General features: G+C 46.6%; 2 protein-coding genes across 3 annotated transcripts in view; one reads left to right on the forward strand and one right to left on the reverse strand.

Moving 5' to 3' along the window:
• Window positions 1–16,264: 16,264 nt before the first annotated feature.
• On the forward strand, window positions 16,265–111,536 carry VWC2 (von Willebrand factor C domain containing 2; the record flags this gene model as incomplete). The annotated part of the gene is made up of 3 exons (XM_080818827.1): window positions 16,265–16,960; window positions 37,586–37,715; window positions 111,385–111,536. 3 exons carry the CDS (start codon window positions 16,265–16,267, stop codon window positions 111,534–111,536), a joined length of 978 nt encoding a protein of 325 aa, XP_080674953.1.
• Window positions 111,537–136,677: 25,141 nt separating this feature from the next.
• ZPBP (zona pellucida binding protein) overlaps window positions 136,678–144,179 on the reverse strand; it is a gene marked incomplete at its 3' end in the record, with an annotated part of 104,878 nt that continues 97,376 nt past the window's right edge. Inside the window, exon 8 of one of the 2 annotated variants that reach the window (XM_080818990.1) lies at window positions 136,678–136,804. In XM_080818990.1, coding sequence (XP_080675116.1) covers window positions 136,710–136,804 — 95 coding nt within the window. The remainder of the gene's footprint in view (window positions 136,805–144,179) is intronic. The other variant, XM_080818992.1, reaches the window with a different exon arrangement.

The following is a 144,179-nucleotide window of genomic DNA, read 5'->3' on the forward strand; positions in this document are numbered from 1 at the left end:
TATGCCGAATGTACACAGAAGGGTTCAAGCTGACATGGAACGACGCTGAAACCTTTCTCAGTTTCTCCAAAGACTGTTTGCACTCTTCCCTTTTAGTTTTTAGAGGTGAGAGAGGGACAGAGAGAGAAAGATAACCTCAGGCAGACTTCCCGCTGAGTGTGGAGCCCAATGCGGGACTCAATCCCAGGACCCTGAGATCATGACCTGAGCAGAAACCAAGAGTCGGATGCTTAAGGGACTGAGCCACCTAGGTGCCCCTCTTCTGTTTTAATTTTGACTAATTTCTCATGTGTGGCTTGTGAAATCACCCCAGTGCCTTGAAGGCTGCCAACTAACTTCATGAGTACATGTGAGAAAAACTGCTCTTTTTTCTACCATAAAAATGTGTGACTGTTATTTAGAGCTAAGAAATCATTAAATTTTGTGTAAAATTAAGTAAATCTGCAAGTAAGACACTTGAGATGTTTAAATAAAATATATGTGTGTATACACACACACACACGCACACACACGCATGCACACACACACACACACACACACACACATAAAAAATGCATACAACTCAAAAATCAAAAACCAAACAATCCAATGGGCAGAAAAACTGGACATTTTTTCCCATGAAGACACACAGATGGCCAACAGGTACATGAAAAAATGTCAACATCACCCACCATCAGGGAAATGCAAGTAAAAACTACAATGAGATGTCATCCCACACCTGTTGGAATGGCTATTATCAAAAAGATAAGAGCTCACAAATGTTGGCAAAGATGTGGAGAAAAAAGGAATAGTGTGCACTTTGGAGGAAATTCAAATTGGTACAATTACTATGAAAAGCAGTATGGAGGTTCACTGCTGCTCCTACTTCTGGATGTACACCAGGAGGAAACAAAATCACTCTCTTGAAGTGATCTTGTACTGCCCCCCCCCATTCATTGCTGCATTATTTACAACAGCCAAGACATAGAAACAACCCAAGTTATCTGTAGGCGAATGAATAAATAAATAATACGTGGTTTATTTACACAAATGGAATATTATTCAGTCATTGGCAGAAAAAAAGGAAATTGTGCCATTTGTGACCAAAGTGTTGGACCTTGAGGGTGTTATGCTAACTGAAATATGTCAAGCAGAGAAATACAAGCACCATGTTTCACTTACATGTGGACTCTATAGAAACCAAGTGGATAGGTACAGAGCAGAGATTTGTCTCACCAAAGGTAGGAGGTTGTGGACAGGTAAAATGGGTGAAGGTCAGCAATCAAAGGGTACAACGTTGAGGAGCCTGGTTGGCTCAGTTGGTTAAGCATCACTCCTGACTTCAGCTCAGGTCATGATCTCAGGGTCCTGACATTGAGCCCCTCGTTGGGCTCCCTGCTGAGTGGGGACCCTGCTTAGATTCTCTCTCTCCCTCTCCCTCTGCCCCTCCCCTGCTCACTCACATGTGCCCACAAGCATGCACATTCTTTCTCTCTCTTAAAAAAAAAAAAGTGTAAACTTCCAAGTACAAACTTACAAAGTAACTAAATTCTGGAAATGTTATGGACAGCACGGTGACTGAAGTTAACAATATTGTCTAGTATATTTTAAAATTGAAAAGACAGCAGATCTTAAAAGTTTTTTCTCCAAGAAAAAGACATTTATAACTATACAAGGTGATGGATGTTAGCAAATGTATTGTGGTAATCATTTTGCAATGTATATATATATATATCAAATCATCACATCATACACCTAAAATGAATACAATGTTGTATGCCAGTGAAATCTCAATAAAGTTGGGGAAGAGTCATTTCTAACCCTAGTGATATGATGTTGTCAAACATTTGGAAGTATGTGTACCTGGATCGCCAGTAGAAGAATAGGAGAGAGAGACAGGCCAGGAAAGACAAACAATTTTTTTAAATGTTGGCCAAAATTTTGCCAAACTTGATCAAAAACAGTAATCCAGATATGCAGAAAGCACTGTAAATATAATCAGGATCAATACAAATGAAATGATAACTGAGAACAGCATAGTTAAATGACTTAAAGCCACCGTTATATACAAAATCTTAAATGAAGCCAAAGAAAATTCTGCAATAGACACAAGGAAACAATTTTGTTTTGTTGTTGCTGGACTTCTCATTCCAAAAAATGGAAGATCAAAGTGTTGAAACCATACCTTTAACGTGCTGGGGAAAACAAAAATCTATCATCCTAGAATTCAATATCCAGCAATTAGAATTTTCCATAATGAAAGTCAACTTGTGATAAATGAAGGCTGAAAGATTTTGTTGCTTGACTGTAAAGTCTGCTGCTGGGAGTTTTTCAGGCTGGAAATAAACCGAAAGAGGATACCAAGTGGAAATCTGTATCTAGAGAAAGAAACGAAGAGCCCTGGAAAGAGTAAATATGTAAGTAAATGGAAATATTATGTTGGTTTTATTCTTAATTTTTTAAATCTAAGTGACTGTTCAAAGTACACAAACAATAGCTCTAGAGTGGGGTGTTTATAAGACATGTAGAAGTAAACTATATGACCACAGTAGCAAGCAGAACCGCATAGGGTACACCTGGAACCATAATGTTGTAATATTTCTTACGTTCTCAGTGGAGTGCTACAACAGCAATCAAGGCAGACCGTGACTAAGTTAAGGGTACCTACTGTAATCCCCAGAGCAACTGTAATGAAAGTAATACAGACATTTCGCTTAAAAAGCCAGTAAAACATACGTAATGACATAATAAAAAAATCATTCCAGAAAGAGACCCAAAAAGAGGAACAAAGATCATAAGAGACAAATAGAGAACACATACCAAGATGGTACATGTAAACTTGACCATATCAACAATTATAGTAAATGGAAATGCACTAAACACTTCCAATGAAAGGCAGAGGTTTTCATTTAAAAGGCATTCAAGAAGGGGAACAGAGATGCTCCTGTCTGGGGATGGACAGGTTGGCCTTGCCCACCTTTCCACTGTGTCCAAGGGATGAATGTTAAATACAAACTGTTAAATACAAAGGCATGTAGACAGATTGAAAGAATAGAAAAAGATCATACAAGCAGTAAGCCTAAGAAGGTTGGTGTGACTATATCGGACAGAACAGAATTTTGCACGAGGACTATCGACAACACAAGAGATTGCAAAGTGAAGAGAGCTCTGCTAGGAAAGTCATTCAAAACAGCGCCCGGAGGATATGAAGAAAGCCCGGCCAGTGCAGGTCTCCTCTTCCAATTCCCCAAACACCATGAACTTTCGACTTTTATGAATTTCAACTTGTGAGTTGCACCTGGACCACCTCCTAGAACACAACCCTCCACTCTGGACTGAAACAGAGATAATGCAGCATCTGTGAGCTAAACAGCCCGTCATGGATAAGATTGTCAGTTTAATTCCACCAGCACCAATCATAATTCTTTCAAAACAAGTTATGTAACCCTGTGTTTTGTGCCTTTGTGAGCTTGTACTCTCCACTTGCAATTCGGAGCACACTTTCAATTTGGGTCAACTCTGTGTTTCCCTGATTGCAATCCCTGAGACCCCAAATTAACCCTTCTGGTGGCTTTACTGTCCCTTCCTCGTTGACGCCAGAGAGAAGGAGAATCTTTTCATAATGGCAGAAAGGTCCAATAACCAAAAAGTTATAGCAATCTTCAATGTGCATGAAAATACATAACAACCCGAAACCATGAGAAGAAACACGGACAGAACAGAAAGTACTCGAAGAAAACAGTTACGGCTGGAGATTGTAATGCCCCATAGATAATAGAATATTTTTGCAAACAAAAATTCACTAAGAATGTAGAAGATATGAATAATGTCCTCGACACAATTGACATTTGTAAAATATTACACCTGATGTCTGCAGAATACAAAATGTTTTCCAGGGCTCATGGAGTATTGACCAAGAGAGATCGTGCTGGGCCACCAAACGAGCCTCAGCACATTTCAAAACACGGCAATCATAAATATTTCGTTCTCTGACATTTCAATTACATTAAAATTCAATATTAGTGATTATAAAATATGTAGAAAATATTTGGAAAATTTGCAACAGCCTTTGAATAAGAAATGGGTCCTCAAAAAAAAAAATCCCCAGAAAAATTAGAAAATATCTTGAACTGAATGATGAGAAGGCATTTACCGGATGCAACATAGTGTTTTTTAAAGTAAAATTAGTAGTTTTAAATAGTTACATTTTAACAGAGGAATATAAAATGACTCATCTAAGCTGCCAATATAAAAACACTAGGGAAAAAAGAGGGATGAAATAGAAAACAAATTGTGGAGCACATCAGTGGAGGCCAACTTCAATGTCTTTAAAAGATTGATGGGAACTTTCAAGGGAATAGAAGAAAACCCACGTTAGAAGGAAGAAATTGGAGTGACAACTACAGATTGGATTGTTCAGGTATTAAAAGGATGACAAAGACACATTATGAACAACCCTGTGCCAAAATAATTTGATAACTTAAATAAAACAACCAAACTTCTTGAAATTATCTTACCAAAGTGGCACCAATTAGATCGGAATTGTTAGATATTTATTTTTAAAATGGAATTTATAATTAAAAATCTACTCACGAGTGTTGGTTCACAACTTCAGCATCTTCTGCGGTAAGATCTCAAACTGACCTAGCCTCGGAGGGCAGGGAAGGAAGAAAGGCAGCAACCAGAGGTGGGCAGGCGGCAGGTGCAATGAGCAGGGTAACTTAGAGGAGCCTAGTCTCAGGGCCCTTGAAATGAGGCGCTCCCCGCCCCTCTCCCAAATCTTAAGGAGGCATTAACCGGGCTCAGTCACTGTACCATTTGGGTGGTCTCTGCCACACATGACTATCTCAAGGCTGTGTCCTTGGGGCAGCTTCTGGGAGCAGGGAAGGCAAGTGCGAGGCATATTCCCAGACCAGGGGTGGGGTAAGGAGCTACCAGCTTCCCAGGTCCGGCTTTCGGGACCACTGGCAGTCACGTCCTCTCGATGACCTCCTCCAACAAAAAAAAAACCCTCCAGGTGTGGATGGCTTTGCTGATGAGTTACATCAAACACTTAATGAAGGCATCATTTTAAGCTCTTACAGCAATGAGAGGATGAGAAGATGTTTCACGGTTTCTCCTGTGAAGCCAGTAGCCCCTAACAGCAAAAACTGATAAAGCTCTCACAAGAAAAAAAAAAAAAAATAGACTAATATTTCTTGTGAGTATAAACATAAAAATCCACATGAAATATTACCAGATTGAATCTGGCATTGTGAGCTAATGGGGTTCATCCCAGGAATGCAACATTTGTTCAACATTCAAAAATCAATCCGCGTAATTCACACGTTAGGAGAAAATCTTATGATCGGATTAACAGATGCAGAACAGATGGACAAAATTCAATACTTGTTCATCATAAAAACAATCAGCAAAGAAAAAATAGGAAGGAATTTCTTCAGTCCAATAAAGGAGAGCAGAGATAAAAAAACCGATAGCCAGCATCATATTTAACCATGTACTTTTGAATGCTTTCCAAGTGTGGTTGGAGACAAGGCTCTGAGTCTTTTATTCCACATTTTGTTGGTGGTCCCCAAAGAATGTAGGCAGGAATTAAAAGATAAAAACTAATAAGGATTCAAAAATAATTAAAGCAGGCTTTATTTGAAGTCCATATAATTTTTGCTTAGAAAATCCTGGGGAATGTAAAGAAATAATTATTAGAATTCCTAAAAGTAGTGGAGCCCGGGTAACAATAACACCCAGATTCATCAATTCTCCCTCTCAGAAAAATGGAAATCTATATTCACAAAAAGACTTGAACTTGAATGATCATATTGGCTGTTATTCTAAACGCCAGAAACAGCCCAAATGTCCATTAGTGGGTGAATGGGAAAACCAACCCATCTTCCAGGACACGTCACACAGGTAGGCGTCTTGAAAACATCCCAGTGAGTGACAGATCGAGTTCCAGAAGGCTCTGCGGTACTCCAGGATGCCCAGTATGGGAAGTGTCTACCCAGCAGAATGAAAGCGGCTCCCTGGGGGTGGCGAGTGAAGGACAGACAGGGTGGACAGTCTGATAAGGTTCAGCGGAGCAGAAAGTGAGCGGCGATCATGGCTATCTTGAGGGGGTGCTGGCCATACCCGCATATACCTCGCCAACACTCACCCAAGTAAATAAAATCCGTGCAGTGCGTTGTATATAAAGCAGGTCCCCGATATAGTTGGTTAGAAACCACAGCGTACGGGCCGACCTTCCGATGAGGACCTTAATAGAGGAGACGGAGGAGCGTGATGGGATTTCGTTTCCTGCAACTCACGTCTATCCACGAGCTTGCAGATTACCACGCTTGCTACAGCTGTAACCCTGGCCGACTTCATAAAGAACAGCAGCGAGTCTTTACAAACACGTGTGGCTGTGTCCAGCAGAGGCCAGTGACTTTGTAAGAAGCCATGCTCGTGGAGCTTGGAAGGAGTCTGAACAGAGAAACGTGCTGGAGAACCCGGCCGCCACGAGGCCCGCGTCTTGTCATGATACTGAGCTCAAAAGAACCGCGGTAGCTGAGGACACGAGCCTCCACGCTGTGAGCCGCCGTCCCTCTCTTCTGTCCCCTTAACTGGAGGGGGTCCGCTTCAGTTTCATTGGTTTTAGAGTTTCTTTTCTATCTGATCTGTAAATTCATTTTTATCGTTGCTTAAAAGCTGTAAGCCGAAGAGTCTGGAGGGTTTTATGTTTGCATATATTTAAGTGGGATTACAAGAAAAAGAATGTAAGTAAACATTGGGGGTCTGTGAGAATATTTTCTCCTTTTAAAGGGATCGATACATTATTCAGGGCTGGGAAATGCTGAGTATTTCTATATGGTGTTATAACTGGAAAGGATCCAGAAATCTTGATTGGATGCTGGGGCTGCCAGGGGGGAAAAAAAAAATGTAGCAGAGCTGGCAAGGGTGACTCTTCGCACAATTCGGGAACAGTTCTGCCTCTGAGCGTACAGAGGCAGATTGCTGGAACCGCATGAAAGGAATTCTTGTGCAAAAGGAAGCCCGGGCTTAACTGCCAAGCGAGGGGGCATTTTGGAGGCTGCCGAGGATGGGGCTGAAGCCATTTACAGTCTGACCATTGTGGTGGGATTTGGGGGGTCTGCAGATATGTTTGGGGCTGCCCTTTGAATTGGAATATTACTGAATTCAATCAGTGAGCTATTTTATTTGCCACGCCTTTTGCATTTGCAAGTGATAGAAATTCCAGTCCAAACTCCCCCCCCTCACCCGCCCCCCCCACCCCAGGGCAAAAGAGAAAGACATTGGCTTTGGCTAGTGGAGACCACAGGTGGAGACTTCTTGAGGCCATGAGGATCTCGCATAAACATTTTGAGGATTTAATTTGTCCTCTTTTCTTGCTTTGGTTTTCTTCTTTGCTGGCTCCATTTAGGGTAGAACCTACGACTTCCAAAGCCCCCAGCTGATCTGGCCTTAATTGTTGTAAGACTCGTCCAATGGCTTCTGGGCTCAATCAGTTAGGCGTCTGCCTTCGGCTCAGGTCAGGATCCCAGGGTTATGGGATTGAGCCCCGCATCAGGCTCCCTGCTTAGCGGGGAATCTGCTTCTCTCTCTCCTGATGCCCCTCCCCCATGTTCCTGCTCTCTCTTTCTCAAATGCATAAATAAAAATCTTTAAAAAAAAAAAAAAAGACTCAAGTCCAGTGGGAAAGAGAAAAACCTTCTGTTTTCAGATGGTTCAAGTGTGACTCTCAGTCCTCACTAAGACAGCCAGAGCGTCCCTGATCTCCCACTGTGGCCCAGGGACTGCACTACTGCCCAGACCAGTACCCATCCGACAGCTCTTCCTGAGAAGCAGGTGGCTGAGAAGTGGGCTAGGGCTTGGTCCTCTAGAGGAAAATCAGGTTAGAGTTTGTTACCAGAAAAAAGAAAACCGGGCAATGGGCTTCAAACAGTTTTATTTCTATAGTCATGGAAAGAGCTGTATCTATTTACCTGCCCAGGAGCTCCAGTAAAATAACTATGAGCACGAATAAGTAAACGTCAAATGAATAAATAGTAACAGTATCTTTGGGGCAGGAGGGAGAAGTATGATTTGAATGCCAGTATGGACTGAATGAAGGGAAAGAAAAACTCTTCTTCTACCCTTCAAGATTTTCCGGATGGACCAAGAATTAAATTTACATGGGACAGATTTGCAGGAGAAGAAACCAAACTTTTATTATGTGTGTCTAATACTGAAGTCAGAACCTCAAGAAATGACTAAGGCAGGCAGTTTTCATACTTTTTGGACAAAAAGACCATAAATCTACGAGGAAGTGACAGAACAAGAAAAACTTAACTTTGAAAGCTTCAGTCGGTGAGGAATTCCAGCTGGGGAGATAAATTAGTGAAAAATAACAAGGGTTAGGTAAATAGCCTTCGGGGCTCTAAATTTCTTTTCTCCGGTGCTAAGGATGTCTCTCTGCCTTCTGGTGCAGGGTAGTGCCTTCCACGTGAGAGATTTATTTCTTGCTTTGAGGGGGCAGAGGAGGGTCTCGGTGTCCTTGAATAATGGTCTCTTATATAACTTTTATCAAAGTGGCACATGGAGGGACAGCCTGCCTTTGGTCCCTATGGTAACAATTTGAAAAACTTTGTAACAATTTGAAAAACTTTACTCCAAAAATACTAATTAGCAAATTAGCTTCAACCCAGAAGCAAACGAGCCATGGTGTGCTTTTTGAAAAGTCCCAATCTTGACGGTGAGCCGCCAAGCTGCACTCAGGAAACCTCTAGACGAAACAAATGTTGGCTGGTGAGTTAGTTTGCAGGAAGATAGAACGAGGATCACCAGACTCGTGGGCCACGTTGAATATCTTGATGTAAGTGGCTCATTCCCTGAGACCAACTCCGCAAGTAGGTAACAGGGAGTCAGTACCTATGGCCGATTCGGGTGGACACCTCTTCATGACCAGCAGTGGGGACCGGGAGTTGAATCCCTCAACCCTCAGTCAAAGCTTCAAAGGACCTCTTCCTCGAGTGCTGGAGGAGAGTAGAGTATGACCAGGGTGGAGAAAGTATAGAACAGAATTCTTCTTGGCCCAGGACGGTGGGGAAATGTCAGGCCTCCTCCCGTCTGGCGCTAAAAGACAGGAGTGTCTTTTCACAGCTAGAGATAAAGCGTAACTTGTATGTTCTTGGATCAGAGGGAGAAGACTGGGAGCCTGGGAGCACTCAGGGCACTTGCGGACTGTCTTCAAGGTCAAGCATAGCGTGGGGGTGGGGCAGGAGCAGGGGACGGAGGCAAGACAGATCTCAAAACGCACTTCGTGTCCTGTTGTTGGAGCTTCTTCCTTAATTCATTTGATAAACGCTTGCCACAGCTCATCTGCGAGCTACAGACACCGCCGTAGAAGCGAGATGCGGGAAATACAGAAGTGACTTAGGGTAAGGAGGTTGGGGCATGGGGGGAGAGAGAGATGATCAAATCAGCATATGCAACATCATCTTACAAATGCTGAGGACTGTAGATTTGGGAGGGGAACAAAAGGCTGCTGGAGGCCTCTCCAGCAATGTGGTGGCGGCCCTGTCTGCTCACAGGCCCCGATCACCCCCCACCCCCGCCCGCCCCGGGAGGCCAGAACAGGTGGATTCCATGGAAGGCTCTGTGTGCAGGAAAACCCCGTTCAGCCGTGGCCATACGTCACTGTAGGGTGGTGAACCCGTTACGCACTTTCCTCACTACCCTGGGGCCCTGGTTTGTCCTGGTTTAAGTGCCGACCTGTGACCGTGTCCTGAACAGCCTGTCCTTCCCACTTGGATTCCCACTGTCCCTCCACAGATGTATTATGACTCACGCATGCTCATGTCCACACTAGTCCCAGATGCCCGGGCGGTCCCATGTTCAGTTTCTACAGAAGGAGTTTGGGGCAGGGAAGCAACCCCTCATGACAATGGGCCCGCGCTTCGCACTGGAGCCCTTGCTCATGTCTGAGGCCCAGCCAGCCTCCCAGCCCCAAGCAATGTCCCCACCTGACCGTTTCCAGAACTCACTCCTGTAGCTCCCCATCAGAGCTCTGTCACTAGAGTGGCTGATGACATCGGGGAACATTGAGATGCCCTAGGCTGCTTTAAAGTCCCCTTAGTATATACCATGGAAGGTTCCAGAAGCCAACCAGCTTGGGGCCTGGGGGAGAAGTCATCCCAGGAAGACACGTGGCCTGACTCTCCACCAGTCTGCATGTACCACCCATTTCTGTTCTCAGTCCACCTGCACACACCCGCCCTCTCACACTGCGATCAGCCACGCTCAGCCCAGCAAGGCATGTCCTGCGTGGCCCACTTTGGGGGCCCTGGGAGCAGCATATAGATAATGCTAGGCCTATGGTTGTGCCATAGCTGGGCCAGGTGCTGACTCCGGGATGATGATGGGCCAGAGAAGCCGTCAGGAGAAAACACACCTTGAATCAGAAGTGCCCCAGAGGAGAATTCCAGATTCTCTTCACCAACCCCAGGGAAATCCTGCCCTGAATTCCCGTGGCATCTAGCACCTGCCACAGACTTCCTCCTTTGGAACTGTCTAGAAGGAGGAAACCTTAAGTAATGCAACTGAATGCTTTTCACTAGTACTGGGTGCATGCAGGCCCTCTCCTCCCAGGGCTCATAAGATGCCCACAGAATGTGCCAGTAGGATCCCACACACCTGACCTCATCACCTGTTGCCTCAGGCCAATGCACTCCGGTGGGTCCCTGTCTCCTAATGATTGCTTCTGAAACTTTCTTATTGGCCAGTGTGTATGTGGTCTGTGATGTTAATGTGGCGGTTGACTTTAGAGTGTATAAACAACAGATCCCTGGAAACCTCCTTTCAAGGAACGCAGTTTTGCCACTGATTTGAGAAGAATATCTGTGAGTCATACACTCGATGGTCTGAACAGATGCTTCTGACTTTTGGCATAACAAGAAGGGAGGAACCTCCACAGTGCTTTGTAATCAGGCAGCCGGGGCCACCGGCTGCACCAGAGAGCAGTGACTCTCCCGCCCAGGCATGGATCAAAGGGTAAGCAGGAATGGAGCAGTTGCCTCTGTTGTCTACTAGCCCAGTCCAGAGCAGAACTTTAATTGTTGGCTCCCTGAACAGCCAGGGCTTGCTCAGGGCACATCCATAAGGAGCCATCAGGGGGCCAAAGGTGGCTTCTCCCACTCCTCGGGTTGAACGAGTGGTCCACTTCTGTCTGGACCACGGAAGTCCTGCCCCGCCCTGATTTCGGATGGAAGCGGTTTTCACTCCTCCTAACCCCGACCGATGAAGGCTGACAGCTTCTGGTTTTGGCAGTTTTCCCTTTTCCTGTTTCCTCACTCCTCCTCTAGGTCTGAGAGGCTGTTCATCAAGTTATCCTCCCTCAGTTTGCTCCTGCATTTCTAGGCAAAGGTCAGCTGAGCTCCTGTCATAGTTTTAAACAGGTAAACGCGTGAGAGTGCCAGCAACTGACGTCTGGCGTCCACAGCCTGGTCTAGTCACTTCCATGTCCCAGGGCTTCTCTGCACCCCGGGGGTGTAGGGCGCAGTGTGTGCGCAGTCCCATGGGAGCGGCCGAATAGCGGAGCGGGGAGGAACGATGTGTTAAGTACAGTAAGTGACTGGCACAGCGCCTCCCCCCTGGAGACCACCGGTCTTGCGGCCCCAGGACAAGAGTCTGAGGTTTCGGTGTCAGCTCGGCTCTAGCCCTGTTAGCCCTGACCTTAGTGAACTCACCACCTCGTTGAGGTATGGTTTCCCACCGGCAAAATGGAAGATAGTAACGGCGCCCCCAAGACTTAGGAGCGTGGAATGGAAGTGAATGAGATGCGTCTGCCCGTGCCCAGCATTGCGTGAGGGATGAGTGTGTTCCTCGAAGATTTTTCTCCCCTTGCTCCCGCATATCTTCTTGATCTTCCTTCCTTCCATTCCTCTCTTGCCCTCTCCCTCCCTTCCATCCATCCATCCGTCATTCTTTCCCTCCCTCCTTATTTGAGTCACTGAGGCCCTAGACTAGGCACAGAAAAATGAATCAGGAGCAGCTCCAGGAGCCCCTGTTTCGGAGGTGGGTGCAGCTACACAGCAGCTCCGAGAAAGTCACCTGCCTGTCACAGAGACAGAAACCAAGTCTCGCTGGGAGAGGATGGTCATATGTCATCGTAGACATAAAAAACTCTGTCATAGTCTTATTTAAAATAGAAGAGAGGACTCAGGAGTCAACCTAGATCTTGGCCTGGAACCAGCCTCCTCTCTCCGCTGCTCAGGATGGGCACTGGCTCTCAGACTCCCTGCTGAGCGGGGCGGTGCTCCTGCTGGCGGGTTACCTCGGGCGCCCAGAAGGAAACATGGACGGAACAGACTGGGTTCACCGGACAAGGGGCCAGAAATAGGCCACAGCGCCAGCGCATTTTTGGGGATTCATATCCATTTGGAGATTTTCGTTCCTTTTTCTTTTCTCAGTGAGAAAACAAAGCTCCTGAGACACCCGGTGATTCACCCTAGGTCCCCCAATCTACCTTGGTGGAGCCTAGATGACACCCATGTCACCTCACTCCCTAACTGGAAAACTTTCTGCTCTTTATCTGTAGCCCGAGGAGACCGTAGACAAATGACACAAGAAGAAGAAAGGGGAGTGGGGGGGGAGGGAGAGGAAGGATCATTATTGCTAATGCAATAAATTGTAAATTCTTCTGATGCCTGCAAAGCCCCAATATTTCCTTGGATTTCTCAGCTAATCAAGGCTGCCTGGGTATTGTTATTCAGAAGGACAGAAATCCTTCTAAAACTGCTTTTCCCCTTCATTTCATCCCACCACCTCTGAGAGCATCCGACAGAAAGTGGTTTGGATGCTGGGCTGCACAATTAGCTCCTAATTTTATCAGGCTGCTTCCTGCGAGCCCCACTGTCTCCTAATCATGGCTCTCCACTGTGACCAGGAGGCTGGGACAAAGGCTTTCTGATTCAACAGGAACTGTGATTGAGGCGGGATCGATACAGAGACATCACGATTCCCTCAATCAGACCCCCAACCAATTTTTCAGCCAGAAGTACAAGCACGTATCACTAGGGTTTTATTATTTGTCACATGTGCTTGGGGCTACCCCGATGCCATGACTTGACGGTACCGGGCAAAACAAATTGTCACATTTAACAGGTGGCCAGGCTGCTGCATTCCAGGGGCACATGTGACTTGAGGTGAGGTGACAGGAAGAAGAAACAGTAGGGATTCAAAGGCAGAAAGTCTGAAATCATTGTGAACAGAGACCCTCTAACCAGCCTTGTTGGTTTTTTTTTTTAATGGGTTTTTTTTTTTTTTAATTTTGTTTTGTTTACTTTGTGTGTGTGTGGATAAGCTTCTCCCTGCCTCCTGTGGCTTCTTTGTCTTTTCAGGAACCACAGGTACATCATCTTTGCTGAGGATAAGAGGTGGGAGAAGGGCACCTGGATGGCTGAGTTGGTTGAACATCCCTCTCTCTTGATCTCAGCCCAGGTCTTCCTCTCAGGGTCTTGAGTTCAAGCCATGGTTGGGCTCCAGGCTCCACCTGCAGCCCACTTTAAATCATTGAACAAACATACAAACAAATAAGGTGGGGGAGAACAGGAATTTGTCTTAAAGTCCTCTGCTCTCCAGTCCCCCAGCTTAGAGCCTGACCTTGCCCGGAAGAGGTGGTGTTTCGCCCCCTGCATTTTCAGTGATTCTCAGATGACTTTGCCCCGGGAATGCACATGCCTATAAAAATTCCATTTGGTGAGTTAATGTGAACAGGTACTTTTTTTTTTTTTCCTTTAATCCAAGAAAAGTAGCACACCCACTGGCCAAGATCAAAGGATGAATCCAAGACCTCACAACACAGGGCTCTGCTTAACAGTTTAGCATCCTTACAAAATTCATCCGAAATGTTTCTATTTGTGGTGGAAGAGAGAGCAGGCAGGACAAGGGAGGCCGAGGGATGGGGAGGGACACGGGCAGGGATTCAGAAAGTGCGCGGTCCGGGTATTCATGAGTTCCTTCCTCCATACCTCTGGGTTTCTGACCATCCGGAGGAAAATAACTCCCAACGGTCTGCTAAGCCGACGCGGCCTTGGAATTCCAAATTGAACACAGTTTGGTTCAGTTTTTCAACGGCGGCAAAACCAAGCCGTCCACGGGGAGGAAAGCCAGAGGGGGCCAATTAGGAAGGAAGAAATTAAAGAAAAGAATAAAGGAAAGAAGGAGGCGCGGATGAAAGGTGCCGTGGAGAGTGAGTGACAAGGCAGGAGTCGGGCAGGCGGCCGCGCGGGGGACTGACAGGTGGGTCTCGCGATTTGGGCAAGGCGGCGAGCGGGCGAGAGGTCCCCGACTCCCCGCAGCGCCGGCCGCCGCAGCGACGCCTCGCGAGAGAGCGGGGGCCGCAGAGGAGGGAGCGGGGAGCGCGCGGGGCGGGAGGAGGCGGGAGGCGGGCGCGCGGGCTCCCACGCCGGGCCTCGGTGCCACCCGCCCGCCCGCCCGCCCACCGCCGCGCTCCGGGCGCCTCCTCTCCCTCCGACGCGCCGCGGCGGCCCGGCATCCGGTTGCCTGGCGCGGAGATCTAGCCGAGCCCGCGGGGTGGAGAAAGCGAGGCCAAGCCGGGCGGCCCCCCGGGCGCGCTTCGCGGCGTAGACGCGGGGACGAGACCCGGGGCGGAGCGGCGGAGGGCGGCGCGGGCACTGACGCCAGTTGGGCAGCGCGCGGAGCCGGCCCGCGGAGACGCCCTAGCCGGGTGCACGCGCCGGGCGGAGCGCGCAGGTGGGGCTGCGCTCGCCGCGGTGCGCCCCGCGCCGGTCCCCCGCCGGCCGGAGGATGGGCGCCGGCGCCCCGGAACCGCGCCCGCTGCTGCTGCCCCCGAGCCCGCCGCGAGCCCGGCGTCCGGCCCGCGCCCTGCGCTCATGTATGTAGGCTGGGCGCCCGCCCCCAGAGCTGAGGGTGCATGTGGGGTGCCCGCACCCAGCGCGCCGGGAAGCGCCCGGGGCACCGTTCCACCTCTCACTTCTCGGGAGGACCTCCCCGGACCCCGAGTTTGTAAATACGGGTGGGAACCGAGGTCCATCTGGCCGGGGCTGTAAGTGAGCACAGGGCAAGGTTGTCCTAGCTCTCGGGGGGAGGGGATGTTCACCGGGTTAGGGGGCGTGAAGACCCCCTGTAGCGCGTCGGCTGGAGGGCAAGGGGGTAGGGTGGAGGGCGAGGGGAAGGGAGCTGGGTTGCCCGCACCCTGCGGCGTCTAGGGTTCTCTTGGCCCCTTTGGGCGACAGAAACTTTGGGATCCATGGAGGCTTTCGGAGATGGGGAGAGTGAGAGGGACTCGCCCCCGCCCCGCATCCCCAGCCTCCCCCACCGCCCACCGCGGTGCTGCCTGGGCACTTCTGCTCCACCGCTACGACCCCCTCCAGGGTGGAAGCGATTAGGAGCCCAGCGTCGCGGCCCGCGCGGGGGTTTCTCATCAATGCTCCCGGTCGCCGAGTGGCTGGCTGTACGCGGGGGTGGGGATGGGGGCGAGGGACGGTGGAGGCGCCGAAGCCTCCGGAACCCCCGACCCCGCCGCCGGGGGTGGTCGGTGACATCCTTCCGTGCTTCTGGGCCTGGGGAGGAGGGCGGGGAAGCGGCGTCTGCTCCCAGCACTCGAGGCATTTAAAAAGTTGTTGGAGATGCATCACGGGGTCCTGGGAGCTTTGTTAACCCCCTCCCGCCCCTTTCCCCAAACGCCCCAAGGCAAGACGGGGAGGGTTTCCCTCCTGTCTTCCTGCACGGTCTTCCGAGTCCAACTCCACTGCGGAATTCTCCATTTAGTAACGTTTGGGCAAGTGTGGCTGGCACCCAGGGGGGCCCATCCCGGGCTCCCGGATTATGTGGCGCTCTCCGAGTTTCGCAGGGGGGCTCGGGCCCGGCGCGCTGCCTTCCCGCAGCTCCGGCTCCGCCGCCCGCCCAGGGCCGTCCCCACCGCCTACCGCGGCCGCAGGAGGCACGCGGCGGGCCGGTGTCTCTCCCGGACTTCGCTCCCACGTCCGTCTCCACCATCCGTGAGGTCTCGGAAGCCGGCCGGGCGGCGGCGCCGGGCAGGCCGCCCCCGCCCGCGCCGTGCGGCTCGTTCTTCTCGAGTGCTCCGGGGCCGGGCGGCGCGGGGCCGGGTGGGGGCCGGGCGCGCGCGGGCCGCGGGGCTCAGCTGTGCTGCTGTTCTCTCCGCAGGGACGGCGGCTCCCGGCTGGCGGCGGCGCGCCCCCGGGCCGTGAATGCGACTCGCCCCTCGGCCGCGCTCCCCGCCCGCCCGCCCGCCGGGACGTGGTAGGGGATGCCCAGCTCCACTGCGATGGCAGTTGGCGCGCTGTCCAGTTCCCTGCTGGTCACCTGCTGCCTGATGGTGGCTCTGTGCAGCCCGAGCATCCCGCTGGAGAAGCTGGCCCGGGCGCCGGAGCAGCCGGGCCAGGAGAAGCGCGAGCACGCGTCTCGGGACGGCCCGGGGCGGGTGAGCGAGCTCGGGCGCCCCGCGAGGGACGAGGGCGGCGGCGGCCGGGACTGGAAGAGCAAGGGCGGCCGCGGGCTCTCCGGCCGGGAGGCGTGGAGCAAGCAGAAGCAGGCCTGGGCCGCCCAGGGCGGGGGCGCAAAGGCCGGGGACCTGCAGGGCCGGCCCCGCGGGGACACCCCGCAGGGGGAGCCCCCGGCCGCCGCCGCCCAGGACGCGACCGGCCCGGACCTCGCGCCCACGCCGGAGCCGCCCGAGGAGTACGCGTACCCGGACTACCGCGGCAAGGGCTGCGTGGACGAGAGCGGCTTCGTGTACGCCATCGGGGAGAAGTTCGCGCCGGGCCCCTCGGCCTGCCCGTGCCTGTGCACCGAGGAGGGGCCGCTGTGCGCGCAGCCCGAGTGCCCGCGGCTGCACCCGCGCTGCATCCACGTCGACACGAGCCAGTGCTGCCCGCAGTGCAAGGAGAGGAAGAACTACTGCGAGTTCCGGGGCAAGACCTACCAGACTCTGGAGGAGTTCGTGGTAAGAGGCGAGCGCCCGCCGGGCCACTTTGCACCTCCAACCGCGGGGTGAGACCTCTCTGTGCACTATGCGCCCCCACTTTGAAGAAGAGGCGCATTCGTTCTGGTCCTCAGAGGCGGACAGCGCTGTGCTCGCGTCCCCTCAGCACGATCTCCCATTTCAGTGCAGAGGTAATCTCTAAAGCAATGTGGCCAATCCACAGCCTTCCCTTTGGTCTCCGGGTCTTCGCCTTAAAAGGGTACCGAGAGGGTGAGGCCCGCAAGCAGGGCAGGGACGCCCCAACACTCATTGGCTCTACTGTTAATGTTAAGCCACTGCTCCTAATTTAAAAGTGTTGCCGCTGAAATGCTCAACCTGTTTTCAAACACAGGGTAATTTGCCGTGCCATTTGGGATACATCCTTCAGCTAATAGCTAATTAAGGAAGACTAGTCATATAAATAAGCCATTTCCCTAGATTACATGTTGGGGTATCATGCAAATGTTCTAAAGAATGAAAAGGCAAAGAAAATGCTTGCTCATTGGATGCCAACACACAGTGGAGGGCGAGAACCAGAAGCTCGGTTTAGGGTTACAAATTGTTTGGTTTGAGGTGAGGACTGGTAAGGAGATGAAGAGCAGCTGGCCATATCCCCGGCGCCTACTGTGTGGCAGGCTTGAGGCTGCATCTTCCACGTGCATTAACTTAGTTCATCCTCATACCACGCAGCGAGAGAGGTTATTACCTGTGATCTCCAGTTGATGGAGAAGAGGAAACGGAGACACAGAATCTTTAAATAACGTGGGGAAGGCAAGGCAGCTGTTCAGCCGACTCTTGTGCTAGGCCAAGCCATTCTACTCGACACTGCCCACTTTCCCCCCTACATCCTATGGGAAACAAAAGCCCAGCCCCAGTGGGTGCAGGTTTGGTTGGATATGCTGGCCGCGTGCGTGCTGGGGGAGCGCTGACAGCCCTGACTCTCCGGGGTGGCATGGGCAGGGATGTAAGACTCTCCATCCAGATGCCCCCGAAGGGGCTCAACTTATGGCCTTCTGGACATGGCCTGGCCTTGGCACAAGGGAGGTTTCCTGGGCGGAAGGGGGAACCCTGGAGCTTGCAGCCTCCAAAGCTGAGCAAAAAGGCAGGAGTCCCCCAGAACCCAGGCTCTGAGATCTGCACATTTGGGAAATGCCAGGATGTGAGGGCACCGAAAGAATTTCAGGAATAAATCCCCAGGGTGTAGAACTAGACAGCCAGGAAGGTTGGATCTGGAGATAAGGTACAAAGTATGGCAACGATGCCAGGATTTAGTCGGGAAATGGGTGTCCCTCCCGGCCTTGCCACTAGCCAGCTGCATGACCGACACAAAGCGCTGGTCCCCTCTGGGGTTCTTCTTCCTCATCTGCAAACCGCAGACTCCAGACGCGATGCCGGAAGCGTGTCTCCAGGCCCTCCTGGTCAGCACAGTTGTTCACCCTGGGCCTTTGGAGAAAGACAGATTTGTTGAGAAAATCCTATGAACCAGGCTTTGGCCATAGGCCATGAGTGGGGTAGGAATCTTGTCTTCAAAACGCTCTCTGACTTGTGGGAACCAGGACCCATGCCTCTCCAGATGTTTCCATGTGGAGGCAAAGGTCCTGGTGCAACCCAGAGGCAGCACCTTCCCTGCTGGCCTGGGGTAGGGCTAGAGGCAACAGGCCCAACCCACTAAATCTTTTGAGTTTTGGGCTCATAGGAAAATCTAGGAGTTACAAGAACAAATGCAAGCTGTTCGTTTTTAACTAATAACATGTATGGTTTGCGCTGTATGTGGTGTTAAGAGTCCTTTCTTAAGAGTCTCATGAAGTTGGCCGAGAAATTATTGCATTTCTGATCTCAAAAGCCAGAACACATCACAAGGTGCCCGTTCATCTACTTGAGATGGCAGAGAGAAGGGAGAATCCAAACTTCTGCTTTTGTAACTCACCGCTAAGTGCTCACTGCCACAAAGCTGCCCTTGTGTGCAGGGATGGGGGGGGGAGCTCTTATCTGATTCCCATTTGCAAAAACCAGTGGTCAGTCAGTAGACTGCATTTCAGACTCTGGAGACGGGACATGTTAGAACCACAACGAGATGTTGGGAAGATTATCATCTTGGGAAGAATGAAGATCCCAGTGAACCCATTTTTAGGGCATTGAGTGCATCTTTTCTTCTTCAAGTGACACTTCATTTGTAACTTTCATCCCATCATTACCGGCTGCTGGGAGGGACACGTGCGTGAGCGCATGTCTCCTGGCTGCTGCAAATGTTTGATTCTGTGCTTGCTCCTGTAATAAGCACAGCTTCGTCATGAGTTCAGTCCGGATGTTGTACCTACCACGCTCCTTCCTTTCTCTTCCAGTCAGGGAAATTGTAGGCATGTCCCTACGTCACCGTGGCTTTGTGCAAGTCATTTTGTGTCCATGGTTTTGTTTCCTTCCGTGTCCAAGGAAGAATGCAGCATGTCATTGGGGTTTGTGAGAAGAGTGGCCTAGAAAGGAGTAGGTCCGTCTGCAGGGAGCCCGGGGCGGGGAAGGGAGGTGCTGTGGGTCTCAGTCCTGCGGAATCCTGGTGCTGAGCGCCAGGGCACAACCATTGTTCACCTGCCTGCTTGGGCTATTCTGGCTTCCGAGAGAGAGAGAGAGAGAGAGAGAGAGGCCGGGGTCTGTGGTTTGCACAGCACAGTGAACGCATCTGCTGTCTGAAGCGCTTTGCTCTTCTCGGACGAGGATGTAATTGAAAGGGAGGTTGTGGGTACAGCAGGGTCCTGCTTGAGGTGATGTTTACCATAGCAAGGAGGGAGGTGACAAGGAGGCCAGCTCCGGGCCTCCTTCCCTGGGAGGCACCCAGGCACTTAAACCATCCGCTCTCTGCCCTCTCTCTGTCTGGGCACTGGAGGCTGGGTGCACACCGTGGGCATGGGCAGAGCTGTCGATCGTGTCCTGTGCCTGTCATGCGCATTCGGCCCCAGAGAGGGCTCAGCCTCTCCTCTTTCTCGGACACGTGGCTCCCTGCCCAGTTTGCACGGCCAATTCCGCCTTTCCCTTTCTCTCCAAGCTCCCGACCCCATGACAGCCTCCGTTCCTCACGGCCTGGTTGATCTCAGCCAGATGTCAGCAGAAGACCTCATTCACTGCTTCCGCGGAATCCCATGAGGCTGCTGGTAATAATTAGAGCCCTACCCGCATTTTTCTGGGGATATTTGCAACTTAATTTCTATGTGAAAATCAAACCATAGTTATGGATAGAATTTTTCTCCACTGCCTCTCAAATTACACCAAGCGTTCTGTTTGTCACCTTAGACCAGCAGGTATCCAACTTTGAATAAGGAAACCTGTCTGTGGGTTGATGTTTTTTATCCCTGAATGGTATTTTCATGTGCTGTCTGCTTCCCAGGGTCTATTCATTCGCTAGGGTTTCCATAACAAAGTACCACAGACCAGGCGGCTTAAACAATACAGATTTATTGATTTACGGTCCTTCAGGCTGGAAGTCCGAGGTCAAGGCGTGGGCAGGGCTGGCTCTGTCTGAGGCCTCTCTTCTCGGTGTGCAGATGGCCACCTTCTCCCCGGGTCCTCACCAGGCCCTTCCTCGGTGTGTCTGTGTCTAATCTCCTCTCCTTAGAAGGACACATGTGTCCTCCTCACATCAGATGGGGGCCCCCCTGTATGACCTCATTTTAACCGAATTTTCTCAGTTGGGACCCTGTCTCAAAATACAGTCATGTTGGGAGGTACCGGGGGTTAGCCCTCGAACCTGTGAATTTGAGAGGAAGGACCTGATCCAGGCTGTAATGTAGCTAGCTCTCGGGGCTTCGATGGCCAGAGTTGACCTCATATGCATGAGCCCAAGGAGATACAAGGAATGGGGGGTGAAGGAGGCTTCATCAGCGAGTACGATGGAAGAAAGGATTTACAAAGAACCCACAGAGTGATTGGTGATAAACTCAGTGCCCATGAACCAGAGTCAGGCAGCCCGCCCAAATCTCTGATTCTGTGTGCTTTCCATTCTGAGCCCGGCGTTAGAACGACTGTACTGTGTATGTCCATGGAGCCGTGCATCGATTATAACCCATGGGTTGTTCTCAGGGGCTCTGTGGAGCCTTTCACATTCGCCCCGATGGGTACCAGGGAGGCCAGCAGCAACCCAAATTTGCAATTTATATTTTGAGCAGCAAAAGAAGTCGTTCCCCTCGTGGGGGCCTCTGGATCCCCTGGGGGGACCGTGAAGTTAGAAGTGGGGTCTGCAAGCCTGTTTCTGCGTTTTCTAGAACTCAGTCAGTTTCTACAACTCTTTTGGCTGGTGGGACACCCGTTCAGTCTGTCCACAGGGCTCTCGTAGTTAGCAGGAGCTCTGATTGGCAATTGTGTCGGTCTTTGAGGAAAAAAGGAAACTGAATTATTAATAAGCTCTTGCTCGCTCGACTGTCTTCCAAAGCGTGGAGGCCTGTGGAACGGGAGGCAGCTGGACAGAGATCCACAGGCGAAGGGACATAGGGCCGCTGGGCGATCCCAGGCTCTCCCTGGGCATCAGTGTCTGACCTGTGATCAACCGTGTGGCAGGATCTCGTTTCCAGAAGTTTAGTCATGAAAACATTCCTCCATGAAATTTGGAATCAGAGCTCCCATGAGTAGATCTCTGTTACAGTTACGAAAACGTGCCAGCAGAGAGAAGGACACATTCATCATATTTTTCAGTTCCCCAGTATTTATGCTCTTTTGGCTAATGGTCACCTCACAGAAAACAAGACTATTTTTACTTATGTTTGCAAAGAAAATGGTGTTAAGCTGTGTAAGGCTCATGTTCAGAGGTCAGTCTGCTGCTCGTGCTGCCACTTTTGAGTTTGCTTGGTTCCGTGTCAGATTTTCTAAATTCTGGATGTCTCAGCTTCTGCCTGTCTGTCCAAAGCCATTTAACCAGTAACAGGTTTTTGTCGTTGTTGTTGTTTTTGTTTTAAATTTATGGGTTTTTTTAAAAAGATTTTTTAAATTTATTTGAGAGAGAGAGTGCGTGCACACGTGAGCGGGGGAGGGGGAGGGGTGGAGGGAGAGGGAGAAGCAGACTCCCTGCTGAGCAGGGAGCCCAGTGTGGGACTCGATTCCAGGACCCTGAGGTCCTGACCTGAGCCAGAGGCAGACACTTACCTGACTGAGCCACCCAGGGGCCCCTAAATAGTAACAGTTTTTATAAAGGGGGAAGTCCTTGTGCTGTCTCGGGAACTTTCAGATGTGGTCGGGTGTTGACCTTTAAGATCTGGCAGTTTAGTGACCTGATCAAAGTCGTGGAGCCTAGTCAATGGCAGAACCAGGCTCTGAGTCCTAGACTGTGGCCCGGTGATGGCTCTGTGCTTACTACCATACCATCTTATGTTGGCAACCAAATGGGGATGTGGTGAATTCTAGGTGGGGAGGAAGGGAAAGCTCCTACAGGTTTAGAACCTGCCCCACATTTGTGTCCAATAAATGCTCGGTCAACTTGGCCAAGTGTTTATCTATGTGGATGCCTGCTACATTTGACTCAGGCCGTCTAGGACAAAATAAAGGCCTGAGATCCTGTCCTTCAAGTATGACATCTTGAGTTGCAGTGAGAACAGAAGGGCTGAGTTCCAGGAGCTCCCTCAGGGCGAGGGGCGGGGATTCCAGTGGGCAGTGGACAGCACCATCGATCTCCAGATGTAGGCAAGACCCCAGACCTTATCAGGCCGACAGCAAGCAGACTGGTGGCCCAAAGCCAACTCCAGCCCAACAAGGTGTCCTGCTGGGCTCACCACACATAAGACATTTCTTTGACTAGTATAGATATTTAACAAATGGGACATTCGTCTATATACCCAGATTGCCAATTTGCTGTCAAAATGGAATGATTCCCAAAAGGTGGCCATCTGCCAGAGCTGTGCTGGGCTGCTCCTTTCGAAGGACATTTGCTCCCCAGCTCCCCACATCTCCACTTGGCACAATTTACTCTTGGTCTTACAGCCATACAGCTTTGGAATGCCTCTGTGGCCACAGGGGGAGAGATGTCCCCTTAGGAGCCCAAATCCCGTGCTGTCATGTCCTGCCCCTTCAGTTGGAGCAGAAAGTCAGCACCTTCTAGAACTTCAAGGACGGAGTACTTACCATCTAAAGACGTCCGCGTGGGCCATTTTCCTGTGGCATCCTGAGTCCCTGAGCAATTCTCAGACCTCTTTTTTCTCCCCAGTAGTACAGAATGGAGAGTATACTGATTATCTCTCCATTTATGGAAAGTTAATGAAGTGTATGTGAAAGCAGTTTGAACCTACGAATCTCTGAACGAATTAAAAAACAAAACAAAACAACAACAACAACAAAAAAAACCAAGAAAGTCTGCAGCTAGGTTAGTGTGGTGTCTAGGTGCGTCCTGTTGAGTTTGCATCTTGGGGGAGATGACTACCCCCAGAAGGTGTTTGGTCCCTGACAAGATTTCCTGCAAAGGCTCTCCATCAGGGAGGGGCTCTCTGGGGCTTGCCCATACGTATTTCCTTGGCGGGTGGGGTCTCAGAACTAATAAATCCCAATAAAAATCTGTTCTTGCTTTTTTTCATTCAAAAACATTGTTTGGGACAAATATTTGCCAAGCACTGGACAAGATGCTGGAGACATAATGACAAGCTCTGGAGTGCGTCCAGTAAACAGGCAGTGACCGGAGAGTGTGTGATGGGCTGTGAGGAGCATCATGGGGCTCTGCGGGGTACACGGGTGGAAACAGCCCATCCAGAGTCTGTGGCTGATGAGTGGTTTTTAAATGGCCAAGCAATCCTGGGGCATGTTTCTGGGGAAGAGATAAGAGTCTGTCTCAAATAGAGCTTGGGTAGAGGCTACGATTTTCCACCCCAGCCTACATACCCTAAAGCCATCCTTCGTGGTATGGTTCTGACCACGTAGCTGGAAATCCTTTTTTTTTTTTTTTTTTTTTTTTTTTTTGCTGCTTCTGTTCCAAGCCTGAGATCCTGCCAGCTGGATTTCACTTCTCATTCTATTTCTGTCGGGCACTGGGGTGCGGCCAGGACATGGAGTGCCTTTCGAATCTGCAGAAAAGGATGATGTCAGACATCTGCCCATGGCCCCGCGAGTTCTCTTGGAAGCCCTAGGCCCGTAGGAAAGTAGAGGGATGGAAAATTAAGATGTCTGAGCATTTCCAGAAATGATTTTGCCTTAACCACGGTGAGACCACCCCTTGCTTGCCTGGGAATGTGGAAGGATGAACACCTACCGCTTACCAAACTCATGAAGTCCCAGATATCATATACAACCCATTTTCTGAAGAGCACAGCTGAAATGGAAAAAGAAAAAAAAAAGTAAGAGAAATTAATCCCCGGAGGTAGAATCCAGACAGGAAAGTCAACCTTATAGCGGTGGCCATCAGAAAGCAACCCCTGATGCCTGGGGCCCAGGCCTTCGGTACTCACAGCCAGGCTGGGGCACATGGCAAGCTCAGGGCCCCAAGCGAAGAGCATCAGATCAGGATGTGACTCATAAGGGTGTGCTCCCCCGAAGAGCATGTCCTACGAGGGGACAGTGCAGACAGACCGCCCCAGATGGGCCTCAGGGCTGAGTTGAGAAGACAGGTTTGCTCTGAATATTTGTTGTCTCTAGTGCCCACACACTCTTACGAGCATGAAGCCCATATTCATGCTTCCCTGAGTGGTCCAATAAAAAGTCCAGGTGGGATATTTTTGTTTAAAGGGACCACAATTACCTGGCAAAACCAAATGTTCCCAGAAGGAATGCACACTCCACGCAAGCTACAAAGAATCCCCACAAATAGTGTTCCAAGGAATGTGACCACACAATGAAAATCACACACAAAAAGGGGTGTCATCCCCAAGGGTCCACCAAGACCAAGGTAGTCCAGTAAGACTCAGATGTTGGGATATAAATGAGACTACTTAATACGCAAAAATATATATGTTGAAATAAACCATATGAGTAAACAAAATGAGCGTATTCCAAGTACTAGTCAGCTTTGAAAAAGAGGTAGAACTTGTGGGGCACCTGGGTGGTTCAGTGGGTTAAAGCCTCTGCCTTCAGCTCAGGTCATGATCTCAGGGTCCTGGGATCAAGCCCCACATCAGGGTCTCTGCTCGGGGGAGCCTGCTTCCTCCTCTCTCTCTGCCTGCCTCTCTGCCTACTTGTGATCTCTGTCTGTCAAACAAATAAATAAAATCTTAAAAAAAAAAAGAGGTAGAACTTGTATAAAGGAATGATACAATGGTTTGAACTGATATTCAGTGGTGGTTCAACAGCACGTCAGATAGTTTATGGGACAATTCAGCAAGCCAGCAGATAGATTTGAAGAAGTCACCCAGAGTGAAACATGATGTACAGATGGATCATAGGAAGGAGATGTTTTCATATGGGGAGGACAGGGAGAGAAGATTTGATATGGGTCAGATCAGAATTCTGGAAGGGGGTAGTAGGGAATATGGGAGGGGTTATGAGGGGTTAGCATCCCAGACGTTCTACTGGAAAGACTGCCATTTTTCAATGCAGGAATCCCCATGAATCTAAAGAAAGATGAACAAAAAGACATCCCTAGCCATATCATAGTGAGAGGGCAGAGCACCCAACACGAGAGATTTTCAGAGCAACCAGAGAGAAAAGACTTGACCTGCAAAAAAGCAGTAACTTAGCGGACGTCTGACTTCTTGTCAACAGTGGAAAATCCCAAACAGTAGGAGAACATCTTTAAAGAGCAAAGAGAAAAGAAGAGTTAATCCAATTTATGTATCCAGCAAAACTATCCTTTAGGAAGGCGCCTGAATGAATGTATTTTTATTTTTTTAATTGTATTTATTTACTAATTTATTTAGAGAGTGAGTTGGGGAGAGGCAGAGGGAGAGGGAGAATCTCAAGTGGACTCAGCACTGAACGCAGAGCCTGACTCAGGGCTCTATCTCACAACCCCAGGCCCATATCAGGACTTGGACGCTGAACCGACTGAGCATCCCGATCAAAGATATTTTAAAATAGAGCGTGCCATCAAACAAACATTGCTGAAAGAATTTCACAATGCACCCGAAAGGATGAAATTCAGGAAGGAGGAACGTGACCCTGGAAACTAAGCCACAGAGCTAAGAAGGAGCAGAAGAAAACTTTTTGCTCACTGAAGTGTAGACCCATGGTTCTCCACCGGGGGTCATGTTGAGGGGACGTTTGCAATGTATGGGGACATTTTTGGTTGTCATAACTGGGGTGGGGTGGAAGGGTGGTCTCCAGGCTGAGTTTTGAGTTGGGAACTTGATCCCTGAACAAACACTAAATGTCATTAGATGAAATTTAAATGTTCTTAGAGAAAAGTTACCCTGGGTGGCCCAGCTAGCTCAGTCTAGGCTAAGCCATGCCACAGATGAGCAGTTCCAAGGGCCCTTCCTGCTTTCCAGGGCTGTTGATTGCAGATGCTGCCAAGTTCATATGGCCTCTAGTTGATTGTTCCTGACCTTCCTGTGATCACATTCTGATCACTTCAAGGTGATAAACCCCTCTTGCTTGGCTCTCTGGACCTGTGGTCCACTAGGTAACTCAGAAATAAATAGTATTGTCTCTACCAAAATCTACCACATGGACTGGTCCATATGGACCGGACCTTCTGTATGGTCCCTTTGCTATCCTCATAGGCTGACAGGCTATACTAATGTATTTACCTCATTTAGCTTTAAGAACAATTTCTGACTTAAATTTGACTTTCAAATCTCATGTGACTTTGAAAAAGGTATCTCAATATCTCCGTAGAGGCTTAAAGCAGATAAGACAAAAACTTAGTTTCAAGCAAGCCGTGACTCATTTATTAATTCCCATTAAGGAGTCAGAAGCGATAGCTGGGCTCCTTGGTCACACTCTTGAATAGTTGACAGTTCTGGGGACACAGAGCCCTCAGCCAGTGGAGAGGTGGTCACGGTGGCATCTCTGTCCCCACAGCCATAGTTGCAGGGAGTTGTCAGGTGGCCAGGATGCAGCAGTCCCTTGTCTCACAGGGCAAGTCTCCCCTGTGCACTTGTTCCTCGACCCACTGCTGGCTTCGCCATGTCGCACACACAGACACATCAGGGGTGCGTGGGTTGGAAGAGAAAGAAATCGAACAAGGCCACCGCCTTTCCTTGGGCCTGTGCAGAGCAGGGAGGCAGGTAGCCTGACGGATGAGCCGTGCTGTGACGTCAGCCTCTCGGCTCGTGTCACTTCCCACTGATGGCAGAGATCCCCTCTTGTCCCCGCGATTTCCAGGACGCCAATGGAGAAAGCTCTTCTTGCTCCTAGTGACGGCATGGGGCAGCCGCCACAACTTCATCGTTAGCCCTCAGGTGCCATGTTGCCCATGCCTGAACCCAAAGAGGATGTTTCTTGAGAAAGCCCTGCGGTGTCTTCTCCACGCCAGCTGAAAAACCCACGGGAAGGGACTTCATTCACTGGAGAAATGGCTGGCAGTGTCCTGTTGTGACTCCAGGATCCTCTGGAAGAGGCTCAGCTTCAAGGGGAATGCAGGGCCACTGGTGTGAGCTGACAGCCCCCACCCGTGCTTGGGCTCCAGCACCCCCTGGGTAACTGGCCGCTGACACACACTGAATGGAGCTTCAGGGCCACCAGACTCTGACCTCAGATGCTGTCCAGACGGGTGCCTGCGTGGCCACCTGATAATTGGGGAGGGTGAGCCCTGTTCCTGGAACGTGGCCAGCTTTGGGCAGAGGAAATGGTCACCCTCCTTTGGTCGTCTTCATTCCTCCCCGCTGAAGACGAGCGTTATTGCTATCGTCTCAAATAAGGAAGGCCAGAAGGAGCAGCGCGGTTTAGTTTTCTTCTGGGGTGAACATGTGTGTGTGTGTGTGTGTGTGTGTGTGTGAAGGTGTGTTAGGTTGAAGTATGCCTCTTGATTTCAGTGCATTGTTTTTTCTATTTTTTTCTGGTTTGTCACAGTCTCCACCATTCCCTATTATGCACCTCATTTACCACCTTGTTTCCTTACCTGACAGGCCCCTGAAAAATTTTGAATTTGTGATCCTTGGGAGAACTGATCACATGTTATGCCCTCATACCCACCTTTTAAAAGCCTCCTCTTTGGAAGACATTTAATTCCAGTCCTTTTTATATTAAGGGAGGACCAAGCTTTCTGCTCAGGGATTACTTTTCACCCTTTATTCTGATTCTAAAACAAGAGGCTTTCGATCTTCCCATTTCTAAAACAGAGAGGTTTGGCTTTTACAACATTTTTCACAAGGTCATTATCTACCCGATCTGCCCCCAGGTAGGTGGGAGAGCCCCACAGGGAACGTGTCCCTTCTCTTAAGGGCTTAGTTTAGGACTCTGTGAATGAGCAGAGCTTCTGTTAGACTATCTCCACCAAAAATCTCAACATCACCTGCTGCTGGGGTGGGCGGACAGGGGCCCCAGGTGGTTCTCGAGGCCTGCGGTCATGGTGCCTGGTCTCTCCCTGCCCTGCTCTATGTGCAGCGGCCGGGGGCTGAGGTACCATGAGTACGCGTCTCCCTCCACCACAGAAATGGATAGACACGTCTCACCATTGTGGAGGCTGGGAGTGGAGTCTGGTTCTGTTGAGGCTCAAAGACGGCCATATCCACTCTGTGCCCTCCCACAGTGGAGAGAAAGCCCAGAGTGATCACCAGGCTCTTCCTTTCCTTCGAAGGGCACTAATCCCACTTGGGCTCCTAGCCCCCTGACCTCAGCTCCTGACATCCCCACCTCCTAATACCATCTCACTGGGGGGTGAAGGCTCCAACCTATGAATTTTGGGGGGAACACAAACATGAAGTCCGTAACAGAAGGCCAGCATTCTTTGTTCTGCTTCGGATCGAACCGTGTAATCAGGGCATTCCAGAATGTTCCCCAGGTCTGGATCTTTAGCCCAGAAGGAATAACCTTCTTCGGTTTTGTCAGCTGCTCAACTGCTTGCCATGGAGCGAAAAACTCCATGTAGACGCTGCCGGCATCCTTCCCCCTCTCTTCGGTGAGATCTCACATGCTCTGTATTAACCTGAGGGAGTTCGTCACAAGAGGATTTGAAAGGCGTCCTTAGACAGCCGGTCTTGCCACAAGCTAAGCCGTAAGAAGGAAAAGTCATTCTTTGATGTGGCGTTGGGTTGTCAGACTGTTGCACTGTTGATCTGTTGAGTGGTAGGCGGGGCGGCTTTCTTCCCAACACTGGAGACCTGACAGCTTCTGGGGACAGTTCTTAATTAAGTCCCTTTGTGTGCAAATCCGCTCTCTGACAGAGAGTGGAAAGACAAAGAGAACAAAAACATAATCTTTCCCGAGTGCAGGAAGCAGAAGCTTTCTGTTGCTGTAGGGCCAGTGGCTAGTTTGGGGGGCGGGAAGGGGGCTGAGGACAAAACCCCATTAATTTGGGGTGCAGAAAAGAGGGTGGAAAGGCACGCAGGGGTCCGGAGCCATCCTTGCTGCTCTGACTGGTGGAGGGAGCCTGGAGGACAAGGGCCAGCAGGTGCCTCAGTGTCCCTGCTGGACCCTGCTGCTGTCCCGTGTGGAGACAGAGCTTTGCGGTGCCTTGGCTAGTTTAATAAGAAGGTTTCAGGTAAGGATCCAGAGGTAACCTCGGAGAAGGATTTAGTTCCAGGTGACAGCACAAGGTCCCCGTCCCAGCATCGTGCAGGGAGTCGGGAGAGGCTGGGGAAAGGCAGTAGGATGAATTCAGCGCGTTCATGACGATCGTACATGAGTGGCCTGTGGTCCGACCGGACCCTGCGTCCACCTGCTGCTGGGACTTGGGTGTAGTCCTTGGCAATGCACCAGACTTGTGGGTGTGTTTCCTTTGGGGGCGGGGGGAGGGGGGAGGAACCACAGTCGAAAGGCAGCACTCCCGAGTTTTTCTCCAGCTGCCAAATAACACAGCTCCAGGCCGTCGGAAGCTGTTTAGACCTGGTGGTTTACACAGAAGCGGACTCTGATTTCCCTCCAAGTGCAACCTGCTAACTAGTAAGTGTGACGCCAGGCCCTTTGGAAACAGCTCAGCTGCTGGAAAGGACGCTTCCGCCATCTGGTGATCAAAATGTGACAGTGACTTTTGGGGAAGCTGCTTGTCATCCCCAGCAAAGACCTGCCTTTGGTTAGTCACCTGCCTTTTTGCTTGGTGTCTCTGGCAACTTGTGGCTTAATTCACCGTCATCAGATTAATTCCATAACAGGGTCAGGATGTGTAAACAAAACGCCGGTATGCAAACACCTAAGGAACGCTCCTTGGCTTTCAGAGAAGTCCTTCCGTGCTGTGGCTTCCCACGTCTGCTGGTGGTGGAAAGCGTGCTCCTTTGAGGTCTTAGGAATCTCCAAATCTCTCCCCTTGGAAGATGTCTCTCACCTCCTTTTCGTCTCCACTAAATGGTTCTGGGAGCTCATGTAGCCCCACAACAGAGGGAAGGGGTGTTGTGCTGCCTCCTGGGGCTGTGGCTGTGGGTTTCCGGTCTGCTCTCTGCAGCGGCCCCATCCCCAAGCCGTCAGGATCCCCACTAGGTTGTCTGGCTGTGAAGCTCCTCCCTGTCCTTACGGCCACCCCTCTCCTCTACCTGTCCCGTCCTCCTCACCTTCCTTAACCACCTTTCCTCTTTCTCCAACTAGAAACCACAGCTTCGCCTCGGAATTTCTTACTATGCGCCTGCAACTCTCAGCGCCTGTGACTTTCTTCCCTTCTGTTAGTTTCTTTTTCGCTTAGTTATGCCTCAGCTCCCAAGCCAGACAGAGTGGAGATTTTTTTCATATCTGTCCTCGACACGCAGGATTCCACAGGGCAGGGGGCCGGTGGGGTTGCACAGAGGATGGGGGCTTGGCGATGGGACCCAGGGAGGCCAGTCCTGGTGTCGCTGTCCCAGGACCTGTGTGTCCATCATCCAGTCAGCAAGATGCACGAGTCCAGACCTTGTATCTTCCATATTCGGATTTGAAAAGAAGTTTGTCCATTGCCTGAGTAACAGAATCTGAACCCCCAGCTGCTCAGGACAAATTTGACCTCTTTCAAGGCAAGCTTGGCAAACAGAATGGTTAGAAAATCTGTAGCAGGAAGCCCGTGTGACATCCGTCCGCTGGGCTCGGGACTCGACTCCTGCAGGATCTGGAGGCTCTGCTGCCGGCTCTCAGGCATGCATCGAGGTCATCAGGTCCCATACATGCTTTTGACATTCTCGGGTCCCTTCTGCTCCGTTGCCGCCTTCGTGTTCACGCTGCGCTGGTGACCGAACCTTCTCTTCCATTTGTGGATGACGTGTGTCCTCTACATCCTGGTCCCTCTTAGTGGGAAGGTTTGTCCTCCTTCCCTCGTCCCCAGATGTGGGTGTCTGGTCCTGCCACAGCCTGTGGGGTGCTGAACCAATTCCTACTGCAGCAAAGCTGCAAATTTCATTTTTTATTTTTATGTTTTTCATCATGTGCCATGCAAGTTCATTTCAGCTCTTCCCAGCGGTCTCTTTCTTGACTCCATCCATATCTGGCGAGCCTGGATATTTGCACGGGGTCAGTCACCGCAACCATCCCATATGTGACGGAGACATGGCCCTAGTACTGAGGGGTCCCGAAAGGAGTTGGTGGCCCACTTGCAGCCTGGGGTCTGGGCTCTCGGTGCCGAGGGCTTTGTGCTCTAAGCCAAGTGCACCCAGGAAGATTCAAGGGATTTGGAAGGAAGGGAAGCACGGGGAAGGAGGAAGGGAGAAGGACGCCCAGAATTCAGCGTCCCTTGTTTTCATGTGAATCTTACTTCGTGTCACTGCAGCACCCCAACAGTTTGGGGGCTACTAGTGGGACACCTCTGCCAGTGGGGGAAACCGAGATAGGGAGAAGATTTTATCCAACGGTGAAGGTTTTCATTGTGAAGGTTCTACGCTACTAGCTCCTCTTCTCTTTCTTCTCTGTGTGGAAATCAATCCCATCTTTGAAAACCCTACAATTGTTCAGGAATGTTCTTTTTTTTTTTTTTTTTAAGATTTTATTTCTTTATCCGACAGACATAGATCACAAGTAGGCAGAGAGGCAGGCAGAGAGAGAGAGGGGAGGAAGCAGGCTCCCCGCTGAGCAGAGAGCCCGATGCGGGGCTCGATCCCAGGACCCTGGGATCATGACCCGAGCCGAAGGCAGAGGCCCCAACCCACTGAGCCACCCAGGCGCCCCTATTCAGGAATGTTCTACATTCCACTTGTCTGTTCCTAAGGAAGCATCTGCACCCAGCCTGGAATTGTCCCCTGGCCACGAGGAGCCCATGCATTTCGTGGCACGGGGCTTTCATGGCGTTTCCTCCAGCAATCCCAGCAGAGGGTTCCAGATCACAGTATAGCAGAGGTTGCCATGCAGGCAACGTGGGATTCAGGGGACACACGACATTGTCTGCCCCTCCCCCTGCCAGGGGCCCTTCGTGGCAGCATAGAACAGGACGGTGAGTTTAAGTGGATTTGAGGAGAGCGGGTGGGTCTTCTGGTGCATGGTGCGAAACTGGTCTGTAGGAAGGATGGAGTGAGCGTCTGCCTTCCAGAATGGAAAGAGATTTGGGCCACGGACAAGATCGGGATTCCCTGTTCAACACGCTTTCTGCAATATTTCAGAGCCTGGTCCTTCTCAGGGTGATAATGACTATAATCACAGTTATGAAATCATACAAGGCAGCGTTTCCTACAGATTGGAGCCTCACTGCACCTGAGTCCATTAACGTAAAATATAGGTGATAAATGGGGAGCTGCTTATGTACGCGTCGCTGAGACGTGTCCCACTCAACCTCTGTCCCCCTCCTGTAGGGGATCTCCAGGTTGTACATATGGGGCACTGGATTTCAGCACTATCCGTCTGAGCGGGCGTCATTTCACATTTGAGAATTGTCTCTGTAAATGATGGCTCCTGTTCCTTCTTCTTTGTAAAGAAATAGGTGCAATCTTTACTTTAGGGTCCTGACAGCCAACGCATGTGCGATGGAGACATGCGTATAGTTACCGAGCATTACGAGGGTCTAATTACGAGCTGCCCTCAAGTTAATAGCACTGGAGCTTCCGCTAGGCCTTGTGTTTACGGCGGCTTCGCCAAGCACGTGCTCCAAGGGTTGGTCCTTCGCTGCACTGCCTCAGGTTGGAGGGTGACCTTCTCGGATGCACATCGAAGGTGACCATTTGGCATGGTAAGCCAGGCCAGCGGCCTTCGCCTGGACCCCGGATCTGAGGCTGGGCCCGGGGTGCTCGGCCTGCTGGCCGTGGCGCTCACCCGCCCAGCTCCCACCCGTGCTCTTACTTTCCAGAAACACGGCGGAAGCGGTATTTGTGTCTGGTTTCAGAACAGGGATGACTGAACAAATACCACAGACCTTGTCTTCAGTTTCACTCCCGGTTCCTATTCTCTTTCCCCAGCACAAGTCCTGCCTCCTCCTGGCACGCAGGGGGTGGTGGTGTCTCGAGAATGGGGACTTTCCCTCACATGCTGAGCTGTTCTTCTAGGCTGTGCGTCTAAATTCTGTCTATGCAGAACCGGGGTTTGTAATCGAGGATTGCAGGGAAGGGTGTTTCCGTCAGAAGGCACGCCATCAGGATGTAGGCTGTGACTTGCTAACAAGAAGGGCTACTGTTTCAGAATTAAGTTACCCCTGGTGAAATGTGTTTTGGGGACCAAACAACATGGGAAGCAGAGAAAGGATTGCCTCGTCTGACTCAGGAGTGCAACTGGCAAGTTCACGTTGCTGGTCACAGGCGCAGTAATGCCCGGGCATGCTCAATGTTAGCTTCCAAGGCGGGATGGAGAACGCGGGGACGGTGGGAAGCCATCTGGTGCTCATGCTGGTGCGTGAGGACACTGCAGTCAGAATTTCCTCGTGGGGCAGCCAAACCTCCACCAGAGTCCGGACTGCTGGAGTCAGATGCCTGCACCTGCCGCCGCCGGTGGGGGGCAGGGGCCAGGGACTCCACCCATACGTGACTTAATGAAATGAGCCAGAAAGAGGGTCATGGGCACCCAGAATGCCAGACGCGCCCCATGACTGCTGACCCAACCTCTGTGTTGAGTTCACAGCCCGTGCTGGACCCTGGGCTGCGGCTTCCTGTCTTCTGGGCAGCCCCCGCACCCCCATCTCAGCCATGAGAGGGCCCCGGCGGCTGCCTCGTAGAGGACTCTGAGGATCCGACAGGCCCAGGGACAGCTCCTGCATGGGCGTCGGGGGTGCAGAGGTGGGGTGGGACTGGCGGCAGGAAGAACAGCTGTCCCGAGTGCAGCAGGGCGCTGTCCCAGCTCTCCTCTGTGACGCGGTGACACTGAGCTCCTATGGCTGTGACCTCCTGGTCCAGCCACTGAGTTCACGTGGGTTTTTGGAATGGTGGCAATGGCAGTGGTTTGCAGTTTAGTGAACTTTCCTGCACTGTAGGAGGCACTTGGGAAATACGGTGATGGGCTGAATGAGGGGAGGGGCCGGTTGTAACTGTGCTTCTGAGCGGAGAGCCGGGTGAAGCCTGACCCTCAGTGATCAGGGCCAGACATGCACAGAGGGGCAGAGGGGCTCAGCTGGACGTCTCTGGGGTTGGATTGCACGCCCTCCCCACCCTGCCCTGGGACCCGGCTGCCGATGGGAGCCTGGAGACTTCTATTAGGTGACCGCCATCCTGGGCAGGGAGTTCCGGGAACCGTCATCAGATGGGGAGCTCTGACTCAGGGCAGGCAGGAAACCTATGAACAGCGTGTGGGGGCCTTTGCCCAGATGGGACTGCGGTGGCCACGGTGTTCTCTGAGCGGACGGGCAGGGCTTGGCCGCCTTGCTCTGTGTGGGAATCAGCAGAGCTGAAACTCTCGTACGAGGGACAGGATCCTGGTGTGGGGTGTGGCGAGGATGGGCAAAGCAGGTGGCAGGAGGTGAGGCCTGAGTGTGACCTTGCTGCTTGTGGTGATCCCACTTCTGAGCCTCAACTCACATATATATTTTTAGATTGATTGATTGATTGATTGATTGGAGAGTGAGAGAGCGAGCAAGCAGGGGAAGGGGTAGAGGGAGAGAGAATCCCAAACAGACTCCACGCTGAGCACGGAATCCTATCTGGGACTCGATCTCAGGACCCTGAGATCATGACCTGAGCGGAAACCACGAGTCCGACGCTTAACTCTCTGAGCTACCCAGGTATCCCTCAAACTCCTATTTTTGAGTCGTGAACCCATATCCAAAGGTATGGGTTTCTCAGTGTTCTAGGATAGCAAAGTTGCCGGTAGAACTTTTGATCAACTTGTGGAATCTTTCAGAAGGTAGCAGTCAGGGCTGTGGGCATACACCATCTGTACCTTGCTCTGTGCATGGACACGGGGCGGTCGTGGAGTCGGGAGCAGGAGGGAGTGTTCGGTTCTGGGCTGTCTCACCCAGGATGCGCTGCCTCATGTGGGGACCTGCAGGGCGAGGCCGCCTCCAGTCCTGCGTCCTCGTGTCTGCCCTCTTTGGGACTCACGCCTGCTCCTTTGTGGTTTTTCCTGGATCTCCCCTCGGGGACAGCCCGGAGGCCTGGTCTCCCCTTCCGTCAAATTCCCAAACCAGAACGGGGCTTTTTGCTGCATCCCTGCAGTGCAGGCGGCATGGGGTGGTGTCCGGCTGTGCCCCTTTCTGGAGGACAGACCCCCGTGATTGCTGACCCTCTTGTTCCTTTCGGACCACCCTGTCCTCCAGATGGAACTGTCCTTACCTCTTCTGGGGCCGGGGGCCTGGCTCCCCACCGTGGAGCCTGCCCTGTCCGTGCCGTGCGGCTTCGGTCCACACGTCGCACTGAGGGCTGGGACACACCATGAACCGTGTCTCTTGCAACTCAAGGTCTCTCCGTTTAAAACTCCAGATCCTTTTCTCCTGCTTGCTAAGGCAAGGTGCCCTTGACAGAAGGATGCTACAGGCTGACACAGGAATTAGTGTGGGCAGAAAGAAAAGAGAGCAGCAAAGAACGAAGTTCGTGACAGTAGCACGAAAGCCTCATGGTGGCCACCGTGTTCCTGGAAATCGTGCCTTTTGTTGTTGTAAGACTGGCGGCAGCTTCTCAGGGTGTCCTGCACACCAGCTCGGAGCGCTATCCTGGGCCGCTCTGAAGTCTCACTCACACAGACTCACTCAGCCTATGGGCTCGTGTGCACACACACACCCATACACACACACTCAGACAAACCCCACACTCACCATACATAGTCATATACACACACAGTCACTCACACCCATACACTGACGCATACACACTTACTCTGACAAACTCCACACTCACAATACACACACACACACTCTTACACATAGTTACACGCTCACACACATACACAGGCTCACACACATACACAGGCTCACACACAGTCACACACATGCACTCACAGTCACACATGCACACACATACAAGCACACGCTGATTCATTCTCACACACTCACACATACACCTAGCCACAAACTCACCCACTGACACACACACAGTCACAAATACACACGCACAGTTACAAACCGACATTCACATACTGACACACTCACACCCACACACACTCCAACAACTCACACATACATACACACATGCACCCACTCACACACATACACTCACAAACTCACACGCATGCTGACACACACATACACACCCACACGTGCACTCCCACTCACACAGATAAGCCTCAGCCCTCACTCCCAGCCAGACTGACTGAAGTCTAGGCTAAGTTTACATAAAAAATGAGCTTCTGTTTCATGAAATAGTCGGGGTATTTGGTAGAGATTTGGGATCTTAATTTTGGCATTGGCTAGACGAAGGAGGCGTCCGTGAACGTTTGCGTTCTCTCCCTTACAAGTGCTGGTTGGTCAGGGTGTGCTGTGCAGAACAGAGTGCCCAGGACCCCCCAGTCCAGGACGCTCTGCCTGACACCCCCCACCCCCCGGCCGCCTCCACTATCTTTCAAAGCTTCTCTTTCCACGTGGTGGCTCCTGCTTCTGACTGCTGGGTCTGCGTATGCCGTCTCTGCTTTGTCCTGGGTCAGCCCCACGGGCAGTCACTCTAGTGGTGATTTCCAGGGGAAAAAAATCATCTACATCACAGCCTGCGTGTGGCTCTGGCCGATCGAGTTGGTGGCGAGCAACCCTTCCAGGAATGCCGTCGTGCTTGATGGGAATGATCCGAGAGGTAGACTCTGGGCCAGCGGCCGGGCGTGCAGCACAGAGAAGGCCCCAGCTCCCCGAGTGGCGGAGGGAGGGCCCCCTGGAGGCGGTGGGGGAGAGAGGGAAGACCTGCCCGGGTCTGGAGTCAGGCCCCTTGGCCAGCTGCCTGCCCCCGAGTCTGGCGAGGGCGAGGGCTCGGTTGAGCGCTGCTGTGAGGGCTCCCTGAGGTTGCCTTCGGCCACCTTCTTGGCCAGGTACCTCCTTCCCTCACCCGGTCCCAACCCCCTGTGCTATCTGCTCAGCTCCCGTGTGGCGGTGTCCCCAACTAGCTGGGTGGCCCCGGCAGAGCTTTGCGAAAGGGGCTTTCCGAGGGAAACCCGCTCTGCTCCAGCACCCTGGCTCTGCACTTTGCAAACCACGGGGCTGCATCGTGTTTGACACTCCTAAGACACTCGGGCGTCTCCACAGAAGATCCTGGGGTGGCCGGGGGGTGGAAAATCCTGAGTTCGTCCAGGGAGGATGGCGGGAGGTCTGACCCTGACCGTGGCCTTGTGTTGCAGGTGTCTCCGTGTGAACGGTGCCGCTGCGAAGCCAACGGGGAGGTGCTGTGCACCGTGTCCGCGTGTCCTCAGACGGAGTGTGTGGACCCCGTGTACGAGCCTGACCAGTGCTGTCCCATCTGCAAAAACGGTATGTGAGGCGCACATTGAGCGCGGGGCTGCCTCCCCCACCGCCCCCGGGGGGTTCACCCCCAGTTCGCGGTCTGCTTCGTGGCGGATGAAAGATGTGTGCATGTGGGTTTGAACACGTGTCTGCACACCCTCATGTGCGCACCACGCGGCCGCTGGGCCCTGGGGTGCAGTCGGGAGCCGTTCTGCATGGAGGTGTGGTGTCAGTCCCCGTGTTCCACAGACCGCGTCAAGAAGCGCTTTGGGGAGGAATTTCCATTTCCAGAGCGAGGAGAGTCACTTATTTTAATTTAACTCTGTTTGTTCTTGCAAAGCAGTTTCTCTCTTTCCAAGACAAATCAAACATGCTGGTTGGGCTCATTTACTTTTCATTACTAAGTGAATTAAACTTGGGACATAATTGAATATTTTTCATAAGTAAATTAGGCAGGAAGAGCACCCCCTCTCCAGTGAGAGCCGGTGTTAGATCAAAAGCCTCATCTGCTTTATGGAAAAGAAATGGCAGTATGTCCTTGATCATAATTTATAAAGGGAGAACGTTTCCTCATCCTGAGTAATGAGAATGACTTTGTACTTTGAAGTACTGAGTGCTGTCCTGGGCATCACATTTTAAGAGGGTATTTGACAAGAGTGCGTTCCCAGGGACGGTGGGCTTCGCCGTGATGGCTCGAGAGGGAGGCTTGATGAATCCCTTGGGTTGGAAGCGAGTTGACTCTGGATTCACCTTTTCACGAGCTTGAGTCCCTTCCCTGCAAGAGGGATGGGGGAGGGGAGTGTCTGGCGTGGCCACAGGACGTGGTGCTAGGACTCAAGGCCAAAGCCACAGACTGGCTTAGAAAGATGGGAGCAGATCCCTGACCTGAGAACTCCGAAGAAGGAGGTGGTCCTCTGGTCACTGCGGCTTTGCTGGACCAGGCAGGAGGCCCTGAGATGTGGGCTTTGTAGGTGGCAGGTGGTGACACAGGGGCTATTGTTAGTGTCCGGGGGGATTCGGAGTTTCGGCAATCAAACTTTTGTGGGCCATGGGGTGCCCTGGATGCCCTGCCTGCTCGAGGTAGAGGCAGATACCAGATTTTACCACGACCATAAATAAACAGAAGAGGGAATGTAACTAAGTTTCCAATGTAAGTTTCCAGTGGAAGTGGAAGAAGGAAAGTCCCCGAAAAACAAGCTCACTGCAGTTGGGGGGGGGGGGAAGGGCCACCCTATGAGGCTCGGCTTTTGCGGTCCTCTGCATGTGAGTGGACCGTGTCAGAGCTGTCGGGGAGCGCATCTGCTATGGCGTGGGCTATTCTGTGTGCACCCATCATGAGGAATGGAAACCACGAGGCATGATTCCATGAGACTGAGATGGAGGGAGTTTCCGAGCAGACTTTTCACAAATAAGGTTTCACCGCCGGCTGTGGGGTGGGAGGGGCATCAGTATGGCTTTCTTTGCTAGTGTCAGTTAGGACGGGCAGAATGGAGTCGGGATGGGGAAGGGAGGGAAGGTAGACAGGCCAGCGGCCCTCGGAGGGGTGTGGAGTGCAGCGAACCTGCTGAAGAACTGGTGAGCTCCTGGGGTCCCTCAGATCAAGGCGGTTCCTATCCAGGCAGCAGTACCTGCTGGTGGGCAGGGGAGTGCACTGCACAAGAAACCTCTCATGGAGTCAATGCTATTCAGTAGAAGGCTCAAATGTGGGGTGCTCAAATATTTGGTTATATTAAATATCCAAGATACAGTGTGTTTTCTCTTGCCAAGCATGGTAAGAAATAATGTTTTGGCATTTGATAGGGTGTCTCTGTTTGGATATTTCCAAAAGTTGGGAAGATGTGGTTTCAGTCTCTGAGGAAGTGTTAGTCCTTGAGACTTTGTACAGCTTCCAAACCCACAGAAAAGTTGAAATCCTTGTACAAGGAACAGGTGTAGACCTTCCGCTGCCTTTACCTATTGCGAATGTTTTGCCATTTTTGCTGTCATCTCTTTTGGTCTCTGTCTTTGTCCCCACTTTCCCCCATCTCTGTATATAACCCAATGCCATCAGCACATTTCTTTCTTTGTTCGTTCCCATCATACAAGCTGGAGACCTCCTATTTATACCGACACCAGCATGAAGCCTCCTGAATAGAGTTCGAGACTTTTTTTTGCAGTTCTGTTTGCTCTTAGGATTTATCCCAGTTAGGGTAGAGAGTCAGTGAGCTATGATTAGAAATTATCCGGATTAATTCTTTTTTTTTTTCATCCCCAAGACATTGATTTTATCACTGGAAGTTTATAACCCTTTCTCCCATACCCCAGCCCCTCCCCTGCGGCAGTCACCTGTTTGTTCTTGAATTAACTCCTTACTGGTGTGCATATGTGAAAATTTTAAGGATTCTTACTTTGAGAGACAGCATGGGCTGGAATAGGGCAGGATTTGGGGGATGGCATGTTAGAGATTCTTAGAAGGACCATAAATATGTTTTAAAAAAAAACAGATTCAAGAAGGATTTGTATTAGGGGCACCTGGGTGGCTCAGCGGGTTAAAGCCTCTGCCTTCCGCTCAGGTCACGATCCCAGGGTCCTGGGATCGAGTCCCGCATCGGGCTCTCTGCTCAGCAGGGAGCCTGCTTCTTCCCCTCTCTCTGCCTGCTTCTCTGCCTACTTGTGATCTCTGTCTGTCAAATAAATAAATAAAATCTTTAAAAAAAAAAAAGAAGGATTTATATTAAAAGGTTTTGATCCAATTATGTCAAAACATCAACAACTTCTTATTTTCAGGAGTGCCAAGGAGAAAGAAGTTTAAATGAGCTTAATCATATAACATATTCACCAGGTGGAATGGCTTTCTGCCACCTATAGTATTCTGACCCTGACAGGGTAAATGGTGTTTTGAATTCTTACCAAAAGATTGTTTTGAAAATGAGAAGAATTTCTATGCAATGTGAACGCTCTGTAGTAATTAACTGAGATAATTAACTGAGTGAATAAGTTATGGTACTCCATCCCTGCCCCCCACACGCACAAAGCAATGTCATAAGAAAATATTACCTGTGGGCTCACAGATTATAGGGCATCAAAAACAGCGCCTTACCCAAAATCAGATGCCAGGATCGAAGTTGCTTGGATGGAGTACGAAGGTTCTGAGTCCCAGTCTTGCGGGACAGGCCTTTACTCTGCACACTCTAATGTCTTCCCCTGTGGCACTGAATACCTCCTCCTTCTGACAGAGGGAAAATTTCGGACCTGTAGCAAGCGGCCGAAGTCACCATGTCAGAAGAGCAAAAGTTGGAAACCAAGAATGCAAGGGATACAGATAAAAGATCACAGACCAATGCAAGGGATACAAATAAAAGATCACAGACCAAGTATGACCTAGTATTTCCACTTTGATGACTGGTATAGATGAGTCCCCCAAGGATTTTCTTTCCATAAAATGGCTTGTGTGGCACTGTTTTTTGTTTGTTTGTTTGTTTTTTGGTTTTTTGGTTTTTTGTTTGTTTTGGGGGGTTTTTTGTTTTGTTTTGTTTTGTTACTTTTCCCCAGTGATACAAACAGCAAATGTTATTTATACAGACTTTCAAGATTTCAGGTTTGCTCTGGCGACAGGGGCACCTCAGAGGTGAGTTTCACAGCACTCATGCCGCGTAAGCCCCTTGGTCTCAGAGCACCTGTGACGGCAGAGGTGAGGCCGCTCGGCTCTGCACGAGCGCACGCTCTTCTCTCGTGCACACGAGCAAGCACGACCCTGACTCTGAGCCTTGTTAGGATCCACTCTGATTTTCTGAAGGGGAGTAGCACGCCCAAGGTGGTAGGAGGTAGTTCAAGAGCACTAAAGTCCTGAGTTAAAGGATTGTGCATCTCACTACAGTATCATGGTCACTAACGATACCGTTGACCCTTGGACGACATGGGTTTAAACGCTGTGGGTCCACTTATATGCGGGGTTTTTTTCCTCAATAAATACAGGACAGTTCTATAAATGTATTTTTGCTTCCTCATGAGTTTCTTAACATTTTCTCTGCTCTAGCTTACTTTCTTGTAGAAGTACAGAATATAACACATACAGTATACAATATACGTGTTAATCAATTCTTTGTGTTATTAAGGCTTCTGGTTAACTGTAGGCTGTGAATTAAGTTAAGTTTGGGGGGAGTCAAAAGTTATACACAGACTTTTGCCTGTACAGAGGTCAGTTCCCTAAACCCTCACATTGTCCCAGGGTCAATTAGCTATTTGCAACTTTATTTCCCCAAGAATATAAATATGGCTTTCTGGAGAAGAAAATGAAAATTTTCATAAAATTTGTAAGAAAAATTCTGAGACTTCAAATTACTAGAAGCACTTTCATGAAAAATATGTGAGAAACATTGACTAAGAATTAGAGTTTTTTTTCTCCCATGTATTTCAAAGAGTAGGATAAAATAATTAAACTACATGTAGTGAGTTGGGCAGAACTGAATGGTGTGTGTGTGCATGTGTGTGTGTGAGAGAGAGATTCATATCAGGATCCTTTTCACAAGGAACAACCTACTCTCATTGGTCTCACCATCGAATATTTCCAAAATCTACACCAATCTTTTGGAAATGCTTGGTTGCTATATAGAAATAATATGATTTTTGTCCATTGAAAATATCAAGGAAACTACAAATATCAGAATTAATCCTTAATACAGAGTTGTTGTACAAGGTCAATATGTAAAAATCAGTCATGTTTCTATATATCAGCAACCAATAGAAATGAATTGAAAAATAATCTTTCATTGAGTGTGTGTGTGTGTGTGTGTGTGTCCATGTAAAGATGTGTACGTACACACACACACACACACACACACACAGTGGAATATTACTCAGCCATCAAAAATTGAATTCTTGGGGCGCCTGGGTGGCTCAGTGGGTTAAAGCCTCTGCCTTCGGCTCAGGCTATGATCCCAGGGTCCTGGGATCGAGCCCCGCATCGGGCTCTCTGCTTGGCAGGGAGCCTGCTTCCCTCTCTCTCTGCCTGCCTCTCTGCCTACTTGTGATCTCTCTCTCTGTGTCAAATAAATAAATTTTAAAAATCTTTTAAAAAATTGAATTCTTGCCATTTGCAATGAGGTAGGAACTAGTGGGTATTATGCTAAGTGAAATAAGTCAATCAGAGAAAGACAATTATCATATGATTTCACTCCTATGTGGAATTTAAGAAACAAAACAGAGGATCATAGAGGAAGGGAGGGAAGAAGATGAAATCAGAGAGGGAGACAAACCATAAGAGACTCTTTTTTTTTCCTAATGCAAATTTTATTTATTTATTCATTCATCAGAGAGAGAGAGAGAGAGCGCGCGCACAAGCAGGGAAAGCAGCAGGCAGAGGGAGAAGCAGGCTGATGCGGGACTTGACCCCGGGACCCTGGGATCATGACCTAAGCTGAAGGCAGGCAGCTAACCAACTGAGCCACTCAGATGTCCCAAGAGACTCTTAATCACAGCAAACAAACTGAGGGTTGCTGGAGGAGAGGAGGTTGAGGGATCGGGTAACTGGGTGATGGACATTAAGGAAGGCACCTGATGTAATGAAGACTGGGTGCTCTATGAAACTGATGAATCACTGAATTCTACCTCTGAAACTACTAACATACTCTATGTTAATCAATTAAATTTAAATTAAAAAAAATAGGATAAACAAAAGGTAAAAGTATAAAAAATAAAAACTAATCTTTCAAATAACATCATACATATTAAATACTTAGAGGTAAATCAAACAAAATTTGGCAAGAGTACCACAGTTAAAAATCTTAAATTTATTGAGAGAAATTGAAGAAGCCCTAAGTAAATGGAAGAATATAACATTTTCATAATTGGAAGACTCAATAGTGTGAAAAACGTCCATCTGCCTCAAAGGAAGCTCTTGTTTCAGCACAATTTCAGTTAAAAAAAAAAAAAGACAAAAATGATGCTGTGTATGTGTGTACATGTGTGGCTATTACCAAACTGATTCTAAAATCCACATGGAAATATAAAAGTTAAAGACTAGCCAGAGAAAACTGAAGGAGAGCAACAAAGCTGGAAAATGTACACTACAAAAGTAACTCACATACTGTGATATTGTCTCAAAGATAAAAAGACTAACAATTGGGAGAAGAAAAGAATCAGAAAAGACACATACATAAAGACCACTAGATGTATGATTAAGCTGGTACCGCAGTATACTGGGGTAGGGGGATCTTTTAATGGCGCTAGGTTGTATATAGGATATAAAGTACCAGGTCTTCTACTTCACACTGTATGAAAAAATCAATTCCAGATAGCATTTAAATATGAAAGTTAAACTAATAATGCTTTTAGAAGAAAACATAGGAGACCACTGTTATGACTGAGTAGGCAAAGATTAATTTTAAAGGACACTGAAAACATTAACCATGATGAAAGGAATTAATAAATCAGACTTTGTTAAAATTAAGAACCCCTGGGGTGCCTGGGTGGCTCAATGGGTTAAGTCTCTGCCTTTGGCTCACATCATGATCTCAGGGTCCTGAAATCAAGCCCTGCATCAGGCTCTCTGCTCAGGAGGGAGCCTGCTTCCTCCTCTCTCTGCCTGCCTCTCTGCCTACTTGTGATCTCTCTCCTCAAATACATAAATAAAATCTTTAAAAAAAATTAAGATCCTCTGTTCATCAACAACACTTATTAAGCCAGGCAAAGCAACCCAAATATATAGGGGAAAAATGCAAAACATAAATCTGATAAACGACTGAGCAACTCCAACACATAAAGACAAAGCTGAGAGATAAAAAAGAGAGAAAACCATAATGGGGACTCCCAACTCTCTTTGGACCTCAGTGTTCTTTTCCTCCTTCCACTGATCAGAGAGACATATCTTCTCAGTGAGTTTTGAGTACTGCCACTCCCCACAGCTTCCATAATATTACAGTTTTGTGACAGGCCCTATTCTTGGTGCAAAGACATGAGAGAAAGAAAATTGGATTTCCTGTTTTCATGAAATTAAATTAGAATTACTCTATAGTAGATTTTGATAAATTGAGATGCATATTTTAATTCTTAGAAGAGTAATTAAAATCAACATGAGAATTAAACATGACACACTAAAAATATTTATCTAACATCATAAAGGTGGTCAGGGATGAATAGAAGATTAAAATCCAGGAAGCTTGCAGAAAAATAAAAATGTATATGCACTTAATAACACAGCCCCAAAACATGTAAGGTAAAAATGGATTCAATTCAAAGGAGAAATAGAAACTTCAAATAATTGTAGTTAGAAATTGCAACAAACCATTCAATAATTCATAGAAAAACTAGATAGAAAATAAGCAAGGATATAGAAGACTTGAATGGCACTCAAGTAACTTGACCTGACATATGTATGGAAAATAGTACCCAACCACTGGAGAATTCTTTACAAGTGCAGGTGAACATTTCTAGGGCAGACCATTTGTCAGGACATAAAATAAGTCTTAAAATATTAATAGAAAGGACTATCACATAAAGTATGTTCTTTGAGTACAACAGAATTAAACAAGCACTGTAAACAAAAAATTTATGATACTTAACAAAAACTTACTATATGTCCACAAAATTGAGAACATATGTCCACATAAAGATGTGTATGTAAATGTTCATAGCAGTATTATCCTTAATAACAAAAAAAAAAGAAAGAAAAGAAAAGAAAATGGAAATAGTCCAAATGTACATTAACTGGTAAATGGATAAACAACATGTGGTAAAACCACATGATATAATGTAATTCACCAATAAAAAATGAATAATGATATGTGCTACAAAGGAACAAACCTCAAACAAATCACTCCATATCACAAAAGACGGCCTGCTGTATGATTCCATTTTTTTGAAAGGTCTAGAGTAGTCAGATATACATAGGGAGAAACTCCTCACTGGTGGCCTAGCCCTGGGGTCAGAGAGGGAATTCTTTGCAAATGGCTATGAGGGGATTTATTCAAGTGATGGGATATTTATAAATTGGGTTGTTATGATATCTACAAAATTAAATAAATTTACTAAAATTATTAAATTGTGTACTTATAATGGGTGAGATTTATGGTGTTTAAAATATACCTCAATGCTGCTAGAAGTATTGACAATCTCTTAAAAAGATGGACAAAGTTGGGGTGCGTGGGTGGCTCCATCAGTTAAGCCTCTGCCTTCGGCTCAGGTCATGATCTTGGGGTCCTGGGATTGAGCCCCACATCGGGTTCTCTGCTCAGCGGGGAGCCTGCTTCTCCCTCTGCCTCTGCTGCTCTCCCTGTTGTGCCCACTCTGTCTTTCTCTTCCTCTCTTTCTCTCAAATAAATAGATAAAATCTTAAAAAAAAAAAAAAAGACAACATAATTTCCGTAATTTGCCTTGACTCACTCCTAAGGCTAGTATGAACACATTTCCTTTCGTCTTTCCTCGGAGACTGCCTTTTCAGCTCCTGGTCTGGTGTTTTTGATAACTGTGAAATGTTCTCATTAGGCCTCTTAAAGCTGAGACCCTTCTAAGCGTGTACCGTTATTGACCTTCAGGAGCTGGGAGGTTGTAAAGAAGGACAGACACACACACTCAACCAGGTGGATGGCTCCTCATAGACTTCCATGCCGTAGATCCCCTGTACCTGGAACAGGAGTCAACTCCCCACACAAACCCCTGTCTAGTTAGTCTTCGCTTGCTCTGTGGATACCTCTCTGCCTCCTTCAATGGCGCCCTTGTAGTCATTCTAGACTCTTCCCTTTTATGATTCAACTTCCCAGGGCCTGGGGCTGCGAATGCAGGGAGAATGAGGGTCACTAGGTGCCTGCAGGTCTCAGGTGGGAGCCCAGACTCCATGTTGCACCTTTCGCCCAGCTAAACCCTGGTGAACATCAGAATGGCTTCCAGGACTTATGAAAAAAACAGACCTTCTGGGCACCACTGCTGAAGTTCCTAATCTGGAAGGTTTGGCCTGGGGCCAAATTTGCAAGAATTTGCATTTTTTTAAAGTAAGCTTTATGCCCAACATGGGGCTTGAACCCCACCCATTGGGGAAGCATGCAAGAGTTGCATGCTTCTGTTTCTGTCGCTGCCGGTGCGGGGACCGCTCCTGCAGAACCAGTGATTTCAGGCATGTGTCTTCTCACTCTGTCTTCTTGGTCAAGTGTAAGAAGAGAAACTGCGAGGCTTTCGACATGCAGGAGGTCATTCAGAGATTGGGATGCATTTCCAAATGCCTTATTTTGTACTTGGTGTTCCTCTAGAGATTTTAGAGTTTAGGGAAATAGGTACCATGTAATAATATTTTAAAAATGGAAATACAGGGCAGAAAGAAAATGACTTGCCTGGACGGTCAAAAACGTTGCTCGTGACTTATGCTCTCTATCACCCTACTCACTGGCTAGGACAAGTGGGCAGCAGATTTGACTGTAAGCTTCCTAGAAGCCAAAGGAAGAGCAAGAAGTATAATAAATTTGACCTGCAAAGAGAAATATACCCCAGTTTTGCTTTTTAGCAGACACGACTTCCTAGTGAAGCGTTTGCCTAGGAACAATAACATAAATGAATTTTTTTACAATTATAAAAGTTTTAGGGGCACCTGACTGGCTCAGTTGGAAGAGCATGTGACTCTTGATCTCAGTGTTGTGGGTTCAAACCCCATGTTGGATGTAGAGATTTTTTTTTTTAAGTCTTTCAGAAAGAAAAAATGAATAATTGTGAATGTTTTATTCAACTTCGGTTAGCATTTCCCAACATAGATCAAGAGCTCAACTCCAGAATGCTAATGTGTTTCTTCCTCATGTGTCTTCTGTTTTACTTATATTTTGGTGTTGTGGGAAGAGTGATGCAGACGGCATCCCGTTAATGCTCATAAAGCCCAGTGAGCATCAGTCACTTGTTCTTTCTTTCTAAAGATTGTATTTACTTATTTTAGAGAGAGAAAAAGAGTGTGAGTGGGGGGGGCAGAGGGAGAGAGAAAATCTCAAGCAGACTCCTCCTGGTGCACAAGGAGCTGACACGGGGTTTGCTCCCATGACCCTGAGACCATGACCTGAACCGAAACCAAGAGTCGGATGCTTAACCGACTGAGTCACCCGGGCTCCCTTAATCATTAGTTCTTTAGAGAAGGTCTCAAATGTCCCCTGGTGTTCCTCCTCCCTCCCCTGAGAGGCCCTAGCTCTGAGCTGGAGGTCACTCAATCCAGGCTTAGATCCTCAGGGTCATCAGAAGCTCGGACGGCTCTCAGGTCTGCCCCTTTCTGATAACTTAGCCAAAGAGGAGGAATGGGTAGAATCTTCATTTGTTTTCATCTCCTCCTGAAATCTCTGCATTAGCCGCTCTTCTTTGGAAATTTGTCAGTAGTTCTAAAGGACACTTTTGTTTGCAAACATTTGAGACAGAATCCTATTTGTTGAGATGAATAAATCAAGTGAGACCCAGACTGCCCCAAAGTGATGGCAAGCGGATAATGATAGAGAACTGCTTTTCTGAGTTAACCTTCTAGACTGAAGCTGTATGACTGTGGCTTTTTTGTTTTGTTTTGTTTTTAATGTTTCCTAAAGTCAAACTGCGTTTGGCCACGAATTTCAGGCAGGTAGGGACTCTGGTCACAAGCTAGTGTCCACCAGGCTTGACCATTTCCATTTTGCCCGGTACATTCAGTCTTGCTGAGGACAAGAGCTGGAGTCCCTCTTTCACCTCCCCTCTTTGTGAAGACCCGTGTTCAACTGTCCTCCCCTGGGAAACCTTCTCTAGCCTATTTCTTAAGGCACGTTGGTGGCCCTGTTCATTCTTCTCCGAAGCCAGAGCCCTCATCGCTTTGTATTCTGATGCAGGAACTGGGGAGACACCATAATGAAACACGGTCTTTTGTTGACCATTGGGCTCTTTTATTTTTTTCTTTCTTAAGATTATTGGAGAGGAGTGTGTGAGTGCACACGTGTGTGCTCATACAGGTGTGTGAGCATGTGTGTTTTAGAGAACATTGAGGCACATCTTCCTTGTTTAACTGCAGAGACAAAGATGAGTCAAATGATGGTGCCCGGCCTTAATGAGCTCATAGTCTAGAGTCGGGGTAGTCCTGTAAATAACTTATGTCTGCTTCTTTGCTGGAATTTATGATGACAGCAGTGAGGGACATAGGGAGGAAATCCTGAGTAAGATGGCAGTAAACATCACCATGTGTATGGCCTGTATTTGTTTTCAAATCATGACCTCTGGATGTATTCCCAGCAGTGAGATGATCAGGTCAAAGGGTGAGAACATTTTTATGATTCGGATACATAACTTCATGTGGTTTTGCAGAATGGTGTATGCATTTATAAAACTTCTGGTTTTATGATAACCTTGCTAAACCTTTTGTTATTTTAATTTATAGAAAATGTTGCTTATTTGTATTAAGGACCTAGACTCTAAAATATTTCATGGCATTCGCCAGCCCCTCTGCTGCCATAACGTATTCTACTTTGCTGCCTCCTTAACAAAATAACTTTGAGTAATATCCCATTGTGTATATGGACCACATCTTCCTTATCCATTCACCTGTTGAAGGGCATCTTGGCTCTTTCCACAATTTGGCTATTGTGGCCATTGCTGTTATGAACATTGGGGTACAGATGGCCTTTCTTTTCACTGCATCTGTATCTTTGGGGTAAATACCCAGTAGTACAATCTCTGGGTCATAGGGTAGCTCTATTTTTAATTTTTTGAGGAACCTCCTTACTGTTTTCCTAAGTGGCTGCACCAGCTTGCATTCCCACCAACAGTGTGAGAGGGTTTCCCTTTCTCCGCATCCTCACCAACACCTGTCATTTCCTGACTTGCTAATCTTTGGTGTTCTGACTGGTGTGAGGTGGTATCTCAGTGTGGGTGCATACCCAACTTCTGTATCAACATGGACGGGACTGGAGGAGATTATGCTGAGCGAAATAAGTCAAGCAGAGAGAGTCAATTATCAGATGGTTTCACTTATTTGTGGAGCATAAGGAATAACACGGAGGACATGGGGAGATGGAGAGGAGAAGGGAGTTGGGGAAATCGGAGGGGGAGGCAAACCATGACAGACTGTGGACTCTGAGAAACAGAGAGGTTTCTCTGAGGGATTTGGAGGGGAAGGGGGTGGGGGGATGGGTGAGCCTGGTGATGGGTATTGAGGAGGACACGTATTGCAGGGAGCACTGGGTTTTATACGTAAACAACGAATCAGGGTGCCTGGGTGGCTCAGTTGGTTTGGCGACTGTCTTCTGCTCAGGTCATGATCCAGGAGTCCCGGAATCGGGTCCCGTCTCGAGCTCCAGCTCCACGGGGCGTCTGCTTCTCCCTTTGACTTTCACCCCTCTCATGCTCTCTCCCACTTTCTCCCTCTCAAATGGATAAATAAAATCTTTAAAAAGGAAAAAAAAAATAAACAATGAATCATGGAACACTGCATCCAAAACTAATGATGTATTTTATGGTGACTAACATAACACAATAAAAAAAAGTCACTAAAAAAATAAATAACTTTGAGCAGGACTTCAAGAGTCCTTGGTGTCTGGAAGTCATTGCTGTGCAAACAAATTCTCGCAGTGCCCTGTAATACAATGAGGTGTGGGGACGAGGAATTTAATCGAGTAACCTGATTTCTCCGTATCCTTTCTGTATCTGTAGAGTGGACATCCAGCTTCAGCTGTGGCTGCCTTGAAACGGCAAAGCCACAGGGTGGGTTTACAAGTGTTTCATTCATTCAGATACTGGCTGAGCCTCACTTCCTGCTATAGGAGATACGTTGGCTAAAGGGAAGGATTCTAGAAACACAGGTCCCGTGAGGGAACTGGGACCCACCCCTCACCCCTGTTCCTCCGAAGCTGAGAAGCACGTGGGAGAGGAGGGGGGGAGCAGCCCGTGGGCTCTGGAAGCAGGAGGAGCCAGGAAGGTGGCCCTGGGTGGGGCATGTGCGTGAGTGAAGGGGCTGGGAGAGTCCCACAAGCCTGGAGGTAGGAGGGAGTGGGCGCCTGCGAGAGGGTGGGCACACACAAGCTCACCAAGGACCTTTCTGCCACATGAGAAGTCCGATTCAATCCTAAGGCAGTGAAGGCGACCCACAAGGGGCTTTAGGACGGAAGCGGCACAAATGTATTTGACCCGCAGCGGTCATTCTGGGTGTGGGCTCAGACCTTGCAGAAGAACAGGCTGTAGGCTCTGTTGGAAGACAACGCCTTTGTGGATGCCCTTGTGCGGCGGCGTTTTGCGCGGTCGAGTTAGACTGAATTCCTTGCAGGAGTAGTGTGGAAACCCCTGGCTTTGGAGCCCAGTGGATGTGACTTTCCGGCCGAGTCCCTGTCACCTTGCTTCATGTCGCTTCTTTGGCTTCTTCGTCGGCAAACGAGCACCCAGTGCGCTCCCAGCAGGCTTGGCAAGAGGGTCAAACACATCAACTCCTTCTGCCCGGTCAGGACTCGAGGACTATTTCCTCCCTCCTTTGTCTTCCTAGGGCTCCGTCCACTTGGGCTCCTTAAAACTAACCTGGCCCCAGACTTTCTTGTGAGGAGCCCCTGAATTGGTACCGTGGACGCTGTGGCAGTTGGCCCAGCCTTAGGCAGACGAAGGTTGCAAAAGAGCTTGCATTTCCCTTTGTCCTCCGGAAGATTACCCTTTCGTAGACTTTGGCCATTATTCATCTGGTAAAAGCCGCTTGGTCATCAATACAGTGGCCGAAAAATACCCCCAGCCTGTGTCCTTAGCCAAAGGGAAATCAATTGTCACAGCAGACAATAAAACTATTCATCCGGAAGCAGGCAGATATCTTCGCCACATCCAACAGCATGATCAATGGCGCCATTACCGGAGCAAACTCGAACTGCATCCAAAATGCTTACACGGGCTGCATTTGGGTAGAAATGGGCTGACAGTGTGAAGACAAGTAGCCCCGTGCACGGCTTCCCCAATCCGTCTCCGTCTGCCGGAGAATGAGCCAATGAATATTCTTAGAGAGGGCTTTCGGGGATGCACCAGGGAATATAAAATCCCGTCTCTGTTGATCGGAAGACACATTCCGCTCTTACACCGACAGAAAACTCACACCTTTTATTTGTCTTGCGGGAAGATAAACTTCAGGTATAAAAGAGCCCATTACCCCAGGAGGGATCCATAAACCACGGGTTCTGAAAATTGTATCTCATCTTTTCTAAAACAAATGCCTTCGCTTAAGAGCGGTTACAATTTGGTAACCCTGACAGCTGTGCACTGAATTCATCCTTAATCACACATTTGCTGAGTGTCTTTTCAAAGCCCGTCAGCCAACACCAAGAAAAGTATTATCCTATGGGAGGAAAACATCACCAGTTCTTTAATGAGAAGCCGTCACGTTTCATAGACTTGCGGGCCCCTGAAAGGAGGGTCTCTATTTTAACCCGTGTTCTAACTCGATTCTCGTAACGAGGGGAGACGGAAGCAGTTGTTGGAACAACTCTGGTCACACGAGGCAGGAGTGAATACATCTTGGGCTTCACCCCCAAGAGCCCCAAATACTGGTGCGTTTGCACTCAGGTCACTCTGGAGAGAAAGGCTAAATGGGTGGCCCTGGACAAGCAGATGGGGGATGCCTTTGACCGTTGGGACAATCCCTCGAAGGTGTTCAGAGGCTGTGAAGCCCAGTTCAGAGACGAACTGGACCAGAGGACTTGCGGGACCCTTCAGGGCTAAAACATTATTCCTCTTTGGCTCTAATGCATAAGCATCTCCAGCATCATTACTCAGCAATGCACTCTGGGTGCCCAGAAAGAGCAGTGTTCCTTTCTCTGGTAAATTCATGCGTTTTCTTGTCTTTCCCCATCTTCCTTTGGTCAGTAAGTCATTTTGTAAATGAACACGATGATGGCTGAAAACAAGATACGCACTTATTTTTTGAAGACCCGCAGAGAGCAGGGCGTGTGTTGCCTCCCCGTCTTGTAGATGGAGACCCACAGAGACCCCAGGCACGGGGGGGTCTGAGAGTCCAGGCAGGGCTGCTGGCTCCTGTTCCACAGCCCCCCTGCCGCCCACCTGAGAGAGACCAGCTTGGCGAGAGCGACCGTGCCATGCTTCTGGAAACCCCAGGAGGAATTTGTGTCTCTTTAGCTCTCATGAATACTTTACGGACCGTCTACCCCATGGCTTCTCTGGGCTCTGAACCATCTTGAGTGCCAGAAACATCTCTTGCACAATCGCTTCAAACCCCAGACTCCACGAAACGATCACCAAGGCAGCCTGACGTTCATTATCTCAGAGAACAGCCTCAGAATAATGACGACGCTGGGACTGTTCCCTCCAGGCCCCATGAGTAACGGAAAGCCTGAAGGAAGGGCTCCTTCACGAAGATTTTATAAGCAGGCAACAATAAAAAGATACTTGTTTTAAGGAAATGCATTTTTGTCTAGTCTAGTCTTACCTTAGAAGAACTTTGCAGAGACTATAATGTATTTTAAAAAATAATAATTACAACAAAATCCAGTGTCGCCAAGAGGGGCTCTTTTACCCATATTTTGTTCACAAATTCTGATCAGTGTGACCAGTTTTGCTTTTGTCGTGTGTTCTGAAGGAATGGAAACACGTTCCCAGGCGTATGCTGGGAATACAAGTAAGGTTCACCCCACCCAAACTGGCTCTTCCTATCACTAAAACAGGTAGTGCCTTTATGGTTTCTGACCACACTGGTAGAAATCGATCATTCGAAATGCCTGGAGAGTTGAAAAGGGACAATCACACCCCAAAGAAGCCGTGCAAGCCTAGGCTTGCGAGTATATGGGGAGTCTGGCACTCCCGGGGACCCTGAGGAAAGGGTCGTCATGCACAGAGATGAGCGGTCCCACAGCCCGGAGCTGTACTCTGCAGCCCTCTGTTTTGTAACTAATCATTTTATTAGCAATGGGCTAAAAAAAGGGGGGGAAGGGGAGAAAAAAAAAGAAAGGGGTAAAATTAGGAGGAAAGTGAGCATTTACTTTTTTTTTTAAAGATTTTATTTATTTATTTGACAGAGATCACAAGTAGGCAGAGAGAGAGAGAGAGGAAGGGAAGCAGGCTCCCTGCTGAACAGAGAGCCCGATGCGGGGCTCGATCCCAGGACCCTGGGATCATGACCCAAGCCAAAGGCAGAGGCTTTAACCCACTGAGCCACCCAGGTGCTCCGCATTTACATTTTTTAAAGATTTTTTTTTTTATTTACATGAGAGAGAAAGAGAGAGCACAAAGGGGGAGGAAGAAGCTGCCCATTGAGCCAGGAACCCAGTGCAGGACTCGATCCCAGGACCCTGGGTTCCTGACCTGAGCCAAAGTCAGACACTTAACCCACTGAGCCACTTGGGTGGCCCGAAAGTGAACATTTAGCAAACAGTGTTGACTTCCATATTTCAAGGTTCTTGGTGGTGAACTTGTAATTTAAAAACTTTGTCTAGTCACTGATGAGGTCACAGTGAATTCTCTGAACAGATACAGATAAATCGGAAACATGAATCTGCTTAAGACACATTGCTTTCAGGGGCTCCTGGGTGGCTCAGCGGGTTGGGTACTCACTCTTCATTTCAGCTCAGGTCCTGATCTCATGGGTCGTGAGACTGAGCCTAACATCCAGCTCCCCACTCCCTGGGAATCTGTCTGGATGTTGACTCCCTCTGTCCCGCTTGTGCTCTCTCTGTCTCTGCCTCTCTCAAATAAATTTTGAAAAATTACAAATTAAATTTAAAAAAAGAGGAAATATTGCTTCCAGTTCAGAAGTTGGTAGTAATTTTAAGAAGACTGTCTAAAGACAGTGATTTAAGGTGGGTGGTGACGAAGCCATACTTACCTGTTCATCTCTGAACCGTGAACTCTCAAGGAGAGCCACTTACTGCGGGCTAACATCACTCATTTTCGGCTGCATGGTTTTTGGTTTTTGTACAAAAGCTAAAACAACAGCTGTTAAAATTGGTTTCTCCAATAGCGGAAGAAAAATGCAGCAAAAAAAAAATGTCCATTTTCTATCAGTTTCTCCTTAAGATTCAGATAGAAAATCAATTCAGTTATTTTCAAAACCAAAGTCAGTTTTGTTTGGTTTTGTTGTAGAAATTCAATTCCTGGAATCAAAGCAAAACTTTTGGAAATTAATCCTATCAAAGGTAAAACATCTAAAGCAATCACTAATCCTATTTTAGACGTATTTTAAGAAGTTCAAGGTTGAAAGTGAAATTATTGTTTGATGGCTATTATGAATACATTTTTGGCAGAGCAGAGTATCATTGTAAAAACATGATCGTGGGCGCCTGGGTGGCTGAGGCGGTTAAGCATCTGGCTCTTGATTTCAGCTCAGGTCTTGATCTCTGGGTCGTGAAGCCTGCTTAAGATTCTCTTTCCCTCTGCCTCTGTTCCTAAACCCTCTGTCCCCCACCCCTGCCTCACCCGCTCTCTCACTCTGTCTCTTCTTGAAAAAACAAAACAATACAAAACAAAACAAAAACACCATGATCTTGCTAACCTAATAAACCAGTATGGTAGAAATACATTTGAAGTTGAATGTGGCATGCACGGTATTTGTAATTACGTCCAAGCAAACTGTGGTAGCCTAGAAATAGATACGGAAGCTATCATTGTCAGAATTTTAAAATAATCTAAGCATATTATTTTGTGAAGAAAAAAATCTCTTGGGCAGATTTGGGGGTGCTCTTTCGCCAGTTGGGTTCTCTTCAGAAACAGGCGACCTTGGAAGATTTGTAAAGTCGACCTTGAGTGCCTAACAGTGTTTTTTGACATTTTTTTTTTTTAATAAAGACATTGTCTACATTTTGGCTGTATATTTCTTTCAAAATCAGTTGGGAGTCTTTAGTCACAGTATTCTACAAATAGAAAAAAAACTTCAGTTTTTGAAGTTTTAGAAAGGAATGTTTGTGAGAACCAAACTGGTCAGCCAGACAGTAGGTAGATGGCTTGGAGAGAAAGAGTGGGGCCATCCCTGTGCATGATTTAATCTTCAGATCATTGTGTGTGGGGACATATCAGTGTGTGGGAAGAGTATTTTGATTGAGCTCATGTAAAATTGGATCTCTAGATACTGTGTACTGAAATGACACAAAGTTGAGAAGCCCTGTGATTTTTCTAACATTTGAATTCAGTGAACACTCAAAAAAAATCATAAACAGAGACAAAATATTTGTTGAATTTAGTCTTAAAATGTATTAAGGAAAGTCACTCTATAGTGCTGTATAGTACCTATGAAAATATTTGACATATCCATGAAAACCATGATTAGAAATGAGGATGTTTTCCATTTCACAGATTTTCTCTGAATTTGCCAGGTAGTAGCTCAGCACCAATAGAGAATTTTCTCAATTAAAAATATACTCTCAGAGAAGTTAATTCAATATGCTAATCATTACAAATTTATAAGCTATAAAGGTAACTTGAGAAAAAATTCCAGGAAATTTTATGGAAACATTTAAAATAGTAAGACTATTAAAAAATTTCTCTCAAAAATGGGATTGTATGGTTAAGACACTGAAAATGAAGTTTTTTATTAACTCGACAAAAGATAATTGTTCCTAGTGTAAGGGAGGGAATAGTTTTCCTTGGCCCTTTTAGAGTCCCTGCCTGGGTCTGAAAAGAAGACTGACAGAGATCAACAAGAGAAAACAAGGACACAAATTTTCTTAAATTTTTACACATTTGTGGGAGTCTTCACAAGGGAATGAAGACCCGAACAATGACCAGAGCAGGCAGCTCTTTGACCTTTCAGACGAACAGTACGTTTGTGGAGATTTGCCGAGTGCACTTGGCCGTCGGGTCGTTGGTGAAGAGTACAAGGGCGGGGCTCCTGTCTGGCTCCTTCAGAGGAGCCTGGGACTCTTGCTTTCAGGGTCGTGAGTTCAAGACTGGAGCAGGAAGACCCTCAGGCAGCAGATTTTTTTTTTTTCTTTTAAGATTTTGTTTATTTATTTTAAAAGAGAGAGAGAGAGAGAGAGCATATGTGTGAGTGGGGGGAGGGGCAGAGGGAGGAGGAGAGACGCAGACTCCCTGCTGAGCACCGAGCCCGCCGCAGGGCTTGATCCCACAAGCCTGAGATCATGACCTGAGCCAAAGTCAGGAGTCCGTTGCTTAACCAACTGAGCCATCCAGGCACCCCACCCCCTGCAGCAGCTTTTAAAGTAGGCACATATATAATCCCATGGGACCACAGTTTTGTAATCCTTGCTGGTCACTAGCCTGGGTGGTCTAGAGGTGTCTCCTGAGCGGTAGTTGCAAAAATCAGAGCCCTAGACAAGTGGATAAGCTCCTTTCTGGGAGGTACTGGTGAGATTTAGTGAAGCTGAGGGAGAATGCAAAGATGGCGTCCCCTTGCTCCCAAAAACACCTCCATAGTGTCTGTGACATAAACCTGAAGCCCGTCCCTCAGGCTGAAGCTCTAGGACAAGTAAATAGACCTTTTTCACAGAAAGACGGGAGGTAACACTTCAGTCCTCTGTCTGTGAAGTACCTAAGGGTTCTAGCCTGCCAAGAACTGTCCCTCCAATTGTCCCAGATCCATGGGGCTGAGAAATACAACACCCCCTCCCCCCAATGCTACTAGAGCCATGTGATCAAGGGGCCTCCCCCGTGTGGGCTGGCTGTGGCAGGGTGTCAGGACAGCACAAAGCCAAGGTGCATCTGCCAGTGTTAGAGCACCAGCGGGAGCACTCAGGGCTGCAACCCACCTGCCTGTTCTAGCGGGAGCTGCAGGAGAGTTTAGGGACCATGTGCACCTGCCCGTGCTACACAGGTAGAGAGAGAGAGTACACAAATGGCAACCAACAGTGCCTCCGTTTCTGGAGACCGTTCTGATGGGTCCCTGCCCTCCAGCAGATCCTTCACGATTAGCTGATGAATCCCCCTCATGATAGTCTTGGGGCTTCTGGAAGTGCGGCCTTTGTGCCAGTCCAGGGTGAGTGGGTCTCTACACAAGGCCTTTAAGAGTAATGTTGCAGTTCCCGACGGCCCTTTGGGTCTCCTGGACATGAGCCCCATTGGTTCCCAAAGCCAGGTGTTCTGGGGGCTCCTCTCTCCAGTGCAGCTCCCAAGGGCTGGGGTGCCTGACGGGGCGCATGGACCACTTGCTTCTCAGAGAGAAGCTCAGGATGTGTGAGATCTCTCCTCGTTGGAGGTCGCCACGCCAGGGGTGGGGTTTTTTCAAGACCACATCTCTGTCTCTCTTCCCCAGCTCCATGTGGCCCCTTTATCGCCCGTTGAGAAGGAGCTGCTCAGCTAGTTTTCAGAAACTTCTCGGAGGAAATTAGTGGATATAGAGCCATAGATTGAGTGTTTCCGTGGGAGGAGGCGAGTTCAGGATCTGCCTGTGCCGCCATCTTGGACCGCCTGTCGGCTCCTTTTAGTTCTGTATTTACTACCTGTGGAACAGGAACCACCTTTTATCCTCGTGTAAGACGAGAGGTAACTGCACGTGATTAAATTTATTCTCTAGATTTATTTTGAGGGCAGTTGACACCCAGGGTTACGTCAGGGGTACATCCTACTGATTTCACAGATTTATACACCATGCTGTGTTCACCACTAACGTACCTTCCAGCTACCCTGCTACATTATCGTTGACCTTATTCCCTCTGTGGCGCCTCTTCTACCTACGTCTGGTTCCCACCACAATGGAAGGCCGTGTCTCCCACTGCTTCTCACTCATTTTTGCCCATCCCCCACTCCTTTCCCTTCCCCCTTCAGTTCTATTTATAGATCCAATGTGTTTATTCTACTTTTTAAAGTTTTAAGTATTTATTTGAGAGAGAACACAGTTGTGGGAGGGACAGAGGGGGATGGAGAAGCAGACTCCCCACTGAGCAGAGAGCCCACATGGAGCTCGATCCCCAGACTCCAGGATCATGACCGGAGCCCGAAGGCAGATGCTTCACTGCCTGAGCCACCCAGAAACCCCATTTATTCATTTTTTTTATTCCACTTAAGAGTTAAGTTATACGGTATTTGTCTTTCTCAGTCTGACTTATTTACTTAGACTAATATTACATTCAAAAACAGTTGCTGGGTGGCTCAGTTGTTAAGCATCTGCCTTTGGCTCAGGTCATGATCTCAGGGTCCTGGGATCGATTCCCACATGGGGCTCCCTGCTGGGCGGGAAGCCTGCTTCTCCCTCTCCCACTCCCCCTATTTGTATTCCCTCTCTCCCTGTGTCTGTCTCTGTCAAATAAATAAAATCTTTAAAAAAAATTGTCTCTCACTGCTTCCTGCCGTTCCTGTGGGAAATCCTCTTGTTCATAGTTTTCACTGTCTGAGATGCCCACTTGCCACAGGGGACAGTCGAACACCATCTGTCACGGCCCAGTGACTCCGCGCCTCACGGACCTGCTAGGAAGCTTCTCTGATGGGGCATTGGGACCCCCCCCCCTCCAGCCATGGACCTCCCTTCCCTTCTTAGTCCTTTCGTTTTTTGCCTTAGGCTGATCTCTGAATATGTTTTCAGAGTGAATTTTGGTCATTTCTGTATTCGGATCGAGTGTGTATGGGGGCCTGATTTGCAGGCCATGAAATGCACGTATCTTCATTATCCGGTTTGCTTCGACATGTGCACTCGTGTCAAGTACGTCAGCCTACCCGTCACCGCAGAAAGTTCCTTCAGGCATACAGCATTTAATTTCCACCCTCGCCCACTCACCAGAGGAACCCAGGTTCTAGTTTCTGTCCCTACAGATCACTTTTGCGTGTTTGTAGACATCACGTAAGTGGAGTCACACACGGGATACTTGGTGCACAGCTTCCTTCACTCAAGAATTATTTCCAGTGCCCTTCCACGGACCCGTGCTCTTTTGCATCTGGGCTCATTTTTTCTTGCTGAGTGGTGCTGTACGGTACAATCCACTGCAATCCGGAGATCTGCTCCCCTGCTGATGGACATGCGGTTGCTTCCAGTTCTGGCTGTAATGAACACGGTGCACAAACACTCTGTAGCAGTCTTTGCACGGACTTGCACTTGTGTGGCTGTTAGGGGAACAGTGACCAGTGGACCACACATGAGGTCTATGTTTAAAGTCACAAGAAATTGACCATTTGCAAGCGTTTTGTACCATTTCACTTGCCTGCCAACAATGTGTGAGAACCCCTGTTGATAAACCTCTTCACCAGGACTCTGTATTGTCACTTTGGAAATCCAGCCTCCCTGGGGATGGATGGTGGCACACCCCCCCCCCCCCCGCAACGTCTGCATCAGGTTGTGGCCTTGGGGTGTAAGTTCTTCCCTGGTGTCAGGTGTTTTTAGAGCTTGACCAGGGCTATCCCTTTACCAGGGCTTGGGATCTGAAAACCAGTTTGACCTGAAATTTTTTTTTTAAGTTTTATATTTCAGTGGACAGCTTTCTGAACTATGAGAGTCTTTCTCTGTTCACAACCAGGCCACTGGCTTTTTGGTCCCTGGCGGGCTCCCCTTGCTCTGCATCTGTGCAGCTGGTGTCCCTGACTTTCGTGGTTTCCTTCTGCTCTGTGCAGGGCATGCACAGTGCTCAGCAAAGACCCGGACAGCCTGGCAGAGTCTGTCAGCTCTGCTGCCCTGCCCTAGACGTCCCCTGGGCCATTGATGAACCCGTGGAAAAGGGCGAGTGTTGGGGGAACAGACTGGCTTCAGAGCTAGCGGAAAGCATCAGGCCATCCGCTGGTGGCCATTAAAGTTGGCAAATATTCTAGCCGCCCCCTCCTGGTCAGTCACTCTTTGTCACCAGGAAGGTGTCTGTCCTCTGCTAGAAGGCTTGTCTTTTTCTGGATTTATCCACTCTGGACCTTTTGGCTCCAAAATGATGAGCACATTAAACCTCAATCCCAGCTCTGGTCTTAGAGGGCATGCAGCGCCTTCTGGTTCCGAGGGGAAGGACGGCGTCCCGAGACTGTGCATCGGCTACCTGGAAGCTGAGCTTCTGAGAGAGTCGTCTGGAGATCAGCCACTCTGTGCTGGGCTGCTGTGATCTCGCCAGCTCACCTGCTCTCAGATCGCTGTTGCTGTCTGTAGTGAGGTTTGTAGCCACGGGAGTGGGTTCACAGATTTGTCTCGTGTCCCCCTGCATTTTTCTTCTCCCTTCAAAAGAACAGTCCACCGAATGGAGTGAGGCTTTTGTACCGGTGGCTCCCCTTCTCCTGGCTGTGCTCAGCTCTTCCCTGGAGGTCTCCCCTTCTTCCAAGTCCCCGGAAGCAAACCTGAGACATTCTCCTCTGTTCTGTTCTCGCAAGTTGTAGTATCTTCATTTTTTTCTTTAGAGTTTAAACACACACACACACACACACACACACACACACACACACACACTGAATACATATATATTTAGCAAGTAGAAGTCCCAGCTTGGAAGCAAAGCCTTTTCCTTAGAAACTGCTTCTCCATGGGGTGCTGAGTGCTCCCTGTGGTTCGAGTTCTCTGATCTCTCTGGGATCTTGATTTCTCAATGAGGGGAGTTTACTGGATGTGATTTTGGAATCTGTGAATTCACCTTGTGTCACTCTTGCCTTCTTGTCCATTTGGCTCGTGATAGTTTTCCTGGACTAGCTTGTTTCTCATGTGAATCTTTCATTGTTCCTCTTTAGTCCGTGGTTTGAACCTTCTGGAAAGCTCACTAATCCTCAGACCCCCGACTGCATGTTTAGTATGACCGATGCAATAGGATGTTCTTGTTACTTTCTCTAGGGAGTAGTGCTTCTTCTTTTGCTTGGGAGGCTGCCCCTGGCTCCGGACAGAGGGTACGTGTCCCCAGCTGCCTGCTCTTCTCCTCTTGTTTCAACACACTTGTTCATGTGGTGGTTTTTCAGAGTTGTTTTAAATAATTGTGAGTGAGGTATTATTCTTTTTGGTGAAATATTATTCTGTCCTTTAATTAAAAAATTTTCAGCCACTGTCATAAAGAGGAACATTCCATGTGGGATGGACAGCAGGGATGATAGGACAGATGTTGTGTTTCTTTAGCATAATTATTTAATCTGGAGAGGAGATTTTGACATTTCAAGGGAGAAATGTAATAACTGAGCACTTATTTAATGGGGAAGGAGCTAGATTTATTCTGTGTAGCTTAGTAGGCCCTTATGGGTAGAATGAATGCACAGGTGGGAAATTTGGGCTCAGTGTAGAGACTCCTAATAATGACTAAGAGTGCACTGGTTGTGATGAGCACTGAGTAAAGTACAGAAACGTTGGGTCACTATAGCGTACACTTGAAACTAATATAACACTATGTTAATTTTACTGGAGTTAAACGAAAACACTTTTAAAAATTCCAACTTGGTAAAAATAGACTTTCATTCAAGACAATCATTGCAAGGGGAGAATGGACCATTGCAAAAAACAAAACCACAGGTGTCCTCAGGCCAAATAGGTTTTCTTTGCTGGGAGGGATAAGCCAGACAGAGACAAGTGGGTGGAGGAACATGGCATGGATAGGAAAATACGTCAGAGAATATTCTACCCGAGATTGTGTGTTTTGGGTAGGGGTGCTGCTGTCTGCCCCTCAGGCTGATGGTGAGCCTGAAGAAAGGTTAACTCGCGTTTTGTTCTGATCAATCGCTGGGGATAGATCAGTCCGGCTAATCATTTACAAAGGCAAGAGTGAAGATTTGGAAGGTCTGTGTCTGGCTTCATCATGGGTGAATACGGGAGCATCCGTGAAACTCATCTAAGTCACGTGGGGAAGAGTCATCCTTGGTGGTCAGCCATTTTGCAGAATGCAAAATGATAGGGGGATTCCTCGACCTTCAGATAAAACTCAACATTGTCAAGACTTTCTGTGTGTTCTTAGCTTCTTGACAGTGAGCAGTGCCCAATAGTCCTTTTGCTTTCCTCAACCATTTACCAAATGCCTACCATGTGCTTCGCTACATCCTGGAGTTAATGGTGTGGCCCATAAATTGACCCTACCCTCAGGAGATCACACTAAAAACATCCCAGGGAGAAAGACATTTCCAGAACTCCAGCTACTGACTATGTACATTTTGAGTGGGAAATGCACAAAATTCAGGAAATCGGAATGAGTAGAGTCAGGACTAAAAGTACACGAGGAAGCCCATATGATTTGCCGATGGATTGGATTTGGGGCATGAAAAAGAGGCATCCCAATTAACTACAAGAAATTCAGCCAAGCAGCTAGAAGGATGGGATTGATATTTGTTGATGCTGAGAATGTGGGTGCATCAAGATGGTACGGATGGCTTAGGAGTCCAGTTTTAGATGAGTTAAGTTTGGCAAGCCAATTAGAGATCCACATGGTTTTACCACTTAGGGAACTGGAACCTGGAACCCACACGAGGCATCCAGTCCGGAGAGGCAAATGTGGAAGTGGCCCTTGCATCATCACATGCAGTCCGGAAAGTTGGCCTTGTACCATGGGGACAGTAGATTGGTTGGGCAAGACCAGCAATCATCTTTCAGAGTACTGGGCTGATGGGTAGGATTTGGGAGTGAGGTAGTTTTCCTGTTTTCCAAAACAATCTTCTCTGATCATTGAGCAGGGCTGTGGAGTTTAGCTGAACAACGTTTTATGGGTTATGTGGGCCTTGGGGCACACGTTGAGGTTGACTTGATGCAGCTCATGTGTATGTTCCTCTGTCTTCCATTCATTATCCCCAGTGGCTAATTCATTTCCAGGAGGGACTCTGTGGGAATCAAATAGTTCAATTATATGGAGAATAAATCAAGGCAGAGAGCTTTCACGCACATTAAGAAGCCCATGCTGGAAATAAAGTACAGAGCTTTAAGAGTAGAATTCTGGTGATGTGATTATATATTCTTCCAATAAGCTGGTGAGCAAGTTGATTACTCGGCAATTTCGTCAGTCCTACTATGTGTCAGTAGAAAATACAAGGTTTTCTGGCAACATTGCAGACAGAGCTGAGGCTCATGAAACCCTTCCTACTACACACAAGAAATGCTGGGTGAATACACACTTTTTGTTTTTGTTTTTGAAATATGTAGCTGGTCTGAAAGAGAAAAAGTAAGTAAAATCCCCCAAGTGTTAGATATGAAGTGGAAACCAGGCTAATATCAGACAGTCAATACCAGTGACCTGGCAGTTTGGGACTGGCTGGAGGCCCCAGTGATTGGCCTTGTGATCCCCTGTGGGGACAGGGCATTTGACTGTGGGTGATGCAGGTAGGGAAGGAAGATAACTCCCTCTAACCTTATGAGTTCTTGCCTGAGACCCTTGTAACAAAAGACAGATTTAAATGAAAGAAAAACAAATAGGCTTATTAACTGTACACCTCGTGTCTACTTGGAGAGACCCGGAAAAACTGAACAAGTCTGCAGGATGGCCCAAGCCATCTTTGGCTAAAGGCAGAGATGTTGGGGCATGGAAACCAGTTATGGGAGGTGACTAGGAAAACAGCAAACTGGGGTAAGTTTGTTGAGAGATTTAAGGCCTTGCCTTTGTCAATGGTAAGATTTTCTTGTGATTTAGCCTTCCTTCTCTTCCGGATATGAATCATGATTTCTCTTATAAATATAAATTTTCCTCCAAAAGGGCAGTTTCTGTTTGCGTAGAGTCTCCTGTGTTTGCAGCCTCTTAAAAATAATCAGCCCCCAAAAGTCCTTATGCCAAAGAGGCGCATTTTAAGGTGAGAGAATTCTGCCCCCCACCACACACGTGCATGGCCTTGGGGTATAACTTTTTCTGTGTGCAGGGTGGAGATGGAAAATTGGAAAAATTGGGAAAATTTCCCCCTGGAAATTGTCAGGGGGCAGCAAGCAGCATCGGAAACGTGTTGCCAGGGGCAGTGCAAGACTGATTCTCTTCAGCCCACTGCCGTTGGGGAGAGAGAGTAGTGTAGATTGAGCTCAGCTGCACTCAAGGCAGGTAAGAGGGTTTCTAGCAGAGAACAGTGGGAACAGAAGGGGATATGGGGAAGTGAAAAAAGAGGAGCAAAGAGAGGTTGGGAGACTGGGGAAAATGGGAAGTGCCAGAAGAGAGGACCGAACGTAGCTTGGCTGAGGCTCGGATGAGGTGGTGTTTGGCAGCTTTGTGTTTTCTTGAGTGAGGACTCCCCAAAGACTAGAGGAGCTGGGGTGGCCTCAGTGGGGCGCTCAGGTACAAGCCAACTATAAACAGGTGGGGGTCAGTACAGTCTCAGAGGTCCCGTCCCACCTGGGAGTTCAAGGTCGACAAATTAAAGTTTAGACCCATGGTACCCTGGTGGAAGGAAGCTCACACCAGTCCCGTGACATTTCCACAAATCAGGAGCAAAGCAATCCCTGAAAATATTAAACTGCACTGAAAATAAGGTCACGTGAAAAATAATAGTGAACTCACAACTTGGAGCATAAAATAGAGAAAAGGCACAAGCAGTAGTCAGGAAGAGAAAAGTCACAAGACCTAGTCACAACGATAGAGGAGGTTACACTATTTCGAAGAAGAACACAGTGAATAATTTTATGCAAAAATACTGAAAATGTGAGCAAAATAAACATTTTTGGAGAAAGATGAATTTCCAAAATTGATCCAAGAGAAGAATAAAAATCCAAATAGCCATGCAAGCATTGAAAAAGAAAATGGAATTAGTGATTTAGTTTTTAAAAACCTGCTCCCAAGTAACAGGTGCAGATTGTCTTCCAGACTTTCAAGAAGCAGGGAACCATTGTGCTGCTCTACAGTGTGTGGGTGATGAAAGGATGTGAAAGTCCCTGAGCGCTTCATGAGGGAAAGAGTCCTTGGACAAGGTAGTGCTCTAACTCAGTCTCACAAACACAGATACAACAATTAATACATAAAATGTCATCAGACCGAATCCATTAAAGTGACACGAAAACCCTTTGATGATCAAGTAGCGCTTCTCCGTGAATTCCAACGGCCAACATAAGAAAAGCAGTTGAGAGATAATCAGGGGATTAAGTGTGCGATTCTTTTCACGGGCTTGAAAGAAGTGTCTGACAGCACTCAGTTCCTATTCACGACCAAATAATAAAAACCACCGTAAATGAGGGATAAAAGCGAGGTCTAGAACCTGATACAGTATGCAAGCAAGACAAAGACCGGAAGCAAACATAGTTAAAGGTGTAACACATTAAGCGTTCTCTTCAGGAAAAGGAGAGACTACCCATTCTCTTTATCTTTGTGTTCTCCCTTTATTGGAAATCCTCACAGATACAATGATTGAAGTAGGAGAGGCACAGGAATAAGCGCTGGAGGAGGAGGGAGGAGGGCGGTGTTGTAACCCCGCTGCTGTGGGTCTGCTCCGTGGTGAGTTGTAGGTGACTATACACCATGGAGAGTCGTCACCAAAGGTGACTTTCTTTGCAGCAAATAAGGAGATCACGGGGAATGACTTCCAAACCTCTGGCTCCCCAGGTAGGGGTGAGTGGGTTTCTTTTATTTAGGGTCAGAATGATTGTCCCATGTAAAGGCGGGCGTAAGGTTGCACAGGCACATGGAGGAATTGTGCCTATTGTATGTGATCCTCATGACACTAGTGCTCCTCCCAGGGTGAGGACTTCAACCTTATTATGAAGCTGAGCTCAAGCCGGCTTGGCCTGCCTTAGCCCGGCTCGTTCTTGGGAATCCAGGGTTATGCGGGGGTCTAAGACCGTAACAGTTAGGAACGCAGGACCTTGTTTGCTCTTGGGCTGGAACCATATCCGTTGACCTGGAGTCCAGACATCATACAATTTCAGTCCTATTCACAGAAACAGAATGTGGAAAATCCAAAGAGTCTAAAGAGAAGCCATCAGAGTCAGTGACTGTTGATACAAAAGAAAAAAAAAAAAGGAAAGAAAAGAAAAAAATCAGTGGTTTTCCTATACAACAAAAACAACTAGTTAGAAAGTGTGATAAATGGGTTATTGATTGAGTGTCACTGCAAGGACATATACGACCTATCATCATTGGCTGCCTGGCTTATTAATACTTTTCATTTCCTTCTTGGCACATTTTTTTCCCCCAATTTGTTATAATGACCATCAGACGAAAGAAAAACATTGAAACCTTTACCGTGATGTAGGTTCCTTACACAAAGCAATTGAAGATCAATTCAGTTGCTTTATATGAAAATACAATTCCTTGGCTTTCCATTCCTGGATGTTGCATGATAATTTCAGGTAGTAATGAACAGAAGCTGGCGGACAAGTCTTCGTTAAGTGGTTTGCTTTCATTCTGGGATTAACCAAAGACTGTGATGATATTCCCAGATTAATCCAATACAGGAGTCTAGCCATCAATTTAACGTGGAGACAGTATTTTAGCCAGATTACTCAAAAGGTATATTGGTAGGCATAAAACAAATTGGTAACAATGTTTGAGTTAAAATAAATTAAGAGAGAAAGGAACAGGTTGATGACTTCCATTAATATCTTTACTATTAAAGTAATGTTTTGGTCTTTGGCTTTTATTACAACTTCATTTGAAATCTATATTCAAGCATGCACACAATTTATAAAAATCTTTCTTGGGGCCTGGAAAAATATTTCAGAATTTTGAGATGCAAAACGATATCTGTGCCCTCAAAAACAAACCAGATGCTGTTTCGTCATGGATACAGCTTGTATTGCGTATTCCGCTCAGAGAGAAGTCAGGTGGGAGGTTCACGCTACCTTTGTCCTGCCCTTGAACAGAATTTCAAAAGACACGAGGGTTTGTGCACAATTAACTGCTAAAGAATATAGTCAGTAATTACTCGAAGTTCGAGTCTTTGAAGTCTAAGTTACTTGGTTTGTGTGACATTAAAAATTGGCTTTCGGGATATTATGTGGCAACTATTGAAGTGAGTTGAGGAACTTCACAAAAATGACCCAGTTCTTTTCAAACATTTTTATTAAACATATTCCATAGAGATGCGAGGATTTTAAATTAAGAATTGCAACTGTGATATTCAATGAGGGAATATTGAAACCACTGGCGCTCTGTGAAACTCGGCAGACCACGCAAATGTTTTTCATACTGCCTTGTGTAATCGAACTTAATTAAATTCAGACATTCTTAGAATAATTGCTGAAAATTGTGTCTATCTTCTACAAAAACTGGTATTCGGTGTGAGGAAACCAATAACAACAAGTGATCTGGTTTATGTCCTTTACTGGATCAGGCGAGAGCATGGGTGGAGGAATTTTGGATCCCCTCTTCTCAGCTCCAAATAAAGCTCCAAATAAAGATTGCCCTGGAGGCCCAGAGTCTGGGCGTGGCATGGAAAAGCACAGAATAAGGCTCCAGTGCACCTGCTCAGAATAGGACACTCACTGGACGCCTGTCCTCAGAGCGACCCCTGGTATCTGGAGGGACACATTGAAACTCACAGTTGGGAAATGTACACGAAAAACAAGGAGCTCTGTCCTCTGCACCCCTGCCTCCTTTCAGAAAGGACTTGCGATGATATCGCAATAAAACTGGAAAAGAAGGGAAGTCTTGACAACACGCGCCCCAGATACAGAATACGGAAAGGTTTGAAATCTAAGAAGCGATGTAATGTGGGAGGAAGGGGAAGAAAAGATCAATCTAACAGCAAGGCTGTGACCCTGAATGCCTTCCAAAGGTCACTCACACTTCTTCGAGATGACACACAAATTCTGTTTTGCATTTTCTAGAACCCAAGGTGGGGAGATCTAAGCCATCACATGATGTGTGGTGCTCATAAGACAAACTATGTTGCTCAGGAGAAGCCTATCTCTTTATTTTTTTGAGAACTCAGAAATTCCCATTAGTCTTTATGATCTAATAAAAAATAATAATAATAAAGTCTCTGAAATCCTTACAGAAAATGCAAGCATAAAGTTCAAGGATCTGCTTTTAACCTTATTCTGTGGACTTGGTGGATCAGGACCAAGCACTGCTCAGTGGAAGCAAATCAGAGAGAAGTCTGAGCTCTCCAGCCCAGACAAGGGAGTCTCAGATGGTCTGGTTCATCCAAGTATTAAATGTACACGTACACATGCTGTGGGGTTGCGGGGCTTTCCAGAAGGTTCTGTTCTGTATCCCTCTCTCATGTGTGAGCTTCTGACAAGAACCGAGGAGTAGAGTCAGGTTTCTCGTTTTCTGTAACTACGCACTGGGGACCCATAATCAGGAAAGGGGAATGGCGGTGTGAGTGTGATGCATTTCTCATCAGAGACTCTTGAATGATATTGTGTGGAAGGCTTAGAGTGTGATTTACCTACACTCTCTTATTTAAATCATGTCTTCTTCTGCACATCAGCCCTCTGCTTCATTTCTTAGGATAACGGGTTGGACCTTTTGGAAGGATCTGGCTGTTGGCAGAGCCAGGGCAGAACGGAAGCAGACCCTTGTCGCTTTGCATCTTGACCCCTTGATGGAGGGAAGTACAGTGCAGGGACAGGTGTTAAGGATGTGAGGCTCACAGCTGGCATCCCTCCAGGGGCTGGGGGAGGGAGGGCAGTCGTTGATGGGACTCCAGGGTGGTCTTCCCTGGAAATGGTGTATGGTTGGATCAGTATCCAACCATAGATGGAGTAGACCGTCCCGTGTGCAACAAGTGTTCCGAGGGAGGGATGGACTAACATCCTGGTAAATCCCCACAGTCATGATAACTACAGTGACTTTTCAAGACCTTTAAAATTTGCAGGATTTTCTGGGACTTTTTGTTTTATACCGTATCACTTAAGCCTCATGGTGACTCTCCAAAAGAAATGTACTGTATATTTTACAAATCGAGAAATGAGGCTTAGAGGGGGTTATATATGGTGCCCAGGGTCACACAACTATGAAGAGGTTCTCCAGACTGGATTACATCCTTCCAAAATTCATGAGTTGCATTCCTGACCCTCAATAGGACTGTATTTGGAGATAGCACCTGTGGGAGTTGATCAGGCTGAAAAAGGTCATGAAGGCGGGGCCCTCATCGGATAGGGCTGTTGTCCATACGAGAAGAGGAAGAGACACCAGAGTGTTCTCTCCATGTGCAGACATGGCCGGACGGTGGCTGTCCACAAGCCAGGAAGTGGGCTCTCCCCAGACACTGAGTTTCTAGCACCTTGACCTTGGACGTGCTGTCCTTCTGAACTTGGAGAAATACATTTCTGTTGTTTAAACCCCTTCCCAGTCTGTGAAGTTCCGCTAGGGCAGCCTGAACTGCGTAACACCAGATCCAAAGGCAGGATTTGAATTCGGACTCTGTATCCCCCAAAGTCTTTATCGGATGCCCTGGTATCTCACAGGCAATAATGATGACTCCCAAGAAGCAACATCACGTGATTTACTCTTCTCTGGCACACATGCTCGTAGGATCCTAGAACTGCAGGGGAACTGAGGCTCTGCTGGTTCAGAAATGTCTGGAATCCCATTTCACATTTTGGGGACCGAAGTGCAGAGAGAGCAGTGTACTGATTGGCAGCTTGCACCTGGGCATGATCTGGGGAGGAAAGCACCATCAAAAGGGCAGGGCTGGGGCGCCTGGGTGGCTCAGTGGGTTAGAGCCTCTGCCTTCAGCTCAGGTCATGATCCCAGGGTCCCGGGATCGAGCCCCGCATCGGGCTCTCTGCTCAGCGGGGAGCCTGCTTCCCCCCTCTCTCTCTGCCTGCCTCTCTGCCTACTGGTGACCTCTGTCTGTCAAATAAATAAATAAAATCTAAAAAAAAAAAAGAAAGAAAAAAAAAGGGCAGGGCTCCCCCCCGGGAACTGGGAGTGTGTTTTCCTTCAGCGAAGCCGGAGGTCCCTCATGTGGTGCCCTCGCTAGGAAGGCCCAGGACAACACACTCTGGGTCAGTGCGCATGGGAGCTCGGCGGGTAACTGGACACGTCCTGAGAGAAAAGAGCCTGACGAAGGAAGGTCCTCTGACCCGATCTCAAGGTTAATGCTGGGGTCTGAACCCCGTGTTTCTCATGGTGAGGTCTTGTGTTTCCAGAGCCTTAAGTTACAAACATTCGGCGCAGGCGTGTTGTTTTCTAAACTAAGTGTCTGTCACTGTTTTCCCACATGAATGATTTTGGGGGCCATGTTGTGCCTTCCTAAGCTCAAGGCCGTGCTGAGGGCTCAGGGGGTTGGACTTAACGTCTCTTCCCATGAGGTGGTGCGGGGACACTTTTCTCCCGCCGTAGGCGCCACTCGGGCCCACGTGGTCGACTGAGCATCCTGCACACAAACCCACTCCCGCCTCCTGTCACACTGACTCCGCATGAGGAAGGCTACCCTAGGGAAGCCACCGTTCTTTGGTTAGTGGTGGAGTAAATCTTGGAGGTTATAGCCTAACCTGGCTCATAGATGAGTAAATGTTTCTTTGGATACTAAATGCAAATCATTAGAATCGACACCATGGTCTAGAACTGCAGAGAACATGGGGTTGAGGGCGGCAGTCTCTCCAGACTGAGTATAAAATATTCTAATAGTCCTGGGGAATCCACACCTCAGCATTGAAGTTATGGTCATTGAAGGGACGCCCGGGTGGCTCAGTCGGTGAAGCGTCTGCCTTCGGCTCAGGTCATGATCCCGGGGTCCTGGGATCGAGCCCCGCATCAGGCTCCCTGCTCCTTGGGGAGCCTGCCTCTGCCTCTCTCCCCCCATCTCTCATGAATACATAAATAAACTCTTAAAAAACAAAAACAAAAAGCTCAGAAAGCCCGCAGCGCCAGTGGTAACGTCCGGCAGTGGGAGCAGGTGCTTTGGGTCACTGAGCGCCGTCCATGTTAGGTTCCCAAACGAGCGGATGTTTTGGAAATTCCTTTGCTTTTATTTATTTCGAGAATAGAAGAGATGTGGTAAGATTATTTTTTCTTCTTCCTAACTATCTAAGACCCTGACTTCAATGCAGCGTCAGGAGCTTTACGCCTAATAGGCTGCCTGTCCCCTGTCTCGTTCATTTCTAGGGGTCAGGTCTTCCGGAGAATTCTCATGCGCTCCCGCCGCAGCGTCCCTGGGGTTCGGGTTCACAAGGGGCCACGCCCCCTTATGTTTGGTCTGGCTCTCGCCGCCATCGTCTCTCTAACCCCCGAGGCCATGGGTAGCCTCGGCATGGGCGCAGGTCAGCTCCACCACTGGTCATCGAGGCAGCTGCAGGAGAGGACGAGGGGGAGGGCGGACTGGAAGGGCATCAGGAGGAGAAGTAGAAGGAACACTTTCTTCTGGATCGGGTCCCCCCCCGAAGGAGAGGAAGTAGAAACGCTTGGTCTTATTTGAGTGCACGTAGGAGGGTAGCTTGGGATTTTTTTCTGTCTGTTGAGACATCATACGTGTGGGAGTGAAGCTGTCTGTTCCGGTCTGGGAGGAATTCCAGAGAATGTGGTCTTTAAGTGCCAGGCTCACGGGGCACCGTGGAGGCAAGGAAGGGGACCCTGACAGTTCCCCGTTGACACAGGCAAACACAACCAAGGCTTATGGCCACTTATGAGAACTAGCATTTGTCGAGGGAGCCTAAGACATCGCATGTTACATTTCTTGTAAGAAGAGAATCAGGCAAAAGCAGTTAGCAGAACTGTCAGCTCGAAGTACCGTAGGCAAGCAGAAATAAAAGATTTGAGTGGAGAAAGGAAATTAAATGTGTTGGTAGAATTTAAGTGAGGGATTCACCACTTAAATGTGGATATAAAAGTTTCAACAAATTGCAAGTGAACAAGTATCTTTTCTTCTGGAGTTTCATGCCTCAGAGGTCCAGTTTGGCAGGGCATATTGGAAATCTCTAAGAATCAGTACAGCAAATTTCCTGAAATAAGGTGGACGTGGAGTGTGTTCCGTCCGACCTTATAGTTGGCGAGATGTTCTGGGGGACACATGTGAGAGGCCCTGCAATATAAATGTACTCAGCTTGGCTCCCTTTTCTTCTAATCTTTCATCTCACTCAATGTCCTTGTCCACACGTCATATAATTGTGTCATAATTTAAGGAGACGTTTTGCACAGAGCCTGCTTCTGTGGGAAATCAGTGCTCGCCTCTCTGCGTTTCTTAGCACCAGAACCTGTCTGGAGCGCCTGCCTTCACCCCTTGTGATCAGCAAGACAAGTGCAACATTGCGCCTGATAGAAAATCAGCCACTCTTATGAAGAGAACCCTTTGAAGTCAACTCTTCTAGCGATGTTGTTAGCATCATAGAAATCTTCAGGAAATACACGCTAAGTTTTCATTCATGCACCTGCATGAATAAATGATGGCGATTGTGACACCATAGCTCGTATGAGAATACTATCATTTGGGAAATAAAAAAATATTTAAAAATGTATTGTCCACCCATTTTAATTTAGAATAAAAAAAAAGCCATGACTTTTTATTTTATTTTACTTTGCTTATATTTTATTTTACTTCATTTTATTTCCCTTTACTTTAATTTTTTTATTTTATTTCCTTTACTTTTATTTTTAAGTGGATGGATGCCTGTTAGACATGATAGTTTAGACAAATCAGTATGGTAGAACATTAAAAACTCAGAGGGAACATGTGCACCAAGCATGGGTTAGGTTACTAATGTTGGGAAGGTCCACCCCAGAAATACTCGATGATAGGAAAGGAACCTACACCTTCATCTATAGGATTCTTCCAGAAATAGATCCCCCAGGCCTGTGTTAGTGAGCTTAATTAAGAAGTTCTTGTCAGAATATTCTATGCACTTGCATACTGATTAACTCTCATTGATGTTATCGAAAAGGAATTTAGGAGATGATGCAATAAGTTGTTCAAGTCCAAAGTGAGTGATTGTCATGGAACTGTTGAGATGGAAGAAAATCTCCGTGTGAATTTGGTGATGTTTCCACCAGAGCGTGGAGGCCAGTGTGACCCAGTGGGAAAGACTGTATTTCCCTGCACTTCGTAGTGGATGCTAGACGCCCCCGTGAGATTATCCATATGCTTTTGCTTGAAAACTTCTTGATTCCTATAACAAGGAGGGGCACATATGGGAATTCCAGGACTTGGCCATACTCATGAAAATCCAGATTCAAATTCTGCATTCAACTTCATATTCTTATGAATGAGCCACTTTTCTTGGTGCCGCCAGATAACTCCAGGCCCATGAAGGTCTTGGGCCACAGATCAGGAATCATCAGACCGTGGCTTTGCTGAGTGAAGGGGGCTGTGGCTCTGTGAGGCCCATCGGCTGATGAGGCACGCGTTTTTGGAGATTCAAGGGCTTGTGCCCCTGGTTCGCATTCAGGAGAGTGGGGACCTGCCCTTCTTCAGCTCAGTCCACAGAGAAGCAGCCCAATCTGCGGACCCAGGAACATTCTCCTATTCCCTAAAGTGAATGATTTCAGGCGGTCCAGAAAAGGGTTTTCATTCCAAGTGCCCACACTTCACCTGTTGACTGTTGTTTGCTCTTCAACGGTTCCCTGGCAAGCAGCAGCCGTGGCCTGAGGACACCCGTTGTGGGGGGTAGCTCCAGCACCTGCAGAGGGGAAAGGTCTGGAACCGGGCCCATGTGTTCCGAGGGACAGGGCACTCATGGGCTCCTTCGGGACCAGTAGCTCTCGCAGACAGTGGGACGGTGTCAAACAAGGGGACACTTGTTTTGGGAAGCTGCCTCAAGTGTCTCTCGGGAAGGGAGGATGACAGATCAGCTGTAGAGCAGAGAGCCGTGTTTTACGATGAGTGTGCCAAGGAAGGATCTAACCAAACAATGCACGAGCATGGGTTCCAGAGACACCGTAGTGAAAAATCTCTACTAGTCAATACCTAATAAGAGAAACTGAGCGCGTGCGTGCGCACACACACACACACACACACACCCTCCTTTCTCCCTGGATGCTTCCGCGTATGACTCCAACAGGACAAGCTTCGGGAACTGCGGCCCCTCTGAGACTTGCCACGGGGGAGGAGAGAACTCACTCTGTTTGTACCGAGAAGAGTTCATGGTTCCCATGGTGTTAAAATGTCAACATCTTCTACTAGGAACTATAATTTATCTCTGCAGTACCATGGAGGGTTGTTGTCTTGACATGAGGGATTTCTGGTTTTGAAGAGTGACCACTGTCCCTGGCTCCAAAGATTCCGTCTGGTGTTAACATCCGACTGGTCTCACACGGACTAACCCTCTCTCCTGTGTTCTCGCTCCCTCTCATTGTTTACACTTCATTCTTCAAAAAAACAAAAAAGTATTTATTTGAGAGAGAGAGTGAGAGCAAGTGGGAGGAGGGGCAGAGGGAAGAGAGAATCTCGAGCCGACTCTGAGCCTAGCACGGAGCCTGAGGGGGGGCTCGATCTCATGACCCTGAGATCGTGACCTGAGCCAAAATCAAGACCCAGATGCTCAACCAGGTGAGCCACTTTAGTCTTCTTTATACTGAGACTATTAAATGTCAAGGGTAACTCTCTTACAAGTGTTTGGATGGTTATAATCACAAATGTTATGATTGAAATTATTGGTTGTATATGAAAATGTGCATTTCTGTAGAAATTATAGACCGGTAAGCACCTGGACAGAGTCCTAGACATTCTTCTCCATTCTTCAGGATCTCTCCAGACTGGACTCCCACCTCTGCTTTCCTTTCCCAACCTCACACGATGTCTAAGATAAAAATAATCTCACGTCACTACCCAGTGTGCGTCCTTCCCTGACGTCCCGAGGCATCAGACGGAACACAGACACCAGCTTCTCACCCAAACACTCTACCATCAGCCCCAGCCTTGGCTGCTCCCCAGGGCAGGCTGCACCCCACTCCTGCGGGGGCGTCCCAGAGCCCTGCAGAGCGGCTTACCCTCCCCCTCCCCTCGGCCTCCGCACCTGCTCTCCCCCGTGCTGGCTCTGCCCTTGCCACCTTCCTGGTTTGGCTGTGACCCTGCAGGACTCAGCTCACGCAGCCTCTCTTTAGAAAGCCAGCGGCATCTAAGACAACTCCCTGCTTTCATCCTAAGGACACTGTTATTAGCACTGCCTTACAATCCTTTATTATTTTAATATTTTAATATTCTATTTCCTGCGTTCAGCTGTTAACACCACACAGACTTCTTCACCCTTGTATCCACAGGGCCTAAAGACTTGCTGACACTCTAGTCCCCCACGATGCATTCCCCAAATTAATTCATCATCTCACAACAGAGGAATGCACGCCTCTTTCCTCCTCGTGTCTGGCTGCGTATGTAAATTTCCCCCACATCCTCTGACAGGCAGGGAAGCTCGCTCCCTCGCTAATCACCCTGGCACCTTGGCAGTTTCTCCTGGATGCGGAAAAATATTATGATACAAATAGCTGATTGTTTTTCTTTGAAAGAATAATTAGCAGTTTGACAGACCGCACATGTGAATTATTCAGCGCGAGGCTGTGAATTTTCTGCACGCGGAGTTTAACTGTAGCTCGCAGTGAGCAGAAGGTCTGTGTTACAGACTGTGGATGTCTTTGAAAATGTTGGCTTCTTACTTGCAAAGTGTTTTAAAAGAACAGCAAGCTACAGGGACGGGAGCGTGATAAGAAGAGGTGAGTTTTAAAAGGGCCTCTCCCAGGTGGGAAGAAGCTTCTGCGATATGTGAGTTTAAGACGTGAACAGGGAGAGCATTTTATAATACAATGACTGAGTCCGGCGACACATTCCTTATCTGACCGGGATCGGGCGTGTGACTTCCGACAATCTGCATACTGTTCCCCTCGTTGTTCATATGGGACCCGTGTGGCGGGGTTGTCGCGAGGGTCCAACAGCGCTGAGTGTGGGGGTCTGAACACAGAGTCAGCTGGGGTCCCTGCGTATCAGCCCCCTGATGTCCCTGCGACCCTCCTGGGGCCATGCGCTTTACTGGGTGCCTTCCACGATGATTACGGGTGGCAAGCCAATGCATGTGGAGATGAATGCCAAAGAAAACAGGTGCACCAGCCATAGGGGGTCACACGGGGAAGCACCAGGGTCCAGCGGGAGGCCTGGGGAGACGGAGGAAACATCCCCCAGCCCTTTCCTGTGGTCTCCCTGGGAAGGAAGCAGGTGAACAGGCTGAGGACTGTGAGTAATTCCATGTGCTCCGGGCACCGGGGCTGCCCTGATGCCTGGTCCCTGGCTCTGCAGTGATGAGGGCGGGAGATAGCCTCCCCCCTCCACCGCCCCGAGGGTGAGAGCCCACCATAGAGGACGAGTGGGCTGTGGCTTGGGATCTGATGTTGTGCTTCTGAAAAGCACTCCAGGGAGCTGTTGGCTACCTCCACGTAGCTGCACGGCCCTGGGAGGGGCCATCTCTCCAGGCCCCAGGGCCCCCGATGACCAAGCTTCAGAACCTGGGAAACAGATGAGGCTGATGCAGCGTGGCACGCCCCAGGGGGCATCTGTGTGTGTCCAGCCACCACCCAGGGGCCCCGCAGCACCCCCGCCGCAGGCGTCGGATCTGCTCACAGCCATCTCGCCCCTGCCCTGCCCTGCCCTGCCGCCTTTTTGCAGCCCCGCTGAACAGAGGAAGCAGACGTTCTCCCCTGTGGGAGCAGGGCAGGGGCTCCGGACAAGCGTTCTCTAGGTGATTCCAGACCACCTGGCCTGGGGCAGACATCCCCATGCCCTGACACATGCTTGTGTCCCTAGCAGAGGTCTCAGCCCCCGCTCCCCACTGGCCTGCCTTCTCCCCTCAGGCTGCTGGCAGGAGCTATCACTTGCATTTGCCAGTTGTGAATCTTGCCCCAAACTGTCCATCTATAAACCATTGACTGTCCATGCCTGCTTCCCCATATCCCATAGGTTCAAAATCTACGAAGCAAACTTGTTTTTTTTATGTTTCATATAAAGAATTTTTCTCACATGTGGTTGACATCGAAGGACATTTTGGTAACTAGTCTCTGGTCCTTAAATTATATATATATATTTTTTAAGATTTATTTACTTATTTTGGTGGGGGCAGAGGGAAAGGAAGAGAAACTCCCAGCTGACTCTGGGTGCTGAGTGTGGAACCTGACGGGGCGCTCGGTCTCACAACCCTGAGATCAGAACTAGAGCCAAAACCGAGAGTCGGAGGCTTAACCCACGGTGCCAGTCAGGAGCCTCCTTAAATTATTTTCTGTTCCACAAAAAAAAAAAGAAAAGAAAGAAAATGCATTTTAAAAGTATAATCAATGTAATGAGTATTCCAGAAAGGAAGCTAGGCGATAAGTACCACTAAGGATATTTCCAGAATTGTTTTAAGGCTCCGTATCTGTGATGCATGACGATCTTACAGGGAGCGTACAAACGTACTGATACTTGTCAAGTGTGTTTTTACGGCACTTGATCCTTGAAGTAGCAAAGTGTTTCACAGGCCCCGGAACATGTGTCTGTATGTGGCAGAGCCAAGAGCTGCAGCCTCGGGGTTTCTTGTCCAGCTGTGACCCATGTCCCCTTCTCCGACTTTGCCCCCGAGGCCCCACCACCGGTTCCCAGTCTGCACTCCCGGGAAGGATACAGAGCTCAGCTGTGCCGTCCACCCCACTGGGGGAGAAATGGACGCAATTGCCAGGAGTTGAGTCCCTGCTACTTTGGTCTTTGACAAACAGATTGTCCATTAGATAAGCATAGCGTCCTCCCAGCTCCGAAATCATTCGTTAGATCAATTGGGTGGGCAAGGGGAGCATTGGGGACAGACTAGCCAAGGAAGGAGCCGTATGTGTGGCCCCGGAAGGTTCTAGATGCAGGGCTGGGAGAGGGCACCTGCCCATGGGGCCTGTGGGGCTCGTGGGGCCCATGGGGCTCAGTGTCCGCAGCCCCCAGGCATCTGTGCTCCTGCTCCGCAGGGGGTCGGGCCAGATGTCAGCACCTCCAGGGACACACCCAACCTCCGCCTGCCTTCCTGCACGGGCTCAGTCTGAGAACAGCAGCTGTCGGTCGGGGTCTGAGGTGTCCTCACCCTTCAGTTACCACGGGAGGACCGCACATGGCCGCCTGGGCCAGCACCACAGGCAGCCGCCCTGACTGCGCGTCTAGGTGTCCAGATGGGACCCCTGCCCTCGTCGCGTCCCAGGCTGGATCTCAGCTCAGCTTCCGACCTGTGCAGGCACTAGAAGCCCAGCGGATGGGATTGAGAAGAGCTGGGGAGGACGAAGCACATGCCACGGTACAGTACTCAGGAAAAGTGACGGTAGTACCCTATAGCACAGTGCGCAGGAAGACTGAGCACAGTCCCACAGATGAGTACCCAAAGCAACCGAGCACAGCACTGCAGCACATTGCATAGGAGGTCTGACCGCAGTCATGTAGCTCAGTAGGTAGGAGGACCGAGCAGAGTATCACAGACAGCGCACAGGCAGACTGACACAGTACCAGAGCACAGCTGGGAGGAGGACTGAGCAGAGTCATGTAGCACAGTAGGTAGGACTGAGCACAGTACGACGAAACAATATACAGGAAGACTGAGCACAGTCTCACAGACGAGTACCCAAAACAACCGAGCACAGCACCGCAGCACATTGCATAGGAGGTCTGACCGCAGTCATGTAGCTCAGTAGGTAGGAGGACCGAGCACAGTACCACAGACAGCACACAGGCAGACTGACACAGCACCAGAGCACAGCTGGGAGGAGGACTGAGTCATGTAGCACAGTAGGTAGGACTGAGCACAGTACCACGAAACAATATACAGGAAGACTGAGCACAGTATCACAACGTATTACACAGGAGGACTGAGCACAGCACCCCAGAAAAGTACATAGCAGGACTGAGCACAGTCCCCCAGCACAGCACACACTAGGGGTCTGTCACCAGTGAGAGTCTGACAGTAACGACCCCTGCTCGGGCCGCACCCGGGCCCTGAATTACATCCCCTTTACTGCGGGCTCAGTGGCCGCTTGACCCTGCTCCCTGCGGGGCTCGGTGGGTGGGTTCAGGATGAGCCCAGCAGGACCAGATCTCGGAACCGGGACGGGCCTGGGACTGAGAGCCCTTCAGAGCCGCAGCGGGCGGCGGGGTGGACTTTCCCGGCCCCTGCGCGGGGACGAAGTCCGGCGGCTCCTCGCACTGTGGCTCCCTGCGCACCGGGGTGGGGGGTGCGGGGGGGGGACGGGCGCGCCCCCATCGATGACGTGCGCACCCCACCTTCGAGCCCCGCGTGAGCCTGTGGGCCGCGCACAAGAGCTGCGCGAGGGTCGGGCCTCGACGCCGGCCGGGGACCAGCCGCACAGACGTTCCCCCGTGGACACGGCAGGCAGGAGCGCGCCACGCCTCGGCCCGCCTTGCGTGGGACCCTCCCCACCCCGGCCCGGCGCACGGGCAGCCGCAGAAGCCCGGCCTGCGTCCAGCCGAGTGACCAGAGTGGCCCCGGGCCCCGGGACGCCACCCGCATCCTTGGTCTTGGGGCGTCAGGACAGCGCGGGGCTCCCCGAGGAGCCGGGATGACCTGCGCGGGTCACCCTCTGGGCACGGGCCACTTGCTGTCAGTGGCGCGTTTGCTGATCGGCCGCTGGACTTCGCGTCACTCCTGGAGTCATGCCCGCTCAGCCCTTTAGCCAGAGGCTCTCACTCCGTCCGCAAACCAAACCCCGAGGGCCGCGGGCTGAATGAGTGTGTGTGTGAGTGTGAGTGTGAGTATGTGTGTGGTCGTGCCTTTCATTTGGGAGGAAGGGATGGCCTGGGGGCAAAGCGACTGGTCGGTCCTCAGCTGGAGCCCGGTGACCCCGCAGCGAGTGGACGGCGCTGGGTGTCGCTCCTGCAGACCTGTGTCTGGGGGGTGGGTGTCTCTGGCTTCATCAACCTCCCCCGGAGCCTGGTCCTGCATTAACCCCCCCGGAGCCTGGTCCTGCGCAGGCCTTTGGGGTCTGGGCTTTCCACCAAGGTCTCCGGCCTGGACCGCCCCTCGGCCCCGGAGCCGCGGCTGGGTCGGGCCCTGGACGGCAGTGCCATCTGGTGGCGGCATGCTTGAACTGCGGGCTCAGTCAGACTGCCCCCGGTGAGTCCCCGCGGGGGGCTGCGGAACCCCCACCCCACCCCCGTGAGGATGAGAATAAGCGGGGGGTCATCAGCTTCCATTAAACTACAGACAGCCCTCACGACCCAACACCCTCCCCGCCTCCTCGCCCCACGCAGGAAACACAACAGCAACAAAGGACAGAAGCAAAAGCCCCAGGACCTCAGCCTTGGCCCAAACCTTGCTTGAGGTTTTGAAGGAGTCACAAACCGAAGGGCAGGGGTCCCTGGTGATGGCCGTGGTGCCTGCTCTGACCCCTGTCGGAAGCAGGGAGCACCGTCGGGAGACGAGGGGACCCTCGCGGGTGACTGTGGGCTTACTCACTACCTCCCTGTTGCTGGCATACCCACACGGACGGGGACCTCGTGGCATGGCCATCACACCTGCTGAGGTCACTGTCACTGTCCACACGAGCTCCAAGGACAGAGCAGGAGGAGTGTGGCCAGTGCCGGCCGCTGGAACTGCCTGGTTGGGGGCAGGGGAGAAAATTTTTCTCCATCAGAAGAGAAATGTGGGAGCCTGGGAGGCTCAGTCCGTTAGCACCCCGCTCTTGGCTGTAGGCTCAGATCATGGTCTCAAGAGTGGTGGGATGGAGCCCCACATGGGGCTCAACACTCAGCAGGGAGTCTGCTTGAGATTCTCCCTCTCCCTCGGCCCCTCCTCCTGCTCTCTCGCTCACTCTCTCTTGCAAATAAATATATATATATATATTTTTTTTTTTAAATACAAAGTATGGTAAAGATGCAAGGACTGCGTGTTTGTTTGGAGGGACCAGGACTTCCCCGCTTCTGTATTCTAAACCGGAGAAATGAATATGCTTCCCAGTCAGGTGTGACAGAGGCATAAACGTGATTGCAAGAAGGGTGCTCCTGTTATGTTCTTAACAGTGACCGCGACGAGCCTATTTCACGGCTCCTAAAAGGCACCTCCTTCTGTTGCACACATCATGCATCCCCTTTGGAAGTGGGATGTGTTGCAATCAGTGGCCGGAGAAAACATCGGGTCCTGCTGAATCGACAGTCCATGTTCCTTCTTAGGGATTCGTCACATTCCCTCCCGTCCCTGACAGCCCAGAGTCGGTGGGCTCCTGATAGCCTGGGCTTGGGGGGGTGCGTGTGCTGGACGGGGACTGGCCGCTGCTGCTGGACGAGACTGACTCTCCCAGAGCCCACTTCGTGGGAGGATGTGGCGGGGCGGTTCCGAGGGAAGGAGGAGGGAGATCCACGAGAGAGGGAAGCAAGCCTCAGTGAGGACAGGGTAAGCCAACAGCGGGGAGGGGCCTGGGTATCAAGGGTGACCCTGTTCCTGGGACTCAGGGCAGGACAGCATCCAGGGTTTCGTAGTGGTTTCAGTTGTCTTCATAAGATGTGTTGATGGCGGGTCCCTACACCTCATGTTGGCTTTGTCTCATTTTCACAAGTTATCCTTCCTTCATATCGGGGAAATACTTCATGGGGTTTTTGACAGAGGATCCAGAGAGCGCTGCCCTGGGGTGCGAAAGCCCACATTAGATGGTGACTGGTTTGCTGTCCCTTCCCTTGGGCATCGCCGGACCAGTTCCCAAATCTGTAAGATGGGAACAAATTGGTCCCAACTCCCTGCTTCACAGGGTCAGAAAAACGTCAGAAATTACATGTGCAGATACATTTCGAGAACTCTATGTCATGTGGGGCTTCCTAATGCTAGCTCCATTGTTGTTCATTAACTTGTGTGTGAATCTCCTGTCTCCTTTCTGCCCTCCCCAGCCTGCCTAACACCCTTCCCTGAATCTGAGCTCCAGAAGGGAAGGAAACTTGTCTGTCTCGTGTATCAGTCTACTCGTGTGTCTACAAGGGTAGGATCTCCATAAACAGTTGCCGATTATATTGTATGAATAAATGAATGAATTAACTCTCCTTTTTTTTTTTTAAGATTTATTCATTCATTTGAGAGGAAGAGAGAGAGGGCATGCACATGAATAGGGGAGGGGCAGAGGGAGAGAGAATCTTAAGCAGACTCCGTGCTGAGCCGGGAGCTCGATGTGGGGCTCGATCTCATGACCCTGAGATCACAACCTGAGCCAAAGCCAAGAGTCTGGACCCTTAACCAACTGTGCCACCCAGGTGCCCCAAATTGCTTCTCCTTTTGTTCCTGAAAACAAGAAGTGTGCAGGTCCTATTAGTGTCAGGTAACTTACTGATGAGGAAGGTTCTCTGCTATGCTTCTGAGCCCACACCGAGTGCCCGCACCAGCTCCCTGAGAATCAGCGAGCATCAACGAGGGGCTCCCCGCAGAAGCAGCACCCTGGTCAGAGAGCCCCTGTATTTTCTGCTGCACCCCTAAATATGCTGTTAGCACATGTGTTGGCAATTAATTTCTCTCTCACCAAATAAATCCAGACCATGGCTCTCCGCCATTTCAGGTGTGGACTGACACGAGAGCGAAGGGGTTCCCTGCCTCATAAGGAGGGGAAGCTGGAAGGTTCTGGAAGGCCTGTGTGGTCCCCCCTCTGTTTGGTGGACAAGGACCACTAGCCTGTGGAGACACCAAGTGAGCCAGAGAAAGGCCATGGTGCTTCTGCTGAGTGTAGGGATCAGTCAGCCTGAGATGGAAGCTTAGAGTTTTTTTGGGATATTTCTGACCGTGCATCTTGCTTCGGGTGCGTCCATGATTTTCTAGATCTCCCCACCCCCCCCCCGTGTGCATGGGCACTTTTGAATGCTCCAACATCACAAATAAACGTTTCCCTGGGCTTCCTTCCTTCACTGGAGGAGGGGGAAGGGGTGTTGCCTGTGTCTGACACCCAGGTGGCTGCAGGCGTTTGTCCCTGTACAAGGGTTTCAAGTTCTTTTTTTTTTTTTTAAGATTTTATTTATTTATTTGACAGAGAGAGGCACAGTGAGAGAGGGAACACAAGCAGAGGGAGTGGGAGAGGGAGAAACAGGCCTCCCACCAAGCAGGGAGCCCGATGTGGGACTCGATCCCAGGACCCTGGGATCAGGGCCGGGGCCAAATGCAGATGCTTAACGACTGAGCCATCCAGGCGCCCCAAGGGTTTCAAGTTCTGTGTGGGGCTTTTCCACCCCGAGGGAGCAGGTTCTGAGCTAGCAGAAGCAGACTTGGTCGGGGTCCCACGGGTAGCCCCAGGCAGCTTCAAACACGCATACACAATGGTTTGCAAATACACTCCTTCCCCCACACCCAGGGCCAAGTTCCCGCTGGGGAGAGCAGCCTCCGGTCTTCGAGGGGAGCCACAAGGGGAGGGGACGAGCTTTCCTTCCATTCTTCCATTGCCTTTTTCTTGCTTTGGTGCTCACTCGGCTGCTGTAGACCGCTGACCGTCTTCCTCTCCTAAGTTCCGTCCGTTGTTTCTGACCGTCCCTGCTTGTTTCTCAGCGTTTCCGCAGGAGGATGGAGTGTGGAGCCGCCTGTTCCGCCATTTTGCTGAGACTCTATTTACTCCTAAAGGCCTCATGGGGCCCCTGTAAATAATTTTAAGTGGCACGTGCTTTGTGCCACGTTTTCCAACTGAAATTTGTCACGTAGAAATGTAATTTTGTATATTGATTTTATAAGAACGTGGAGTTAAAGACAAGGGGACTATTCTGGAAGGGGCCAAGGGCGAGGCAGGGAAATTGGAAGCCTCTTCATGGGTTGTGATCAGAGCGGTGCGTGAAATCAGATTCCTTCGTATCAAATCATGGATTCTCTCCCATCCATTTGGTACTCTTTGATAAGTTAAACTTCAGCCCTCAATTTCCTCACCTGCTGCCTCCCAGTCCCCCCAAGTTCTCACCCAGTACCCCACTGGTCTCCACACCATGGTGGCCCTCTACACTGGGTAGCATTTCACGATGCTGTCGGCAATGACTTCATGATTCTTGGCAGCCATTTGGACTCATTGAAAGACTCACTGACAACCTCACTGACAACCTCCTAAAAACCTCCTAAAACCTTCCCGGTCTTAGTTTTAAAAGCCCTTGCTTTATGTGTCTCCCAAGGCCAGTTCTTCCTTCTTCCTGGAGTCTCTCTCTAGTTGACAATATGGGAAATGGGAAACTTTTATTTTTCAACCCAGAAAATCCTGGCTTCCCATATTTCCTGTCCATACCACCTATAAGCTAAATAGTTCCTTCTCAGACTCATGCCTCCCTCGCCTCGTTAGTGCCTTGCCAGACACAGCTGGGAGCAGCCGACTCTGGGACACATCCCAAAGCAAGTGAGGTGCATGTGTTCCTGTCGAGTTTCTCTGAGGTCACATAGGCTAATCGTGTCACCATCACCTGACCCCCTCTCTCCCTGTCCCTGCCTTGACCAGCAGTGTCCACGCCACTCGCCCAGCCTCTGCCTGCGGCCCCGTCCTCATGCTGATGCCACACAGAAGCTCGTGGCTGTTCCCTGGTGGCCTCGAGGCTGTGGAAGGAGTGAGAGGTTCACGCCTGCTTGTGTTAGACTTGCTGGTGCTTCTCGGACCAGAGAGGTCACACAACCACATCTGACTCCAAAGATGGGGTAACAGACTCCAATTCTTCCTGGAAGGAGACGTCTCATCGCAAAGGGCTGGTGAGGGGCCTCCTTTGGAGGATGCCGGAGAAGTGCTGATCTCCCATGTGGTAGAAGGAGGGAGTACCGGGGGCTGTAATCACTGGCTCGTTGTTGGAGTTCTGAGCAAAACAGCTCTGCGTTGGGTCTCTGGGCTTCTGTGTGGTAGGGATGGAACTACATTTGCTTCCTTTCAATTTGGACAGATGGAGGCAGGGACATGCCTACGTTGGTTCCAGTGGGCCACGGCAATGAAGCAAAGCCTCTCGTCTCAGAGGGACAAGAGATCGGAAAGCCCTTCTGTGGCCTCTCCTTGCCGAGAGGCTCCTAAGGGAGACTTCCAACCAGGGCAGGGATCACCCAGAAAGGATTATGCTCCTTATCCTGTGGCTCAGTGTAGAGAGACAGATGGCTCATGAAATTTAAATGACAACACCCGAGGGGTCCTGCAAATATTCTGGGCCCTTCTCTCTAGAGTCCAATGTATACAGAATGGACTGTGAGAAACATCCTTCCCTTTCAGACAACTTGCCCTGTAGAGATTTAGCCTTTATCTGTCCACACCCCTTATTGATCCCACAGAGACATTTTATTGACCAGAAGTATCACTACTAAATATCTATATATTTGAGGATTTTTCACTCCTGAAGATGGTTGGAAAGGAGGAACAAGGACAAAGTGAGGAAAAGCTGTGTTCTCATGAATTCACCTGGTGCCGGATTGGGCTTCTGAGCCCAGACGGGAGCCGCCCGAGAGCGGCGTGGTGGAAGGCTCTGTGGAGGTCAAGGTTCTGGGCTGTGTTGGGGGGACCTGGGAGCCTGAGGAGCTCGCCCTGCTGACCTCTGGCTCCGGGAGAGACCCCGGGCTGGAGATGCGGACAACCCTGGCCCTAAGGTACCCCTGTCAGTCTTCCCCACACGGGGGCTGGGAATGTGCCCCAAGACACCTGTAGGACAGATGGACTCTTTCCAGGTGCCCGCTGTCCCCAGAAGCACGTTTTGTTTTGTTTTTTAAGGAAAATTACATCTTGATCAGGAAGACTCCGTATAATCCACTTTCCCTACAGTGATGGTGCTCCTGTCCCTTGAGGTAATATTAATGAGAGCTCAGGGAAAGATTAGGTTCGGTTGGCAAAAGGCATACACTTTTATTTATTTACTTTTGTTTATTTTTTTCATTGTTTTTAAGGTAGACACCAAGTTTGGTCCTCTTGAGCCACAGGAATTTTGCATGAATTTCTAACTATCCATGGGCGGTTCACTTCTCTGCTCACAGACCCACGGACGGGGAAATACACACTTAGTACTGGGGAGATGAAGCTCGTCTAGTTCAGGTCACCATGCCCGTTGAGGGCTTATGGTTATGTTTCATGAAAACATGCAGACCACCCAGAAGGAGAGAAAGTGCTGGCAGATGTTCCCACATTTAGATTATCCTGCACCTATGATAAATTTTCCTAACATTGACATGCCCCATTAAAATGCTCTCAGGTAGGGGCGCCTGGGTGGCTCAGTCGGTTAAGCGTCTGCCTTCGGCTCAGATCATGATCTCAGGGTCCTGGGATCGAGGCCCACATCAGGCTCCCTGCTCGGCAGTGAGTCTGCTGCTTCTTCTCCCTCTGCTGCTCCACCCCTGCCCCTGCTCTCTCCCTCATGCTCTCTCTCAAATCAATAAATAAAATCTTTTTTAAAAATGTTCTCATGTAAGTGGGTAAGAAAGATGGTTATATGGCGGGCAATGTTCTTGTCTCAGACATATGTGGGGTATTCTAAAATATAACTTTCAGAGGGAAAAGTGACAGTTTAAGAAAACTTTGGGGTCCTTTCTGAAATGTGAGTTTTGGGAAATGCTGCAAATGAAGGCCTGTTGACATGTACACATGATTTCCCGGTACCTCTCCTCGGAACACTGGCCCCACGGGTAAGCCCTGCAGGAGGTCGAGGGCATACATCTGAGGGACACATGGCATCCTGTAGCTTGGAGAAGAGGCAAACATTGACTTTTCTGTTTTGTGCAGTAATTGATGTAGGTCAAGCCCGTACCAAGCATGGGGTGGACAGAGACACTCCTTCACCCGGGCTCCAGGGCATAATGGTGGGAAGTCTCGTACTGAGCAGGGCTGGAAGGGGGCACTCACGGCTCCAGGTGGAGGAGCAAGAGTCCAGGAGATGAACGATTTCAAAAATCAGGGCCCAGGCGAGGGCAGGAAAATTCCAGGCAGGGAAAAAAAAAATCGTCTCACATACTATAAAATGAGGTGCTGCCGTCGCTGTATCACAGTATTTCTAGGCTGTGAGTAGCTTAGATGTTTATATGTCCATCATCTTTTCTCAAAAAACAAAAAAATAGAGCGATGGCGGGGGGCGGGGCAGGCAGAGGGACAGGGAGAGAGAATCTTAAGCAGGCTCCACGGCCAGCACAGAGCCCGATGCCGGGCTCGATCTCATGACCTTAAGATCATGACCTGAGCTGAAATCAAAGGTCAGACACTCACCCACCTGAGACACCCAGGCACCCCGATCCTTTTGCAAAATTTTAAATCCCTTTTGATACACTTTGATCAAAGTCATTGGAATAAGAGTCCTAAAAATGAGTGTGTTCCTCCCTAGAATGGTTAAAATGCAAAAGCCAGCCTGTGGCAAGTGACAGCGAGGGCGTACAGCAGGGGGGCGCTGTCCTCACTCAGCAACCATCCCCCTGTGCCCTCCGGGGGCAAGCACTTCACTCCTGGAGACAGGGCCAGGAGGAGTTGCACCTGCCCACCAGGAGACATTTACAAACGCGTGCATGTCCGTTTTACTCAGAGGAGCTCAAAACTCCAGACTTAGCCTACGTGCCCATCCGGAGGAGGACGGATGAACACACTGACCAATTCCAGAGGTCAAAACCAATGAACCACTTCTCAGATGCAAGACATGGTGGAGTCCAGAAATGCTCTTCTGAGGAAGAGAAGCCTTGAGCAAAAGAGCGCGTTGGAAGTCTGCGCTAGTGAGGGGCGTGAGGAAGCATTCGTGGGAAATAAGAAGTTTCTGCTGGTGACCGGGGTCGTCGCTGCACAAGTACCTACATATGAAAATATTCATCCAGCCTGTAAGATTGCTATTTTTTTACTGTATATAAGTAACCAAAAATTTTTAAAGATGACTAAGTGATGGGGCACCTGGAGGGCTCAGTCCGTTGAGCGTCTGACTCTTGATTTCAGCTCAAGTCATGAGATCAGAGGGTCGTGAGATCGAGCCCCATGTCAGGCTCCAAGCTCAGCGGGGTGTCTGCATGAGATTCTCTCCCTCTCCCTCTGTCCCTTCCCCCACTCCCTGCACACAGGCACACGTGCTTGCTCTCTCTCTACAATAAATAAACAAATAAAGAAAATATTTTGAACAAAGTTTAAAAGATGAGTAAATGATAGGTGATAGCGGTGACCATTAGTTTGGTAATAATGGACAGGTCTTGTCTTAAGGGTTGAGAGTCTCATACCTGCACAAGTGAGCTAAGGCTACAGGTGTCTTGCGCATGAGGGAAGGCAAAACCAGCTCTCCTTTGGGTGAAGGACCCAGGAATCCATGACATTATCACACAGAGATGACAAAATTTCCCCCATGAACCTGGGCTGGGGAGATGCCCCATGCATAATGAGTCATGAATCCAACCCAGTCCCTTCCTGGAGAGCAGTGTCTCTCTTCCATCTCATTTTACACTGATCTTTGCGGGATCTAATTCAAGAAACTTTAAAAAAAAATGCTGACTAGTGACAGGTGAATGCCATAGGGCCCAAGCAAAGCCCCCATGAAACCGCTCTGGGATGTGTGGGACCCTCTTAGAAGAAAATCCTTTGGAGAAGGAGTTGATAATCGAAAATGAGGAAACGTGCCCAAAACTGCAAAGCTACGGAAAACATCCCACAGAACCAACGCATTGGAGAACTTACCCCTAAGAATGCAGTGATAACGGAGTATTCCGAAACAAACCTCAAACAACTAATCAGAAATAAATAAAGGAGGGCGCCTGGGTGGCTCAGTTGGTTAAGCATCCGACTTGATTTCGGCTCAGGTCGTGATCTCAGGGTTGTGAGATCGAGACCTGCGTCAGGCTCCAGTGGGGAGTGTGGTTGAGATGGTCTTTCTCCCTCTCCCAGCGAGCGTTGGTGGTATAGCGAGCGTTGGTGGTATAGCGAGCGTTGGTGGTATAGCAAGCGTTGGTGGTATAGTGGTGAGCATAGCTGCCTTCCCTCTCTCGTGGCCTTACCTCGACTTGCATACACTGTCTCTCAAAATAATTTTTTTTGTTTTAAGTTCAGAAGATGTGACCTAGGGCTTGTACTTCTAGAAGCTTATCCAAAGGAAATCGTCCTTTATAGGCCATGACATACAGAGGCCATCTCAGGCATATAAATCACTAGTGAGGACTTCTAAGCTAAGAGACACTGTCTGGTCAGTCCTGTCAGTACGGTAGGATGCTAAAATGTGTCGTGCAAGGAAATTGGAAAATGGGCATTTTCCACAAGGAAGCAGTTATGGTTGCTTCAGTGAAAAATCTGTACGCCCTCCATTAAAAAAAAAAAACCAAAAAACCAGATTTTGATTTTTTTCCGTCTGCTGCTTTGTCATTGACAAGCTTGGGCAAGTCATGTTTAAACTTCAAGCCTCAGTTTTCCTATCTATAAAGTGGGGACATAGCACCTGTCTCACAGAGTTCTAAAAATAACTGAACATATGCCAAATCTCTTTTAAGACCACAAACTCCTATCTAAGTATAGGGGAAATATTGAGTGTCCAGAGAGATTTTTTTACATGATTAGTATTTAATGTAGTACTTCCGTTAGAGACCTATTTGCAGGAAGAGTATGAGTGTAACTGAGAGTAGCTCCATAACAGGGGTCAGGGGAGGAATTTTCCTTTCAGGAGCCTTGACATTTTGTCCTATTTTAAGACCCCCTTCCTCCTCCTCCTCTTTCTGACAGTCTGCATCTGTGTTCAGTCTCCACCTGTCACCCCAGTTTTATTTGGTGTGCATAAATGCCGCATAATTAGCCTGAGAACGCATCTCCTAATTACAGTTGTGGAGTTGCTTTATTTGCTCAGCCTCACAGCGAAGGAGTGTGACACAACCTGCCAAGTCAACTTAAAGCACAAGGTCTAAATGTGTCCGTGTGGGGCGTCTGATGTGCTCATTTCACGGAGCCTTTGCTCCGCTCCTTTTGACGGGTTTGGAGGGTGCGCACTTAACCACATTTATTCCTTCGCTTGCCCTGGCGTTGGGCTTTCTGCTTGAATGCCAGCCTCTTCCAGAATTAGGGGCGATGCCAGAAGGAACTGGAAGGAAAGATGTTGCCGCTGGCATCCATCACGGGTGACGTGAGGGTTGAATGAGAAAACACGGGGGCAGACACAGGACGCTTGCCTGGCACGTAGTGGGTGCTCGCAAGTCTTCCCCGAGCCCCCCGTTCACTCATTCATCCTCTTTTTCCCTCCTCCTTCGCCCAGACTCACGGGTGGACAGATTCTGACTGGTCGCCGCTGCGGTGTGTCTGCTAGGGTTGGGGGGTGAACACAGAGAGTCAGGAGCTGGGGGTCACAGCCGTACGTCAGGTCCTAACTTTAAACTCTGGACAGCCACTATCTGCTACTTTCACTTAAGCCTCTTATCATTAATTATAATATAATTATATTTAACATAATTATAATAAATTATTATTACTATAATTATTAGTATGATGGTGATTTTGAAACCGGCGGTGCCCTCTCACCATCTCTCCCCACCCCCACTAGCAGGCACCTGCCTCCTCTCCCCTCAGACCTGGGCTCCGCGTTGCCGTTGTGCTGGGGACTGAGGCATCCCGTGCCCCTCGCATTAGGTTTTCCCGTCCTTTCCTGATCTCTTCTGGATGTTTGAAGGTATTTTATTCAACGCGGCCCGTCCCATAGCTCAAGAGCTGTTCATCCCCTTCTGTATTGTGTAGTTAATTATTTTTCTGGTGAGAATACGTAAGGACTGCTCCCGTAGCCAATTTCAAATGGGCAATACATTTGGACTACCCGTAGCTACCACCTGTCCCTTGGGTCTCAGAACTTACTGATCTCGAAACTGAGGGTTTGTATCCTCTGACCAGCACCCCCCGATTTCCCCACCTGCAGCCCCCGGTGAGCACGGCTCTGCTGTTTCGGTCAGTTTGACGTCTTGAGATTCCATAGATAGGCGAGGGCGCACGGTGTCTGCATTTCCGTGTCTGGCTTATTTCTCGTTGCATAATGTCCTCCAGCTACATCCAGGTGGTCGAAAATGGCAGCATTTCCACGGAAGGCTAAGTCATATTTAATTGTAGATAGGCCACATTTTCTTTATCCGTTAATCTGACAACAAACATTTCGGTTGTTTCCGTATCTTGGCTGTGGTGAATAATGCTGCAGTGGACACGGGGTGCAGGAACTCTTGAGACGGTGATTTTATTTCCTTTGTGTGATCACAGGATCCTGCGGTAGTTTTGCTTTAAATTGTTCAGGAACCTCCGTACCGGTTTCCACAGTGGCCGCACCAGTTTACATTCTCGCCCATGGTGGAGAAGAGTTCCCTTTAATCTTTCCTTTTTTAAAAATCACTTTCCTTTTTTTTTTTTTTTTTTTTTTTTTTTTTTTTTTTGCCAGTAGAGGAAGTAATAGATTCTTTTTTTTTTTTTTAAATTAAATTTTTTATCTATTTTCAGCGTAACAGTAAAAAAAAAAAAATCACTTTCCTTTTTTGGTTTTGTTTGGTTTAATAGTGGCCATCTTAACAGGTGCGAGGTGGCATCTCATTGGGGTTGTGATTTGTATTTCCCTGACGATGCATGATGCGGAGCATCTTTTCACGTACCGGTCTTCCTTAGACAAATGCCTGTTCAGGCCCCTGCCAGTTTTTTATTTGGGTGATTTGTTTGTGTGTTTTTGCTGTCGAGTCCCATATGTTCCTCACGCATCTCGGATACTGACCCTTATTGGTTTATATGGTTTGCGACCACCTCTCCCATTCTGTAGGTTGCCTTTCATTTTGTTGATCATTTCCTTTACTCTGTAGAAGCTTCTTCACTTGATATGGTCCCACTTGTTGTTGTTTTTCCTGTGCTTTCGGTGTCCCATCCAAGAAATCCATGTCAAGGAGCTTTTTCTCTAAGTTTCCTTTTAGGAGTTTTATGGTTTCAGGTTTTATGTTTAATGAAGTCTTTAATCCACTTTGAGTTGATTTTGTGTATGGTGTAAGGTAGGGGTTCTTCCCTTCGTGTGTGGAAGTCAGTTCTCCAAGCCGTTTGTTGAAGAGATTTTCCTTCCCCACTCTGTGCTCTTGGCACTTTGTGGAAGAGTCAGTCTCACATACACCTACCTACCCATCTATATCTCATATCTATATATTCATATCTATTTCATATCTATATATATAGATAGATAGATCTATTAATAAAATCTTTTTAAAAAGAATGAACAAATATATTTTTTAAAGATTTTATTTATTTATTTGACAGACAGAGATCACAAGTAGGCAGAGCAGCAGGCACAGAGAGAGGAGGAAGCAGGCTCCCCGCTGAGCCCGATGCGGGTCTTGATCCCAGGACCCTGAGATCATGATCTGAGCTGAAGGCAGAAGCTTAACCCACTGAGCCACCCAGGTGCCCCAAGAAGGAACAAATACTAAAATAAAAATGTTTATCATTTGGTATAGTCAATCTTGAGTTAATTGAGTAAAGTTTTGCTATTCTTTGTTTAAACTTGTCCTGAAAATAAATTATATTTTTATATCAGTTTCCATGCCTGAGAGCAAACGAAAACAGCTTCTCAATAAGCAACCACGTGCCATCTGCTTGCTTAACTGTGGTGCACAGAAGGCTTTTTTTTTTCTGTGTTAAAAATTTTTTAACACAGAAAATGATTGTGCATAAATATTTAAGAACAGATTTACACGTGCCATAACACTTAATAAACTGGAGATACAATTAATATTCATTCTGTTCTTCTATTAATTTAACAGAAAACAGAACGAAGGGAGAGGCCCTCTCTTCCTCACAGGGAACTCGTCCAATATCTTCAAGTAGGAGGAGGAACGTAGCTTGCTGGATATTTCCCTCCATTCTGTAAGGCCTGTCCCCCAGCCCCACCTCATCTCATAACATTTGCACATATGTTACAGCAATAAAAAGCCAGTGAGGAAAACATTGTTCTTTCGTAGCAATAAGCCACCACTGTCTTCATTTCGGTGTTCTCTTCTATTCCTTTCCCAAGTACATCATGTCGTTCAGACTTGCACTGTAACGGTTGGATACAACAGTGTAGGTGGGGAGGGAGAGTGACAGACAGACAGACAGACGTGTGTCTTCCCCACCCCCAGGTTTCAGCTGGGGAGATGAATGTGGGACCCTTCTTGAAATGCCCTGTTCCAGAAGCATGGGGAGAATCTATCTAAAGGAATCTGATTATTCTAATTTCTAAAAGGGAATTAAGACAATTTTTAAGCAAGATTTATGTATTTTTCTTTTCTGAATTCTCCTGAGACTTGTGCTCTCTGAAGCAGCAGCCCACCCAAGGCTGAGTCATCCCCATCACTGGGCCTGTAGGAGGGATGAGGGCTCCTCTCGCCCCTCCCCCACCGCTCTGTCACCGGGGGTGTCTCTCCCCCAGTCTGTCCTTCAAGACCGAGAACACAAGACAAGATCAGAAACCGAAACTCAGGGGCACCTGGGTGGCTCAGTGGGTTAAGCCTCTGCCTTCGGCTCAGGCCATGATCTCAGGGTCCTGGGATCGAGCCCCGCATTGGGCTCTCTGCTCAGCAGGGAGCCACTTCCCCCCACCCCTCTGCCTGCCCCTCTGCCTACTTGTGATTTCTGTCTGTCAAATAAATAAATAAAATCTTAAAAAAAAAAAAAAAGAAACTGAAACTCAGGAAGAGACTTCTTTGACCAAACCAATGAAAGTACAACCTCCAACGAGTCAAATAAAGACAAAGATGGGAAGCATTAACCTACAAAATGAGGGGACATAAAGAGGATATAATAGTGGTTGGGCTGAGTTTACAATATTAAAGAATCCATTGTACACGTGTAAGGTTTAATACATCATTGATCATTTAATTAATAAAATATGAAAGTCTCAAAGACGTGAAGTATTTTGGGGTTTACTAAAAATGCCGCAAAAGGAGAAGTGGAACACTGTAATGGTCTTAAAAGCTTAGAAGAAATGGAAATGATTGTTAAATAACTTACTTTCAGGAGCGTTTATTTGGTGACTTTTTGAAAGCTTTCAAGAAGCAGATAATATGTCTCTAGCTGGAGGGGCGTCCGGATGGCTCAGATGGTTAAGTGTCCGACTCTTGGTTTCTGCTCAGGTCATGATCTTATAAAAGGAGAGAAAGTTTCTCAATGCATTTCATAAGATTAGGGTGATTCTACCACAACCAAATTCGAAAAAAATAGCTCTGCAGGAAAGCTACAGAAAAATCCCACTTACTGATATGGACAGGGCAGTAAATTAAATGTAAGCAAAACACATCCTAAAAGGTAATCATTCTAGAAACGATAGGATTGGTTCTAAAAACACTTTTAAACACAAGAAATGTCTGTTTCAACTCAAGCTTAAAGAGTGAGACGCCAAAAGACACCTCGGAGACTGAACACCTGTTCGAACACCATTTTATCTGGAAATTCTTCTACCAAGTCTAGGAAGACACGAAACCTGCGCAGCAGTTACATTACTGGGAGTGAAAAGGATCATTTTCCACTAGCTTTCAATTATTCAGTTAAATAGCCTAAAATAAATTACTGGGCAGCTAACATACTTCATAATGGAGTTCAGTCATTTCTCCCGAAAAATGACACAGCGTGGAATTTTGCATAACAGCCACGAACAGTGACAGTGGAGGAGAGACACTCGTTCCCGGCATGAGAAAGTTCAGGGACGACCAGAGGCCCCTTAGGTGTCGCGTAGACAGGTGGAGAGGTCAGGCGAGCGGAAGCTGGGGAGGTGCGGGGGAGGGAGGACCCAGAACTGGGGGCTGGTTGGGGTCTGAGGCCACCAGGCTGGGTGAAAGCCAAGTGTGCCCTGACCGCCACCGTGCGGCCCCACAAGAGGGGACCCTGGCAAATTGCATTTGCATTCTCTTTACTGAGATCATCTGTGCGGCTCTGAGTCCTTGTCAGTAAAAGTCCTTGAATATTCAGACACGAAGAATATTCTTTTTTTTTTTTAAGATTTTATTTATTTATTTGACAGACAGAGATCACAAGTAAGCAGAGAGGCAGGCAGAGAGAGAGGAGGAAGCAGGCTCCCCACCGAGCAGAGAGCCCGATGCGGGGCTCGATCCCAGGACCCTGAGATCATGACCTGAGCTGAAGGCAGAGGCTTTAACCCACTGAGCCACCCAGGCGGCCCCCCCTTCGGTGTCTTTTAAACGTATCTTATGTAGGTTCCTGCTGGAGTTTCTGGAACATTCTGAGAGTACATGAGGCAGAGTCTGTCTCCGGGGGGTCTGGGTGGCCCCCTTGCTTGTGGGCCCCAGAAGGCTGAACTTCCTCTGTGTCTCTGGCAGATTCTGCCTTGACTCCGGATTGACTTTTCGGAGGGGTTTAACAGGATGTTCCTTTTGTATCTACTTCACCGTTTTCTTGTGTGCTGTAGGTTTTATTCTTCCATAAAATGGCATGAGCTAGGTAGAGGGACTCGACCCTTCCTGTCGGTGGCGCGTGGGATTGCTCGAACAGAACTGTGTGGGTTTCAGGCCTGGCCCAGCCCAGCCGCACACTGGCAGCTCCAGACCGGGCTCCAGGAGGGGAACAATGGGCATCTCGCTTTCCTGTGTCTTGGCAAACATGTTTTTTTCTTTGTTTCTTTTCTGAGAGCCTGTTGTCAAACCCTCAGCAGGGCACCCTGAGGTGTCATTTTTCTTCTCCTCCTCCTGTGTGCAGTCCTGGTCTGTGTGACGGGGGGCCATCCTTGCTTCACTTTTCCTTATTTATACATGATAATTAGGGGTTAATCTATTTTGTCAGCTCGGTAGCTGTGGTTCAGTGGGTCACCGAACGTTCTAAGTTTAGTTCTTGCTCAGGTAAGTTTAGGTATTGGGCTCTAAAGGTGTGGTTCTAGTACGTTCTATTCTATTAGGAATATAAGGGTTTCCCCCCCCTTTCATAGTTTGCTGGTCAGGTTTGGTGAAGTCCCTCAGCGCTTGTGGGCCCTTTCGTGCAAAGGGGTTGCTGCAAATGCTGGGCCCTGGGAGGCCTGGCTGTAGTGGGGGCTGCGTTCCAGCACACCCCGGCCCCAGGGGGTGCAGAGGCTGAGCCCGACACCTGGGTGGCAGGGGGGAGGCCCGGCAGGAATGTGCACACAGACCAGGCACTGCCCATGGCCATCAGAGTGGGCCCTGCTGAGGACACCAGATGTCCATGGCAAGTGTCTTCCATTTCCGCTGGTACAGTCCTCGTTTGGGGGTGACACGGGCTCACTTCATCATGACCTCAGATGTGTTTGTCTCCCGTGACTGCTTAGGTGTGTCCATGGCCCTGAAAAGGGCCACTTCCTGGACTACCCCACGTCCATGGGGTTTGCGGGATGCCACATCGGGTCTGTGTTGAAGGCTGACCTGATGACATGGCACTGGACGGAGCTGGGGGCCGTGAGAAGAGTCAGGTGATGATGCTGGTGTTTTCCCGCGTGCTTGAGGGGTCTGTGCCCCATATGTGGGGACAGCGGTAAGTGTTGCACAACACGAGGAGAGGGCCAGCAGTCGAGAAGGACAGATGAAGGGGGACGTCCCAGGTGCGAGGACCCAGGGATGACAGAGTGAGCGAACAAGAAGGCGGCTGCAGGGGAGTGGCCTGGGCAGAACTCTGGGGGCACACAGGGATCTCCCTGTGGACTCTCCTTGGTCCCCTCCTCTTAGGGCTCCGACAAATGGCTTTCCAGGGTGACCAGTAAACTTTTGTTGGAGGGAAAAGTGCATATTGGAAAGGACTGGCAGGCCTAATTAACATGACTTTTAAATACCCCATTTGAATTCCAGAAGGCTTTGTTGGTCCTCAGCAACAGCACAGATATGTCCCCGTGTGTCCCCGTCATTCACACTTGCAATTTTGAAACAGGGAGGCCATCTGGCACGGTAGAAGGCATCCAAAAGTCCAAGAGACAAGGACACATTTTGCAAAAGAAAGTCTAATGTCTAATCTCACCTCTACTGTATTGGTATTTCTAGGCTTCTGTCCTCCCATCTGTAGGTCAGGGGGGCCTGAACACGATGCCCAGTTCCAGGTCTGATATTTGACATCCTAAACCTCAAGCTTCCCACCTTCAGTTGACACCCCACGTTCCCGTGGGAACATGTGGAGGCCAGACAAAGAGAAGGCATGAAGAACTACATACGTGTGCGGTGTTGATTATCCTACTAATGGTAGGGCAGCTGTATTTGCTACAAACTTGGAAATTGTATTCCCATATACATTATATTTTTACTTAAGCAGATAGAGCACACATGCAAAATTGTACTTAATTTGCTAATGACCCAATCGCAGGAGGGCAAAAGAGCTTGCTTAAAACCAGGGACGTGGGGCAGCTATTAAGCCTCTGCCTTCGGCTCAGGTCGTGGTCCCAGGGTCCTGGGGTCGAGCCACACATCGGGCTCCCTGCTCAGCGGGGAGCCTGCCTCTCCCTCTGCCTGCTGCTCCCCCTGCTTGTATGCATGCTCTCTTTCTCTCTCTCTCTCTCACACACACACACGCACAAATAAATAAATAAATAAATGAAATATTTAAAAAAAAAAACAAAAACAAAAACAGGGACGTATACGGTTCCTGCAGAAAGGAATGCACACAGGAGATTGCTAAGTTAGACTAACATGCCGTTCCATGGTTGACAATAAATCAGTGCATCCCCGATGGTTTATACGATGTTAGCGTCTTCACGATGTCTACAGGGGATCGTCCCACCTTACAGGGCTACCTAGGGTCTGTTCCTCACTTGAGAACGGTCAGTCCAATAGGCTTTGACAACAAAATGCTCTTCTCTTAGCCAGAATGAAATAGGGCGGATGAAGAGAACTCCCACTTAAGATCACTCTAAGGGCAGGATAGTGTAGACCCACATTTAAACCCCAAACAAACACACAACATGGTTTGGAGGCATCGGGGAGCAGGTGCCCTCAGTCTTCCTGGGGCAACGGTGCTGGGACGGATGTCCCACCGGAAGCCGGAGCCTGGGCTTTGGGCTGAGCTGCAGGATGGAAGATGGTGTTGGGGCCGCCAGGGCAGCTGCGAGCCGAGAGGGGAAGCTCTGCTGGAGAAGACGGAGCCACCAGGAAGCAGGTCTGAAATTCTTCATGGAACTTGCCTTCCACGCACTCGTGGGATCTGAGGCCGCTCGTGTGCAGGGCAAGGCCCGCAGAGCCCAAGCAGAAAGCAGTGGGGTGGCTGGGACTGGAGTAGAGATCGGACTGGGGATTGCAGTGCGGAGGACAGAGATGATGTCCCGGGACCCTCCGAGGCAGAGAGACCCTAGCCAACATCCGGGGCTTTCAACCGAGACCGCCCCAGGAGTGTGGGGAGACGGACGGACCAGCCCCAACAAAGCCGGCAGTCCCCTCTCAGCCGGGTCCAGTACCCCTCACGTCCCCTACCGTCCTGCCAAAGGCGTCGTCCCAGCCTTACAGTTCTGTCTTCATATTTATTAAAAAACAGCCAGGCAGGCCGAGAAATAAGACCAGATGACCCAAACCGAGAGAACCACAAAATAGAAACTAAGAAATGGACACACGGGTTATCAAGATACGGTAAACACCACACAGGGTTGGTTTTTTGGGTTTTGTTTTGTTCTGTTTTGTTTGGTTTTGTTTTTGTTTTTCTTAAAACTCTGTTAAGAAGCTCAAGGAACACAGAAGGGCTGGAGAATTTCCCAGAGAACGGGACGCACTGAGAAGGTCAGAAAACTGACAAATGCAGGAGGAAATCCAGGATTCCCGGGAAGGGTTTGCCGAAGGGCTGAGGCGGCGCAGAGGGCAGCGGTCGTGGTCTAGAAAGCGCGTCTGTGGAAAACAGGTGAGGCAGCCCAAGAAACAAGAGGAAAACGGGAGGAACGCGCAGGATTTCTAGAAAGACAGAAGGTCCGACGCAGGACTGACCGCGCTGCAGAAGCGATAATGACAGGGACAGAGCGGAACGGGAACAAACCTCAAGAGGCGTCGGCCCAGGAGGTCCGACCAGAGTCACAAGTCGCCGGAACCCGAAGCAGGAAAACCCCAGAGAAATCCGCAAAGTGCTGAAAACCAGAGGACACGAAAGTCTCAGGAGCGAGCAGAAGGACGACAGGACAGGCGGGGGAACAAGAGCCCGTGCCGGCCGGCTGTCAGCAAGGACGCTGGAGAAGTCCAGGAGCACAGCGTCACCCTTCGGAAGTGAAGGCTCCATCTCCAGTCCTCCGGGAAACACCGCAGAAGAGGAAAGCGGAGAGTGGCTTTTGGCAGCAGACGTGAGCTACTGAAGTCACTCCAAGGAGCGTGTCAGGCAGCAAGAAAAGGAACAAGCTAAGACAGCAAAGGGAGGAGAAGCGATGAAAACAGCTGGGACAAATAGAAAGTAAATCCCAAGACTGTACATTGAAGCCCAAATGTATTCAGCATCGCATCAAATAACAATGAAGCAAGTGTGACTGAAAGATGAAGATTTTCACGCAGAGCCTTCCTAACTCCAGATTTTTCTTTCAAGAGATACTTTAACAATAGGGTCAAAAAAAAAGTGTTGAAAATAAACACAGGTCAAGACAGACCCTGCAATGTAGCCAACGGGAGCAGTTGGGTCTACATGAAATCAGATAATTTAGATTTTACAGCAAGAAGCATCCCTAGAGACCAATGAAAACGTGAACATGCCACTGATCTAAATATACATGTACCTAATGGCATAGCCTTAAAATAGGTTAAAAAATTGAGATAACTGAGAGACAAGAGTCCCGTAATTATAATAGGGAATTTTATTCACAGTCTTGTGTCAGAAACAGGACCCATACGCGTATGTGAAGATTTCTTACAAATAAATAAGAAGAGCTGGACGACCCAATGGAAAATAAAGAGAAAAGACTTGGATGTCTCACTGTGAAAGGGAACATCGAAATCATTAGTGATCAGGGAAATGCAAATTAAAACCACCATCTAGAGGTGCCTGGGTGGGTCAGTCTGTTAAGGGTGCGTGGGACTCTTGGTTTCGGTTCAGGTCGTGATCTCAGGGTCGTGAGATGGTGCCCCTCCAGGGCTCCAGGCTGAGCGTGAAGCCCCCTTCAGATTCTCCCTCTCTCCCTCTCCCTGCTTGTGCTCTCTCTCCCTTCCCTGAAAATAATAAATAAATAAATATTTTAAAATTTTTTTTTAAAAAAACACAATCCAATATTTTGACACATGCACTTGATCTGATAAAATACAATAAAAACTAACAATGTCAGGTGTGGCCAAGGACCTGAATGAACTAAAATTATCACATACTGACTCTGGGGGACTAAAGCGTCACAGTCGCTTTGAGAAAACGTGTATGCATGGGTTTCTTCTAGGGCTGAAAGGTCGCATACCCTCACGTGACCCGAGTGCCCCACTCTGGTGGGGGGGGGCGCAGACTAGAACCAAGTCTAAGAACGTATGTAGCAGCTTGTACCCCCGAACAGCTCGGATAGTACTCTAGACCGCCACTATTGACAGAAATTTGGAAGTCAGACATCTATCAATAATAGGAAGGATAGACAGATTGTAGAATATTCAGAAAATGGAACAGGAATGAGCTAAAGACACATGATGGCGGGAATGTCGCATCGAGAAGAGCCGCCTGCTGCAGACGGGTCTGTGCACGAGGATTCTATTCCTACGAAGTGCAGACACGCGCAGCCCTATGAGGTCTGCGGCGCGCTGGGGCTGGCGCACAGGGGGATTCTCAGGTCGAAGTCCTGTCCCCATCCTCGGTTTGTGTGGCAGGTTCATGGGCGTGTTGACCGGGGGAAAATTCACCCAGAGCTACAACCAAGTATTTGTGCATTTTTTCTGGGAAATAAAACGATTGCATTTAAAATGTCCCAGTGACAAGGCGTGCACCGCACTTGGATTAGGAAACATTTCGGGGGCGTGTGGGCTGTGGGATGGCCCCGCGAACCGGCTTGCCTGCTGGAGAGCTGGCCCGGGCTGCCCCCCGTGTCTGCCTGTGGGCTCTGCAGGTGCTGGGCTGGGGCTGGGGGGACACCCCTCCCTGCACTTATTCTTAATGCTTCCTCTGTGGAATAAAAATGCCCATCAGGATAGGAGTGACCGTTTGTGCACAAAGGCCTCCACGGTCAGCTGAGTTTTGACCAGGCTGCGCACGTGAGCCTGTCCTCCGAGGCTCTCACCGCAGATCCCGCAGTGAAGACGCCCGTCGGGTCTGCAGGGCACAGACCCCACGAAGCCTGCCCCGAGTTATTTGACCGTGGGGACTTCTTCCCAACAGCAGGCCTTGCACCACGTGTCAGAACTTTGGGAAATGCTTCTTTCAGGTCTCATTACTTAACTAAGGCGTTTTCAGAGAATGCTTCACTTAAAAGGGAAGGACTTTTTTTGGCTTCTTGAAATTCGGTGCAGGCTGGGGGTCAGAGGGTAAACTGCACCAGTTCGGAAGGACGGGGTAAGATGACCCAGGATTACGAACTCCTAAATTCTCCCGGGAGGCTGAAGGGAACTTCAGCTCCCAGGAGTGGAAAGCTGGGACATCGCGACCTCATCTACTCACTCCCGGAGCTGCCCGGACGACAGGATATTCCTCCGGCAGAGTAGCTTTCTTAGAAGAAGGTCTGTTTTACAGAAATCAAACCTATTTCCTTTTCGTGCACAATTTAGTGCCATTTTAAATTTATCCTTATTTTAATTGTCCTTCTGCTGCTTCCTGGTTAAACGACGATCTTGTACTAGATCCTTCTCTGAAGAACATGCATGCACATGGACACGTATGCACACACATACGAACATGTACTTGGTTATTTCATTTGACTTGGCCGGGAGATGAGAATGCACATTAGGAAAACAGTATTTCCTTTCTGAGACCAGTGCCCTGCCAGACTACCATATCCGCCAGGTGCGTGACAAGGAAATTGAAACCATCGTTTCCCCTGTAAATACCAGCAGGGGGATTTCGTATTCAGAAGTCAGATTTATGAGTGGGAATGTGACTTACAATAGGGTAGAGAGAACATCATTTTTTCAAGCCAAGGAACTGATGTGAAGTTTGGCATACTTGGAAATTATTCTTATATTAATGTCATGGTTCCCAGGGAGCGAATGCCAGTAATCTGGTGCCTCAGATAACATGAGCTGCCCTGCGCCAGTGCTGGCCCCACCGGGCACCTACACCATGTGGATTTCTGCTCCAGTTCCCTGTCATTCTCGGGAGCAGGGCTGTGCCTCGGTGTTTAGTCTTTGATGAAAGAGAAGGAGATATGCCTCCAGGCACCTGTGTAGCTGTGCCTTCATTAACACCAGGTCGTCTCGCTGCGTACCATTGCTTGTAAAAATTCAAGCACATTGGCAACTTGTCCATCAGCCTGGAAGTGTTAGTTTCATTTTAGTTAGGTCAGTTCATGACTTAATTCTAGAACTGTAACCCGATTGTGCACAAACTGAGCTCCATCCCAGACCCTGGGATCATGGCTCCTAAGCACCTGTCGTGGCCATGGAGGTTGTCACTGTGGAGGGAGTTTCCGGTGGAGATGCACGCAGGAGCAGCCAGGGCAGTGGCTCATTGCAGAAGTCCCAGCAGGTGCAGCCTGGATTTGGAATTTGCAAGCTCAGCCTCATGCCCTGAGCTGAATACACACTAAGGGAACACACCTGTCATGGGCTACTTGTGTTGGTGACCAAGGCAGAACAGGGGGCTGGACCCAAACGGTACCTCGGGAGATGCAGTGTGGAGGACCCTGCTGGGAGGAGAGACACTCCTTCCCATGGACGATTGTCCATGGTCAGACCTCCGTTCACCACGCTCAGACTGTAACAGGCTCTTCTGATGCCGTGCATCAGGCTCATCCAGCCGCATCTGGGTCCTGATGGTACAGACGACAGCTTTCATAATGCGAGCCCTCTGCCCTGACATCAGATTAGCACAGAGAAGTTTGATGTAGCCATGCCTGCCAGCTGTCCCCTTGAACAACTGTCCCAGAGGCAAGAAAAGCCTTCTATACCGTGTTCATTTCAAAATCGGCCATCTTTAGCCGGAAGGTCCTCTCCAAACAACCAGGCCAGATGAACATGACGTATTGTAGCCGTAATTAATTAGGAGCCGTGAGATTTGACTGATATTTGTTCTAAATCTCATTTTCCATATTTGTAAAATTGTTCTCTATGCTTCCTGTTTCTGCTAAAGTAGCATATAAATATGAAAATTAAATAGTATAATGAGATTAATTAATAAAGATTAAAACCTGTTTCTATTTCCATATTTACTAATGAAGTAAACTGTCTGGAATTTTATTTGTCACTAAATGGCTAAAGTGGCCAGAATCTATTTTTATACATCAGGATTCTCTTCAATAATTTATCTTTTAGTTTTACCAACTTTTACCAACTTAGCAAAAGCAGAAGTTGGTGGGGTTTTGTTTGTTTTTCCCTCAAGATTCTTAGTAGTTCTTGAGTTATAAGTCTGTAAAATTAAGTGTTTCATGAAAAGGGAAAATACAGCCCATCCACACCTGTGAGACAGCAGCTAACGCAGTACCGGAGGGAAACGGATGAAACTGGACGTTGACACTACAAAAGAGGAAAATTCTCAAATCCATTAAGTCACCACTTCAAGAAACCAGAGAAAGAAAAGCCAAATAAACCAAAAGTAGCAGCAAGATGAAAATAGTAAAGATAAGAAAAAAGTCAATAAAATTGAAAACAGAAGATCACTAGAGAAATGTCAGTGAACAAAAAATTGGTTCTTTGAAAAGATCCATGAAGTTGATAAACCTCTAGCAAAATGAAGGACTTCAGTGGGGGGAGAAGATGCAAATTACTAACAACAGGAATAAAACAAGATACACCACTCTACACCCAACAGAAATGAAAAGAGGGACAAAGAAATACTATCAGCAGCTCCACATGCATGAATTTCACAACCAAAGGATAAGCACCAATTCCTTGAAAAATAAAAACAATGCCAACTCGTCCAAATGAGAAATAGATAATTTATATGAAAACTATTAAGGAAATTGGATTCACTATTTTAAAACTTCCCTCAAAACCCTAATGGTTTCATTGGAGAATAATATCAAGTATTTAAAGAATTAATACGACCTCAATGCAATGTCTTCCAACAGCAGAGGAGGACAGAACTCTTTCCAACCCATTCTATGAAGCTGGTGTTATTCTGATACCAAAACCAGGTAAAGACAATAGAAAAAGACAGTTTTTTTTAAGTACATATCAATATCCTGCATAAATATAAACAAAATTTATTACTACAATATTAACAAACAAAATACACCAATATACAAAAAGAATTTTATGCTGTGACCAAGTTGGGATTTATTTCAGGTATGCAAAATTTGTTCAGTCTTCAAAAATCAGTCATTGTGGTTTCCAGTTCATCAGAGAAGTAAGGTCACAGGGCAAACTGCTCCCACTAAAACTGGAGACACAGACAGATAAAAAGAAGCCAACTTAGCAGAGCAGAAACCTCCATGGGAACCAGTGCTGGGCTAAGAAAACCTAAATTATTGTTGATGAAAAACAAACTTGTAATTGACAAGTGGTTGGTGAGTCTGAGAGTCAAAAACTCCAACAGGACCTAGTCATGGAGGGTTCCACTAATTTTGTGAGCTTTGATGTCTTAGGGAAGGGAGAAGGAGGAAATACCCATTTTGAAATTGTTCAGAGCATTCTGTTCCCTCAGGAGAAACTATTTGACAGAGTCTAACTGACCTGGGGTACAGGACATAGCCAACCCCATCTCGCCCTAACCTTCCACATGGGAGGAGGGAAATACCCAATTCCAGCCCAATCTAGCCATCCTGGACAGCCAAAGTGGGTGTAGGGATAAGAAGCATTTGTGAGGTTCACAGTCCAGAGTCAATGGCTTGGGAAAAAACTGAGATGGCGTCATAGGCTGGAGAATGCTTCCTCTCCCCGACACCTTACCACCATGCTACTACACTTCTATTCACAGTGCTTCCTTTTATCCAATATATTATGTCTTTAACTATCAAAAAATTTTTTAAAAATTATAAGGCATACCAAAAGGCCATAAAGATGAGAGGAGCAAGCATCAGAACCAGAGTCAGATAATGTCATGTTGGAATTCTCAAACCAGGATTTTATTTTTATTCCTTTTCAATATTGATTTATTTAGAAGAGAGGGGGTGGGGAGGGGCAGAGGGAAACAAAGAGGGAGGGAAGCGGATTCCCTGCTGAGCATGGAGCCCAATGTGGGGCTCGATCTCATGAGCCCAAGATCATGGCCTGAGCTGAAACCAAGATTTGGCCACTTTACTGATTGAGCCATCCAGGTGCCCCTCAAACCAGGATTTTAAAATAACTATGATTAATGGGGCGCCTGGGTAGCTCAGTGGGTCAAGCCTCTGCCTTCGGCTCAGGTCCTGATTCCAGGGTCCTGGGATCGAGCCCCACATAGGGCTCTCTGCTCAGAAGGAGGCCTGCTTCTCTTCCACTCTCTCTGCCTGCCTCTCTGCCTACTTGTGATCTCTGTCAAATAAATAAATAAATAAATAAATAACTATGATTAATATGTTAAATGTTCTAATGGAAATAGACAACAAACAAGAATGGATGGGTAAGTTGAGTGATGGAAGCTCTAAGAAAGAACCAAAATTAAATTTCAGAATACTAGAGAAATATCAAAAGCCCTGACATAAATGAAGAATGCCGTTGTTGGCTGATCAGCAAACTATCCAAGAACCATGGAACAGCTACAGAAGGTATAATGTATGCATAATGGGAATCTCAGAAGGGGGAGACACGTAAAAAAGAACAGAAGCAATATTTGAGTCAATGACTGAGAATTCCCCCCAAATTAATCTTATACACACCAACCTATGGATCTAGGAAGCTCAAAGAACACCATGCAGAATAAGTGCCAAAAAAAACCTAAAACAAACAGCAAAAAAACAAAACAAAACAACAACAACAACCAAAAAACCCTACACCTAGGCATTCCATAGCCTAACTTCAGAAAATTAAAGATAAGGAAAGACTCTTAAGAGAAACAGAGAAGAAACAGAGGTCAAAGCACCTCACCCATAGAGGAGCAAATACAGGGATCACGTCCGACTTGTCTTTGGAAACCACTGAAGCAAGTAGTGTATATTAAAATATTTCATATTGAGAGAATTCTATACCCTACAAAAATATCCTTGACAACTGAAAGAGAAATAAAGACTTTCTCAGACTAACAAAAATTAAGGGAGCTTTCTGCCAGTGGACCTCCCTTGCGAGAAATGTTAAGAGAAGCTCTTTAGAGAGAGAGAGAAGGTGAGATGCAGGCTCTTGGATCTACGTAAAGGAAGAGCATCAGAGAATGAATAGGGAAAGGTAGGAAAAAAAATTTATTTTTCTTAATCTTTTTCTTTTTTTTTAAAGAGAGAGTGAGAGTGTACATGCAGTGGGGAGGGACAGAAGGAGAAGGTGAGAGAATCTTAAGCAGGCCCCATGACCAGCATGGAGCCCAACTCGGGGCTGGACGTAGCGCTTAATCTCATGACCCTGAGATTGTGATCTGAGCCAAAGTCAAGAGTGGGACACTTATCTGACTGAGCCACCCAGATGCCACTTATTTTTCTTATCCTTCAGTGATCTAACAGATAATAGTTCATTCAAAATGACACTATTAACCATAGATCCATTTACATATGCTGATATGTAGTTGGATAGATACCTTTATTTATGCTTATGAATAAGTGAAATTAATAATAATATAGCTGCAATAGCTGGGAGGGAGGAGTTGGGATTATTTGTTATTTGTCATTATTCACACTATTCTTGAAGCTCAATAGTGTTATTTGAAAGTGGGCTTGGATTAGTTAAAAAAAAAAAGTGCAACATATGTTTAAGAAGGAGAGAAAATCTGATCCTATAAAGTGCTAAGTTAAATCCAGAAAAGGCAGAAAGAGAAGGAAATAAAAATAAGAACAAAGAATAAAGGAAACAAGTAGAAAAGAGTAACAAATATGGTAGCTAGAAATCCAATTATATTAATGATCACTTTATTTGTTTTAAAGATTTATTTTATTTTAGAGAGAGGGTGCATTAGTGTGCACAAGTCGGGGGAGGGGGAGAGGGAGAGAATCTTCAAGCAGACTCCCCACTGAGCATGGAACCTGACATGGGGCTCACTCTCATGACCCTGAGATCATGACTGGAGCCCAAACCAAGAGTTGGATCCTGAACTGACTGAGCCACCTAGGCACCCCTCAATAATCACTCCAAATGTTAATGGCCTAAGAGACAGAAGTAGAGTGGATCAGATCATAAGATCCAGCTATGTATATGTATTGTCTATGAGAAACCCACTTTAAATATAAAACATATATATATATTAAAAGTTAAGTGGATGGAGAAAAATAAATCATTCTAACACTAATAAAAAGAAAGCAGAAGTAGCTGTATTTTTTTAAAGATTTTATTTATTATGTATTTGACAGACAGATCACAAGCAGGCAGAGAGGCAGGCAGAGAGAGAGGGGGAAGCAGGCTTCCCACCGAGCAGAAAGCCCAATGCGGGGCTCGATCCCAGGACCCTGGGATCATGACCTGAGCCGAAGGCAGAGGCTCTAACCCACTGAGCCACCCAGGCGCCCCCAGAAGTAGCTGTATTAATTTGAGTAGACTTCAAAGCAAAGAAGGCTATCCAAAATAAAGGAGGTAATTACATAATGATAAATGGGTCAGTTCTCCAAGAAGATATAATAACCCTCAATGTGTATTCTTCAACAACAGAGTTTCAGAGTACAAGAGGCAAAAACTGATGGAACTGCAAGAAGAAACACATGAATTCACTATTACAGTGGGAGACTTCAACATCTCTTATTGGAAATGGACAGATCCAGGAGGCAAAAAATGAGTAAGGATGTAGTTGAACACAGTACCGTCCATCAACTGAATACAGTTGATATCTATTGGCTACTTTACCCAACAATGGCACAATACACATTCTTCTCAAGTTCCCATGGCATATTTACCAAGATGGAGCTCAACCTGGGCCATAAAACACACTGTGTCACATGTAAAGGAACAGAAATCATACAGTGTCTGCTCTCCGACCACAATGGAATTAAATCAGAAATCAGTAAGAGAAAGATATCTGAAAAATCCACAGATACTTGGAGGGGCACAACAGCCTTCCAAAAAAACACACCAATTAAAAAAGAAGTCTCAAGAGAAATTTTAAACATTTAAAAAATTCTAAAACTTTTTGAACTTCATTAAAATGAAAACACAATGATCAGAATTTGTGGGATGCAGCAAAAGTGGGGATTGGAGGGATACTTAAGGCATTGAATGTATATATTAGAAAATAAGAAAGTACTAAAATCAGTTTGAACTCCCATCTAAGAAACATTGAAAGAGAAAAGCAAATTAAATCCAAAGGAAGCAGAAGAAAAAAAATAATAAAAGTTTGAGCAGAAATCAATTACATTCAAAATGAGAAATAGAGAAAGTCAAACAGACCAAGAGTTGGTTCTTTGAAAAAGAAAAAAAAAAATCAATAGAACTCAGACGCCTCTAGCCAGGCTAACTAGGGGAAGAAGAGAGAGGACACAAACCACTAATACCATGAAATAGGGGACATCACTCCAGATCCTACAGACGTTAGAAGGGTAACAGGAGAATACTAGGAACAATTCTGTGCCTACAAGTTTGACAACCCACATGAAATGACAGTCGTTGGTGTTGGCAAAAGAATACATAACCAGGTCGATAAACAGCATTGAGAGCCCAAAAATAAATCCAAATACATAGAGTGACCTGATCTTGAAGTAAACACAGTATCATGAAGAAAAGATGATCTTTTTAACAAATGGTGGTAGAATAATTAGGCATCCACATGCATAAACATATAACCATTTGGTATTTGCCTTTCTCTGAATGACTTATTTCCCTTAGCGTAATACTTTCTAGGTCCATCTATGTTGTTACGAGTGGCAAGATCCCATTCTTTCTTATGGCTGAATAGTATTCCAGTGCGTATATATCCCACACCTCCTTTGGGCCACACCTATCGACGGACTTTCAGGTTGCTTCCGTAGCTTGGCGATTGTAAATAATGTTGCTACAACATGGGGGTGCATGAACCCTTTCAACTTAGTGTTTTTGGTTTTGGGGTAAATACCCAGTAGCGGGACTATTGGCTTATATGATATTTCTATTTTTCATTTTTTGAGAAACTTCCATACTGTTTTCCACGGGGGCTGCCCCCGGTTGCACTCCCACCGACAGTAGGGTTTCCACCTCTCTACATCTCCACCAGCATTTGTTATTTCTTGTGTTTTTGTTTGTTTGTTTGTTTGTTTGTTTTGCCATTCTGACAGGTGTGAGGTGATAGCTCATTGTGGTTTTGATTTGCATTTCCCTGATGATGAGTGATGTGGAGCCCCTTTGCATGTGTCTGTCGGCCATCCGGCCGCCTTCCTTGGAAAAGTGTCTATCCAGGTCCTCTGCCCTTCTGTAAATGAGGCTATTAAAGCTCAAAACAATGAAATTACTTAGTCCAAGATCACATAACTATTAAGCAGAGGTATCACATTTGAATCCAGATTTTTCTGGAGAGGAGACCTGTAAGGACCTACCCCCGCAAGTACAGGATTTCTGGACAGTCGTGCCTGCTATGTGTGTCTTCTGTGTGAAGAGCACACTGAGAGATATTAGGGAAAATGAGAAGGAGATTGTGTCCTTAGATTAAACTCTGCAAAAGAAACAAGCAGAAATAAAGAAGCATGCTAAAGACAGCTAGAGGGAATGTAAATTTCACAGGTGTTTCACGTGCCAGGTGGCACAGTGTGGACAAAGTGGGTCCTGCCCGGAGCAGCTGCCATGCCACCGTTGGGCTCTCACATCAGTCAGAGAGCCGAGGAAGCCATCCTGGCGTACGGAGGTCGGGAGGAGCCCCAAGTGGGTTGTGCGGGAACGTGCGGAGATGCAGGATCTCACATTGGCCGACTGCGTGGGTGAGGGTCTGTATTAACAATACGGTAATTCGCCAAAACTGATGGAGGAGAGGGTCTTGACCACACCTGGTAAAGCTGGAAACACAGAACCAGCGCTCGAGAGAGAGGAGTGGAGCTGCAATTTGGATGCATCCCCAGAAGGATGATCGTGAACGCTTCGAGGTCTCCAATGGAGAAAAAATACGTCAAGGGCTGAATCCTAGGGCTGTGTCTGAGTGGGAAGGGCCGGGGGCAAGAAGAAGGCAGAGCCCTGGCCAGAGAAAGGTCTGTGTACACAGGGGCAGAGCCCTGGCGGGAGAAAGGTCTGTGTACACGGGGGCAGAGCCCTGGCGGGAGAAAGGTCTGTGTATACGGGGGCACGGGTTCCAGAGGACGCCATCAACCCCTGGGCTAATGTGAAAAGCAGTAGCCACGAAACCATGAGGTTTTCTGCTTAGAATTATAAGAGCCAGTTTTTATCCTGGAGCTCGTTTGGATTAGTTTATTTAAAAAAAAAACAAAAAAACAAAAAAACTTGCAGGCGAATGTTTCTCCTCTCTTTTATGGCTGCGTACATCACAAACATATTTTGGTAGTGAGCATGTTATCAAAGACTACAGATGCAGAGAAGGGAGAATGAGACTGACTCAGTGTTGAAGTTCAAAGCTTGGGGTGGGGTGCCTTATTTAGGCCCCAGTAAGTGCTCATGGGTCCACTGTAGAGGGAGGTCCGGAGGTAGAGCAGGTCTGGAAGCCTGTGGAAGGTACAGGCCTGGTCAGTGCTAAATGGTGCTTTCCGAAGGGGCTCCCAGACCGGCAGCGGCAGCAGCACATAGCACGTGGGAACGTGTCATCAAAGCTCGTTCTCCAGCCCCATCCCACACCGAATGAGTCAGAGCTGCCGGGGTGGGACCAGCAGCCAGTGTCTGGAGAGCCCCCCGGGGGCCGATGTCCAAACACCGGCTCTGAGAGGTGCGGCAGTTACACGGGGCTTACTACGACTCCAAGAAGTTTGCTTATTTAAACTTCCTCCGGTAAAGGTGCCATGAAGAATAAGGCTGGTCGTTTTTGAAAGTCACAGTTAATTAACTTTTTTCTGTGATTCCTTAGAATTAATTCAATCAAATGATTGCAGACTGGACTTCTGTAGAAGGCCCCCGAATGGAACAGTTAGTGAAAATCACAGTACGGCCCCTCATAAAAAAACTGAAATAACATCAGTTTCATTTCAGGACAAACGTGGGAGTGCTTCATATTATTTGTCACTTTGCCACTGTCATTCATAGGAGAGGGAATAAAACATACTGTAAAGCTGGCTACCTAATTACATGCATCACGTCTTCATGCACACTGCTAATATAAAACGTTTTTCTGCGTTGCAGGCCCAAACTGCTTTGCGGAGACGGCGGTCATCCCAGCTGGGAGAGAAGTCAAGACTGACGAGTGCACCATCTGTCACTGCACTTATGAGGAGGGCACGTGGAGAATCGAGAGGCAGGCCATGTGCACCAGGCACGAGTGCCGGCAGATGTAGACCCGGGACCGCAAACAAAAACAAAAACAAAAACAAAGTTTTTCTAGAACATTTTACTGATGGGAACATTCTAGATGATGACTCTGGGGAATAGCATTCACAGGAGAAGACTTCTGATGAGGACGATGGAACATGGTTGGTACTTTTGCGTTTCTTGCTAACAGTTACTGCAAGAGAAGGAAATGGGTATATTTGCAAACATCTGCAAGAACTTTGGGCATAAACCCCCTCTCTAAATAAATGTGCTATTTTCACAGTAAGTACACCGAAGTACACTATTCTATATTAAATGTATTTCTATAATCCCTCTCTTAGAGAGCTTATATAAATGTTTTCTATAGATACAGATTAAAAATGCCGTGTTGTCAACCGTGCTCACTGTGTACCTGCATATCGTCTTCAGTTCCTGATTCCCCCATGGGAGCCTGTCGGTGGTGGCTGGTTTCTGCTTCACATCTTGGAACAGTGCGCCCATCGATGGACCATAAGACAACGAAATATTGAGATCCTTCCCCCTCCCCCGCCGTTCTGTCTCGTTACAGAGACAGACCTCGTGTCTGTCCTTACAAGATCCGGTCTCCTTCGCACAAACATGCTTCCTTCTCACGATGACTCCCTGCTTTGCTCACCTCCATTCTCAGTCATTTGGGAGAGGAAGGTACAAAGTTAACCGGCACACACTTTTTCTGTGTATTCGAGGCTCCCGTGTTGGGGGCCAGAGACGGACACAAGCATAGGGCTCATTCTCACGCACAGTACTTTCTCTTCCGGGAATGCCTTCAATCATCTCGTAAGCCAAGTAATGGGGTACGATGGACCGTTTGCCCAACTGTCCCACCAGGCTGAAGCACGCAGTGAAATAGGCGGGTTCCTTGAGTCTGGAGCGCAGTGGAGGAACCCAAGCCCCAGGCAGTCTCCACCTGGAATCCAGACGCAGCGCAGGGATCCCACCTGTCCACTCAGTGGATGCGTGTTTCTTACCAGAGCAATCCACTCCCCTCCGTAAGGGGCAGTGTAGACCGGGAAAGATCACCCTGTATTAGGCGTCCTTCCTGAGCAGAGGCGCGTCTAGCCAGTTTGTGAACATGGCGCCAAGGCCCACATGTGCTGAGCTACTTTTGTGTGGTTACCTGTAATCCCAAACGGATTTTGCCTCTCCTCATTTGGACAGGGGCCAGGAGAAGCCACTGCAGATCCCGATCCTTGGGGAATGCGTATTACAGAATATCTCTGCCTTTAGCAATCACACTGACCCCCGGCACACTGCTGGGGAAGGTGACCAGTCTTAATAGGCGTACAGTGAAAAATACTGATTGTCATTATCTGAATCTTTAAAGTTTTTCCTCCGTATTTTTATTTACTCCAAAATTTTGAATTAAGCACCGATTAGGTACAAATCATTTGATGACAAAAAAGGGAATAAAGCATGGTTTCTTGTCTACATGGGCTTTTGGCCCTAGACCTAACACGAGTAAGAAATTATAGTGCATTGTGGCAGGAGGTCAATTCAAGGTCAGCAAAGGAAAGTTGGAAAACTTTCCTGAAAAGAGCAGAGAATACCAAAATATCACGCAGTATCTAAGAAACCCCTTCAATCATTAAAGGTTGACTAATGAAGAAAAATGGATATATTTGTCATTATTGAAAACATGAGCCACTATGTACCTTAATAAATGTACAGCCAGCACTAACGGAAGCCTCAAGAACTTTACATATGCTTACGTTTAATTTGAATCTTGTTTATCACGAACCGCCATGGGCCAAATGGGCTCCACACACATAGATTTTCAAGAAAACACTCAGGGGAATTACTAGCTAGTTGCTTTCCAAAACTTAAACTTCCGTACTAAATTAAAGGCTACTAGACATTGGCCATCATCACTCTATTATCCAAAGGTAGATTTTCTTTGGAGACGAGGTTATATAAATTATGATTTTGCCAGCAGTGGGCTCTAATCCCCACTGGGAAGTGGGTCATTGCCTATCATTAACAGTACACAAAGCAGCCTCTCCTCTCCCCAGCAGACATGCTGCAGTTAGACTCAGTCAGAGGCCCAGGGTCTCCCTGCCTCCCGTGGTGAGGTAAGTCCCCACCTGCATTGGTGGTGAGCTCTGCAGTAAGTGCGGGGGGACCTGTGAGAATTTCAGGAAACCTGGGACTTTGTCGTATACAGAGTGAACAGGAGAGCACCTTGGGAAACAGACTTGTTCATGCTCTAAAAGTGTGACCCGCCCTTGTCCCAGGTGCAGTGTGGAGGTCTGGAACACAGCAGCTGTTCTTACACTGAAGTAAGTCCCTGTCCCTCTCTGGGACGAACCCCTCATTCCTCTTTCCACGTAAGAACGCTACGTAAACCACACATGTGGCCGAATCTGGATAATGACACTGCGTATCCTTAATGTAAAATGATGCTATTTGCATTTTTGTCTAAGAGAGACTTACTCTTCTTAGGTTAGTTCTTGTCATGAGTGTGGGGTTCCGCGTCTAGAAGGTGGTAGCACGTTGAAATTTTATTTTCTTTTTTCCCATAGAATCTTTTGCAGAGGCTTTTAACAGTGACACTGTTCTATTCATTTAACCTTAATAACTGCATTATAAAAAGAGGAAAATACACGTCCAAGTTATCCGATTCCAAAATATCCTGGTTTGGACATGGTCCTGAAAAGGAGCCTCAAAGTTCACATGCAGACATGTTGGAGAGCTGTAAGTCTTAGTATTCCCATCGTTCTGCTCCTTGGGTCCCTTTAATTGTTGTTAAGTGACTTCTTCGGGTTGAAAAGGGAAATAGTGCTTCCAGATGTAACACACGCATGTACTTCAAGTTATTCAACCTACATGTCTGCCCATGCAAAACGACGTGTATTGTGGAAAAGATCGAATCTGGTGTTCCAGAATTCCAAGCGAGATGTGCTCTTTCAGTCACAGGATCTTTCCTGTGTCTTGTGTGGGTCTGTCAGCCCTTGTACATTTCATGGAAGTCTGGGGTAGTTTCAAAGCCCTGCATTTTACTCCTGCTCGCAGCACACGAGAGACGCGTCCCCACCCTGCGCCAGGGCCGGTGCGGAGGTGAGAGCGTCCTCAACGCAAGGAGGTTACATGCCTCGAAGCTGACAGTTCAGCATTTTTCTTTGGACTTTCTGATACTTTCAATTTCTTCTTCTTTGCACAATGAAACAGGTTTAAGAGATAGATTCTTACCCATTTTAAAATCTGTAGCATCATGAACATGTTTAAGAAACTCTCCTCTCTGTTCCCCCAACACAAATGTTGTATGTATACAATGTTTAAAAAATCCAGTTTCAGAGAATTCAGGTGTTTTTTTTTTTTTTTTGCTTTGATTTTAAGCAGTGAAAGGTGTTTAATGTATCCATTATTTGAAATGTTCCCAATATACACTACCTTAACCGAAAACTGAAAATTATATCCATTATTTTTAAATATAAACATACAGAAAACAGAATTATAGACACAAGCCAAATTTAACAAACAGCAGTTTGCTATATTTGCTTTAATAGGCAAGAGATCGAGTCTACTCTTAATAACTTTTAAAAAATCAGATGCTTTTCTGCAATGCCATGTAATAAGGAAAGGTGAGGGGCGCCTGGGTGGTTCAGTCGGTAGAGCGTGTGACTCTTGATCTCGGGGTCATGAGTTCAAGCCCCACGTTGGGAGTAGAGTTACTTAAAAAACAATTAAGGGAAGGTGATTAGGTGCCACCTTATCCACATAACGAGGCAGGTCAGGCACCTGGGGTTCCAGTGTCTGTGCTCCGTTGGCCGGTATCATTGGCAAGACACTGTCGTTACTAGACTTACCCACACAGTCCTCTGTTCCCACTAGCAGCCCCTGTGGATGGCTGGTGTGTTCACTTTTCCTGAGTACTCGAATGCAGAGAGAGCAATCACTCCTTCAGGAATACACGAAGGTTTCTAGCTCATGTGTTCCGTGTGCCAGAGGCTACTTCTCCCTGTGCCCCGTAGGGCTGGCTCCTCCTTGCCATTCCCACCAGCCTCCCCAGTCTTCCAGTTTCGTTCCCTGAACACAGATGGCGTCTTTGACTCAATGAATACAGGGCAAACTCCTCAGGGTATGGGCTGGCATCGTCACGGCTAGGTCGCAGCCCACACCCTGCCCTGGTCTCCACTGGCTGTGAGAGCCTCAGGCTTTGGGTGCCTCCAACCACGCTCTGAATGTGGCCTCTGCTTCCCAACTCCCTGGCTTTTCAGCCCTTGTAGACGGTCGCCGTTTTTCAATATACAACTAACGTGCTGTTGTTTCTGAGAAAGCTTCTTTCGTCCTAATGTGGACGGTCACTCTGGGCCCCTACCATACTGTCTGACTGGTATTTTAGGCTAGCATGATTTAGAGATCATATCATACTTTGCAAAATAGTTCCTTTTGTCTGACTGCTCTATTATTCATGCTAAAATCTCTTTCTTTCAGGCTATGGAACATTCAGTCCCTAGACCATCATCTAAAACTTTTATGCTAAAGGCTTGCTGAATTGTGTTCGATATATTAACTCAGAGTTCTTTGCTGTCCATGTTTAAGGCCAATGACTGTCTTGAAGAGCAACTCAAAGCTTCCGTGACTGTTTGCCCGACCCGTTGTCTCCTGCTTTCTCAGTTGACGTGCAAACCTCAGTGTCCAGGGTATAGCAAACTGAGACATAGCAAATCCCCACCGTTGCAGAGTTTATAGCAAACAGCCCTTAGACAGGCTCTGGCCATTTCTGATGCAAGCCAGGAAACACACAGGTTTTGGTGTAAAATTTCTGAGGCTGAAAATAATTTCTTATATTGAGGAGACACTTCTTAGTAATGATAAAACAAGTCAAGTTTACAGCTTTGGTCTTTACAGTATTTGTTTACTTAGTTCTGACTTTTAGAATATAAATTTCTTGTCTTAGACTTTCACAGTCCAGTATACATGCATGCTGTCATCTTTTTACATAATTACTCAATAGGTATCTAATAAAGTAATAAATCAATGAACTCAGTCATTTCTGCAGAAACACCCACTTCCACAGGCTGTTGGGAAAGTGTTAGGAGGTGGTGGTTGTCTACATTTCATCACGTGTCAAAGTTCACTCTGAGTTTTGCAGAGGACCTGGGTTTTGGGGGGGCGGTTTATTTGTTTTTGCATGTGTTTTAACTTTAACATGAAAATGTAGAAATAAAGTCCAAACACCTAATTTTTATTGTTATTTTTTATTGTTTTTACATCTCTATCTTAATTCTGGTTACTTGGCATACAGTATTATATCTGTTTCAGGAGTACAATGAGTGATTCAACAAATCCATGTGCTCATCATGACAGGTGCGCTCCTTCTTCCCCATCACCTGTTTCCCCCACCTCCCCACCCCTTCCTCTCCGGTGACCATCAGTGTGTTCTCTAGAGTTAAGAGTCTGTTTCTTGGTTTGCCTCTTTCTCTCTCTCTTCTCCCCCTTTGCTCATTTGTTTTGTTTCTTAAATTCCACATGAGTGAGATCATATGGCATTAGTCTTTCTCTGACTGACTTATTTCACTCAACATTATTCTCCCTAGGTCCATCCATGTTATTATAAGTGGGAGGATTTCATTTCTTTTTCTGACAAACATTTCATTGTTTATATATATTACATCTTCCTCACCCATCCATCAGTTGATGGGCACTTGGGTTGCTTCCATAATTCCACTCGTGTACATAACGTTGATATTTTGATGCAGTCCTAGTAGTTTTTTAAAATTTAATTTTATTTTTTCAGTGTTCAAAGTAGTTTATTTTTGATTTGTTTCCCTTGCTTCAAAAGGCATGTCTAGAAAAAGTTGCTATGGCCGATGTCAAAGAAGTCACTGTGTTCTCTTCTAAGATTTTTACGTTCAGGTCTACTCTCTTTTAATCTCTTTAATCTACTTTGAATTTATCTTCAGGAATGGCCTAAGAAGGTGGTCCAGCTTCATTCTTTTGCATGTAGCTGTCCAGTTTTCTCAACACCATTTGTTGAAGAGACCATCTTTTTTCTATTGGATATTGTTTCCTGCTTTGTCAAAGAATAACTGGCCATTTAATTGTGGGTTTATTTCTGGTGTATTGATCTATATGTCCATATTTGTATGAGTACCATATTGCTTTTTTTTTTTTATGTTTGTTTGTTTGCATTAGTTTCAGAGGTAGAACTTAGTGGCTCATCAATTGCATATAACACCCAGCGCTCACTACAGTGCCACAGTGTTTTGATCACTACGGCTTTGTGATATAACTTGAAGTCTGGAATTGTGAGGCCTCCAACTTTGCTTTCCTTTTTCAAGATTGCTTTGGCTGTTTGAGGTCTTTGGTGGTTCTGTACAACTTTTAGGATTCTTTGTTCTGTGAAAAATGCTGGTGGTATTTTGACAGGGGTCCCATTAAAAGCGTAGGTTGCTTTGGGTAACATCGGCATTGTAACAATATTTGTTCTTCCACTTCATGCACATGGAATATCTTCTCATTTCTTTGTGTCACCCTCAATTTCTTTTGTCAGTATTTCACAATGTTCAGAGGGTAGATCTTTCGTCTGTTTGGTTAGGTTTTATTGCTAGGTATCTTATTATTTGGGACACCAAATGATTAATTCTTAAGGGAATAAATCCTGTTGAACACTAAGTCACACTGAGATCCTTGCCAGGCATGCTCACCCAAAGTGTCAATAACATTAGGAAGATTTAAGTGAAAATGCACTCTGGCACATGGGCATTTGATGGTCCAAGCAATAAGTACTGTTTAACTCTTTCCAGTGAGTTCAAAGAAGTACACAAAACCTATGACTTACACGTTATTCAGGTACAGGATTAACCATAATCAAAGGATATACCTAGAGTCACTTTAGTACATCACTGACACATGCTGGGAAGTTAAAGCAATTGTAAATGTTGCCCCCTTAGTTTCAAGTTCAATTTTCAGGAAATACAAACATTTCTCACTCTTATTTAAAATTTAGTAATATTTAAACTTTTTTAAAGATTTTGTATTTACTCATTTGAAAGGCGCAGAGCATATAAGTGAGACCATGAGCAGGCGGGAGGGAGAGGGAGAAGCGGACTCCCTCCTGAACAAGTTGCCCAATGTGGGGCTTGGTCTCAGGACCCTGAAATTATGACCTGAGCCAAAATGAAGAGTCAGAGGTTTAACCAACTGAGCCACCCAGATGTTCTATAGGTGCTTTATTATCTCATTTAGCCTCAGTATCCCCAGTGGTTCATAGTCTCCCCTTGTTTGCAAAAAAGTCAATGTGGGCTTGGAGAAGTTCAGAAATAGGCTTAAATTTCAGTGTAGTGAATGATGGGATTAAGAACAAAACTGTGCTTTATGCGAGAGCCTGGGATTTGAAGTCTTACCATTCACTTTTAGAGCAGAGGCCTCTAGATAGAAGACCAGATTTTCAAAATGCTCTTGGGTTCTACTCCTCACAAATACTGGGAATGGAATTTGTGGGAATGGCATCTAGGGGATCAGCCTCCTGACCCCCTAATTCAACTATGGTGACCTTGATATTTGTCAAAGCGAAAGGTGGCTCCTCACAAAATACCGACTTCCCTTGTCTAAATGTTTGTCACATACTTTGATCCCTAACTGAACAATATCTAGATTTCTTGTTCAAATAGTATTCAAGCATCAGTGGTGTTTTATATGTCTTTTTTTTAGATATGGTCCTTCCACTGAGATTTACAAAATATGGCCAAATGTTAGGACCCAGTCTTCCTGAAGCCGAGTGGAACTACCTGCCATTTATTGTGTGCCAATTCTATGACAAGTACTCCAACAGGGATTTCAAATTCTTTCATTTTAGTTCTTCCTTTTGTCAACTCTGCAGTACTGATGAGGAAATTAACACATGGTAGGTAACTTGTTCCATGTCAGGGAGAGAAGTGAGGCCATCTCCATCTGGTTCCATTTTCCTGCATGGGGTGTGGTCAGGGCTGGAACGGATCGCACTACCTGCATCAAATATTCTCCCATCAAAGTAGCCGCTGTACTTATTCCATCATTTCTCTCCGTCTATGGATATTTACGGGGTGTATGCTGTGTCAAGTTTGGCTTCAGCCTTGGTGACTAGGAAATGCATGGTTCCCAAGTGTACTCTTAGTCAAGTACACTACAGAGGTACAAAAATAGGGAAGACATTGCAGGCCACTTTGAACTTGGGCACTGAAATCATTAACTTGCATCAGCAACACCATTTATAACTGAAAACAAATTTGTGCTACCTCCTGGTATACGTTAGCTGGTGACTGAATGGTGAAGCTCATACTGTGTGGAACCAATGACTTTAAAAAAAAAAATTAAGTGCCTTCTTGGGTTAGTTCTGCTCTCTACATCGCATTCTACACACATTTTCCACCTCAGCCTCGCAAACTGCGGTTTAATATAGTTATTACTATAAATTAATTATAGAGTGCTCTGCTCACGTTATGTAATGTTAAATCTGTGACTTCAAAGTACATGCTATTTCCCCAAACATCCCAGAAATGGTGGGAGTGGTTGGAGGAGAAGGTGTCCCCAGCTCCCTGCTGTGGGCTGCTGGCCAGGTGGATCCACCTGCCCCTGCCCTCCCTTGCTGTTTCCTCTAGAAGAAAATAGTCCCATTTTAAAATAGATGTCATTGCAATAAAGGGGTTTGATATAAAAATATGTCCCATCTGTCTTTTTGTATGTTGTAGATTAATTATGGCATTGATACTGTAAAAAAGAAATACAAAGATCTTACAACTAGCAACACTGAAATGAGAATCAAAATGTGTCCTTTACCAAAAACTAAATGTCTTTAAAAGAAACATGATGGGCTTTTTTAGTACAATAAACAGCTTATCTACACTTTGAAAGGACAAATCATTTTATATAATAATTGGGGGGAATGTACAGAGAGTGATTAATTTGGACATGGAACTCAAAACGGGAAAGTTGAAATTTAAGAGTAATACAAATTATAAAAGACATTTTAGAAACTTTTCAAATCATGAGAGGTATTTCTTAAAAACTCAAGCTTATATAATGAACTCCTTTCTTAAGGAAATAAAGAAAATAATAAGACAAAAGTAGTCTATGGGTGAGATAATTTTCACTCAATTTATTCCTCAAAAAAGCTGGAAGTTCTCTTTCTATACATGCATGTGTACAAATGGATAGTTACCTTCTAAATTTACCGAAACCTAAAATATAAATAGAAGTGGGATATGATGAAAACAAAAGACAAAAGAAGCATCACTGGCTAGACATTCCTTTTAAGTCAGCTATCAAAGAGAGCCGGCTATAAGCGGTAATAGGTAACACTGGGTAGACCAAGACCCTTTTCAGCTGATTTTGCCATTTGTCTGTGTAAATGCAGCTACATGAGTCCTGTAACTATTTCTGCATAGCTTTTAATATGAGCATGTGTATATCTACATATGTATTCAATAGTGTTATTTATGACTTATAATTTGAATTCATCTTTTTAAAGAATTTTAAATTCTTATTCCATGGACCCAGTATTTGAAAGTGAAAAAAGAAAAGATTTTAAATGGCATCATTTGCAAATATATGGGATGCTTTACAAGGTGCCAGATATTTAGAAGACTGTGTCTTTGTGTTTTCATTTCTAACAAACTGTTGTAGGGAAAAAATATACTAAAATGTACTTATTACATTTATGAATTACAGACAGTTTTCTATAGACTGAGAACAATGATATATTTTTATAGGTTCTTTAGTGAAAGTGAGTCTGCCAGCAAGTGTTCATGTCCAGGGTACAACAACATCAATTTTCTATACCAAGTGTAACAACAGAGGAATCTCTAACCACCATTTTTCCTGCTTATCTGACATATGGAGACTATCACACTCAGTGCTGAAGATACCAAGGGGAATTCCAGTCGGGGAGAAAGACGGGAGGAAATTGATCCAAAGGGAATGCCCACAATGCTTTTAGGGAACAAGGACTAGCACATGCTGGGTGGAGGGATGGCTCTAGTGCCGGGTGAGAGGACATGGGCACCTGGTTTCCGCCCCTGGCACAGCTCTTAGTCCACACTTACAGAATTGCAATGGCTAAAATCCAAGGCCAAAGCATCCTTTTAATATTTATAAATATCCTCAAAAAATTTTGCAAGACACCTACCTCTGCACTTCTGACTGCTCTTTAGTCAAGTGGGACAGCAGAGCATCCCGAAAGATAATCACATGAGTCCCTATTTGTAAAACACACAGGCTAGAATAGATAATATTGATAAAGCACAAGGTCCTCATAATGGGGTTTATTACTTAATACACTGGAAATGTGAGAATATTGAAAATTAACACATTTTGGAGATTCTAATTCAGTAGAAGTGGATGTCTAATTTGGGACTCATTTTGTTCCTATGTTTAAATGAAAAACATACAATTTATGTAATCTCATAGCTTTTATCCCATTTATATATAATATCTGCCAGAAAAATGTTTTGTAATACCTTAATATTATGTGGAGCTGAATTTATATGGTTAGGCCCAATCTGTATGTGTTATTGCATGGGTATGTGTGTTGAACTGATTTATAAAATACACTATTTATTAAACTGGGTTTTGCACTTCCAGACAGAGTCACATTTAAGAGAATACGTCTAAAATATTTCAGCCTTTTAAGCTAGATTAAACAAGAATAAAGTGTGTCATTAAAAATACTCAAAATTCTACAGTTATTTTGAGTTATTTAAATATAATCCTGAGGCTTATTCAAATATATATTCAGACTTTCACTTGTGTCATTTAAATGGAGGACAGACACTGCTTTATACTAAGCAGTATCTACATTATAATCATGCCCCACAGCACATGTGATGATGGTATGCTTTTACTCCATCATTTCTAAAGGTGAATGTAATGCTCCCTAAACGAAATAACTAGAACTATGGACTCAGGGTAAGTATATATCTTGAATTCTGATTCTTTTTATGGACCCCTCACTAGAGTTTCCTTTGCTGTAGAATCAAGAAAGGATTCTTTGAAAATTAGTAAAAAACAAAAATCTTTTTAAAACTAAGAACTTTACTCACATTCCTGAACTGGCACATTATGTTAATTTGGAAAAATCTTCCTGCCAAAGTCGGCAAAATAAACTGGACAGAATATATAATCCCTTCCGAAGCACGTGAAGAGCCAAAAACCTAGGAAAAACTACCAAACCAAGAGCTGGAAAACTCAAATACGCAGTAGAGCCTAGCATTCTGAGCATTCCCGCCCCAGCATGACTCCTATTTGGAACAGTGGACTGAGACACTGAACAGCACTTTTTGCATCACGTGGGGTGAGCACATACAGCAATATGCGGAGTGTGGGTGCACCAAGCACGGGACCTGGGTAACCTCCCCACACTTCAGTGTGTGACCCCAGGTCTGCAGGCAAGATGCACAGGTGTTCTGAGGGTGAACTAGGTGCCATCTTAATGACAGCCCATCTCTGAATCATTGGATTACTCCCAAAAATGAGAGCTGCTGAGACCGAGTTAAAGTGATCCCGGGTCATTGCAGTGTCTGACTCCTTTCTGGGAGTCAATGATACCATCTTTGGCCCTGAACTATGATGACAAACATTACCAAACACAAAGCATATGGTCAAAACTACAGAGGCACATGGGACTGAGAGACAACATCAACACAGAGGAGCTGAAATCTGGAACAACACCTGCACATCCACAGGTTGTCTAATGAGCCAGTAATCAGATCCAGAATGTAAAGTCAGTCCGCTGCACTCAGCAGGCACAGGACAAAATTGCAAATTTCAGCAGAGGATTAGAAACCCAATTTAGACCAAGCAAAACTGAAAAAAAAAAAAAAAAAGTTAAGAATTTTGGAACTGCAAAATACAAAGTTATAGTTGAATGGGTTTCACAGCGCATTAGACATAGTTTAAGAGAGTATAATGAATCAGAAGACCGAACGAAAGAAAAGCAGCACAGATAGAAAATGCATAAGCAAGCGGAAGAAAGTAAAGAATATAGTGAATATTTAAAGCTACGAAAAGATGAAGGGGGAAGGGTGGAACAGGAGCAACAGTTGAGAAGATAATGACTGATGACCCTCTAAAGACAATGAAGGAGGGCAACGACAACAAAACAGAAAACAACGGTAACAGCATGGTATCGAAAGAAACCATGGAATTCTGAACAGAGTTAAAGATCTTCAATGAGCTGAAGGAAATAACTGCCAACTTAGAATTCTATGTCCAGACACAGAACCTTAGAGATCACAGTACACTTGGCGCCTCATCAAGATCTAGTTTTTTTATTGATGCTTTTATCATTTTGTAGACAATGCAAAAGGCCCAGGACAGTTTAACTCCACAGAACCCCTCCTTACTTACACCTATTGTTTTGGTTGTTTTAGTTTTGCATATTTTAAATTTGTAAATCCTTACGACCATTTTCCTAATAGAGACTATTCATTTCGCTATAGCTCCATATTTACCATGTTATTGTTTTTTATTTCTTCCTTTGCTTCACTGCAAATAATTGTTCTTCTGCCCGCAGAATACTCTCTCAGGTACTTCTTTTAGTGAATTTCTACTGGTGATAATTTTTCAATTTTCATTTGATTGAAAGTGTCTTTATGGCAGCTGCATTCTTAAAGGATGAGGGGGCACCTGAGAGACTCAGTTGGTGAAGCGTCTGCCTCTGGCTCCGGTCATGATCTCGGGGTCCTGGGATCCAGCCCTGCATCTGGCTCCCTGCTCAGCGGGGAGCCTGCTTCTCCCTCTCGCTCTGCCCCCTCCCCACTTGTGCTTCCCCCCAACCCTGCTTGTGCTCTCTCTCGCTCATGCTCTCTCTCTCAAATAAATAAATTCTTTAAAAAAAAAGGATGAGCATATAAATGGTAAAAGGACCAATAAATATTAGATCTTGATAAAGACATAGAGCATAATCTACAGGGTAATACTTTTATATGTAACTGGTGGAATAAATAGGAGACATAAAAGATTCAGAAGTTCTGGACACCAGAATTAACAAAGGTGACCTACTGGACATGCACATATTTCTTCCTAAAAAGTTACAGAATACATTGTTGTAAAAATACATGTGGAAAATTTATAAACACTGACTTTAAACTGAGCCACGAAGTCTCAACATACTATAATCTGACATCATGGAGATTATAAATCCTGACAACAGTTCAATTAAACTATAAATCAGTAAGAAATATTTTTAAAATCTCCATATGTTGTAAATCAAGAAACAGAATTCTAAATACGCCATAGGACAAAGGGGATGGCCAACAGAAATGATAAATCTGATGTGACTGGGTGAGAAAAAATAGAAGGCATAAATAACCAATGTCAGGAATGGGAAAGACAAACTCACCAGAGACTCCAAAGATACTAAGATAATGAAATTAAATTACAGGAGACTTCTGGTCCTGCCAAAATAAAGCATCCTCATTCCTCCAAGTTTCTCCATGTTACTAAAAATCCTTGATACAACAAACCTGGAGAGGAGGAGAAGGCTGCCTAAGAACCTCAGGAGTTGCAGGACACCACCGCCGGAGTTGCCAGGTTTCCTTACTGCCCCCCATATATCCCAGGGCCACCAACACACACAGACAAAAAACTGGATGGGAAAAAGATGACTGACCTAACAGCAGAAGACCTTTCTGGCCATAAGCCCACCCTACCAAGGGAAAACACCAAGGGAAAACTGGACCTCCAGCCCCAGTCTTACTTGTCCCAGCTGTCCTCTCACCCACCCTCCACCCCACAGGAGGAGAGGGCACTCCCATGCCCCGTTGGCTGGTTTTGGCCCAATTTCTGCACCTATTACACTGCACAGTGGTCCATACCTTGGCTGAATGTTCTTCTACCAAGGATTCCATGCCTGGGGGGTCAGGCCTTCATTCGTCTGGGCAGCTGTGCTATACATAGTGGGCAGGCATATAGTCCACAAAAGGTGAACCCCTGGGAAGAGCTGGATGTCATCGGTTTGTTACCACATGGATAGCTGGTGTCCTCGAGGAACAGTGCCCTGTCAGGAACTCACTGTTGGTCTCTGTTTGGGATAAATCTGACATTCAGAGGTGGCATTGGCCGTAAGAGTCAATGGGAGAAATGGAAGCCCATGCTCTTGGGACCATGCATAGCCCCACCACTGTCTCCTGGCCATGGCCTTTACGTGTCCATATGGAGGGCTAGTGCAGCTGAGGACGACAGCTGGCCAAGACACTTGAGCTACTTGGTCGTTCAGTAACTTCTCCAAGGATGCTTTGTGCTGTATGCTACTATGTGATTAAAAATCTTCACACTTTTGGGGCCCGGGTGGCTCAGGCAATTGAGCATCTGACTCTTGACTTTGGCTCAGGTCATCATCTCAGGGTTGTGGGATGGAGACCCGTGTTGGGCTTTATGCTCGGCACATCTGTTTCTCCCTCCCCCTCTGCTCTTCACCCCAGCCCCCCGCTCTCTCTTTCTCAAATAAAATAAAGTCTTCATACTTTGTACCTATGATATATGTTGGTCCATGGGCCCCTGTCCCAGACTTCCTTGTCTCCAGTCTCCTGGTTTTTATCCTTCTAGGCCCCTGGCCACAGCCAGACTATTGACCACTGACTAGGAACACTATAGTTTACCCTCTCCAGTCTTTCAGGGCTACCTCCAAAATAGGATAACCACTCTCAAATTCTGGCTTGCAACCACTGGCAGAGCCAATCTACTCAAAAATCAAGCTTGGGATTTTTCCTTATTCTCAGCTGTTCGAACTGATATGAGCTTGAAGCAGAGCAGTACACTTGGTATAGGTGATATTGAGATCTGGATTACCTCCTCATGCAGCTTACCTACTTGGGCCCTCTGGTCCTGCCTGGATTCAGTTCTCAATGTACCATCTCCATCTAACAATGGATTGCCACTAGGTCAGTTCTGGGTTCTGGCCACTACCACAGTTCTGGATTCATGGCCACTTGGTGCCCCACAGTTAGGCATTCCATCAGTCTTGTATGACTTGTATAGCTCTGGCTACCTTTCCTCCCATTATGGGAAACCCACCAATACTCAGACCAGCACATCCTGATGGCCCCGTGAATGGTGTGTCCCTGAGCTTTTTTGTGGAACACAATGCTATATTGTTTTTTTGTTTTTTTTTAGCAAATGCAATTCCAGCAAATTTCTTTGTCTACCATGTGCTGGGGCAGCTCTGGCATTTCTATGTTGCTCAGTGTGGCCCATCATTTTTCCAGACATCCCCCATGCAGTAAGTTTCCCCATAACCTAGGGGACTTGCCAGGGGGTTAAATATCATACCCCTTGAAAGTATACTAGTTAATAAATTCTTGCATTGTCAGTTTTATATTCCAGTTCCTTTGATCAAACATCCTCAAACTCCAATCCCCTAGTTCCTGCCCATACCAGTAATAGGGTCTTTCTGTATGGCACCAGGGAGGGCCTTTGGCTCTCACACATGGTCTTCAACGGCTTGTGAAGACCTCCACTTCAGATTCTTTCCTTTCTTTCTTTTTTTTTTTTTTAAGATTTTACTTATTTGACAGACAGAGATCACAAGTAGGCAGAGAGGCAGGCAGAGAGAGAGGAGGAAGCAGGCTCTCCACGGAGCAGAGAGCCCGATGCGGGGCTCGATCCCAGGACCCTGGGATCATGACCTGAGCTGAAGGCAGATGCTTTAGCCCACTGAGCCAACTAGGCACCCCAGATTCTTTCTTTTCAAAGTGTCAATCTGACTTGACAGTGACCTATTGGCATCACTGTCCCTTATCTTTTAAAGACCTAACTCATCACAACCTGCACGGATATGCCATTCAGCAGAGCACTCCCTCTGCCCACTGGGTGATCAGTGAGTAAATCCCATCTTACTGCCTGTATTCTTAGACCAGCTCCAGGCATTACTTGGGTTAGTTTGGATCTTCTGGGAAAGTCACAAAACTAGGACTGGATGTGGAAGAGGTTAATCTGGGAATGTATCTGTGAAAGAAAAATAGGAGGAAGAGAAAACGTAACGATGCAGGTTGGACCCCATGAGGAGAGGAGGAGGGAAGGTCTTAGGTAGAGTTGTAGACTACAGTACAGTTCTAAGAAGAAACTGGCTCAGCTGGTGAATGGTTCTCAAACCCCAGCTGCCCATCAGGAAGCCCCCACAGACCTGGGTAAGGGGCCTGCATCCTGTCACTGGTGGCAGCAGTCTGTGGGAAGCAGGTCATCGGTGTGAGCAGAGGTGGATTCAGACAGCAGCAGCGCGGCCATCAGTCAGTTACTCCTTCCAGTAAAGACTGTGATGGCAGTCACGCTAGTACTACCAGCCACACCTATACTGGGTACTCCAGTCTTCCATTTACTTTTACCACAGGACAAGGAAGCACTCAGCCCTGCCTTGGAAGACCGCTAGCATCCTCCCTATTCCTTTGTGTTATGGCAATCCAGTTCTCCCTTGATTCGGGTCAATCAGTCCAAACCAGTACAGTCACCAACTTTTTACCCTTGGTTCAAGCTCATGGGGTAGAAGTCCCAGCTTACAATTTAATAGAGACATTCTTCCCTAGGTAAATAATACCTCTAAACTAGCAAAATCCAAAGTTGAAGAGGCAGGAAGCAAGTGTTTTTCTAGCAGAAAGGCAGAAGGCATTCCCACCACCTACACCCAACACACACATAACTCTGAGACCCAGGAGTCTTAACTATAGCACTGACAGCATGATACATCAGTGTCATTTAGGCAGTCATAGTTCTAGAGTCTCCCACTATGCCCATCTTACAATAATCACTGTAACTCCACAGGCACAAAATGGATGAAGCCATGTGGCTAGTTGCTAATAGTTGGTGATTTGGAGCAAAAATCATCACACCAGGAAGACACTACTCCAGCCGCCGTGAGTGATGTCACTTGGCCGGCACCATACAAGTCTTCAGCGTTAGTCCAGATGGCTTCAAGGCCAGTGAATTACATGACTATGAACTTGTGGCCACACTTCATTTCCTACAAAATGAGTTTCCGTGTCAGCAGCAATGCTGGGAGGAATATAATGACAGCAATAAAAGCATTTGGTAAATCCACAGATGGCGGTTTGGGCAGAAATACTGTAGGCAGGGAAGGCAAATCTGTATCCAGTTCCCTTGTGAACAAAGTGATGAGCCTTTCATGATGACGTTGGTCCAGTGTAACCAACCTGCTATGCGGGTGGCTGGCCATCTCTCTGGTAAACATTGCCATGTTGGGGGCTCATAGTTGGACTCTGTTGTTGGAAGGTCAGGCGCTCAGAAGTGGCTGTAGCCAGCTTGTTCCTTAGTAGCCGGCAGACCCTCCATCTTTGTCACCATGACCACTTAGCTCATGAGCCTACTGGCAAGGAGAGAGAAGCTGACCATTATCCATGGATGGATCGGTCAGCATGCCCATGGGATTATTAAGGTTCTCTGCTGAGTTTCTCTCTACTGTGCATTCCTTCACACTTGGTGCTCATTTGGAGAGATCATACACATTTTCTAACACTCTGTCACCAGATGTCCAATCTTGTTCCTTCCAAGTCTCTGATCAGTGAGCTAAACTGTTGACTTACTGTTGCTTAAAAATCTACACAGATCTATACTTCTAGTCATCTCCCATTCCTGACAAAGTGTTAAAACAGGTACACTGCTCCAAGTTCTACCTGTGGAGAAGGGAAATTCTTTACTACTCCCCTTCAGGATCACCCCTGTGAGTGTAACTGTAGCTGTCCACTTTGCGATGCTGCAAAAATTTGGTGCATGATAGGTTAGGATCAAACCTCTTCTCCCTCAGTCAATTTGTGATGGTGAATACCACATGAGGTCACGGGTGCAGGGCGAAGTGAGAAGGCAGGGCTTGGAACCATGAGAGTCTGAGCCACTGCCTCTACACCTGTGCATGCCCAGCTTCACAGCCCCATGTGTTGGGAGTACAAATGAACAGGGCATTTTGCTGGCAGCTCCGATCACATAGCAGCTTGGCAAACAACTCTAGAACACAGAACCAATCCAGAAGCCGTGTCTCAAAAGGAGAACAGCTATCTGAAGAGGACAGCATGGTTTTCTCTCCCAATCCAAAGTTTCACACTGTGATTCACCACACCTTTAGAAACCTGCCCAAGATTGCACACACTACCCCATCTGCTGCGACATTCCCAGTGTGCCTGGACTGGCTAGGTCACACTGCCCACATGGGGAGCAGCTAGTGCACTGGCTACAATGGTTGCCGGGCCAGGTCTTGTTCTGAGCCTCATTCAGTACTGGTGGGTTCTCATGTTACTTTTTAAGTGAGCAGAAACAACACTCACTTGACATAAATGCTAACTTTAAACCCAAGAAAACTCCCCTCTTTGGCAATGCACTTCTTTGTGGAGGTAGTCAGATAATAAAGAAATTCATCCATCATCATATCAACATACCCCGGATCACAGGACCCCTGGAATTTTTACCACGGCAGCAGGCTCCTGAATTTTTGTGGGGGCTTATATCCAACCTTCTGACATCATACGTCTCACAAAGTTGTGTGAAGACCTTGATAATTCCTATGTACCAGATACACTCATAAGGGTGCCTTTAACTCGAGTAGATCAGTGTGGTGCACCACAGAATGGACAAAATTGTGAAATTACCAGCAGACAAGTTCATGAGCGAGGCAGGGGTACAACACAGCCCTGCAGCAGACAAACTGCTCCCGGTGGGCTATTCACCAGATCCGCAGCTGCATTCCATACTTTGGGGACTAATTTTATTCTAGTCAATAAACAATATCTGTAAAAGGAGCTCTAAGTGGAATCCCACCTGAACAAGTTGGATGGTCATTCTCTGTGATCCACATCTGTCTTCTGTATAGGCCAAAGAGATGGGATCTTCAGTGATGCAGTAGGAATCACTATCCCTTCCTCCTTCTGGCCTTTGAAAATGACATTAGTCTCTGCAAGCTCTCCAGAAATACAATATTGCTTTGGCTTATCGTTTTGGTAGGTAAGGATAGTTCTAGAGAAGTTCACTGAGCCTTTTTTATTATAGTCACCATAACTGCACAGTTCATGGAACCAAAAAGAGGAATAGGTCCAGCTGCTATTCCAACTATACTTTCTGGGACTCACAGTGGGTCAGGAGGTCCATCCAATTTATAGAGATGAGCCTGACCCTAAATTCCTTTATCAGTCTCTACCCTAAGCATAGAGGTATTTTGGTTCCCAGGAGGAGCATCAGGTAAGATCTGGAGTCCAGTAATCTCCAAAATATTTGCTAGGTTTCATAATCTTTTATGCAGTCCCCCTACCCAATGGCTGTGGGTCTCCTTAGGGAGGGCTGGAAAGACTTGCAAGCATAAATATTTGGCAGAGCAGTGGATCCTTCCTCAAGAGTGGCCATGAGCAGCCCCTGTCCCACACTGTTCAAGGTATAAACATCTGTGGGTCTGTGATTCAATTCTCATAAAATTAGCTAAGAAGTCAAGACTCAACTGTCATGACTTAAATCAGGATCCTTTGAAACAGGCCTGGAGCTCTAACATATAAAATTAGATTCTAAAACAATGGTGGTCTGGACTGCCATCCATCTCTCTCAGTGCTAGGGACATCATGAACAACAGGCCCATGCAAAAATCGTTCTGATTACTGCTTCAACCCTGATGCCCACCTGTCCTTGACCTCCTGTTGGCACAATTACTAGATGTCATCATCACCATTAGATTGGTGCAGTCTATTTCAATGACAGCATCCCAACTACCATTATGGGACCACAGAGAGCTTCTATTTTGAGATTTTGAGAAAGCCAGTCCTCCACTTGCCAAGAACTCCTCCAAGCTCTAGTGAAAGGAGTGTCCTCTAGACATATCAGGGGCAGGAGATAGGGGAGTGGGCAAGCAGTTATCACATAGAAAATCTACTTCAGCACTCCAATCTTCTCAGACTTTAGATATCTTATTCAGCATCCAGGTAATTCCAGCTTCATCAATTCCATTCAGCATAATCCACTGCTGGATTCAAGTTGATTCACAGATTCCAAAGTCAATCAGATGAGCAAACTCTTTTAGTGCTGTTCTTAGCTACTCAAGATAATACACTGAATCCAGACCTCTGATAAGTCTGTCCATTTCAGTAAATTCAGTCCAATTCAACATTACTTTCCTTCCATTCTGGGTATCCTTGGGATCTACTCCCATATGTATCAGTTTTAAGTTTTCTATTGCTGTGTAACAAATTACCACAAATTCTGTGACCTGAAACATCTATTTATTCTCTTGGTGTTCCGCAGGTGAGGAGTCTGAGTGTGGCTTAGCTGGGTCCTCTGTGCAGGACACTGCTTTTGTCAAGGTGTTAGCTGGTATGGGTTCTGTTCTGAGTATGGACACCTCTTCTAAGCCCATGTGGCTGTTGGCAGATCTCAATTATCCGCACTTGTAGAACTGAGGCCCTGATAGGTATTATCTGACAGGAGGGGCTGCTCTCAGTGTGCAGAGCTCCCTGCAGGTACTTGCCTCTTGGTCTTCTTATGGGTCCTGTCACAACCTGGCAGCTCATTTTTCCAGGACCAGATGATGAATCTCTTGCTCCAGTCTGCTAATACAAAGTCTAACATAACGTAAGGTAATCATACAAGTGACCATCCCACTTTTGACATCTTCTATCGTCTCAAATCAAGACACAGGTACTTCCCACACTCCAGACAGGATTCTACATGATACAACTCACTGGAGACAGGGTCCCCATCGGGGACAGCACGCATATCCCAGATATCTTCTGATATAAACTGGGCACTTCAAGTTTAAGTATAGGTTGAGAAGCAATGAAAAACAGTGATGATGGCTTTGGGAAGGAGGTGAGACAACCATTTTAGGAGAGACAATAGGTTCCTCAGACAATGGGAAGACCAACCTCCTCAGGGGTGGAAGGGTGGCTTCCACTGGCAAAAGCAGCCCAGTCCAATGTCGGGTTTAATGTGCCCGGCATCACTGGGATCTTCCCTAGGCCCTCATCTCAATTTTGAGGGTCCTACACTCTCTTTCCCAATCACTGTTTTATCTTTAGCATGAGAAACATTGCCAGGTTGTGAATTCAAGTCACTTGGTCAACCAGCCCTCCACCTGATTAGAACTTATCAAAAATCTGTGTGGTCACAGGAGCAAAGAGCTACTTTCATTACAGTCACATAGATTTCCAGTTCTCCAAAGCCTTCAACTCACTGTTTTCTTTCACCCAGTCCTTACTTCATAGTCTTCATTAAACTGTATTACTTCACCTGCTGCTTGACCCACTAAGACCCAAGTCCATGTCTTTTATTCCTTTCTTCTATTAATGAGAACAAAACCTGAATATATCAGCCTTCCACTCCTTTGTACTACTGGGACCCTTGTGACATGATTCCGTTCAGTATAATTTAGAAGTCTTGTACTGGGTTTTCATTTTCATCTTCTGAATGGAAGGTAAACTCAAGGCCTAGAAGCACAACCACCACCAACAACCGTGAGGACAAAAGCTGCAATAAGGAGGGGGACCAAAAAAAGGACAAGTGGCATGAGGGAATGATGGCACCATGCTGCCACTGCACCAGCTCTAAGCTGACCTTGCTGGACTTGAGAGAGAAAAGAAACCACCAAATCGGGACTCTGTAACTTGCAGCAGAACCCAGTCAAAACTGGCACACATCTTCACACTTACCAGCTATGTAACCTGGGAAAGTTACAGAATTACTGTGACTCATTTTCTCATATATAAAACGAGAAGAATAATGGTAAGTCACAGAGTTGAGAACATTAAATACGAAAATACACATGAAGGATTTCAAACAAGACCTTTCACATAGTAAGGAATCAGTAAATGACAATTATCAGCAACAGCAGCAGCACTATTCTACGAGGAAAGCATTCACCCATACTCAACATAATTAAAATATGGGAAACTGTTCCATATATTAAAGTAACAATTTAAAAAATGATGCCAGAGAGGGTGTAGTGAAGTGTGCACTCGGATATATTACTGGTAGGAGTACAAATTGGTACCTTTTTTTAGGAAGGAGATTGGCAAATGGTCCAGATGATTAGAAGTAGCCAAATCTGGTATTCTTCTGGCTACTTAGCATAGAGAAGACTTCAAAATACCAGAGTATTAAGAAAGAAAAAGTTAGCTGTCATGCTATGTGTAACAGTGAAACTTTGGAAAGCAGTACGAACATCCACAAATTAGAAATACCTAGCCATATTAATTTTGCTAAAGCATACCAAATATTATAGTAATTAAAATGTTAATGAATTGAATAAAATAGCATGGAAAACACACCTAATATTAAGGAAAATACTGGTATCTGTAGCATGAATAAAACGCTCACACCACCCGGAAATGTTAGCATTGCTGTTATCTGGGTTCTGATATTAACAAGCCACATTCCCTGCTACTGTAGTGAATACTCTATTGGTTAAGATCCTTGTACCTGCGAGTTAAACAAAAAATCTAGCTTGCTTTGGCACAAGGCATGTTCTCATCTCACACAACTGGGCAGGTCCAGAGCAGGCCGGGTCTCAGACACAATCTGGGCAGCGGTTCAACGCCATCATCAAGGCCCTGGTTCTTTGGATGTCTCCACTCTGTGACCTCAGGTTGGTCCATGGTTTCAACATACACTGCCAGAAAGAAGCCATGGACTGACAGTTAAGAAAGGACTCTCTCTGCAGTGAACAAACTTGGTGCTTTGCTGGGAAGAAGGGCAGGAGCAAATTCATGCCGGAGAGGTGGGCAATAACGTCGTCTGCCAATTTTGACTATTTTAATTTTTCCAAGTATGTTTATCGCTTCCAAGTTTTTGAAAAGTGATTTGTTTCTTTGTAGGAAATTTGAGAAACAGAGGATACCAAAAAAACCTCCTACATGATCCTATTACATAAAACAACTGTTGTTAACATTTTGGTTCATTTGACTGAAAACTCTAAAGAATAGTACAGAACATTCTATCCTATGGAAATAGCACAATTTATTCAATCACTTCACTCCTGTAGGTCATTAATGTTAATTCCATTTGCATTATTATATAGAATGTGGATGTTAATACCATCAGGCATAATATTACACCTGATTTCTGATTTACTTTCTTATGATAGTTTCTCTGTGACATGCCTGGATTGTCCTTGTTAGGGCTCTTTTTACATATTACCAAATGAATACACATTTACACATTTATAATAAGAAAAAAATCTGATTAATTAAATATAATATGGGAATCATATTTGCCTTAGCATCGCAGGTTCATGTAAACATCACATTGTTTTAATGTTAAAAATTGGTTTGTTAAAATGAAGGCATTATACAAATGTTAAGATATTATTCTGATGCAAACAAAAACAACACACACTTAAAACTGCCTTATGACAATAATGTCTCTCAGGGATTAATCTAATTTTTACCCAACACACTGTCATCACTTAAAACAATTTCCAACAGTCTACATTATATGTTAGCAGACGCAGTGGTTACCTTCATTACTGAAGTATATATTTATACTCACAGGACCCTTCCATGCCTCACTCCCACGACTCCCCTATGGTTGGTTTTCTCCTATCCCAGATCACTCTCTCTTCTCGACTGGATTCTGATCTCAGTAACCTGCACCACCATTTTAACTCTGCTTTGCTTCTCCAGGCTGACTAGCTGTTGAGCTGATACTGTTCATGCCCAGGAAAATGTTTTCTAAATCAAATTCCTCAGCAGTTTTAAATACCAGGAAAAGAGTTAATCCAAACTCAGGCAATACTAAAGAACATACATTTCAGTTCATCTTATTACACAGTCTGAAATCTGAAGCGCTCTAGCAGCTACACTGCTTCTACAGAGGAGGAGTTAGGAGGCCTTTTACTAGTTACAAAAGACACGTACTGAAGAACCATAGCCCCCAAACAGTATAATGGCAAATACGTGACTTAATAGAGCAAAGAAGGCTTTTTAAAGAAAAGACCTCTAAAAATCATATGAAAACAATTACGTCATGATTATGAAAGTTACAAGGAATTTTTTAAAGAAGATCACCAAGGCTAACAAAGAAATGTCATTTCACTTCCCTTTGTACTTGTGAGAATTCCAGAGTAATATTTGTCCACAGCATGACCAAATGAGAGACTAACTTATTTACTGGTCAATTTTAAAAAGTCAAATAGACCCTAGATATAAGTAAACTTTCTTCCTGTCAATGCAAAATCGTGCCTAGACCCCACCTGTGTATATTTGCCATTTACAAATGCTTACGTCTTAAGAAAGGAAATCTGAAGGGAAAAAACAGGGAATGTCCAAGAGACTAGAAAGTGTTACAAGTGAAACAAAAAATTGAGAAACTACTAATATTCTAAGTAGCTCAGGTATTTTTCTGATACTTAAACCCTTACATTTTGGGTAATTTTTCATATTCAAATACAGCACCCCAGTGTGAGAGAGGGGTACGCTGGTGGCAGCAGAAGCATCTGTGACGTAACACTTTAATGATAAAGGAAATGCAATAAAAGATGTGATGACTGTTTGATACTTTTCCCCAGAGGTGTCGTCAGGGCAAGAGATTGCCTAATTTCTCTCTCTCCACAATGTGAAAGTTCAAAGGTTAATTTAGGCACATACAGTGGTTATTCCATTCTAAAATGTCAGAAAGGTAATTTAAAGGTCTCTAAACCAAAAAGGTGAAGGTCATATTGAACTACATTAAAAACCCACTGAGTTTTTGGGACCTGGCCTTACACTGTAGTGGCTAAAAGTCTGCAATAAGATGCACCGGCTTTTTAAGACATGACCTTGAACTACGAAAGGTCAAACTATTAGAAATAAAATCTCAAAAAATTTAATCAAAGGTAGGAAGCAAGCTGAAATTAAAATGATTATAGAAGAACATGCTGACCTGAGATTTGTTAACATACTGTAAAGAGAATGGGCTGTTTTAAAATAATCCTGAAAATTCTTTTAGGCTAACACCAATAGAGTATATTTGAAACCCTTCTTAAAAATCAGTGATTCAAGAAATATTCTGAAATCATATGTAGTTCTGGCATTAATGGATAAAGATTAGTGGATGCTCCATTCGTGAAGCATTTGGACATACAATGTACAATGTTTCAATTAAAATGATGACACCATATTTTGTAAAATCTAATATATTTAATTTTGGCATAATAGTGATTTATTATGTATTAATATTTCAAAAATATACTTTTGTGTTTAACAAACTACTAGAGATCTCAAACTCATGACCTATAAGCATGCTTTTGCTCCAAACGCCAGGCTGCTGTTGCACTGAAGGCAGTGGGTTCCATCACGGGGGTTATAAGACCCAGGACTGCAGATCACTGTGAAAAAAGAATAGTTAATAGGCACCAGTTTCTTGAAATGTCAGATCAATTAATTTTACATGGAGAATCTATTTTCAAAAAAGACTTTTTTCTTTTTATAATTTTTGTTTTTAATCATGGTAAAATACACATAAAATTTACCATCTTAACCATTTTTAAGTGTGCAGTTCAACAGTGTGAAGTATATTCATGTTGTTGTACAACTAACTTCCAGAACTTTCTCATCTGGGAAAAACTGCAAGTGTATATTCATTAAACACCTCTCCATTTCCCCCTCCCCTAATGCCTAGCAGCAATCCTTCTAGTGTCTATTTCTAAATACCTCATGTAAGTGACAAGTTGTAACTTTTCACTGTGACCCTGGCTTAGACCAAGACTGCGACCCCACACGGTTTTACTGATCACACAATGTCGAGCTGAGAAAGCTAGCTAGGTCACCTGGTAGGCTGCATCAGAAGCCACAGAGCAGAAGAGGGCCCACACTAACGACCACACCTTCAAGGCACAGATGCCCCTAGATATGGGAAGAACGTCCAGCTTCTTTCTTTTTTTTTTTTTAAGATTTTTATTTATTTATTTGACAGACAGAGATCACAAGTAGGCAGAGAGGCAGGCAGAGAGAGGAGGAAGCAGGCTCCCTGCGGAGCAGAGAGCCCGATGCGGGGCTTGATCCCAGCACTCTGGGATCATGACCCGAGCCGAAGGCAGACACTTTAACCCACTAAGCCACCCAGGCGCCCCCCAGCTTATTTCTAATAATCTCCTGACTTCATGTCTTATTTCTGTCACTTGCTGAAAGATTAACTTTGGAAAAATTACTAACTTAACTCAGTCTGATCATCCTTAACAGTTGGAAAACTGTATATAAGGAATACGTTACCACAGTGATCTCTGCCTGTCAGAAAGTAAAGAAGGGCAGAAAAGAATCTAATGGCAAATACATTCTCATTGACTGACTCTGGATTCTGGGTAAGTGGTCAATTCTTAGTTCTAGCTTCCTCATTTGTAAACCAGGTACAGTAACAATGAAGACTACGCTATTATGAGAGGACTGAAATCAGATGACTTATATGAAAACGCAACCAGGACACCACCACGCCTCAATAAATGCTCTGCCGTCTGTGGGACCGCTTCTCCCCATGCTGGAGGCCACGTGATGCCCACCTATCTAACTGGGCTGGGGTCTCTGATTACCCTGTTCCTCCTTTTCCTATTGTAAATGTAGTCAGCCAAGGATTCACAGGGATGTCAGTTGCACATCTAAGGCATGGCTATTATGGGCCATCAGAGAAGATTCTTTTTCTGGCACCATGATCAATGACACGTGCCATTGTCTGGATCTCGGTCATGGTACATTATTTCATTTCATATCACTCGTTCAAAAAATAATCTTTCAAATTGGGAAATATTTGAACGATTACTCAGAGAAAGTATTTTTCATTCTGGTTTTAATAGATATTTTGTTTGGGGAATCATGTTTCAGGAAAAAATAGTGGTTAAACAAAGTTAAGTCAATTTTTTGCTGCAGTAATAACAGTATTTAAAGTGGCAATGTACAGGGTAAGAGTGTCATGATGTGACATTTTTCAAAGGTGTGTGATCATGGTACTCTTTCTTTCAAAACACATATTAGTATTTCTTAAAGTACAAATACGGATGCTGAGAAAAGGTATGTGTTAAGTCAATACACAGGGAGAAGAGAAACGTAAATGTGCAGGCAGTCTTTACACACATACTTTATACGGAGTATAACCAGTGGAGCTGACACTGGCAAGAAATCATCTAAACCCAACTTTAAATAAGTACGATCTAATAAATGTTCTCAGAATTAATAAATCTCTCTAACACAGTATGTGCAATACTTCAGAGTTCTTATCCACAGCACTCTCTCCTAAGACATATTCTAAAATATGTTCTCCTTTATGTGGAATTGAGGAAAAATTCTCAAAAGTTATTTAACTTTAAAGTAGAAGATTAGCTGGGGCACCTGGGTGGCTCAGTGGGTTGAGCCTCTGCCTTCAGTTCAGGTCATGATCTCAAGGTCCTGGGATGGAGTCCCACATCTGGCTCTCTGCTCGGCAGGGAGCCTGCTCCCCCAACCCCTCTCTGTGCCTGACTCTGCCTACTTGTGATCTCTGTCTGTCAAATAAATAAATAAAATCTTTAAAAAAAATAAAGCAGAAGATTAGCAAAATTATCTTCTAGGTTTTAGTCTCACTGAGCAGAATATTTCCCAGCTGTAGTTTTGAGAACAACTTGATTAAATCTTGATAAGAGAGGGAAGCATTGATGACTGATCAGTACTGACATACAAAGAAATGAGAAGGCAGAGGAAAAAATCTTCATGAATTTTGGATAGGGAATACTTCCTTAAAAAGGGAAAAAACCAAGCACAATATAAAACATGGGGTACATGTGGTATTATAATTAAGAACTTAATTAAAAAATGATAAAATTAACAATAGTCAAGCAACAAAACTGGGACACAGTTGCAACTAAATAATCAATGGAATACCATAGAGAATATACTAATAATTCATATTAGTCATGAGAAAAGGACAGAAAACCAATTAAAAATAGGAATAAAAGAGAAAAAATAGATATCCGACTAATGTCATTTTTACTGAGCCACAAAAAAACCCAAAACCATCCAAAGAAATTAAGAATTTGGGAATGCAAATCAACAGCAAACTGTAATATACTGACGGTGACTTCAGCAAGAGGACAGCTCCAGGTCCCGCAGGCTCCCACAGAAATATTAAATAAACAACTAGAGACTGGCTAAAATAACCTTCTAGGTCTGGAAATTGGTCAAAGATCAACAGCAACCAAATGAACATGCAATCGAGAAGTCATGTTCCAATTGGTCCAAAATTTGTGGCATTTTTTTTGCTCACCCTTGTCCCAGTTCCTTTCCAGGCAGACCCACAGGAGTGGCAGCCCAGTGCTGGGTTCCGTCCCACAGACCAGAGAGCAAAACAGATGGGATTGGCCACCTGTCCAACGGCCACCTGAGGGGTTCAGTTGCCATGCTGCTTATTTCAGAGCTCGTTCAAATCTCAGACTGTGGGAAGCCCTGGGCACATTCTTGAGAACCACAAGGCAATGACAGCCCCCAGATACCTGGGGTAGAGACTGGTGCTTAAGGAATAGGATAGAACACCTAAGGATCACAGGAGAAGCAGTGTGTGGACTCTCAGGGAAATGAAGATATTAAAAAACAGACCCCACCCCCCAAAAAAGCAGCCAAGTATACAGAGGAATCAGAAGAGAGCACATAGGACCAAACATTTGAGAAGGTGCTCAACGTCATTAATTATTAGGGAAGTACCAATCAAAACTGGAGTATGATATCACTTCACATCCATTAGAATGGAAACCACCAAAAAAAAAAAAAAAAAAAAAAAAAACAGAACAGAACAAGTGTTGGCGACGATGTGCAGAAACTGGAGCCCTTGCGCACAGTTGGTGGGAATGCACAATAGTTTAACTGCTATAGGAAAAATATGGAGGTTTCTCAAAACATTAAAAATGCATGTACCAGATGATCCAGCAGTCCCACTTCTGGATACAGAGCCAAGAGAACTGAAAGTGGGATCCTAAAGGAACTTCTCTAGACCTTTGTTCACTGCAGCATTGCTTACCATAGCCAAGAGGTGAAAAGAGCCCAAGGGTCCCTCAGTGGGCAAATGGACAAAGAAAATGTGGTATATATACACAACAGAATATCCTTCAGCCTTAAAACAATAAATCCTGCAACATGCTGCAATATGACAAAACTTGAGAATATTATGCAAAGTGAACTGAGGCCAGTTACAAAAAGACAAATAGTAAAAAAATAAAAAATAGTAAAAAAGACAAATGATTCTGCTTACAAGAACTATCCAAACAAATCAAACTCAGAGAAATAGAAAGAGCTGTGGTTTCTAGTAGCTGAAGGAGGAAGAAATGGAAGTTGCTGTTCAAGAGGTGTGCAGTTTGGGCTTATGAAAAGTTTTAGATATCTGCTGCACAACAACGTAAAGTTAGGGCTACTCAACTGTATACTTAAAAATGGTCAAGGCAGTTGGTTTTGTTACATGTCTTTTAACCACTATTAAAAGTTTTTTAAAAATACAACATATCAGAAGAGAATGAAAACCTTCCAACAAATAAGAGGCCAAGTCCACATGTCTTCACAGACGAATTCTACCATACATTAGAAATAAATAAATAAATACAGACAGACAGACATTAACCCCAATCCTTCTTGAATTCTTCCAATAAATGAAGAGGAAGAAAACCTCCAGACTCATTCTATAAGGGCAGAATTGCCCTATTACTGAAGCCAAAGACTGTACATGAAAAACAAACTATGGACTAATAACTCTTCTGAATATTGATGGAAAAATCTTCAACAAAATACTAAACCAACTCAGCAGCATATTAAAAGGATTATATACCATGGTCACTTTGGATTTATTTCTAAAACACAAGGACAGTTTAATATACAAAACCTAAGAAGAGCTCCTTGTATCATATGAACTGAATGATAGGGGGAAAATAACATACAATCATCTCCACTGATGCACAGAAGCATTTGACAAAATTCAACATCATGTTATGGTAAAAACTCCAAGCAAATTTCAATTTTATAATGGGGCATTATCAACCATAGTTACTATGTTAGATCCTGAGACTTTATCCATCTTATAGCTGAAAGTAGAACTTAAATGTTCTCATCGAAGTTAAATAGAAGGTAAGTATGTGAGATGATCGGGGTGTTAATGAAGTAGATGGGAGAAATCCTCCCACCATGCATATATATATATCAGGTCATCACAATGTACACTTTGAGTATCTTACAATTTTGTCCATTATATCTCAATAGGTATGAAACATACTACAGGAACATAAGTAAAGGAGCACAAGGCAAAGTAACCAAACAAAAAGGAGTTTTGCAGGGATGCCTGGGTGGCTCAGTCAGTTAAGTCACTGCATTTGGCTCGGGTCATGGTCCCAGGGTCCTGGGATAGAGTCCCGCATCAGACTCCTTGCTTGGCGGGGACCCCGCTTCTCTCTCTGCCTCTGCCTGACACCTTGCCTGCTTGCGCTTCCTCTCTCTCTCTGACTAAATGAATCAATAAAATCTTTTTTAAAAAAAGGAGTGTTGTAGTGAGTCAAATTTGGTTTCAAATTCTAGTTTTTCATTTACTATCTTTATAAACACATGCAAGTACCCTAAGACTGCTGAGATTCAAGTTCCTTGATTACAAAATTGGGATACTTCCTACATCAAAAGGCTATTTGTTATTTACAAAAACATTGGACAGACTTTTAGCAAAGCTTCAGTTATTATGATAAAGAAATCAGTGAAACATATATTTCTATGGGGCAAGCAGAGATTAATGCACTGACCGAAACACAGTCAGCACTCAGGATACTATGACAGAACTCAATCTTGTGTTCTATTCATTCTGGAGCTCCTATAGCAAAACTGTATTGCCCATGTGGCCCTTATCACATTTGGTCATTAACTGCTACTTAAATTTTCACACATTCAGATTTTTACCCCATTAGATTACACACTCCCTAAAATTCCCACAAGCTAAAATTCTGTGTGTTTTCAGGAATTTCCTCTCGTATCTTTTAAAACCATGTTTGGTAATGGATAATATAATAGATACTTATTTAATTAAAAAAAACCACTTAAATGAGAGGAGTAAAATGGATTTTCCTCAACCTGATAAAGGGCCTTCATGAAAACCCACAGTCAGTATCATAACTGTAAGAGACTGAGCTTTTCCTCTAAGATCAGGAAAAAGATAAGGATGACTATTATCTCTGCTTCTTTTAATACAACACTGGAAGTCTTAGCCAGAGCATGGGGAAAAAAAAAAAAAAAGAATTCAAATTAAAAAGAAGTAACATTAGCCTGTCCACAGACAGTATGATCTTCTATGCAAAAAACCCTAAAGAATCCACCAAAAACCACTAATTGACCTAATAAACAAATTTAGCCAAGTTACAAGATATAAAATTGACATGCAAAATCAGTTGTGTTTCTATACACTAACAATGAACAATCCAAAAATAAAATTAAGGAAACAGTTCTAGGGCACCTGGTTGGCTCAGTCATTAAGCATCTGCCTTCAGCCCAGGTCCTGGGATCGAGTCCCATATTGGCTCCTTGCTCAGTGGGAAGTCTGCTTCTCCCTCTCCACCTCTCCCTGCTTGTGTTCCCTCTCTCACTGACTCTCTCTCTCACTGTCAAATAAATAAAATCTTAAAAAAAAAAAAAGAAAACAGTTCTATTTATAATACAATCAAAAATATAATATTTAGGAGTAAATAACCAACAAGGCATAATACTTGTATACCAAAAACTACTAAAAATTACTGAAAGAAATCAAAGAAGACACAAATAAATGGAAAGACATCTCATGTTCATGGGTTGGAATATTTAATATTGTTAAGACGTCAATGCTACTGCAAACCATTCATAGATTCTATACAAATTTTATCAAAATCCCAATGACAATTTTTTCAGAAAAAGAAAAAAGTCCATCCTAAAATTCACTGACACCTCAAGGGACGAAGAAAAGCCAAACAATTTTGAAAAACAAAGCTGTAAATCTCATACTTGCTGATTTTAACACTACAAAGCTACAACAAACATGTCTGGTTCTGACACAGAGAAAGAGACACAAACAGAATAAACTAGTAAAGAAATAAACTCTCTCAGGGCGCCTGGGTGGCTCAGTGGGTTAAGCCTCTGCCTTCAGCTCAGGTCATGATCCCAGGGTCCTGGGATTGAGCCCCGCATCGGGCTCTCTGCTCAGCAGGGAGCCTGCTTCCCCTTCTCTCTCTGCCTGCCTCTCTGACTACTTATGATCTCTCTCTCTGTCAAATAAATAAATAAAATCTTAAAAAAAAAGAAAGAAAACTCTCAAATGATTTGGAACAGGAGTACCAAGATCATCAAATGAGGCAAGGACAGTCTTGCCAACAAATGGTAGTAGGTAAGGGACATGTCCACACTGAAATGTACGAGGCCGGACTCTTACCTTAAGCTATATATAAAAAGTTAGCTCAAAAAGATCAAAGGTCCAAACAGAAGAGCTAAAATTGTAAAACTCCTGGAATAAAATGTAGAATAAAAGATGCATGACATTACATTTTTCAGTGATTTGTTTATGTAACACCAAAAGCATTTGGACAAAAGAAAAACATAATTATACGCAAAAGAGATTAATATCCAAAATAATAATAGTAATAAAGAACTCTAATTCAACAACAAAGTTAAACAACCCAATTAAATAGTGGGCAAAAGCTCAAAAGTAGCCATTTCTCCAAACAAGACATATAAATAACCAATAAATACATAAAAAGA

This window comes from Martes martes, assembly GCF_963455335.1.
Source record: "Martes martes genome assembly, chromosome: 11".
NCBI lineage: Eukaryota > Metazoa > Chordata > Mammalia > Carnivora > Mustelidae > Martes > Martes martes.